General features: G+C 39.7%; 2 protein-coding genes across 4 annotated transcripts; one reads left to right on the top strand and one right to left on the bottom strand.

The window, feature by feature from the left end:
- Window positions 1–25,088: 25,088 nt before the first annotated feature.
- GPHB5 (glycoprotein hormone subunit beta 5) lies at window positions 25,089–31,157 on the top strand. The gene is made up of 2 exons (XM_081290503.1): window positions 25,089–25,682; window positions 29,848–31,157. The coding sequence occupies exons 1-2, from the start codon at window positions 25,479–25,481 to the stop codon at window positions 30,034–30,036; spliced, it is 393 nt and encodes a 130-aa protein (XP_081146629.1). The 5' UTR covers window positions 25,089–25,478; the 3' UTR covers window positions 30,037–31,157.
- An 8,512-nt stretch (window positions 31,158–39,669) lies between these two features.
- On the bottom strand, window positions 39,670–123,316 carry RHOJ (ras homolog family member J). Of its 3 annotated transcripts, XM_081291045.1 has the most exons (6): window positions 123,075–123,313; window positions 122,688–122,894; window positions 63,593–63,651; window positions 53,732–53,896; window positions 51,758–51,853; window positions 43,806–44,847 (listed from the first exon to the last, which is right to left on the bottom strand). In XM_081291045.1, the coding sequence occupies exons 2-6, from the start codon at window positions 122,863–122,865 to the stop codon at window positions 44,701–44,703; spliced, it is 645 nt and encodes a 214-aa protein (XP_081147171.1). In that variant the 5' UTR covers window positions 122,866–122,894; window positions 123,075–123,313; the 3' UTR covers window positions 43,806–44,700. The 3 variants fall into 3 exon arrangements, with proteins under 3 accessions (XP_081147172.1, XP_081147171.1, XP_081147170.1); XM_081291044.1 differs by having other exon boundaries at window positions 43,808–44,847; window positions 122,688–123,313; XM_081291046.1 differs by lacking the exon at window positions 53,732–53,896 and having other exon boundaries at window positions 39,670–44,847; window positions 122,688–123,316.
- Window positions 123,317–144,179: the final 20,863 nt, after the last annotated feature.

Raw genomic sequence — 144,179 nt, 5'->3', positions numbered from 1 at the left:
GCTCTGAAGACAGAGACAAAGAATGGAGTTGTGAAGGAATGCCAAGGGTTTCCAGCCACTTTCAGAAGCTAAGAGAAAGGACAAAACGGATTCTTTCTCATGGGCTCCAGAAGAAACCAACCTGGCGGACACCTTGCTTTTGGACTTCTAACCTCCAGGACTCTGAGAGAATAAATTATGGTTGTGATAATTTGTAATGACAGTTCTAGAAAACAAATGAACAAGGCATGAGGCAGAGATGTGAAGTGTTGGTATTTGCAGTATTATTTGGTATGATCTTTGTTCCCTTCAAGGAAAAGGACTGGAGATCAGACAAGACTTATCTAGAACTGGTTTCAGGGGCCCAGAGTGGCTATTATAAGGCCTTTGAAACCAAAGGAAGCCAAGACAGGGGCCGAAGGCTGCTTTGACCCAATAATATCAGGTATTTGCTTGAAATATGACCAGAGGAATATGCTTCTTTGAGGAGAGATGAGTCCATGCTGCTGGGACAAGATTTATTTGTCCTTAGATAATTTGGAGGGAACACAATTACAACCATTGCTGGTGGAGAGAATTGGAAACTACCATTTTCCACTCATTTGGAGAATTGGAATATATACTTTTCCCCCTTGGGGGCCATAAAAAAAATTGTACAAGTAATGCCGGTCAGAACAGAGTTACCCAGGCCCATTCTGGAAATATTTGCATTATGAATCATTGATCTTGGGCTGGGGATGTGGCTCAAGTGGTAGCGCGCTCGCCTGGCATGCGTGCGGTCCGGGTTTGATCCTCAGCACCACATACAAAGATGTTGTGTCCACCAAAAACTAAAAAATAAATATTAAAAAAAATTGTCTCTCTCTCTTTAAAAAAAAAAAGAATCATTGATCTAATGCTTTAGTAGGGTTCCTCTTAGCCTCCAAGTTGCTATAACTTTGTGAGATAGAAGTTAGGAGCTAGATGATTATTAATTAATATTACTATTACTATTATTGTATTGGGGGATTGAACCAGGATTTGGTGCATGCTAAGCAAGTGCTCTGCCTTTGAGCTACATTCCTGCTTCTGAATTATTTGATATTTCACCATCTAGAGTCCTCTAAAAATACAGGCACATCCTGATCCCTTCAGGAAAAAATATTTGGAAATAGTTAATAGAGGAGAAAAAAATGGCTGATCTTAATTCCTGGTCAGTCATGATGGAGAATCTATGGACTTTCCTAATGGTATTGCCAGAGCTTCTGGAGGGGCCAGAAGATCTGAGTTCTAGCCCCAGACAAGCTCATAGATGTGTTATCTTCTCTGAGCTAGAATAGTTTACTAGAAGCAAAGGATAACAAGCCCAGACTCATGGCCACAAGACTGGGTCCCAATTTCAGCTGTACTACTAATTTGTTTGGTACCATTATTATGTTATTTCAATTGTCCACAATACCAGAACCCCATTCCTACCCTTGGGAAAATCCAGATCTAATCTCCTACCCCTTTCCTAGGCTTTCAAATCCCTTCATCATACTGTGATGGAGGTTCTGCCAGGAGCTTGGATGTCCACTGGAGAAGGTACAAGCAGAGCAGATTGGTATCAGGTGGTGATGGTGCTAGACCTGTCCAGGATGATGGTGACCTGGTCTGTCCAGGGCCAACTAGTGTCAACTGGAGCAGGTCAGCCTAGCTCTGCTAATGACAGCCTATTCTCCAGCTTTCCCCCTCATTTCTCTTAAGTCTGGCAATGTTGGTTTCTGTTGTTTATACAACTGTGTAATTTTGTGTAAATAATACTATAAGATTAAGCTTCTTGGAGTTCTAGAATGAAAGATTGGAAGCTGAAGGACTCAAGGGGCTGACTGTGGGGTTAGAATACAAGCACGCTCACATTTCCTCCTGATCAGGAGGTGAAAGATGAGGTTTAAAAGCAGTGTAGTTTGTTATTCATTGCAGTGTTCTTTGTGGTAACAGAAGATTAAAGACAAGGAAGCAATAGAGGACAAGTTGGAATATACTGAAGTTGACATGTAATGAGTTTATTATTGTTCCTTTAAAATGAACTAGTAGTTCCATGCTTTATAAAATTCTCAAGGATTAATTTCCACTATGGTAAATATTGAGAAAAAACTCTTGGGATCCTCAAAAACTTTTGGAAGTCTCAATAATTTTACAGAGAATAATGGGATCCTATGACCAAGGAGTTTGAGAAACTTCACCAGACAGTGACTTCACCAAAAAGCTTGTGTTCATTCATGTGTAATGCAGGATTTCTATTATACTGAGTAATTTCATGTAATAAAGTCTTTAAAAATTCTCAGTTGAAGTGAAGCCTAAGCTAATATGTATATAGGACAAAGAATGATCTAGACATTTAAAGTTTTAAATATTTCTCTTAATAGTATAATATTCCCTTTTCCTATAAAGTGGGGTTAATATTACAAACTCCTGAGGTTACAGGGAGTAGATGGCATATGTAAAACACATGGCTTCACTTGTCCCTCAGTGGCTTTGATTATTATTTTTCAAGTGAACATGTTGGCTTAGCTGGGGGTTCTATTCCTCTCTGATGGCTTTGCTAACACTTGCCTATGTGGTTGCAGAGTCCTTCAGCTTTCCTCCTCCTCATCAAATAAAAATTTCATGTACGGAGTATTTTTAGACATTTTTCCTCATGCTCCATGAGAAGAATGAGTCGAACTTGCAATCCCTGAGTAATCACTGTTGTTGCTTTTGGAAAGAAGAAAAAAGTAATAAAGCCTGTTACAGAATGTTTCTTAGGGAGGGCTGGAAAACCCTTCATGATACCACATTATCCTAGAACTATCTTGGAACCTCAGTGAATTTGAGTGACACGTTCCTAATGGGAGAGATTATAGAAGTCTTTTAGTGCATTGAGAAATCCCTATTCACAACCTTTCTTTTTTCTTTACTTGACACATGATTCCTAAAAACCATTACTATTACTACTATTTTCTGTTCTTTTCAGATTCATCTACAACCTCGCTCAAAGATTCTTAGCTTTGATGTCTGAGATTTTGGAACAGTCTGTGGCTCATTATTGTGACTAGAAACCAGATCATGAAATTTGTGTTTGGCTTAACTACCAGGGAAAAGAGTGCAGAAAGATGAGCCACGTGTCTGCTCCTTTGATCAAATGTCATGTTTATGAATAATAGAAATCCTGGTTTAGCTGAAGAGTTGACCAAACAGCATAGAGTTACCTTGTTAACTCTGAAGCAAGTAAACATGTCTCTCTGTCGTCTGTGATTTTTTGAAACAGAGGCATTTTTTCAAAGTTTAATGTTTTAATGATGACATTTAATTGACAGCTTACGAACATGAATTGGTAGAAGGCTAATTATCTAAGAGATACTTTGGGAATAGCTGGAGAATGTTCCAGTAATATGTAAATATCCTTAAGGAGACTTTCCCAGGATCCAGCCATGGAAGTGGATGAGAACTGCCCCCACCCCACCCACCCCACCCCACCCCCTAGTCTGCTGGAGAAAAACTGAATAATGGACTTGGGAGAAACTTACCTAAAGGTCAACTTTTCCATATTATCTTAGTCTCTTAAATTGGCTTTATCCAGGCACTGGTTGGATTTATTGTAGCAGGATTATTGGGGGAGTCTTCCTTTTTTGTCTTCTTTCTCTTACTTCCTGATATTTGCCTATTTCATTAACACCAAAAGGATGAAGACAACACACAAGAAACTCACAGCAAGCTGAGTCTGATGGTTATTGTTAGCTCGACTTTTCTTGGTTATAAGACGGGAATTTAATATTCCCTACTCCACAGGATCGTCCTGAGGTTTAAAACAGATAATATGTGCAAAGTGTCCAGCATGGTTCCTGGTACAAAGTAAGACTAACAAATATGAATCGTAAACCATTTCATGTGAATTTGTTTTGTTGTCTGGGTTTGAATAATTGACTGAAATGAGGCTTAGATTTTATGTTTCCATCTATCTCTCCTGAATTTGTTTATCAGGGATTTCCTCATGAACCAACTCCCAGTGATTGTGCTTCTGAACTTTCTAACATAAAGACATGAATATTTCAGTTTTAATCAATGACATACTCGCTCCTTGTCACAGCAGTGGACTGTGATGAGAGGCTGCAGGTAAGGAATTCCTTCCTGTTGGTCTTATCATATCAAAAGGGATGGGGCTGCAACTAACAGGGAACAATAACTTACAAATGAGAACATTTATAAATTTAGGCATCTGAGGACTGGTTAATTTAGTGCATCAGTGAGACCCAGGGACTTTATTCTCACCACTCCCCTGTCCTTATCACACTGACTTTCATTCACAGGCTTGTCCCCTCCTGCATGCAAGATGGCTGCCATAGATCCTGGCATCATGCTCTCATCCTACTGAATCGTGAAGGAAGAGAACTTATAGGTCTCTTTTCATCAGAAAGGAAACACTGTTCTAGAAGTCTCCCAGGAGACAGCCCTCTCTTTGCTTGAATTCTCTGTATGAAGAGCATGAGTCAAATTTTTAGATTTTAAAGGATGGAGCAAAGGAAACATTAGGTAACAAAGATGAGTGATATAAATTTTACCTAATTATGGCCCTGGTACACATGCTTGCATGTGCATGCTTGCATGTGTACCCATGGTGGTGTGTGAATTCATCCATTTCATTCATTTATACATGAAGTCAATAATATTGAGCATCTACTATGCTGGGTGCTGGGGATTCAAAGATGAATGTGACATATCCTTTGATGCAAGAACCCTGTGGGCTGTCGGCCCTCTCCTGTCCCTTGCTGCCTCATCTGTCTGATTCACAGGCCTGTCTCATTTTCTTCCCACATTGAGGGCAAGGGTGTTCTCAAGCCTCCAGTGTTCCAGCTGGCCTGAAGGCCTCCTAATCTGGGCTCAGTTTGACACCATTCTTTCTGCACTCTTGCTGACCTGGGCCTCTGACAGCTTCTGAACACTCTTGTAGACCTGGGAACCAGTGTCTCTGCAGAAGTATAGCTTCAGGCTTGTCTGAGTCTTTTTGCAGTTTGGCTATCCACACCCAATTCAAGCCCTCAGTGTCTTAGGTGAGTGTATTAAAACTTACTCATTTTCTGTGAACTCCCAGTATGTGTCCATCCTCTCTCTGGATTGCTTTCCAATTTAGAGAAAAAAAATTTACACCATGAAATGCATAATTCCTAAACTTCTTGTTGGTCCCTCATTGGAAAATCCACTTGATCTTTTATTGGACTCTATTTTGGTACCACATCATTGACCTTCAATAAGGAACAACATGAGGTACAACCTAAGTGCTTAAACTTTTCTTCTTCTTCTTTTGCTACTAGGGATTGACCCCAGGGGTGCTCTACCACTAAGCTACATCCTAAGTTCTTTTTATTTTGAGATGGGGTCTCACTTAATAGGCTGAGGCTGGACTTGAACTTGAGATCCTCCTGTCTCAGCCTCCTGAGTAGTTGGAATTACAGGAGTGTGCTACCACACCTGGCTCAGTACTTAGATTTTTTCTAAGGAGATGATGTGAGAATCACAGTTCACTACATCACACACTTAATGAGGGAAAATGAGGGAAGTCTCTTAGTGTTAAGAACAGCTATGATTATTTTGAGCAACTTAATGTCATATATATTACATAAAAAATTTATCTATTTCATCTATCATTTATTATCTATTGTCTGTCTGTCTATCCATCTATCACCTCTTTATGGATATTTAAGTCTTCACCAGAACTTTGTTTTGGATAAAAGGAATCTCAGAGTTAAATTTGCACTTTATTGTACCTTGCGAGCAGGTATCAATATATGCACATGTCAACTATATACACAGGAACACATTCCAGAAAGGGATCTGGCAGTTTGGTTCAGGAAAGAACCAAAGGAGCATTTTTGAAGCAAAGGGAGCCAGGGGCTGGAAGTCTGGTACCTAGAGTCTGCTCCTAGCTCTGCCCCTTGCGGCTGGTGTGTTAATCTAGTTCCATGGCTAGTAATCTAGTATTGTGCATCTTTGAGTCTACCCTTCCTTCTCATTCATGGCAAAATCAGTAACTCGTTTTTCATGAAATATCTTATAAATGCTGGGTAACATTGGGGTTCATGTCATGGGAATATCAAAAGTCATTTGAAGAAGACATTCTTGCAGGGCAATTAGAAGACAACAACAACAAAAAAACCAGACTTAAAGTTTTATCTTTTCTGTTAGAAACAAAAGGCTTGTATTTGCTCTGGGTGGTGTTCCATCCTCCAGCATGGGAAGACTAGTGGGGTTGCCTCAACTGCTAATTACAAAGAAAATAAATTATGAGGAATTTAAAGCATCGCAGTGAAGGAGTCACAATGGAACAAAATGATCAAATCTCTCTCAGGGACCTTTTGTTAGAAGTCAGCTTCTGTTTTTGCAGAAAGTGAAATAAGATATTATAATATTATTCAGATGAAAGACAATATTTTGGAGACTTTTCAATTTTTCCATATGGCTCTATTTCCTCAGAAATTACCTTGATGCAAGAGTTGTAATGGAGCAAGCTTTTAATCAAACCATTAGTTTAACAGTTCGGGGTGTCTGCCTGGTAGAGAGTTTTCAGAAATTTACAACCTTGCTCATTTTGCAGATAAAATATTTTCTCCTGTATTGAATTGCTATTTATTCATATTGCTGGAACATGAATTTAACGACCTTTAGTTCTTTGAAGGAATATTTTGCTTTCTATATGTTTTTGTGTTTTGATACCAGCTCGAGAATCCTACTGTATCTGAAGTGTGTTTTGCTGTTTTCATTTCCTTCTCCCAAGGAAAAGGTGTGTTTAGCTTTCTTTCTCCCAGGGCTCAGGCTTTCCTGGAAGGAAACATTTTGAGGAAACTCCCTCATTGAAATGTGGTGTTTGACTCAAGAACTGTCCCCGCAAAATGATTGTGTTTCGAGATCCTGAGAGGCCACTGGAAAGATTACTCTATCAGAAAGATTTCCCTGGGCCTGGCATGGTTGTGCATTCCTGTAATCCCAGCAACTCTGGAGGTTGAGACAGGAGGATTTTAAGTTTGAGGCCAGCCCCAGCAATTTAACCAGACTATCTCAAAATAAAAAATAACAGGTCTGGGGATGTAATTCAGTGGCATGGAGTCCTGGGTTCAATCCCTAGTACTGAAAGAAAAGTAAAAAAAAAAAAAAAAAAAAAAGAAGGAAAGAAAGAATAGGGGAAGGAAAGAAAAAGGAAGGGAAGGAAACAAAGAAGTTTCCTGGGACTTGAGGAGTTTCTTTGGAGTCTGAAAACTGTAGTGATCATGTTTTCCCTCTCTGTCCAGACTCCATTTCCTCTACTTCCTACTTCTTACACAACCCTGATGCCCTTCTCTGGTGGTGAGTCCTGTTTGACGTGATCCAATCATGGGATACTATCTTGCTTGCCAGTGATTGGTTCAGGAGCAGGCCTATGAACTAAGGGTAACCAATCAGATTGTAGGGAATGACATCTCATTCTAAAGAGATTCTTTCTCTCTGGAACTCTGTGGCTCCAGTTGTTGCTGCAGCTATTTTGTGACCTTAAGGGCATCCTCTGTGTGAAGGCAAACTTATATGTGCAAGAGGGAAGAACTGAGAAGAAAAGCCAAAGCCTTGCTTTTTGCTGAAGCCTACTCTACCTCTGAAATTTTGCTATGCAAGATGATGGATTTCCTAATTGTTTAAATCTAGTGTCAAGCTTTCTTTTGCTTCAACCACACATTTAACCTGTTCCTACTTCCTGCCAGGTGCCATCTCAGGTTCTGGAGTGTGCAGCAGCGAACTATATTGTAAAAAGCATTTAACCTCATGAAACTTACTTTCTGGTAGCAGAGAAAACAATACGTGTATAAATATATAATATGTCAAGTCATAAAGAAAGGTGAGAAGGTAGAGCGCTGGGGGGTCCAATGTGTGATAAGCATGCTCTTTGAGACAGTATGGTCACATAAGCAAATAAAGCGAGAGAAGGAGCCATTGTGGCACTTGAGGAAAGAACTTTCCAGGCAGGTTCAAAGTTTTCAAGTTCCCAGCTTAGGGGTTCCAAGGCAGGAATGTCCTTGGCATGTTTTAGAAACATCCAGGAGGTTGGTGGTAAGAAGAAAGCAACTGTGAGCATACATAGGTCCTTGGAGGACAGAGTAGGGACTAGGAATTGTCTATGTGCTGGGAAACTATGGGGGAATTATGAGAATAGGAGTTATTTGTGGCCCAGGGCATCCAAAAACAGTACAGAAATAAAGCAGGTTAAATCTGAAGACAAAATCTGTGAAAAACACATAATCTCTTGGTAGCATAGATTGTTTCAAGCCTTCATTGGTCATTATATCCATTTAGTCTCCAAAGGACTCATCACACCAACTACCTGTTGCTGAGTTTTTATAGTTTTGAATAATCAAAACTCAGTATAACTACATATGTAGATACATATGTGTGTATATATACATGACATTGAGAAAGAATTTTTCAGGAATAACTTGTATTCATTTAATCATATGCTTCTGCAGCCTGTGCTGAGATGACATCATGTGTTTTTCTTTCTTTGATGCATTAATGTGGATCATTATATGAACATATTTCCTGTCACTGAATCATCCTTGCACTTCTGGAATAAACCCAAATTGGCCATAATATATCATTTGTTTAATATATTGCTGAATTCAATTTGTTAATATTTTATTTAGCATTTTTACGTCAGTCTTCATAAGAAAAATAAGATTATAGCTTTCTTATCTGGGATTTTTAAATCTGGTTTAGTATAGTGTCTTTGTAAACAGAATTGGGATGTTTTCCTCTCTGGGATTGTTTAGTGTCATAATTTTCTTTTCCTGGAGGTTTGAGATAATTCAGTTTTTGTGGTTAACACAATCTACTTACATTAAAAAAATTCAATGATAATTTTTCATACAACTTTCCAGGTTTTGTCTACAGGCTTGCATAATTGTTAAACAGAGGTAGTTACACCATTTGTTATATATGGTTTTGCATTCTGATTTTTCCCCTTAACCTTATATCAAATGCTCTTCCATATTCTACAGTTCTTATAATTTTAATTGAGGAATACTGTTCTATCAATCGTGTGGAGGGACCATACCATAGTTTCCTATCTTTGTCCAAGTAGGTAGGATATTTCCTTTTGCTATTTTTATAAAATCATACTGTGATAAATATATTCTGCATAAGATGTGTGCTATTTATTTTTTTATTTTGTGGTACTAAAGACTATTCTCATTTTAGGTTCTTTTCCTTTAGAGTAATGGTCAGGAATGGAAGAGTATGACTTTTGAGACCTATGGGCAAATTATATATATATTCTGTTATTAAGTGTACAATGGCACCATGAACATCTATTGCCCAACTAGGGAAAGGGAGGGTGATGAGGAGAGGGCTTTCCTTAAGACCCTGACCATCCCATGGAGAGTCCAGGGTTGATTTAGTCGTGCCATTTCTCAGGTGTTCTCAGAATCCTGAGTTTTAAATGAAGCCCCTGACCCAAGTCTGCTTTGTCCTACTAACTGAAGCCAAAGCCGTAACTCATCCCTGTTTGTTTTGTTTTACTCTTTAGTTAGTGTTGATTGAGTTCTTGTAACAGGCAAAGCACAGACCCCCGACTGCATTGGCTTTGAATTAGTTACCCAGCAAGGTGGGCTGGCCAGAGAATGGGAGATTTGTAGGCCAAAGGAACAAGAGCCTGCCCTGCCTGGCACCCTCCTTTCAAAGACAAAATGCCTTATTCTTTACTTCCTTTCCAACTCTCTAGTTTCATGACTGTAAATACAGATCACTATCTTCTGAGTAGCTGGCTTAAGGGAAGGGAGAAAAACCTTGGCTCTCTGTCACTGAGCTTGTGGTTCTTGCCTGGTGAATCTGTCAAAAAACAAAATACCACTTGCTGCCTTTGGAGAGAAGACCACTTATTTTTTGTGAAATCAAAGTACTTTTTTTTTTTAAAGAGAGAGAATTTTTAATATTAATTTTTAGTTTTTGGCGGACACAACATCTTTGTATGTAGTGAGAGAGAGAGAGAGAATTTTTAATATTTATTTTTCAGTTTTTGGTGGACACAACATCTTTGTATGTGGTGCTGAGGATGGAACCCAGGCGAGCGTGCTACCGCTTGAGCCACATCCCCAGCCCGTGAAATCAAAGTACTTTGTAACCCGTCAGTAAACCTTCCCCAGGAAGAGGTTCATCTGAAATAGCCACAGCTTTATAAACTCTCTTCTAGCAGGGGGTGATCGAAAGGCAATTGCTCCAGGGAGGGTGGAGGAGGATCCATGGGAGAGCAGAAACTGGTCAAGACCATGCCTGTGGTTCTAATGTTTAGTTCAGGTGAACTGGGGAAATCCAGAAGCTGAAAATATTCCTGTTTTCATAATGAGGAAGTGAAGCACATGATAAAGTCTAGAAACCAGATTTTAATTATTTTGATTGATACATAGTAACTATACATATTTATGGGGTCCATTGTGGCATTCAATATAGGTATGCAATGTACAATGATCAGATTATGGCAACCGGCATCCCTTATCACCTCAAACATTTCTTATTTCTTTGTGTTGATAATATTCAAAGTCTTCTTTTTGTGGGGAAGTACTAGGGATTGAACTCAGGGGCACTCAACCACAGAGCCACATCCCCAGCCCTATTTTGTATTTTATTTAGAGACAGGGTCTCACTGAGCCTTGACGTTGCTGAGGCTACCTTTGAACTTGCAATCCTCCTGCTTTAGCCTTCTGAACTGCTGGGATTATAGGCGTACACCACTCTGCCTGGCTCAAAGTCTTCTTACTTGCCCTTTTGAAAAATACAATCAATAGTTGTTAACCATAGTTTTCTTACTGTGCCATAGAACGCTTAAGTTATTCCTCCTATTCAGCTGTATCTCCTGCACCCAGTAACCATCCTTATTCCATCTCTTCTCCCCCATTCCCTTCATAGGCTCTGCTAAGCCCTATTCTGTAGAAAACCAGATTTCTGCTCTGAAATAAGAGAAAGAGGGGCAGAGACAAGAGGTGTGTTCTTTCTTAGATAAAAATTCTTGAATCATGTGATAAGACTCATACTTTGTTAATTTGAAGCATGTTAGACTTGCTATTTTTCTGCCTCTTCAAGAAATTATAGAATATACAATCATTATTTAGTCAGCATGTATTAAGCATATAAATATTCTTAGTTGTGCATTTGAACCTGTGGATAATAAATCAAATAAAATTTGGTCTCCACCTTCAAATCAATTATGTCTAATGTGGGGCAATAATACATGGACTGAAAAATTAGGTTTTTTGGGTGGTGGAATGGTGGGATCCTAAGGGGGTAAACACTTGGGCCAGGGTTAGCTGGGTGCTAAGCTGTTGGGCTCCTCATTCAACTTCTTGTCCCTTTTCTTTACTGCACATCTTTCCTGGGAGATCTTGTTCATCCCCAAGGACTCCACAACCTCCACATGCAAATGGCATGGTTGTCTTCTCGCCCCGACCTCTCTCTGGATTGCAGACCTGCATGTTCCCATGAAGAGGCATGTCTATTCCAGTGTCTGACAGGTATCTCAAAGTTAGCACAAGTAAGCTCTGCTATCCCCAAACCAGTTCCCCCCAGGTTCCCTGCTGGACAGTGGTGCAGCTGCCTACCTAGCTGTCAATACCTGATGGGCTGCCTGAGATACTGCTCCTTCTTCTTCCTTTATAACCGTATCCTATTGAGTCCACCTCCCTGTTAGATTTTGGTTGCTCCCTCCCCTTTTACCCACCAATTTCACCCTCCATCATCTACCACACATGCTTCATCCCTCTGGTTGGAAGGATCTACTTATAACTCTCATCTGATCACATTACTTCTTTGAATGAAATCCTCTAGTGTGTTCCTAGTGGATCCTTGCCCTTGCTTGCCTCTGGGTATACCCTCCATCTCCTGTCACGTTGCCCTACCTGAATGACTTTCAATTCCCTGAGTTTTCTTCACTTTTGAGTCCTTAAATATGCTTTGCCCAGAATGCCTTTTTTATTCTCTGTACACATTCAATCCTAGTTCTTTGCTTGCTCAGAAGATGTGCCTTCTCTCCCTCCCCTGACTAGGTTAGGTGCCTCTTCAAATCCACAGTCCCCTTTGCACATTTCTATCACCGTGTTTATCACTGTTGTAATTTTGGGCTTATCTGCTCCTGTAGACTAAGAGCTCCTCAATGGTAAGGACTGTACCAATCACTACAATGGTGCTCAGTAGATAACCTCAGGGTGACATTGTTGAAAGAGACAGTGAAACCCCCACATGCAGTGAATGTGTTCATGGATCTAGACCCAGCAAATGGCCTTCTAATAGGGCTTAAGAACTTTCTGCAGAACTATTGCTAGTGAATTTTTGAGACAGGGCAGCAAGGGAACTCAACAAATGCTGCCCAGATTTTTAAAAAAAACATTAGAAGATGAGTTATTTAAATTAGAAAGGTAATCTTGATGTGAGTATGAGTAGTTCAGGAGGCAATACTCCTTGACAGTCAACATGAGCTCACCAAAAAGTCATGTTGAACTCAAAAAGTTTTAAAACATTTTTATATTATATTTTATTTATTTATTTTAAAATATGTGTGTGTATGTGTGTGTATGTATATATTTAGTTGTAGGTGGACACAATACCTTTATTTTGTTTTTATGTAGTGCTGAGGATCAAACCCCCTCAGGCATGCCAGGCAAGTGCTCTACCACTGAGCCCCAGCCCCAGCCCTATATTTTATTGTTTTAAGAGATGGGGTCTCGAGCTGGGGTGATAGCTCAGTGGTAAAGTGCTTGCCTAGAACATGTGAGGCACTTGATCCGATCCTCAATACCATATATAAATAAATAAAATAAAGGTATTGTGTTCATCTACAATTAAAAATATAATTAAAAAAAGAAAAGAAAAGAAAGGATGGGGTCTTACTGTTGTCCAGGTTGGCCTCGAACTTTCAATCCTCCCACTTCAGCCTCTCAAGTAGCTGGGATTACAGGTTCATGCCACTGTACCCTCAAAAATATTTCTGAGAAGTGTATGCAGCCATTAAATGAGAAGGATTTAGTGCATCTTGAGTTCAGAGAAATGTGTAAAATGTCCAACAATACCTTTTTTGGCATAATGTAAGAGCACCAACATATGTGGTAGGTACTTCATATTCCAGGAGCTCTGTTTGTGGCCCAATCTGTTCTTTTTTTAAAAAAAAAATATTGATTTTTTTTTAGTTGTAGTTAGACACAATACCTTTATTTCACTTATTTATTTTTATGTGGTACTGAGGATTGAAACCAGGGTCTTGCATGTGCAAGGCGAGTGCTCTACCGCTAAGCTACAACCCCAGCCCTGCAATTTGTTCTTTCCACACCTTCCCTTCTTCCTTGTAATCTCTTCAGGAAGTTAGAGTCATTAACAAGTATTTTTAAAAAGAGTTGAATGAATGGAAACTACTTTGTTAGGGATTCAGAGAATATGTTGCGTATTTGCTGTGTTCCCTTTTTTTATGAGGCCATCCGTAGGGCCTTGGTGAGACCTTTGGATAGGAAAAAAGAAAAGATTATAAGAACTTGGTTTTCCCTCTCACTTTTGTTTTAAAATATGAAAAAAATTTAGCAAAGAAATATGTTACATGGTTAAAAATTCAAGTACTATACCAAGAATTAAAACAAAGCATAACATTCTCTGTCTCTATTCTACCCCACCTCCAGGATCAGCTATCCAGGGGCAAAAATATCTTCAACTCTCTTTTGGCTGTTTCTTGTAATTTACTTCTCCATATTCAAATATTCATGTACTCTTATTCATAGATGTATAAATTTTAGACATTATCTATTCCATTTGATGGACGTTGAGGGAGCAGGATAAGCCAGGGTTTGGTGGTTTAATTGGTCAGAAGTCCATTTCCCCTTTTCCATCCTTCAAATGCAGGTATACTTCTTCCCCAGTTTGGATTTGTTGCTCTCTAGGCCTGCTGTACACCTATTATTTCTGGACTTCTCTTCAACTTTCTCCAGTCTTAGAGTCCAGATTCCTGCTCCTGGCAGTAATTGTTGGTATTTGGGGATGATAAGTAGTCCTGTTCTTCTGCTTGCTCAGAACTTGGAAACAAGAAAGTGAGATGCGAGGATCTGACAGGAGAAGAAAAAAATATTGACTTTCTTATTGAGTGAAGTCAAATTAGAGAGTACAGCTTGATAGGCAGTCAGATTGGCCTTTGTCCTGAGTTGAACCTGCATAATTTATAGATGCTGGTGGTTGTCCACCCTACAGAAGTTCCCTGCCTTGCTCCCTGGCCAGCAGAGCTGGTCCCCAACTCTCCAGGCTGAAATGCTTGTGGTCTCTCTCATTCTCAGCCTCCCTGACAGCAGGTCACCACTAGGTGACCTGACCCTGCCCAATGTGATTAACGAGAAAATCTGCATTAAACAGTAAAAGTTATTAAAGAAAAAAAATCTGCAGGAAACTTCTGTTAGACCTTTTCTTTCTTAAAAGAGAGACGCTTGTGACAAGATGCTATCTTCCCTTTATTCTCTTTCATTTCTGTTTTTGGACATTGTGGCTTCAGGACACCAAGTCTGAGCTGGGAGGCTTGTCAACACTTGTGGGTGGCAGAGCAGAAAACAGGGAAGCACCTGGGTCTTGGATGACATTGTCGAGCAGCAACACCACAGTCGATCTTCCCGACTCTGGGCTTCTTGTTATTTAAACTTAAAAATAGCACGCCACCTTCAGTGGCTGGTACATGTACCTTGCAGCCCAATCCATCCCAATGTAGACCAGACTACGGGATGCTGAACCACTGGGACCATTTTCATTCTGACAACCTCATCAATCAGGTAAGAAACTAAGGTAGGAGTGTGGAGCAGAGAGACAGAGGCCAAATAGTCCCTCTTTGTTTCTTTTGCCTTTTAGGGAAAAATGAGTATGGAGATAAGTCTCCTGTTCCCCCACCAAGCCTGATCATAACACTGGAAGGAAAAGATGAGCATCTAAAAGAGCACTACAATTTTTTAAAAAATCAAGTCTTAGATCTGTATTTTTGTCTGGTAAATAGAGTTGAACCGAGCCTGTGTGTGTGTGTATTCTGCCGGTATTCCTAAAGCTTCACACTTTGGGCTCAGGCTGCCACAGGCCTCGTCCATCTTCAAGGCAATTCAGAAAACAGAGCATTAACAAGAGCGCCAGGCATGCCTGAAATAGGCATTTTGTTTCCAGAGCCCTGGATAAGAACAATGCAAAAAGGATGAATCTAGTGGCGACATCTTTGAGGCACAGTAATTTCATTATGAAGTTTCCTTCTTTACTTTTGCCCCTGAGGGTAGAGGATTATGACAATTATGTTATTGCCCATCAGGCTGTCAGAAAAGCCCAAACTTTTTTTTTTTTAATCCCAACAGAGCTACAGAATAGTAACATGATGGAAGCAAATAGCTGTCTGTCAATCAAATCTAATTTCCATACTCTCTGCATTTCCTTGATGAGATAGTTCAAGTTGCAAAGAGGGAAAAATGCTTAGTTTTTATCTCCCTAAGTAATGGACATTAGTAATAAAACCCAACCAAATTGAGCAAGGTACCAACAAGTGCCAAGAGGCAGATGAGTGTCCACACAGGCGAATCTGTTCACATTGGTGTGGATGGAAGTGACCAGGTTTAATGTCCTGTGTGGGAAAGGAGGTGAGGGAGAGTGGGTGCTGACCTAGCTGCCTGGGCCAGGGCTTTCAGGTCCCTGCTGTCTGGGTGAGTACATGTTGTACACATGCTGCACTACCTCATAGCGCCAGCCATTCCATGGTGACACTTATACTGGCCCTCTAGGTTCTCATTTAGATCTGGGGAGACAAATCTTGTCAGACTAAGGTTCACTTTTCTGGAAATTGATGTCAAACTTTCATGGAGACTGACAAAGTTTTAAATCAGGAGAAAAATGTTTGGTGTTGTCCACAATCATTTGAGTTATTTGTTCATTTACTTAGATGTTGATTGCTCACTGTGGGCAGGCATTGGGGACACAAGGGTGAGTAGGAGAGTCACACACAGCTACGTGGAGCCAATGGTCTAGTAGATTCAGAGACAAGTGATGAGGTGATGTGAAGGAGACATGATAGGAGAGGCGCTCGGGATCACAGGTGGCATAGGCGCCCAGCTCAGACTTGGAGGATCAGAGGGACTTTCCAAGGGAGGCAGTGCTAAGCCAGGTCCCAGATGATAGGTGGGGGTGATATAGAGGAAGAAGTTGTGACAAGGAAAGGGCAGGTGTCAAGGCCAGAGGCAAGAGGGTGATGAGCTGGGGGAGGAGGAGAGAGGCTGTGGAGCCTCTTTTATCCTGAGTGCCCAGGGACAGTGAAGAGTTTCAGCCAGAATTTACCGACTAGGGTCAGCGTCATGTTTACAAAAGAAGATTCTAGCTCTAGGGGAATGAGACAAGGAGTCAGAGGTATCAGTAAGAAGGGTCTTCAATGTTTCTGAATTAGGGAGACTGAGTCTCAAGGTGTTCAGGAGAAAGAACTGACGAGCTGTGTGTGTGTGTGTGTGTCTGGGTGCAGGATATCACAGGACCGTGTCTAGAATGAATCCAGTGGTATCATTTACAGAGATGGAAAATGCAAGATGAAGGGGTCAGGAAAGGGTCTGAAGAGAAAGACAGTGGGCTTTGTTTGGAACATAAGGTCATCGGGGTATTTCTGTGACCTCCGAGTAAGGAGCAGAAGTAGATGGTGAGGACATCAATGAATGATACTGGATGTTGAAATGCTTCTCACTGGGAGCTTAGGCTGTGTGTTTGGGCCTTTGTTGGTTTTTCCATCCGGGCTTGCTAACTCAGTCAAGGGATTGAGGCTTTTACATTGCTCGGCTCTTAAGTCTCCACCTACCTCTCTCTAATCTTGGCCATCATTACAAAGGAGGGTGACTGATTCCAGGACCCCAGAGCCACAGCGGCAGGCAGAACTGGACCTCAGATCAGTCTTAAAAATGCTGCTGTTCAATATACTCACCCCTCTCATGGCTTTAGGGCCTCTTTTGGTATTTTCCTTCTCCTCAGCCTTTACCCGTCCAGCTTGGGTGATATTTTTTTCCCCCAAATTCTATCCTTTATGATGAAATCACTCCATCTTTTTGATTATATTAGTTTCCCTTCTCTGGACCTGATTATTATTCAGGCCTCATTGTTCACTAAATGTCAGGGCCCTCTCTACTTGGGAGGAATCTCTCTGATTCAATTGGATGCAGCCTCTTCAGCGTCGTTAAGGTAAGAAGCAGTGATTCAGCCAGGCAAACGGGCATGTTTCCAAAGATGGAGAGTCTCAAGGAAGTCATCAGGCTCAGCAGATCAGAAATCATCGTTCTGGATAAATAAGCATTTTGATACATTCTGAAAAACATTCTGTTTCATGGACTCCTTGCTGCTTTAAGCTTTGAAACTTTACGTGCACAGCGGCCTGGGCTCAGCTGGCGTGGGTTCAGATATTTCTGTAAGGCTGACCTAATAATCCCCTTATGGGTTTCTCGTTGGAACAAAGTGTCTGAAACTGCCAGATACAGCCAAAATCAGGCAGTCCAAGCTGAGTTTGAATCCTAGTTCCATCACCTACTAGCTGGGAGGTGTGGAGAATTTGCTTAACCTCTCTGGGCCTCAGTTTCCTCATCATGAAGGGTAGGTATTAATACTTTATAGGATTTTGTTGTGGAAAAATTAATAAATATGCCATATGAAAAGGGTCTGGAAGGAATTTTGCTGAGCATAACACTGTCCACCATGACAGCCACGATGCATAGCTCTTGAGCACTTGAATGCAACTACTGTGAATGAGGTGTGCTGCTGATTATATGTGCTGTTAATGCACCTCAGACTCCAAAGGCTTAGTACATAAAACAAAGGATGTCAAGGGTATAAAATAGTTCACCAGTAGCTGTTTATATTAATTACATGTTAAAATGTAAACATTTTGGAGAATATTGGGTTAAATAAGATCAATTTTATTTTGATCACACTGGGATTAAGTATTGAAATGCATCTCACCTGTTTCATGTTTCCTTTTTAATGTGGCTACTGGAAAATTTAATACTCCCTCTGTGGCTTGAGTGCTGCCTCTGCGGTCAATGTGGGATTATCCTGAAGGGTGTCTAACATTTACAGCTTAGGTCAAGCACTCTTCCTAGCTGGTCTCTGCTCCAGTCTCTCGTCCCTCTGAGGCCACAGGTTCTCCCACATTCCCAATCTGCACTCCACCAGTGGCTGCCCTCCTCTTCCCTGACTCTTCCAGAGCTCACACCATGCTGCACCATTATGAACTGAGAACTCACTGTGTCTTCAGTGATTCATTCAACAAATGGTTTTTGATACTTAACTGTCAGCCAGGCAGTTTTCTAGCCATTGGGGAAATAGCAGTGGACAAGACAAAGGTCCTGATCTATAGTGGGTTCCTCTGCTTGGAATGAGTATCTTCTCACTTTCCTTCAGAGTCATCTCTCTAGGAAATTTCTCTCGACAACATATCTTCCCACCCCCATATGAGCGTCCATAGATCCTATTTTCATTTTCATCAAAGCATTTATCAAATTTTACATTGTGATGATATTTTAAAATCAAATCATTTGAGGTAATGCAGTTTTAAGAAATAATACAGAGAGTCCATGTACCCAGCATCCAGTTTTCCTTAATGATAACATCTTGTAAACTATAGTACAACATCACAACCAAGCTCTTGACATTGATACAATTTCTGGTCTTTTTCAGATGTCCTGTTTTACTTATATTTGTGTGTGTGCATTTATCTCTATACATTTTTGTTTTATGTTTCCTTCATGTATCCACCACCATAGTTCAGAGAATACTTCCATCATCACAAAAATCCTCATGTTGCCCTTTCATAACCATGCCCCATCCCTCCGGACTCCAGCCCTCCTTAATCCTGAGCAAACACTAGTTTGTTCTTCATTTGTTTGTCATTTCAAGAATTTACAATAATGGAGTAATGTAGTATGTAACCTTTCAGGATTAGTTTTTTAAACTCAGCATAACTCCTAAGACATTCATCTATTTTTTTTTTTCCTTTGGTGATGCTGGGGATTGAACTCAGGACCTGTGCATGCTAGGCAAGGGCTCTACCATTGGGCTAAACCCACAGTCCACGTTCATCTAAATTGTTGTGTGTTCTTTCCCTTTTATTGGTGAGTAGTGTCCCATGGCATGGGTACACCACAGTTTGCTTAACCATTCACCTGCTGAAGGATACCTGAGCAGTATCTAGGTTTGGACTTTTATGAATAAAGCTGCTTTGAATGAGGAGAAGTGTTCTTTTTTTTTTTTCTTCATGTGGACATAAGTTTCCATTTCTCTGGGATAAATGACCAAGAATGCAATTTCTTAGTCATATGCATGCTGATTTATTTGTCATCTTTACTAGGTATTGGCTCTTTGAGGTTGGGTTCTTAGCTCTATGCGTATTTACATCATATCTAATTGTTATGTATGTGGCATATGGTAAGACTCAATGAAGTGATCAATAATATATGGAAGGATGGAAAAAAGGAAGGAAGAAAAGAGAAAGAAAAAAATCTATGATTACTGTTCATTAGCTCTTCCCACCCTCAAGCTATCCAACATTATTATCTTTCAATTTTTTCTTATGAACCCATTGACCCTAGAACAATACAGTACCTTGCACACAGTAGTTGCTTAATATGTATTTATTAAATGATGTAATGAATACTCTGGAGAGTGGACCAGCTCCTCTTTCCTCTTCTCCCTCTTCCCACCACCCTACTCCATCACCTGTGCTCAGCAATGGGCACAAACAGACAGTATGCATACTCTGGGGCCTCGATCCCAGGACTTTTCGGGAACAAACTCAATAGCTAACAAATGGAGTGCTGTTGCTTCAAAGCTTGCTAACAACAACTTTGGCCTTGTCTGTGTGACTACTTGGGGAATTACAAATGAGGGGTTTGGGGACCCAGCAGCTTTGCAGACGCATTCCAATGAGAATACAGGATGCACTTGAAATGAAGAATGCTTCTTTGTGACTCATTAAACTCCTCTCTGTTCTTCTCTATTAGGCATGTGTCTGCCATGCCCTGCAAATCTATGACACTCCAAAGTGGAAGAGTCAGGCGGAAACAAAAACATTTCACTTCAGCGCCTAAACCATGTGCCCTTTAATTTGCAATAAATCTGTGACAACCGACAGATACTTCTTTCAGACACTCGTGGAGAAAGGCTTGACTTGTCCTAGTAAATCAGACACAGGCTTCATTATTTTTAGTCTCATTGAAAAGATGTTACCATGGAAACAACACCATCATCTAGGGCAAATGTTATCTCTTTAAGTCAATAACACGAGGAACTGAGCCACAAATACCTAGTGCTTTCAGAGGAAGAAATGGCTTTCCAATAAGATTAATTTCTTTTGCGTCTTCACCATTCATCTTCATTTGCAAACCCAGAAGTTTTCTTCCCCTGTAAATAAGAGATATTAAAAGCAATGTACAACTCTGCAAGATCCAAGGCTGACCTTTCTTGTACCTGTTTGAAGAAAATCATTAATTCTATTAGTTCCTTGAAACTTGTAGCTTTGCTTGTGGCTTTTAATTCACCCACAGGAGGCATAATGGTAATGAATTTGACCCTTGGGCAGAGCATTGTGCTTTCTGAGAGGAAAATGGGGAAAGCTACCTTGGAGCAGGAGCAGCTTTCTGTGTTCTTAAGGGACCATTTTAAGGGAAGCAGCAAACAACTTATTTCCTCTGGGCCTTCCCTTGGTGCCTGCAGAACATGGGGGTGGGGTGCTCAGTAAGTGTTGGTGGCTTAGTCAGTTGGACCCCATATTTAGTCAAAACTGAAATTCTTTGTTAGTATTTGTGAAGATTTATTAATATATTGAATTTTGCAACTATGGTAAATTCGCATCCCACCCCCAAAGTATAAAAAAATTTGGACCTTAAAAATTAAATCTAATCCTTCAAGCTTTTTCTCCTACCAAAAATCATGTTAATTTTAGTGTCAGATCAAAGCACCACAGATTGAGTGGGGGAAGCAAGTTGGGACACCCTTGGCCTTGTTTTGGAGTGCTGCTGAGGTCTTACAGTCCCCAAACACTTTGTGTCCTCTATTCTCAGACTTACATTTCCCCCCACATCTAATACCATTGAAATCAGGGTAATAACTGTTGGTGTGACCAAACTTTCTCTTGGAAGCTTTTGATTTCTTATAATGGTGCTGCAGTTCCTGGGAAGGAAAGAGACGCGCCTGTGTACTACTCATTGAGCACTGGGATGTGCAGGGACCCTTGCCAAGGAGGTGTTTTAATGTGTGGGAAGCTGAGGCTCAGAAAGGTTACAAGACTTGTCCAAGATAGCAAGTTGGTAATTGGCAGAGTCAAGATTTGAACCCAAATTGGATGACTTTATTGTAGTCAAATGACCCCTCAGATTTTCCATCTGATTTGCCCTTAGCTTGTTTTGTTCATAAGAGTTTACAAATCCTTAAATTTGGGGGCTGGGAAGCACCTTATAAGTCATAGGGCTTAACCAGCCATTTACAGTTGAGGAAAGTGAGGCTGAGAGAAGCAACTCACCAAAGGTAAAGGAAGTCATGCCACTGAGAATCAGCACGGCTGAGCCAGGAACAAGAGATTTTCAAGCTCTTTCAATGCCTCCATCCCAAGTGCCGGCTGATGAAAGTTTGCTGGGGTCCCTTTGGCTGTGGCTCTCAACACCAAGGACACAGTGAGGCCCCTGGGGACCAGGCTCACGTGCTCAGCCACTCCTTCTGACACTCTGCTCATTCCTCCTCTGTTGTCCAATTCCCCCAGACCTCAAGATGATCGCTTACAACAACCCCTCTCTATTAGTCCATTTCTTGTTGCCAATAACACAATATCATAGGATAAGTGAATTATTAAAATAATAATAATAATAATAATAATAATAAAACTTTGGCTTCCAGTTCTGGAGATGCAAAGTCAAGAGGCTGCATCTGGTAATGGTCTTTTTATCAGAATCCCATGGTGACATAGGACATCACTCAGCAAGAGATGGGGAATGTACATGCAGATGTATGTCCTCTGGTTTCTCTCTCTCTAATAAAGCCACTAGGATTCAATCATGGGGTTCCACTCATATGACCTTATCTCATCCAATCACCTCCTGAAGGCCTCATCTCTAAACACCTGAGTCAGATTAAGTTTTTACCCTCTTAATATCTCACAATGGGGATTACATTTTAATGCCTGAACTCGTGGGGGGGGCATATTCAAACCACATCCAGGCTATAGCACCACTTCTCCCCTTTCTTTACCCCTAGCGAACCTGTGTCTTCTGATTTGTCCTCCAAGGTGATAATGAATCCATGTGAAGATGATCATGGAGCACAGTGAGGGAGGCTTCTCCCCAACCTGTGCTTGGAGATGTTATTTATATCTTTGCTGCCTCAAGAAAGCAAGAAGCTTGGTATAACTGGAAAAGAAGGTGGCAGGTGCACAGACCATGGTACCGAGATATCTTGTAGGAATCAGGGCCCTAAGCAGCCTTTGCAATTATGCTGCCACCTCTCACTTTGCCTGTGGAGGGGTGCATGGCACGGCAGAGGGCAAGGATTGCAAAAGGTGGCATCCATACACCACTGCCCTTTTCTGCAGCCATAATGCATCTGAGAAGCCACTGTTCTCTGCCTGCAGAATGATTTTAGTCACCTTCTTGATGCAGTGCTCCAGACAGCTACTTGGATTGACAGTAGTTGGTTACAGAGATGAAATAAACCCAGTTGCTTTCCCCAGTGTTGTTGAAGGCTTTGGAAGTAGGCAGGTTACAAGATGACCGAGTCTCTACTTCTCCCAATGTAAAAAGGAGAAATGATAATTGACTTACACAAGTTTTTGGAAGGTGTAGAGATACCGTATATAAGAGCACAGCAGATTGCATGGTGCCTGGTAGGGAACAGATGCTCGTTATTGTAAGGTTAATGCTGATGGGGCAGAAGGCAAGGATGCCAGAGCTCTGCTTTGTAAGGCGGCTGGGAATGGTGAAAGAAAGCTGCTCTTGACCTCCCTTTGTTGCCTGTCTTTATTTTGTGATATGCAGACCTAAGTACATATGTTTCAGGTCTAAGAGGCTTGAGTAGCTCTCTTCAGAAATGGTTCTCAATGTGCAGCTAACTCTTTGCCTAGCAAGACAGGGAGATCACACCATGCAGCAGTCTGTCCCCATGGTGCCCCAGTTCTGTGTATGCTACTCATGGGCTGAAGGGCCACAGAAAGTCCTTTATTTCAAGCCTAATTCCACTGTTTTTAAAATACATATGGTAATCAGATTCTGGAGAAAGGGGCGGTACATTGATGAACTCACTGAGTGTTGCTATATGTTTTGAAAATCCAAAACTTATATGAATACATTTACTTAAGGAATAACTTTCTTTGCAAAAAATAGAGATGCTTAACTTCTATATTTAGTTTCATTAGTTATTTAATATGCATATTAAATGTCTCTGGCTATGTCATGATTTACTATGATATGAAAACTCCTAAGGGCATAGATGATGTCTGCTTCATTGACTTTTTAGAGCAACCAGAAAAATGCCACAAACAAGTAGATTTTAAATCCATTTGCATGTTTTTGTTGCAGATTGGAATATAAACTATGTTCTATACTCACAAAAATTATTCCATTCTTATTTTAACCTTTTAAGACCAGAAATCTAATGGCACATTTCCACTAGAGCAGTACACGCAGTACAAACACATAAACATTACTGTATTTTAAGTTAAAATAAAGTTTAAAAATATTAATACTATTTGACTTTCTATAGTAAAAATCTTGCCAATGTAGAAAATGTGAAAACTACTAAAAACATATGGGAAAAAAAGAAAATTCATATTTTTTTCCTATATGAGTCATTTAAAATGTTATTAATAATATCTGCTACTTAACTAATTTTAAGGCTTTCAAAAATTGTTCTCACTGTGATTTTCATCTTCCAGTTAGGTTCCCATGTTCTTTCCAGAAAGCATTAATGTTTTGTTATTTTTCAAAGTATTGAAGCACATGGTAAATTCAAGGAAAAAGTTTGCCATGAGCTGCTGGTTATTTCTCCCGGCTTTAAAGGAAACTTTGAAAAGTTACCATGAAGGAAAAGTTAATCCATCATGTCCCGCTGCATTTGTTCTCTCAAAACCAGGTGAACTACCTCTGACTCTTTCCCTAGGATTATGTCACCCACCAGGGCAACTTTCTGTTTCAGTAGGTGATGTGAAGAAACAAAACAACACCCTTTAAGTTAATCAGTTTTGGAAAATAGAGACTGGCTTTATATTCCATGGCTTTGATGTGCTTAGTAGTTCCTGTAAGGATCTGCCTCTCTTTTGTTGTGATTGACAAGACCTTTCCTATATATATGAGCCACTGAGCAGCCCAGTAACAGAGGGGAGAGACATTTACCCAGAGCTAACTTCACCACTCATTACGACTTTCTAAAACCTTGGGTACAAGTGTCACCTCTAAGTGTCAGAAGAGTTGGCTCCAGCAAGATCAGGTAAGGGCCTCTCCACTTTGAGACTTCATTCCTCCCAACGGGAAGCCTAGAGAAACCACATGGTGACAGGTGGGATCTGGAAGAACAGATTTGGAAGTGCAGTCCATTTTAAGCAATAGGACGTGGGGGAATTCTGTAAATGGCTTTTCCACCCTTTTCCACCCTCACTTTAACATCCACATAGGTTCTGTCTTATGGGCCAAGCATGAAGGGTCCCTTCTGGTTACTAGACCACAGGAAACCATCCTAGTCTATCCTAGAGGATCATCCAGATATCCTATCCAGAGAGGATAGACTTGACAGCAGATTGGGATCATTTTTAAATACTCCAATGCTTTCTGCATTTGAATTAATTTGAATCACAACGAGGTGCTTATTAGAGCAGAAGCATAGAGCAGAGGCAATTTGTTGCCAAGTAGGACACATTTTTATGAATGACCATCAAGACAGGTGCCTGGTTTCATAAAATCTTCTGCATATCCACGTTGTGTGATGGGTTGAGTTAGTAACAACACGTGCAGGGCCTACTTTTATTACTTATCTATTTCCCAATCATTCCCCATGTGTGACACCAAAAATAAAATTTTGATCAAAGCATATAGCATGGGACCCAAATACCCTGGACCATCATAAAAATAACTTATGTGTATTCATGTATTATGTCAAGATATGCAATTCCTTTGTTGTTATTCATGTTTGGTGCTCATTTTGAAGAGACAAATTTCTTTAACATACAAGTCAACTCCAGCACTTGGGTTGCAGTAAGGAAAAGTCTTAGAATGCATGTCTAGGATTGGATATCCAGAAAGGTCCAGGGAATCTATACTGACTCTGTTACAGAGAACTCTGGGCACCTGTCTTGGAGTCTGTAGGTACTTACTATTTCTTGGCCCATTTTCCCTGAAATGCTAAGAGCAAGGTCCCTTTGATAGCAGCCAACGTGTTCGTGGCTGCCCCAAGGAGGGCAGCCGGATTTGTTAAACTTGATTTCTTTTCCTCTCGGGAGGAACAGCATGAAGCTGGCATACCTGTTCCTTGGTGCCACAGCCCTCCTGCTCCTGTGTGGCTGTGGCTCTGTCCTCAGCACCTCCAGTGGGGACCTGCGTACCTTTGTGGGCTGTGCTGTGAGGGAGTTTACTTTCCTGGCCAAGAAGCCGGGCTGCAGGGGCCTTCGGATCACCACGGATGCCTGCTGGGGTCGCTGTGAGACCTGGGAGGTAGGTGGTTCCACTCGTGACTGCTCAGGCCTGATTCTAAAACAGTGTTCCCTGTTTCAGTGATTGGAGGTAGAACCGGGTCATCTGCCCTCTCCTTACAGCGTCTCGTAAAGCTGATCGGGAAAGCATGATGTCACCCCCGTAACATAGCATTGATAAGATTCATAGCTTTATTCGTGGTCTCAGGGAAGTAAAAATATGCTCCTATTTCACCCATTTTACAAATCACAAGGAGGGATTGAAGGGATGGGAGGCTCCGAAGTCATGAGGAGAGTCACCGCAGGTTGGGAATGAATTCTTGTCTCCAGCCTGTGACCCAGTCTCCTCCCTGTATTCCTTCATTTGTGATAAAGTCAGCCATTTGCCAAGAAAGAGGCCCTAAGCTGTGGTGCAGGTGAGGGCTGGTCCCAGGCCTCTCCTTCAGGGCTGCCTCCGTAGCCCTGCTCCCCTCAGTTCCATGGGGCCCTCAGGGATCATCATAGACACATCTATGAAGCTCCTTTCTATTCAATTAGAACTGACCTTTCAATTCAAATGGGGATAAAAGTCTTAAACAAAGTTAAAATCCTACTGGACTCAGACGAGGAACTGGTTAAAGGGGTGAAGAGAAAGAGTTATCGAGCACTCATCAAATCACACCACACCGTGATTAGCTGACTCTTCTTACCAAGGCCCACGTTGGCAACTGAAGGAGTACCAGCTCTGATCTTGTCACCCCCAGCTCTGAAGCTTTAATCACCACCCCCTACTGTCAATTCAGTCACCAACTTTCAAGGTCCAGCAATATGGCATCTGCCTGCTTTCCTAGAGACTACATGTATTCTTAGGTTTGGCTTTGTCAGGCTGATTTTTAAATGTTTTATTAAACAACCCTCATAAAATCTCATCTTGATCTTTTTCTCATATCCCGTCTCATTTCCAACTGTCATATTATCATATTTATTCCTCATTGCTGAACTCTAGTGCCAACTTCTTCTCTGAGCCTTGTCTGGCTCTGTGGCAATTCCTTCACTATATTCTACCTTTTGTTTGACTTCCTCCCCCACCACACACATGATTTTAAGTGTTTTTGAGGACAGAAGTTCCTGATTGCAACTTTCATAGCTTTTGCCAAAGTACCATGCATGGGTGAGGCATTCAATAAATATTTCTTGATCAGAAGGGACTGACCTCTTCCTAGAGGCGTCTGTCCTCTGGTCTAATGGAAGTCAGCTTTGAAGCATGTGAGCACCACCCAAGGACTCTTCCTTTAGGGAAAAAACAGGCATTTTTCAGGGACTCAGAGAGCAAACCAATATTGCTTAAATAAAATTATGACCCTTTGAATGGAATCGGGTTATGATGCAGAAATCTACAAATTAAATGAAACTACCCCATCAAATTGGCTTCATCTTTGCATCATTCAGGAGCTTAAGATCTAATAGCCAAGTGAAAATTCAGTTTTTCTAAGTAACTGTTGCCATCAAATGAACTCAGGGAACTTGGGCACCTTCTCATGTGCAGGGCTTGGCCTGGCAGTGCCACCTTTGGATCACTGCTTGTCCCTGCGCTAGTGACAGCTCTTTGTGTACCATATCCTCAGACTCCTGTTTCTCTGCATTCGACCCATCCTCTTTTCTCTTACATGTTGGCAACTGTCTTTAGCTGGATCATGGTTACCCCCAGGAGGTCGGGGACTGTGCTCTCACTGGAGAAATGGAAACGCCAAGACAAAGAAAGGAGAGTGTCCCTAATTTTAGCTAACTTTTGTTTGTGCCTTTACTGTGTTAGGAAAATGGAGGTTACCTGGGGAAATAAATACAGATATGCGATTCATTTTCCTAGAAACTGGAGGTTTCTGAGATAAAAAGCACTGTTTGTTTGTTGTTTGGTTTTTGGTAGCATGTCTGAATTTAAGGATGTTCATGATAACAAAGTGACTGAACTTGCTTTTGAAGTGAAGCTATTGGTGCAAATAGTGATTTCTTATGACCTGGGTTTAGAATTGCCCAATTTAGCAAAAGGAAAGCAAAACAAAAACAAAACCAAAAAAATGAATCAACTAACCCAAAATACTCACCAATTTCTGCCCCCCAAAAAACAACCCCCCAAACCCCAGAGTGAAACCAAACAAACAACAACAACAACAACAACAAAAAACCCAGGAAACCCAGATAAATTTGAATTTCAGATAAAACAACAAATACTATTTTTAGTAAAAGTTTGTCCCAAATATTGCTTGGGAAGTTTTATACTAAAGGATTAATTATCCGATATACAAGGTAGCTGAGTGTCTGGTCTGCCCATGTTCCTAGAATACTGAGGTAAAAGGACACAGAGTAAATGAAAGAAGGTAGGAGAAAATGGCCCAGGACAAATTTAGCTCTTCTACATGATCATTGTTGAAGGCAAGGTTGTTATTTTCATCATCATGCAAGGACTTCATCTTGGGCCTGTCCATCTATCATCTGTGTATCTATCATCAATCTATCTACTCATCCATCTATCCATCCATTCATCCATTCACTTACCTTTTTTGCCTAGAATAAGTGAAGACACTGTCCTTTGACAGATTGTTATCATTTTTGCCATGACTTCTAATGACAGCAACAGAGTGCATTTATGGAACACTTACCTGTGCTAGGTACATATTATCTCACCTTATCTCTACAACAGTCCCATGAGGATGTCTTGTTTCACAGATAGGAACACTGAGACTTCAAGGAGTTTAGTTGATTTCTCAAGGTCTCCAACAAGTTGTAGATCTGGCAATCAAGCTTGACAGGTCTGCCTACATGACTCAAGATTTTTTCCCCTTAACTTTTTTTCCCCCATGCATACACACACACACACACACACACACATTTTCACCCTGTGACACTGGGGATTGAACCCTGGGCCTTGTGCATGCTAGGCATGCACTCTACCACTGAGCCACACCCCCAGCCCTTTTTGTTTTATTTTGGGATAGGAGGTATTGCTAAATTGCCTTGTTAGCCTTGAACTTTTGATCTTCCTGCTTTAGCTTCTTGAATAGATGAGGACCAGAGATGGGTTTTTTTTCCATATTTGGTTTTGGTGTATTATAATTATAATTATACATAATAGTGCTACTACTTGTTACATATTTGTACGTGCACACGATGTAAGGGTTGGAGATTTTTAACTACTACCTTGTGCTGAGTTTTCTCTGGCCCATATGCTCTGTTGATCAAAACTGTCTTTGAATTCAAGGTTAATACAAGGTGAAGGAAGGAAGTGAGTCCTTTGCTTATCAGAGTGACCCAGAGAACATTCAGGAAACTGCCTGGCATTCTTCTTTTGCTGACTCTATAACAGTTAGGAGAACCTCCCAGGTACCTGCCTACGTACCATAGGGAGCAAATAGACAGGAATCCCTACCGTACGAGAGCCTACTCTCTAGAGCAGGAGAAATGTCATACAAATAAAATACCTGAGATGTCATGTAAGGAGAAAAAGCAGGAAGGGGAAGAGGAAGCTCTAGGGTATGGAGGGGGATGTTACAGTTTTAAATAGCATGGTCAGGAAAGGCTTCCCTGAGAGGGTGGCATTTGAACAAAACCCCAAGGAGCAAATCCTATGGCAGAATGTTCCAGACAGAGGGAAGAGCAAATGCAAAGACCCTCTCTGGGACTGTTCCTGGTTGGGTTGGGGAATGATAGAGCCCACTGTGGCTGGAGCCTAGTGAGGAAGCCAGCAAGGTGGGACTGTCACAGAAGGTGCAGGGAAGACTGATGTAGGTGCTGGCAGGAGATCACAAGTTCTCTGGCTTTTACTAACTGAGCTGGGAAGTGAGTGGGGCTTTGAGTGGGCGGGAGTGGGGTGTGAGGCCATGTCTGATGTTTCAGGAGGATCACTTGGGTGCTGTTACAGGGTTACAGTGGAAGAAGGGACACTATAGCAGCTACACATTGACCAAGAGTATTCATTTACTAAATATTCACCTAGCACTTTCTGTGTGCTGTAGATTCTTCCAGGAGCTCAGGATATGGCAGTGAACAAAATCAGCTTCCTGCTTTCAGGAGTTTCCTTTGTACGGGGAGGAGGCAGAGCAATAAGTAAACAGATAAAAACCATGCTGATGTCTGGTAATGACAAATGGTACCAAGGAAATGAAATAGGATGGTATGTTTATGGGCTCTCTCTTTTCTCCCTATGGGGACAGAAACCCATTCTGGAACCCCCCTACATTGAAGCCTATCATCGCGTCTGTACCTACAACGAGACCAAGCAGGTGACCGTCAAGCTGCCTAACTGTGCCCCTGGAGTTGACCCCTTCTACACCTACCCTGTGGCCGTCCGCTGTGACTGCGGGGCCTGCTCCACTGCCACCACGGAGTGTGAGACCATCTGAAGCTACGAGGTCTGCAGGACGCAGCTGGTGGCCTCAAGCCTCACAGACCTACCTGCATGGGTGACACAGGTAGCTCTACCCCTGGCTTCATTCAAGGACTGTTTAATCTGACCATACCTGTGGAGGTGGTTACCTGTCTCCCTTAGCTTAGGCGCAAGGCCTGGATGCAGTATACTTACATTGAAAATGCAAAACAATATTTGTTCCTTTACCAGAATTAATTTCTCTAGTTCATATACCTACAAATTAGTTTTTCTTTGCCTTGAGTCTTGCAACATAGTTTGTATATCACAATCATCTTCCGATTTGGGCCGATAACATGCCATTGACTTAAATGCATTGGATAGAATTGGGAAATGGGGCTGTAAAGTCTTTTAAAAGTCTTATGTTCTGTTTAACCACTGACCTTTGACTAGATTTAGGAAGAAAGGGCTGGAAGTTTATCAAAACCAATGCACTCACTAATCTTCATTATCCAAAAAGAAACCCAACTTCAAGTTTCCTTAGAGAAAACTGTTCCAATTCCTTTTTAAATGAGCAATTATCTACCCAGGAAACAGACTGCTCAGATTGATAAATAGCAGGGAATTGATCAAGAGAAGAGCTCAAAGAAGGTTGGATTTGGCTTATTCTTTTCCCCAGCAACATTCCTTAAATTCCCCTATAAGATCCTTACTATAAAGAGCCTACTTTGTGATTTAAAAAAATATATAGAAAAATATGTAGCTAGAAGCTATCATTTAGGTATAAAAACTTCTGAAACTCATGTTTTTGGATGTGATATTCTCCCAAAGCGGTGGTGAAATTGTCATTTACAAATATTCTTCCTTCCTTAGCACATTTTAAATTTAAATTGTAACTCATTAAATTGAGTCTAATGTATGAAAGATGATATATCATGAGCTCTGTAATGTTTTGAACAATCAATAAAACAAACAAACAAACAAAATTCAGAAATCTTACATTTGTAGGGGTAAAACTGCACTGTAGGCTCAGAGGAGAAAGGTCTGTGATTGTCTAGCTCTTGCCTTCACCAAAATCTTAAAGTAGCTGATTCTGTGACTTTTCTTAAACTCCAATTTTATTCAAATGTCTTTCATTCTGTCATTCTGGGGGTTGAATTTAACCTTGTTCACTTTTCACAATATGCTGAGAAAATCGATATTAATGCCAATAAAGTGCATTCTCTGTCTTTTGAATTCATACAAATTTTTAGTAAAAGTCTTTTTAGCCTTGACTCTGCTTGCTCTAACATGACAAAGAATGGTTCGAAGGAACTATGAGGATTTTCACTGAAGTGTTAATTTCGGATTTCATGGTCAGTTAGGGACACAGAGGGATGACTCTGGGTATCCCAAAGGTAGTACATGCAGCCCTGAAACACAGTGCTCTGGTTTCCATAGTAGCCCTTTAAGCCATGAGTCTTCTCGAAAGAAGAACCAATGAATCCCCATGAAAAACAGTGGAGCAAATGTTGAGATTGATGGTCAAGCACCAGGGAGTGGGAGTGAACGTCTGAGAACAAAGGGCTCACGCACAATTCACCCCAACCCTTTTTGGTAGGAAAGGAAGTCACTACATAAAGAGGAGTCCAGCCAAGTGAAGTGGTGCACACTTGTAATTCCAGCAGCTCAGGAGGCTGGGGCAGGAGGATCACAAGTTCAAAGCCAGCCTCAGCAACTTAGTAAGGCCCTAAACAACTAAGTAAAATACAAAAAAAAAAAAAAAGTGAGACCCTGTCTCTAAGTAAAATACAAAAAAGGGCTGGAGATGTGGCTCAGTGGTTGAGTGCCCCGAGTTCAATCCTTGGTATCCGTCCTCCACTGTCCCCTGCCATAAATGGGAGTTGAGTGCTGTGGTCTTTGCTGGGACCATGGGTGATGATCGGAGCAACATGGGATGGCACCACTCAAGTGTTTTCAATCCATCTCTCGGAACCTCCTTTAGGATTTTCTGAATCTTGTCAGAAATTGAGAAAAGATGATTGCAGCATGGGTGAGTGTTCTGGAGGACATACTGCGTGGGATGTGCAGGAGAATTTAATGAAGAGGCTGTTTATCAGTGTGTGGGCAGAGTAAGGGAACCAACAACAGCAGGGCGAGGCACTTGTGGCTTGGAAGCACTGGGCAACCCTAGGCTGAAGGAATGAGAGAAGGAGCAGTGATCACACTCCAGGGAGAATGACAGAGAGGGACCCCTGATATAATATGAGACTTTTTTTTTGTTTTCTATTTTTTATTGGTGCACTCTAATTATACAAAATAGTGAGACTCGATGTGGCCTGTGTGTCCATGTACACAACACAATTGTAGGTCATTGCAGACCCACCTTGCTTGGGGACCATAAAGGGCCCCTGTCTGAGGAGGGTGTTTTTCATGATGACATTTGCCCTTCTCAAATGCTGCCCCCTTTTCCCTACTTTTCCCCACCCCCATTCCTTCCTGGACTCTACTTGTCTGTTTTCTATTTTCCTGAGGTCCCTTTTATTCCCCCTTTTCTCTCCAGTGGAAGCATCTTTTCTCAAATTCTGAACAGCCTCAGAAAATCCTAAAGAAGGTTCCTAGAGATGGGTTGAACTTGAGTGGTGCCATCCCATATGAGAGAAAGCATATGACCCTTGAATTCCTGAGTCTAGCTTATTTGATTATCACAATCCTCTTCCATTCCATCCACTTTCCTGCAAATGACATAATTTTGTTCTTTTTTAGGTCTATGTAAGTTTTGTGTATGTATCTCACCTTTTCTTTTGCATTCATCTGTTGATGGATGTCTAGGTTGGTTTCATAGTTTGGCTATTGTGAACTGCACAGCTATGGACATATGTATACATTGCTATAATATACTGATTTTAATTCTTTTGGATTAATACTAAGGGGCAGTATAGCTGGATCATACGGTGGTTTCATGCCTCGTCTTTTGAGGACCCTCCATACTGATTTCCTTAGTGGTTGTATTAACTTACAGTCCCACTAACAGTGTGTAAGTTTGTTTTCTCCTGCAACCTCACCAGCATTTATTATTTGTATTCTTCATTATTATGGCTCATTTATTAAAAAGACTGAATCTGCCACCCTGGACGATCTCCTGCACTTATCACATGGTCTTAGTAGGGAAGGAAAGGTGCCCAGAGACCTGGAATGGAGACAGCTAGGTGGATGTGTTGAGGTTTCCTTGTGGAAGGGGCTCACCTGCTCTTCCTTGGAGATCATAAGGGTCCCCCATCTGAGGAAGATGTTTTAGGAGGTGATGCCTGCCCTTCTCAAATACTGTCTATGGTCCCCGCTGTTCCAGATGAATAATTAGCTTCTAGTTTCAGGACGATCGGGCTGGGGAAAGGCTCGCCTTGTGAGGAAAGAAGGAGCTTCTCCACAGAAGGAGCTTCAGGATGTCACAGTGTAACCAGGAGGAACTGGCGGATGTACTTGGCCTTGGATCTTGAGAGTGCACATGGGGATTGAGGAGGAGGTGGCACAGTATGTGGCTGGATGAGAGGAGTTTACCCGATGGGGGTGCCCGCAGCATTTCCCATCGTTGGAAGGTTGCAGGATCTTGTCCCAATGTGCCATTGGGATGGGTCCTTCAAGCCTGGGGAAATGGTGGCTGGCATTAATGAGGATGTCTGAACTGTCCTCGAAGAGTATTGGGGAACAGAAGGGGGTCTGCTGGAATGGATTTACTGCAGTTGACCAAAAGACTCAGCAGCTGGCCACGTTCACCAGGAAGGTTCAGAGAACTCTCCCTTCAATACAACAGAAGGAACGTCCCAGCGGGGGCGCTGCATCGGAGGGCGGTCCCCTGGTGGCTCTGTAGCCGGGGGCTGGTGCTGGGGAAGCTGCCAGGAAACTGGGCTTCCTGGTGTCGGCAGAGGTGATGGAGTTCTGGGATAGCAGAGACCACAGGTGACAAGTGGCCGGAGGAGGCAAAGTGGACCTAATTGCTGTAGCAGGCAGCAGGGCTACAATGCAAACCAGAGCTCTGTGACCTTCAGGCTGTGTGGTCCGTGGTGCTCCTAGTCTGTGCTGTTCAAAAAACTTTGATAGTAAATATGTTTCATAACCAGAAAAGTTATTAATGAAAAAAGAGAAAAATATCTGTCAGAATTTATACGAGTGCTAGACTTGAATGTCTTTCAAAGGCCCTCTTCCCTCTTCGTTTCTTCTTTCTGCTTTCCCTTCTACAACTTTCTCTCATTTCTGCAAATATTTATTAAGTCTAATTTTGTGCAAAGCACTGGAAAATAAAGATATAAATATCATTATTATTTATGGAACCCCTACTGTAAGCAGGACCCTTTATACTAATTCTTCTTTATTCTTTGTCAACCATACTAGTAAACACTGTTATTTTATTTACCATTTTATGGAGGATGAAACCAAAGCCCAGAGAGGTCAAGTAACTTGCTCAAAGTAACACAGCTAAACACTAGCACATGTCAGGTTTCTCTGACCAAGAACCGAACCTTTTCCACTACAGCATGATGGGTTTTTTTTTGGAATGCTTCTTCCAAGTCATTCCTGCTTGGAGAAGTCTTGGAATGTATTGATGTTCGATGATCTCATACCATTGATTAGCATCTTTTCAGTCCTTCCTGCAGGTGGTGGAAGGCAAGGTTGGGTTGTTCCATGAGGATTGGAATTTTTCTCTGGTTTCTTCTGTAACCTCTAGGAAGATATTGTTTTGCTGAGCGCAAATCAAATGTTACAACAGAAGGCAATGAGCACAGAAGCAGAGGCTCAAGGGGGACTTAGAGACAAGGGTGGTGGGCTCTGTGCTTGTTGCCCAGGCAGTGTGAAAACTGGGGAGGGGTCACTGTGGTGCAGGCCTGTTAGGGCGGCTCTAGGTAAACGGTCAGTAACTCCTTATTCTGAAAATATGTTTATTTGTAGTTGATGAAAGACAAGGAGTGTGTGTGTGTAGGGGGGTCTTCCTGGATTTTTTTTTCTGTGAGTCTGTTTTTGAATGGAGAATATAAATTTTCATAGCTGATTCTATTTCTGACTTGATTAGATCTGTTACCTGCAGTGGTGATTCACACTTCCCTTCTTCTGTGGGCTAGGAAATGAATGAGCCACTAGGAAAGTACCAAATTCTTCTGCAGTGGCCCAATTAACTCTTCAGCTAATTTTATATATATATAAATAAATCTAGGGGCACTCAATCACTGAGCCACATTCCCAGCCCTATTTTGTATTTTACTTAGAGACAGGGTCTCACTGAGTTGCTTAGTGCCTTGCTTTTGCTGAGGCTGGCTTTGAACTCACAATCCTCCTGTCTCAGCCTCCCAAACCGCTGGGATTACAGGCATGTGCCACCACACCCAGCCAGATTACTTAGATTCTTAATGTAATAAAATCATTTCAGACATAACAATTGAACTGTATATATAACTGAAAATAATCTAGTCTTGATGAGAAAAGTTGTATTCAGAAAATTTTCCACAAGGACTGTTTTCTTCATCCGAGAGACTCTTCAAAATAATGTGTGCTTTTTTATTCTTTTGGGCTCTGTTCTTTGGAGCATGAAGCAAACTATTAAGAGGTAACTTTTAAACCATTCTTTAGCAAACTCTTCGAATTTTATTTTCTGTTGCAAGTTTCTACTGGCGAAACAGTCTCCTGGATTACAAGAATCAAGTTCCTCAGTTGCAAGATGAATCTTCTGGCATTTCTTTTACAGAACAATCTCCCTTTGGTTTAAGGAGTGGAATTATTTGGAATTGTGAACGGGGAAGTTGGGGAAGGCTTGGTGGCTCGTGGGATCCTGGAGGGTCTGAAGGAGGGGCCAAGGCCCTCTGAGCAGGTGGTATCTAGAGATAAGAGCAAGAAATAGAGAACAGACAAAGGAACCAGGGGGGGCAGGTGCAGGGCACTCTAACTGACAACGCCAGGCAGACTTGTCTCCCTTGAGAAGGAATTTAGAGGGATCATTCTATTCTCTTTCAGGTCCTCATTATCAGAAGGAAAGTGAAACTTTCCCAGGCTTGTTGGCTTTATTTTTGTCCCTAAGTTTCTCCAGCTGTACACTTTCTTTCATGCACTGAATAATTAAATTTTTAAAAAAAGGTGGCTTCCTGACACACAGGATAAGTTATATGCTTTGGCCTTGATTGTGAGCCATTGTGACTTTTGGAAAATCATGTCAAGCCAAAGACAAACAACCTGCCCCCTCCCCAAACCCAGACAGACATTTTCCAGGGGACCAAAAAACATCTTGCTCTAACCAGAATATTAATAATACCAAAACCCATCATGGTATTTTTTTTTGGTGATGTTGAAGAGAGGATTACAACCAAAGAATAAATGTGAATATCCCCAAGCCACAAATACAATTGAATGATTTGAAAGGACATTTATTAACTGAAAACAAACCCTATATGTATACAATAAAAGATACTGAGGAATCGCTGTTATCTTGAGGAAGTGTACACAAGGATTTTGCACTTGAAATGGGAATTTAACCCTGTCAGCTTTCAATTTCTTTCTGAATGAAATGTGTGAACAGGTGTCATGCTTTCTTGGCTTTACTGTGTTATATATGGAAAGGTCCCGAAGATGTCCCTGTGTGGAGAGGAGAGCCATCAAAGTCAGGTGACCTGAGCTTCCAGGCTGTTGTGACCCTCCATCTTCCATTTTTTTCTGGGATTCTGCACATCACAATTAAAATATGTTGGGGCACAGATTTTACTGAGTGGAATTAAAGCACCCAGCATTGTAAAATACATTGGAAAATGTTTTTAAGAGGAAGATTTTGTTCCGTTTTGGGGTCCAGCTTTTTAGAAACAAAGTCCAATTGAAACAGCTCAGCCAACTTCAGGACAAAGGGGGAAGGGACCATAAATTCACTCACACCAGTCTCCACGCTTTAAAGCTGCAGATGAGGGAGAAGAAACGGGAGGGCCCTGATGGGCGGGGAGGGGGGGTGCTTCTCTTTTTCAAGCTTGATTATTCCAGTGTGTTTTATTCAGTAGAAACCTTTCTATTCAAAAGAAGAGAGGCTTTCAGATAGCTCAGACTGGGACTTCACTGTCACAGCAAAGGGACTAGGAAACAAACTCTTAAAAATAACAAGTAAAAGGATTCTTGAAGAGAAATCAAGGCTGATGAGAGTTTTCTCCCTTTCCTAGTTTCTCACGTAGAGGCTAAAATGACTTTCCTCTGTGGCCTGGGGAAGGAAGAGTGGAAGGAGGTGCCATGTGGCCTGCCAGGCTGTGGAAGGACGTGCAGTCCCTGGTGTAAGAAGTACTTTTTGGCAGTTTGCATCAGTTCACAGGCAGGAAATCAGGGATCCATTTGCAGTTGTGGAAATAATCTTTGGTTAAGATCCCCCAATTTTTGGATTTGATCTAAGCTTTCTGAGAATGTCGGCTGCTTTGAGTAGCCAAGCTGCTCCTAGAGGTAAAAGATGTCCCGTTCAAAAGCTCCTCAGGTGAGGGATCCTCCCAGGACATAGGTGGGATTCCTATTGCTTAGGGCTTGAAGGAAGACACCTGATTGCAAGCACCAGAGTGGGGTCTCTGTCACAGTCTGAAGAGAAGCCTGCTGCAGAAGGGGGAGGCGGGCAGCCCTTCACAGAGGAGGCTGTCCCTTAGTGATGGTGCCTTCTCAGTGTTGTCAGGTCCTCATTCTGAGATCGAATCACTGACATCCTAGCCAGAGACTTAATTAAGTAGGCCATTTGCGTAGGAAGTGGTCACTCTTGTAATCTTGCTGATTTGTCTGAAGGTAGGTGTGATTTGCATTCAGAATTTCTTTGGCAATAAGGAGATTGAAAAAAACCATAGGGCTTCAGTGGGCGTGTGTGTGTGTGTGTGTGTGTGTGTGTGTGTGTGTGTGTGTGTGAGAGAGAGAGAGAGAGAGAGAGAGAGAGAGAGAGAGAGGGAGATTTTTTAAGAGCTCTGTACAGCATGGCCCACAGTGATGCTTAGTGAAGATGTGTTGAGTAAGGGAATAGATTCTGGTCTGTGCTTAAGGCGATGGAGAGGGGAGTCTACAGAATGGGTCTCTGCTCTCTCCAGAGGATAGGTCCTTTGTCCCCATCTGAAATTTAGAGCGCCATGTCCTAACCAAATGAAGCAGAAACTTTGCTAAATGTTTTATGCCTTAGAAATTTGTTTTATGTTTATTTTGTAAATTTATAATCTCATGTGGTATGAATCTTATTTCTTCAGGAAAAGTAATTTTAGAGGACATTTTTTTTCCTCTCTCCCTTGTAAACACCCCAAAGACTTTCAGAACAGAAATACTTTAGATTTAGCAGATCTTTCAAACCAGATGCTGCTTTTCTGCTCAATTCCAAAATATGCATATTCCTTTACTGCAGCTGGGTAGCACATGACAAGAAAAAGAAAGGATTTCTGACAGCCCTTTCATTCATCCAAGAGATGAAAATGACTCAATATTAATTTAGGGGATACCCACATAGCTCTACTCAGAAATTGTCTCTTTTCCCTCCAAAGAACTAACAAACTGAAGACTGCCTTGTTTAGGGTCCCAGGGAAGCTAAGCGTGATAAGCAAGGTTGCTGACTATGGGAACCTTCTCGTGGTGCCCCAGACATTACCTTAGCCTGAGAGGCTAAGTTGACGGGTCTTCATCAGGCAGCTCTGTGTTTGGATGTAGAGGCTAATAATGAACTTGACTGTCTCATAGACCAGTTCTCCCCCAATTTTAATGTGCATACAAATTACTGGGGGAGAGGGGGGTCTTATTAAAATGCAGAGTCTGATTAGGTAGGTCTAGACTAGGCCTGAGATTGTATGGCCCTAAGTGCCTTCAGATGATGCTGATGCTCCTGGGCCCCGGACCACACTCTGAGAAGCAAGAGGCCAGACAAAAAAACTTCCCATTCTATAAGAAGCCTGTGGAAAGCAGTTTACTCAAGTGATCACTGGACACACCTTCAAATGACTCACAAATGAGAGTAGGAAGAAGACTATTTAATGATTTGAAAATCAGAACATGACACAAAATAAACTGCAAGGTTAAAGAGTACATGAAATAACATTCCATTAATAATGACCAAGGTACATAGAATAGCCATTACATAAGACGCAGATTGTAGGAACACCAGCCAGCGAGCCGACCAGCTGTCCTTCCCTTGACTGTAGAGATTACATTGAGTAGAACATGAACTGTTACAGTTGAGAAAAAAACTCTGCCGAGATGTACTTAAACAGTAATTTCTGTTGACTCAGAGAGAAAGACAGTGTAACCAGGTGATGAGAATGTAGAATTCATTAAATTTCTTGCCTGTTGACTCCTGGAGGACAAAAGAGTCTGCTTTAAAAAAAAAAATTAAACAACGCTAGGTAGAGGTAATTTTAGATGTGTATTTACAAAGCTGTCCCAAACATGCAGCTCTACTCAGAAGCCGTCTTTCCACCCCACCACCCCTCAAAGAACTCACAAACTGAAGACTGCCTTGTACAGGGTCCCAGGGAAGCGGAAGCGTGACTATGGGAACCTTCTCCTCCTGATGCCCCGGACATAACATCCCCTATAACCCTGATCAGATCCTATTCAGCAAACTGTGTGACTGAGAGACTTGGAGGACATAGCTAAAAACCAACAGAATGACTCCAATTGTGCCTTCACAAAACTTCTGAGCCACAGCAGAACTCATAGAAATAAAACTTCCAGGGTAGGATGCGTTTAAAACACACATGCACCAAAGCAACCCTGATCCTTGACATCATATCCCCCATAAAGGAGAAGAAATATATCGTGACCAAAATTCATCATGCAGTTTTTACTCTAATTTCCTGTAGTGGAATTTCAAAGGCAAAAACTGTTGGTGACTTGCACCCCACCATTTCACAGATGAGCCAAACTTTCTTTGACTCTTTGTTTCCCTGACCCCAAGGGACACCCAAAGAGCACAGCGGAGCCCCTGATGGCTGAAGTGATGCTGAAGATAGAGCTTGGTGCTCTGGTCTTTGTTGGCCATCGAAGCACCATAAATTATTGCTTTATCATATGCGATTGCACTTGTGCCTATTAAATACAATCTTTCTTTTGGAAATACTCCATTGAAGATGCATCAATACCATTCACACAAGGAACTGTTTGTCCAGATATTCCAAAGGTCACCCTCTTCAGATTTTTAAGTCATGTTTGAGCTCAGGAAAACTTTCATTTGTTCAATCATATTTCTTGATTTTCCTTGACTGCATGTTCTGTGTAAACAGAGATGGTGAGAGGCTGAGCTCCCATCCTGCTATTAAAGACCCAAAGAACATTGTCTAGAATTTCACTCATCTGTAGTGAATCATGAGTGGAATCCCCTAGGATCGTGCCCCGAGGAGCCCTGATGATCATGGAGTGCTCTTCATAATCACAGTCCATTCCTCCCTCTGCCTCTAGAGACCAGGCAGAAAGAAGTTAACCACTCTCCAGGAGGATTCTCAGGTGTGTGTTCTGCCTTGTGTTTGGTTGGGGTTTCCTCTCCATCCTGTTACCTTTTTCTAAAATTCCTAACTTCTTTCCTAAGAAACTCAGTTTTCCATGATCTTCTCTTTTCCTTTCTGTTTCTAAGGGTCCTGGAAACAACACTATCTTGTGCAGTTTTCTTACTGATACTTGGACAGCCTACTCAGTGACTCTCTCTGTTGAGAGTGAATGCAGATTTCAAATCCTGGCAGCTAAACAAGGGTGGGTTTTAAAAATGAACATATAACTAGTTAGATAAAAATCTCCAGCATGATGTCAAGTATGCTTTTAAAACAAACCCTCAATTTGGAATCTCTTTGGTGTCATGAATGAGTTTGCATTTATGAATGTCATAGGGCATCTGGGGATGCTTGCCTCAAGTTAAATATATTTTTTCTTCTTTTAAAAATTTTTTTATTTGTTCTTTTTAGTTATATGACAGTAAATGTATTTATTTTTGAAGATGCTCAACTTTAAACATTGACCAATTTTTTGTTGGACTCAAATTTTGGATTTAGCTTTCTTTATTTTCTCCTAAAATTTTGAGTGTAATTGTGAGTGTTCTTTTGCTACCATTCTAATACTATTTTCCTATTGGGGGTCTAATGAACATTGTGTGTGGTTGCACCCACTTCTCTGATGGATTGCACATCTTCCAAAAGATACTTTGCATATCATAAACAGACATATTGCCATCAAAGTCTCAGTACCAAAGCCTTCTTGCCACATGTGTATGACTTACTTTTGACCTCCCAGCTTGGTGCTTCCTAGTTTAATGTTGCTGTAGTTCTCACCTTTAGTAATTGTCTAACTTTTCTTGGCAGAAATCAGACCAGATTTCTTATGTGGACCATGGTTTTGACTTGTGTCTTAGTCCTTCTGTATTTTTGAAATAGCCTAAGAAGTCCATTAATTCCATCAACCAACCAATCAAACATCTGAGTGAAAAAAAAATCTGTCAAACCCGAAGCAGTGGCACATGCCTGTAAACTCAGCAGCTTGGGAGGCTGAGGCAGGAGGATCACAAGTTCAAAGCCAGCCTCAGCAACTTAGCAAGACCCTAAGCAACTTAGTGAGGCTCAGTGGTTAAGTGCCCCTGAGTTCAATCCCATCCCCCCCCCCCAAAAAAAAATCTGTCAAACTATTGATTGAACCATTAGATTGGGATTACATTGCTGATTACCCTGGATTCCAGGCATATTAGAGAATAGACTGAATTCTTGTCTATAGTTTTTTAGTAGTTTGATGGCTTATCTTATTTATAGTGGCTTAACTATAAGAAGTTGTGGAGAGTAACCTTAAAGATTTCATCTTCTACTATTATTTTCTTAGCTTGCTTGAATAAAGTACTGTCAAATGCATTCCATACGGTGTAAAATCTATCACATTGGATGCTACCTTCTATCTATAAATTTTGTAATTATTATTAATAATTGAATATATGGTAAAAAATGTGTCTGAGATCTGTAGGATAAATGATATAACTCCATTGATGTGCCTACAAAACTCCAACTTAATGGGTGTGTTAATGAATCAATTGAGGCTCAAGGGCACTGGATGGGAAGCAGAAGAGCCAAGATCTGTGCTGGCTCTGGCACAACACACCTCTCTTAGGCCATTGCAGTAGAGTTTCTCATCTGTGCAGGAAGGACTGGACTACAGTTTCTGAGGCCTTTTCTAGCTCTGAAAAGTTAAGACTCTGTCCTCACATGGAGATCAGCGGCCATTTGTTGACTTTGGGAGACAGCGTGGACCATTAAAGATCCTTCTTCCGATTTCTATGTCTTTTTATATTTGTGGTTTCAGAGCATTCCATTTGATCTTACAGCAGAAACCACTTTCTAGTGAAATGAATTAGGTCTTGCCATAAAAGAGGGAATGAATGACTGATTTGGTGGGATGCTAACTCACTTGGGTTGCTTTGTTCTACTTGGTAATTGACTCCTAAGGCCTCTTGGAGGAGTCTGTATTCCATTCTGACACCAATAGTCTCTGTGTCCAGGCTCCGGCTCTGTGTGACAGTGATCTTCCCACTGTGAACCCTTTCATCCCAGTGGCCCACTAAGGAGGTGAGGACCTGGGGAGCTATGTGCCTGTGCACACATCTGGAAAATTCTCTCTGGTGGAGCTAATGTACTGCTTTCAATTTTTCATCCACATCAATGAGAAGTAAGGAGTGGCCTTTTAGCAAGATGTAGTGATGCAATAATGTAACAAAACTGACTAACAACACTTTCTTTATTACAGGGCTAAATGCTCATTATTCTTTGTAAAGGATGAACTCATAACCTCTGCAGCTATAGTTCATACATGGTTGATTTCCATTTACAAAGGCAGAAAGTCCTCATGTTCTCTAAATGTCAAGCTTTGACTTACAAAGCTCCTGTTTCCTTTTAGGTGGTGTGTGTGTGTGTGTGTGTGTGTGTGTGTGTGTGTGTGTGTTTGTTTTTAAGAAAATGCTAGCAATTAGATGGGAGAAAAGAAAAAATAGCATTTGCAATGTGGAAGAAAGGAAAACACATTTCAGAAATTCTAAACTAACTAACCAATTAACCAATAAAAACAAAAGACTGAAGGGGTATCATGAAAGGTCTTAAGAGAAAAGACTCATAATACAATTCTTTTCTATGTGGTTCTTCTAGGAGCAGAAGGGACAGAAACACTGGATTTTTTCAACAGCTTGAATATGAAAAAAAATTTGACATATTTCATACTGCAAAAACAGGCTTTGCTTATGCAATAATATAAAATGATCAAGTGACTACCTGGGTTATTCCAGGGCATGTGAAAGCAAATAAGACTAATTAGAAGCCATCTTATTCTCTATTTAAAAGGGAGGAAGTAGCTCCCTGTGACGCAAGAATTTCTGGATGTTTGGAATTGTCATATAGGAAGGTCACAAGATCCCCCTACTGTGAGCTTTTTCTTCTCCTAAGCCAAAGTCCTTGGAATGCATCATTTGGAAAAAGGATTCAGAGCTCGGTATTCACAAACCTGGTTCCTAGACAAACTTTTAGAATAATGAATATGGAGAGAGAGAGGCAGTAATTTACTGCCTGCTGTAACTGGAAAATGTCATTTAAATGGAACAGGAGCGTCCATAGTGCAAGCTAGAAGCACCTTCGGTCTGTCTAAGCAAGTGGAAAAATTGAGGCACTTTGCTTGAACCGGTAGATTTTTGAAACACTTGCTTTTTCATGTCCAATGTCCAGCTCTTTCTTTTAGGTCAGGTTATGACTGGGAAGAACAAAGGAATTGGGCACAGGAGAAAGTGTCAAATCAAGGAGGAAAAGAACATGCAACGGTGGAGGGGAGCAGGAAGCAGGGAAGTCCATTTGCTTAATATTTGAAAAGATGGGTTCTGCCATACCCTTCCTTCATGCCATTTGGAGGGAAAGCAGAATTACTTCTTTCTTAACTCAGTTCATTTTTAGTTTGCCCTGGCTGGCAATAGTAGGTGGAAAAAAGCAGTTCACTTATCAACGTAAGCCCTTTTACAGTGAATTTTTGGCCAAAAATGTGGATCTGCAAAATAATTCAGATGGTGTTTTTTTTTTTCCTCAAAAGGTATTGCTCTGTAAAATTTTGAAAAATTTAAAGTTCTCTTATAATCAGGCATTCAGAGGTACATGTTGGTTCCAATGACTTTGGTAGAAACATGCTGAAAATAGAAGCGAACATCAACCATCTTGTCTTTAGGCTGCTTTGGTATGGATTTGTAAGGCCTGAGTGAATTGAAAAAAAATTAGGAAATTTCTTGAAATAATGCAAAAGGAACGTAACACGATGGGTAAAACAGAAGATTCAGAAGAAAACTTTTTTTTTTTTTTTTTTTTTTTTATATTCCCGAGTTTTGTAAAAGATGTAAGGCCACCAATTCGGGAACTGAGCTCCTCCTCTCCCATCAGCTTTGTGCTTGTGGGAGCGGCAGGTGGAGGGCGAGATGGCCCTTGACTGTTCCCCACGAGTTTGGCAGCGACACTGTCTGAAATCCGGCTCCGCTTTAACGTCGGGGTGCGGCGTGGGTGCTTCTGGCTGGGATGGGGGACCGGAGACCGGGGACTGGGGACGTGGCAGTTGGTTGACTGGGAGGCTGTGCTGGGGAGCTCACAGGTGGGGCGGCCTTGGTGCGAGGGAATTCATTTCTGGTCCTGCCCTCCTTTTTGGCTGGAGCTGGGTGGCAGAGATTGGCTGCTGTTGCACCCTTGGGTGGGGTGGAGGCGAGTCTCCAGCAGCTTCAGATGATGGAACAGCAGCCGTGACATTCTGAGCAGCGGTTCTTCTTTTTCTTGGGGTGGAAAATGGTGAGGATGGCTTCATCAAAAACCGCTTTGAGACCCTTCTGAGTCAGGGCTGAGCATTCCAAGTAGCACTGTGCTCCGATCTTAAATACAAAAAGGGAGACAGGCCTGAGCAACAAGAAAAGAAGGGCAAAGCTCTGTGGGTCAACCCTCTGCCCAGCCAGACCTTACCTCTGCCCGCCCTATGAACAGCCTGGGGATTGTTCTGGATTATGTTTTTTTTTTTTCCTCTGCATTTCAATTTGCATCTGCAATCCTAATCTTTTTCTATTTTTCTATTGTTTTATAGTCTTGTATTAACAATAAATGGTTGTGGATCATTTTTGGTAAACAATAATTCTGAAAATGATCGACAAACCTTTTTTCCTAACAGGAAAATATAATAGGAGAGGATTTGAAACTGTGGTATGATTTGAATGTATGTTGTGAACAACAGGACCACAAGATATTGTTTTTAGCACCCTCTCTTTTGCTTGCAGTGTGGAAGTCAAGTTCAAGTGAAATGCATCTCCTGGATGAAGTAAAGCAGAATCAACCTGGCTGACAAGAGTGCATAGGATTTCTAGGTCATCCTTGATTAAAATACTTTGGATAAGCTATCTCTTAAGAAGGTAATATCTGATTGGCATTATCATTTGGTTTCAACATACTTTAAAAACATTTTAAGAATTAAAAAAAAATTTTAAAAATTTAAATTTTAAGAAATTAAAAAATATAAAAATATTTTAAAAAATCATAAGATACATTTGCTGAGGGAGACATCTTCCTCATTAGTGCACGGTCTGTATATGTAAATGGTAAGTATTTGGTACTTGTTTGGGGCTTTACTTGAAAACTTTGTAATAATGTCATTCCATGGTGTATTTCATAATCACAAAATTCCTACGAGAAACAGATATTCAGGCCAAAGCTATAGATTCTCATTAAGAAAATCACAGGCCATGAAGACCACGTTTGGCAGTCAGCCTCAATGTAGGAGACCTGAGATAAAAATGGCTCACGAGCTCAGTATGAGCCAACAACATGATGTGGGCCTCTTATTATTAAGGACATCTCGAGAAATACATGTGTTAGTTTTTGCTTCACATTAGGAGACCACCTTGAAAAAAATTAAAGAGATTCCAGAAGAGGTTGACTGGATGGCAAGTTCCTGGAAACTATAGCTGATAAATGGCTAAATGGGGCAGCAAAATCATAGGTCTATTAGGACCAATAATTTATATAAGTGAGGAAATCAGGGCTGGTGTGAGGCAATAGGGGGAAGTGAGGACTATGGATTGACTGTAAAGTACACGTCCCCTCTAGGGCAGCCAGTCTTATTCTGCTGCCATGTGAGAATGTTGGGTGATGGTTGCCCATTTTTGTATTTTTCAAGAGGAGTTGGAAATTGGGAATTTTATTATTTTATTTTGGTGCTAGGGTCTTAATCCCAGGGTCTCATACATGCAAGGCCAGCACTCTGCCATAAATCCACAACTCTAGCACCTACATTTTTATTTAATATTTACCAATTTTTAAAACCTTCTGTATGCCTTCTGATATGGGATGTATTTGACTGTTACCAGCGGCGTGTGAACTAAAGAAAAACGGAGGTTTAGCTTCGACAAGAATGGGAACAGCCCCAGGAAGGTAAAAATGAATCGTTTAAGGGATTCAATTAGAAAGTGAAAAATTAGACCTAAACTCTGGGTCTCTTGATATGTGTTCTTTTCCTTGTTCCATGACCGTAACTGTAACCCTTATGGCTCAGCTCTGCAAGAAGCTGGTCAAGTTGACAACTTAGTGAACGAGGTTGCTCTCTTATTTGAAAGGCCACAGCTATGGAGACTGAGAATGAAATAATTTTGTTTTGATTGGGTCCAAAAACTATTTCCTAATGTCTCTGTGTGAACCAAATGAAAATACCAAAAGCATGGTATTGAAATCATCAATGGAAAGCCTATTTTATGGCTTTCAATTGTCCTTTAGATTAGGAAAAAACTTTTTAAGAAAATAAATGAAAATAGTAGGGTACAAAAGGGGAATAAAGAATGAAGAAAATTTTAATTTTAATTAAAAAAATTTAATTTTAATAATGTCATCTTTTTGGGGGGCAGGGTGAATTATGTCCGTACTTGATATGCTAATTGGTTAAGATGGAAATTCAACCAATGTGCCAACTGAGTTATTGCTTGTAATGGGACAGGTTGTGTCAGTCATGCTGAAAAAATACCTAGAAAGTGCTGTGGTGACGTTCTATCTGGGAAACCTCCCCACTAATGATCACAAGCCTTAGGCTGATTCTGGAAATTTCAGGAGAGCCTGGTTGAGCCAGGTTTACACTGGGGGTCCTGCAAGATAGGCAGGGAACTCTGTCCTCTGTCCCCATAGTGCTGTGGATAAGCTTGTCAGAGTTTGCCTTTGATGATGCAGGAGGAGCCCAAACTTGTCTCTCCCAATTCCAACTTTACTAAAGATAATGAAACAGTAGATAAAGACATTATTGTGTAACAAGGTTAACATAACATCAGGCTGTACCGATAGTTCCAGGAAAAGTAGCCAAGAGATTTGGGGTGTGATTTGGGAAGTACGTGTGAGAAACAGAACCCAGTTATGAGGTAAGTACTGTTACCACGTTTCAAGGACTCTGAGGGTCAGAGAGAAGAATTCATCCTGGTTCAGGGAAAAGGCAGAGCCCCTGTTAGAGGGACTGTGGGGAGGAAAAATAATGTATGTTCTCAAAGGTGTGAAATGGAAAGCTGGCTCATGGAAATATGGCTTTTCTTACAGCAGTGACTTCATCTGTTTCTTGGTACAAAATGACCTACTCAGTCAAATATGTAGAATCCATCTGTAAGCGCTCAGGGTCTTGTTTAGATACACATGTTAACAGTCTGGAGCATGCTTTTCCAAACTGACATGTTTTCAAGAAAAAGGTGGAGATTGAGGATATCAACAGAGAGAACCTTTTTCTGATAACTTTTACAGTGGTTAAAGCTTATTGTTTCAAAAGCTGGGAAACATGCCATAGAGGTACAGAAGATCCAAGAGTCTGACAAGAAGGAATTAAACAAAAACAACAGGCCCAATGATGACCTTGATGACTAATCAAGTGAAAACCATTCATTCTTCTGGATCGCCCTGGTGTCTGTGGGGTATGTAGTAGTGTGGGACTGAAAGTAACTGGAAGAGATAAAAGCAGAGAGGCCTTCCCAGCTGTCTGAAGGGCTGCACCGATTTAACAGCCAGAGCCTGCTGACCCAGAGCTTGGGGAACATGACTGCATTTCACCACCACGAGAACTTTACAAGGCAAGTCTATCACCACCCTCATGATACAGGGTCTTGTTTAGATCCACATGTTAGCCATCTGGAGCATGCTTTACCAAACTGACATGTTTTCAAGAAAAGGGTGGAGATGGAGGTATAGCCCTGTCCCAGAGTTGCCAGGCATTCTGAAAGTTTTTTTTTTTTTTTTTTTTTAAGAAGCCAGAACAACATAAATATTTAAGTTTCCAAAGTGTTTAAATGTTGGCCCCTGAATTGCATCAAAAGTACCCATGGGCTGATCAAGATTGTGGGTGAAATTTGGCCCGTCAGTTGCCACTTTGCTCTTTTGTGTTTTAAAGGATGCCTTGGAAGGTACTGGTCTGGAATTTTTGTCTCCTGTCCCCTAATTTTGTCTATGCATGAACTCATCCTTATCCTTCATGAAGCCTGACAGAGATATCAACTGCTTCAAGAAATCTCTGAATCTTCCTTCCCTGAATGTCAGTCACTCCCTGCTCTCTGTTGCTTTAGAATTTGCTTCACGTGTCTCCTCCTCTTCCAGCCTGTGGGCCTCAGGCATTCAGATACCAGTGATGAGGTGGTGGCCTTCGAAGACCACAGGGCAAACAGGAAGGCAGGAGCTATGACTCCTCCATTCAGGAGGAAGGTATAAAGACTCCAATTGATTGAGTCTATAACATTGACTGAACATTGTTATAGCATTTTTTTTCTGCTTTAAATTCTACCTGTGTGTATCAGAAACCCAACAGGTAACAGGTATGACGTTAGAGTGACAATAAGAACAAAAGATACCAGGGGAAGACCATGGCAGGGGAGGGCAAAAAGAGGCCAAAGAGAATAAAGAAAAATAGGAACATGTCAAGAAATACCTCAGGGAGTCTGAACTTAGAAAACCCTGCTTAGGTTGTATGGAATGGAACTGAGAAAGAGAACACATGGACTATCATAATCTTAGAGCTAAGGTGTAACATAACACGAGGCACATAGTAGGTGTTTAATCAGTTATTATTGAAAAAATCTGGTAGTAAAATGGACCTTTGCGCATGTGTAGGCTGAAACTTAAGAGACACAATAATTGAAAGACAAGGAAGGAAAGAACAAGTTAAAGGGTAACAAGGAATGTTTATTAGAAATTGATGCAAAATATTTATGTGAACGTGGTTGGCTTTGGAGTGTGAAGGATGGCAAATACAGATGTTATGAAAACATCCTTTAAAAATAAAATGCCCTTTGGGACCAAAAAGAGATGATGGATGAAACACACCAAACAAAAAGAATCAGGTATGAGAACTCTGAATTCACAAAGCATTTTAAGTTTTGAGGAGAGTACTGCACAGTGAAATCGGAGTCTTCTGCACATGAAGACAGACGCCCCAAACTCAGGGTTTCGTGTCAGGCTCTAGGAAGGAGGCGGAAGAGACCGCGGTTAAAGCACTGCCCCACGTCCCAGCGCTGCGGCCTCTTAGCTGGGCGCTTCCCCTCTCTGAGCCTCAGTTTCCTCCAGGCAAGTAGAGATAACAACACACAAACCTCGGGGGGTGGCTGTGAGGATTAATTAAGATGAAGCCTGTGACGTGCTTGGCACGCAGCCCAGTGCATGATAAACACTCCATAAACACTGGCTGTTACCATAAACTACTTGACAGAAAAGTCAAAGAGTAGAGAAACTTAAAGCATCTCTATAATTACACGAATTTGTGATGAAACAAGTTAAGATCTCGCTTGGTTTTCTTCTAAATTGGGTTTTGTAAGCGAAACACGATTCTCTCTGTACCTGAGAGCAGTTGCTAGGAGAAGCTGGCAGAAGGCGATGGAGTGGTGCACTCAGCCATTGTTTCTGAAATAAGTTTGAGATGAGATGGGAGGTTTTGGAGCGACTTCTTTTCAGAGGGAAGAAACAACTGGCAAGTGACAAGTGGAGCTAGGCAGCTGACTGGATGAAGGTGGAAGACAGGCTCAGAGGCAGGGAGCAAGGAGACCGACCTCCTGCAGGGAGCTGGTGCTGAGTCGATGGGGACCTCCTGCTACAACCCACCCAGTTTTTTATGGGGCTATGCATTTGCACATGTTAATGAGAACATTTGAAGGAGAATGTTTAGGGAAAAGGTAGCAGAACCTATCCATACTTATTTTCCCAGAAGAAAAGTAAATGGTTGAAGAATGGACAGCTTACACGAGGCCAGGTGCAGGCGACAATGTCCCCAGAGCTGGATTAGAATCTTTTTCTTTTTTGGAACCAGGGATTGAATCCAGGAACATTTAACCACTATAGTCACATCCTCAGCCCCCCCCACTTTTTTGTATTTTATTTAGAGACAGGGTCTCACTGAATTGCTTAAGGCCTTGGTAAGTTGCTGAGGTTGGCTCTGAACTCATGATCCTCCTATTTCAGCCTCCTGAGCCACTGGGATTACATGCATGTGCCACTAGGATTTCTGACTTTGTTAGGGTGAATGGTGTGAATCAAACACATTTGTCTCTCGAAGACACTATTTCCTAACCTGTACTATGAGAGGAACACTGTCCACTAAAGAGAGTGTGCAGTGAGGTGGAATTTGTGAAATGTTCAGCATCCTAAGAGCTCTGAGTGGTCCTGGTGACACTGATATGACTGTGCAGGAGTGGGGACTTTACATGTTTGTGAGACGTTCTCATGCATTGAGCCATAAAAATACAATTTTCTTTAATTTGCTTCTAGTTAAGTGTATCACATTCCTTTTTGGTGCCTATAAACAAGGTTTAATATGAGAAATGTGTACATTTTTATCGATGAAGAACTCATTAAGATTCTCCACTAGCTTAGAGAGGGTGATGAACTGCTGGGGGGCATGTATCTAGCAGGGTTAGTTACTTACAAATTAAAACAGAAAAATTTAAAGTCTCCTACTTGGGTTGATGAGTTTGAGCCTAAATCATTGAGGAAGGGATTCAAATGATGGAAATATGATTTATAAGCTTTCTCTTGCACAAAGTACTTCCGTTCTCTTGTGTCTATTTTATTGGCTGCTTTGCACACATCTTGGTGATAATGGAGAGGTAGAGATTTGGTGTCTGGCAAATACTTGCTGAAGCATTTCTCCCAAAAAAAAATCACTCTACATTTCAAGACTGAAAAAAGGCCTATGAAAATAATTCAGCTCTGGGTAAGTTGCCTTTTTGTTGAGCAACTGCTTAGATTCCCCAACTAGTTACTTTTTGGTGTATGTTATTTTTTCCAGACGCTGTTGTAACACAACCCAAACTTTCTAAGTGGCTACTCATTATATAATGAGAAATATTGTATAAATATAACCTGAATCTAAGTCTCTTCCAAGAAAAATCACAAAATACCACGCAAAGGGTCATTTAGATGAGTTATGTTGATAATAAGCAGTGAGATTTACAAACAGACATCTAATGACTCCCTTTAATTCATTCTAAATATGACAACTATTTTGTAGGGTAACCTCTTTTTAGAGGTTGCTAAATAAAAATGGTAAGTGCTTTGGCTGTTTAAATTCACAAAGTTTCTGTCTTAATGAAAAACAGACAATACTGGCTGACAGGAACACTAACCAAATGGCCCCTCCAGTCTTTCTAGAACAGAGGGGAGGATCCAGAGCAGAGAGAGGATTCTAAACATGCTGCAGTTTAAAGCACACCCACATGGAGCCTGCCCATCCCAAAGCACACACCCTGCTCTTTTCTAGTAACCACTTAAAGCTGAATTAAAAATGAACAGTACCGCTTTTGCAAGCTTCACTCCATGCTCGTAAGTGAGCGGCTTCTCCTTCATATATAGCAGGCGGGCCAAGGTTTTGGGGTCATCGCGGAGATCAATCTGGCAAAACATACGTAAGACAAAGTCATTCATTTTTTCAGGGCCTGCCAAATACTTTAAACTCTGCCAACATAGTTTCTTTCTCCTGAACATCTTTGAAGTTGCTGAATTTTCTTTAAGAAAGCACGTGTGTGTGCCCAGGTTAGGTTGAAAAGGTAGAGTGATCTGCACTCGGCCACACCTGGATGTCCTTACACTTGCTCCTTCAGAGCAGTTGCTCTGAGTGCAGCGGCCTATTCCAGTGATACTCGTGTCTAGTGATTTTGAAATTGTGTGTTTATTTGCAGTTTCCACTGATAGAACATACAAGAACCAGACACTTTTGTTACCTTTCAGGGATGATTTATCAGATCCCAATTTCTATTACTCATTATTTAACAGCCTATTTCCTGACACTGTTTTTTTTTGCTTTTCCATATCAAATATTCACCCTCAAATGGATGAAGATTTGCTGCCTCTCTGACTCTTCTAACAAATAGACTGCACGCTCAAGAAGGCAGATCCCCAGGAGGAGTTTCCAAAGGGTTCGGCTTAATGAAGCATCTTTTCAAAAGCAGAACTGCCTTGAAGGGAGCATTTGTTAGGTTTGATAGTTTAATAAAGTATTTTGGTTCCTTTAAATTTTGCTGTGGCTGGGGTTGTGGCTCAATGCTACGTAGAGTGCTTGCCTGGCACATGTGAGGCACTGGGTTCGATTCTCAGCACCACATAAAAATAAATAAACAAATAAAATAAAGGTCCATCGACATCTAAAAAAACACTAAAAACAACAACAACAACAACAACAAAAACAAATGATTGTCTTTCAGAGCAGAAACATCAATTGTGTGCCAGGATCTGTGGATAAATGAATCTTTTTCTTTGTCTCTGTTCAAATAAACACATATACTCTGTATCGGTCCATATCTTTCATAGTCGATGTTTTTCTTTATGGTTTTTAAACATTTTTCTTTGTTAAGCAGAATGTAAAGTGAGAAATAGAAACAGCATATGAAATGGAAAACCATAAAGTCCCCAGAGTCATTACATTCCTATGACTTTGGAATAGTAATTTAGATTTTGAGAAAGCAAAAAACAAAATCCTTTTAAAAGTACAAAAAGTCAGGACAGGGGTTGAGGTTGTGGCTCAGAGGTAGAGCGCTCACCTAGCATGAATGAGGCACTGGGCTCGATCCTCGGCACCACATAAAAATAAAATTAAGATATTGTGTCCACCTATAACTAAAAAATAAATATTAAAAAAAATCAGGACCATCTTTGATCCATTTGTGCAACTGACTCAGAAATTCAAACTATGCAACTTCATTAGCTTTCAAAATACTTTAAAGGTCTTTAGAGTCCAGAAAGGTCTGGCATGTGTATTTTAGCTTCATTTCTAAGATCTGGAAGATCAAGGGATTTAAAGACAATAAAGTCATGAATTTCTGTCTTCCATTTCCAGGAATTCTTTCTTTTCAAGGAATTCTGTCATAATGTGCTCATTTGGATTTCCAGGGTCATTTTGACACCCACACCTATTTTGAATTTTAAAACAATTGTGGATTTTAGCTGCAAAAGTATTAGATATGTGCAGTTACTGCCCATGTTTTATTACTCTGACTCAGGGCTGGAGAAATGTCTATTTAAAAAAAAATACTTTGTTATTAAAAAACAGATTATTTTTTAAAGAACATATTAAAACAGTGCTTCATATTAAATAGTTGTTCTCTTTTCAACTCCAAGTCTTTACTCATGCACACTTTAAGAACTTCCATTCACAGGAGGGACATGTCCCGAGACCCTCTCCCTCAGTGTTTGGTAGAACACAATGTTGGTGATGTACCTAAAGGGTCTTTTCTTCTTGCAGCCCACCCACTCTGCCATCACCCGAATCTTAACCTGGGTCCCTATGAGGACGTAAGGCACATGAGGCATGCAGTCCTTCAGCTCCGGCACCCATTCCTCCTGGACATTGTGGTAAGAGGCAGGATTTACAACCGAGAAGCAGATCAAAAACACATCGGTGTTGGGGTAGGAGAGCGGCCTCAGCTGATTATAGTCCTCCTGCGGGAAGAGCAGATGAGAGTGTGTCCAACTGTAAAGGTCACACGTGGCTCCTGGGAGTGATACCGTGAAGATTCTACTACAGGCATTGTGATCCCCCTCCTCCTGGCTCTGGTCTGGTGGTCTCTATATTACTAGGAATACAGGAGCCACTGGACAGGAGAACACCTTTTTGTTGCAGATAGAGATTTGTATTGACCTCATTTAAGATGAATTTAAGAAATGTTTTAGCAGCTTTACTGAGATATGATTTACCTATCACAAAGTTCATCCACTTATTTCTCACCATTTTTTTTTTTTGGTATCAGAGATTGAACTCAGGGGGCATTTGACCACTGAGACACATCCCCAGCCCTATTTTGTATTTTATTTAGAGACAGAGTTTCACTGAGTTGCTTAGCTTAGCAACTTGCTTTTGCTGAGGCTGGCTTTGAACTTGCAATCCTCATGCCTCAGCCTACCAAGCCACTGGGATTACAGGTGTGCACCACTGTGCCTGGCTTATTTTTCACTTTTTAATGGTATGTATTTAAGGTGTACGACATGAAGTTTTGTTATATGTGCACATACTACAGTCAAGTAATTGAGCATATCCATCTCCTCACATAGTTATCTTTTTAATTGGTGACAGCATGTGAAATCTACTTTCTTAGCAAATTTCCAGAATACAACACAGATCTTATTAACTGTAGTCCTCATGCTGTGTTTATTTCTCTCTCTAGGCTTATTCATCCTCTAACCTTGACTTTGTACCCTTGACCAGCATTTCCCATTCCCCCACCCTGATAACAACCCTTTTACCCTGCTTCTATGTATTCAAAAGTTTGCCCATTTAAGGGGTATAATCCAATAAGGATCAGTGCAGTTCTCCTGTTACACTGGAAATTGTTATATGTGATATGGATTTAAATTAATAGGTGGTTAAAAAAGCAAAGAAATTCCCTCCTTATGTAATTAAAATGAAATGTTTTCAAATTTAATTTAGAATAAGATAACTAAAATACAAAGAGTTGTTGCCAAATCAGACACCATCGTTTTTGAAGAAATATGTTCAGAGCTAAGAATTTCAAATTTATTTCTAAGATTTCCTGAATACCACAGTGTGGCCAAATAAATAAAATACCAGATTTTTTTTCCCATGGACTTTCCAGATCAGAATATGTTTCTGATTGAAAGATTCCTGGTTCCACATCTGTGTATCTGTTGTTTTAGTGGGAGGTGATAAATGCCTAACGTTATCCTTCCAAACATTTTATATATATATATAATATATACATGGTTAGTGTAAAAACAATTTGATTATACAGTTCATACTTTTGTGGTGCTTATTTTAAAAAACTTAATATGTCCTCTCCATATTTTTAATATTAACCTCATTATCTTTCTATTGACTCTAAAGTATTTATAAAATGGAGTACACACATGTGCACACATATACACATACGTGACAGGCAGTAACCTTAGAAGGCAAATTGTGGTCATCTGTTTGGTGGAAATGCATTGATCTATCACTGGGCTACTCAGAGTACCCAGGGGTTCAGTATGCATGGCCACCACAGTTACTACTGCTAATGCTATTAAAACTTAAGCAAAGATTTTAGGTACCTAAATAGGATGCAATGCAAGATGGCAAGGATGGAGAAAAATAGAATCCTAAAAACTCAACCAACCAACCAATAGCAACTCTGTTACTGTGGGCTCCTTTACCACATTTCTACTAAAGCAAATGATTGAAAGTCCAGTGCACTGATGAATAAACATTAGTCATCCTGGGAAGTTGGGCCAGGCTGCCTCTCAGTGACTTGTGCCCACATCTCCCCCTGTGTTGCATGAGGTATAGGGAAGGCAGCTGGGAAAGTTCATCTCGTGGGACTACCTTCTCCTCTTTATATATCTAGCCCCAAATACCAGATTTTTCTTTCCCATGGTCTCCCTGCCTAGCTGCTTTTTCTCTGGACTATTCCCTCTGAGGGAAGCATGCTAAGAAATCTGAGGCTATAAACTACAACTGGACATGATACTACCTGCCCTCTGCCACTTTGTCTTTCCATTTGAATTGTCCAAAGTGGATCAGGTGGGCTGGGGTTGTGGCTCAGTGGTAGAGCGCTTGCCTAGCACGTGTGAGGCACTGGGTTTGACCCTCAGCACCACATAAAAATAAATAAATAATGAAAATTATGACCATCTACATATTTTTAAAATGTTTTTTAAAAAAGTGGATCAGAAAAAAAAAAGTGGATCAGGGCTCATGTTGACTTCCCCCACCATTTCCCACCTATACTCTTTCTATGGCAAATATTCCATGAATATAGTGGACTCACTAGTAGAAAAGGGATCTACAGTGACCTCCAAATGAACATGCAGTTTTCCCATGGACCATTTGCTAGCGTGGCTTTGATTAGAATCACCTGGGGAGCTTTTGAAACCTCTTGCTATTGGATAATCACTATCAGCCACTCCCAACACTGGAATCAATTAAATCATAACCTCTGGAGAGTGGCACTGGGTAGCTGCAAATCCTACATCATTTGGCCTGGGGTGTGCCTGGACTTGATGGCAACCGATTTGCATCATCTTTACCATCAACTGAGGCTGCGTTGAGGGCTCATAGCTAAGGGCCAGGTATTGTTTCAAGCAGTTATATGAACCGTCTCATTGAACTTTCACAATGGCACTGGAAATATGGCACCATCAAGAAAAAGTTAAGGTTTAGAGAATTAAGTTCATTTTTAGAGAATTTCCATAATGGACGAATGCAACAGAGTCATTAAATACCAGAAGGGGGTATCCAGCTGCATTCAGATCTGGCTCTTAATTGTGACCACACTATTGCTACAGCTCAGAATTTTAAGTGACAGAATAGGCATTTTCTTAAACTCCGTTATCTAGGAAACAGTTCTTGAGTTACCCAGGGATCTAAGTGGTAGACCATGGGGTATGTTGTGTATTTGATAGCTGCATCTGCTCAAAACTACCACACGATGGCAGCAGACACTGTATTTTAAAACCTCAAAGCCTAAAATCCAAACAAAACACCGTTGGGAGAAATGTCTAAAGAAGGTTAGGTAGGAGCAAATAACAGGTCTGAAAGAATCATGTTTATTTGATTCTTTTCTCAGCAGCTACCAGATACATTATGCTTACATTATGCAAAAGTTAAAGACCAGGGTTCGCTGGGCTAAGTGTAGGTGGGAAGGTGAGAGAAGTGTGTTTCTGATCCGAGGAAACCTTAGTCCTGTTGCATGATTCCATGTAACATGGTTTGTTGTCACTGAACGTGTAGCACTGTCAGGGATGCTATGTGAACTACACACGGTAAGTGAGAACTGGCAATTGAATTGGGAAAAGAAATGCATGAAACATCCCATTTATGTGAAATGGGGTGCACTTTTGCTTGCCTTTTGTTAGCTAGTCTGATAATGTTCTAACTGACTGAATTGGAAAAATCCAATGACAAGGCTGCAGAATGACACCTTAGACATGAGTTAGTGCAGTGGTTTCCAAATTGTGGTCCCCCTGACCAGCAGCCTGGGCGTCATGCATGCTTTCTCAGACCTCATCCAGTTCTCCTGAAGATGAAGCTGGGGGAGAAGCTGCTGCACCTGGGTCATAAGTTTCAGAAGCATAGGCTACTGCTATCCCCACCTACCACCCCTGCCGATTTTATAGTTTCAGAAACTAAGGACTCACGAGTTTAATGATTTAACAGGACTACAGAACCAAAATACTTTCTGAGAAGGCTTTACCTGGGCTGGTAGGGGCTGGTCCTTGGCAATGGCTATGAAACATGGCAGGTGTTCAGGATTGATAAAAGGAAGTGTTCCCTTGGGACTGGGGGGTTTGGTGGTGGGAGGTTGGGGTTTTGAACTGATGCCAGATGAGAGCTGGAATGATTTTTGTGATAGAGCACACTTTGACCCTAGGTTGGATGATGATGTGGAAAGATGATGTCAAGGGGCTCTGAGAAGGGGTTGAATGGTACAGATGTTATTAAGGCCCCTTCTCATATTGAAATTGAGAATGAAAGATAGGTTCTTGTGAGCTTCTTGAAGAGACAATGTTTTAACCTGCAAGAGTCACTTGATGGGGCTTTGGAAGGCTAAAGTGGGCAAAGGGATGGGGGATTTGGGGCTTTTGAGTGTTTTTTTACCCAACTTTACCCCATGAGCAAGAGAGTGTCCAGTGTGAAAGTGTACCTAATGCTCTGAGGTGGGGTGGGGGGGGGGCTATGGGTGATTATTTAAAAAGTTCAGAAGAAGCCTCAGCAGCAGATAGGCTAAACACCTGGGTCCTAAAAATGTTTGAAAATAACTGCATCAAGGTGGTACAGGTGGTGGATTAGTGAGGCACTTCTCAGATTTTACACACATTTGAATCACCTGGGGTCCTCGTTAAGGTTCAGGTTCTTATTTGGTAGCAGGTCTGGAGTAAAGCCCACAGATTTGCATTTCTAACAAGTCTTTGGGTGATGCCCATGCTGCTGGTCCAGGGACCACACTTTTTTGAGTAGCAAGAAGAGTTGCGCTGAGCCCGGCTCCTGGCCCAGACTCACATTAAACAACTGGGAAGAGAATTCCGCTTCCAATTCTTTGTGGGTTTTAGTGACATTTATTCTGGATTTTTTCAGCACCATCTCATTTTCATATTCTCCCATAAGGGAGGCTTGGTTTAGAAAACCTGGGCATGCTGTGTATGGGCTGGGTGCATAGGATGGTGCTGAAGAGCATAAGCTGTGGAAACAAATTCTCCAGGTTCACATGCCTACACTGCCTGTGACTATGATGTGGTAAGTTCTGCCTCTGTTTCCTTATCAGTCAATGTGAATGATCATAGTGTTGGCCTCATAGGGTTGTTGTGAGAACAAAGTGTGTTAATATCTGTACGCTACTTGGAATGGTGTCTTGAGCATGGTAAGCACTTTAATGACCGAGTAAAACAGTCCATCCTCCATCCATGTCAACAACAGCTGCAGTTCTTGGCGCTGTTTTCCTACCCTCACTGGATACCAGGGCTGACTCTGAAATTGACTTTTTCTGAACTGAGTAGTAATGAGATCCAAATGTTTATAAACTCTGCGTCTCTCCGTCAACTTCCCTCCAGTTTCATTTTTCGTAGTTTGTGGAGAAGTAAGATCTGGTCCTCAGGTTACTTTTACCAATAACCTGTCATGTGGGCTAACTGTTCCCTAATCCTCCGAATGCATTCCTTCTAGAAACTGCAGTAAATGCCTGTGAGTAGGAAGTCTGAGTTGCTTATTGAGGGAAAAACATTTGTTCTGAGGTTTCAGGCAAACTTTCCATAGAGGGTTGAGGCCAGATCCCGTGCTCCAGATGGCTCCATGGGGTCAGCCAATAGCTAAGAGAAAGGCCTGTGTGTGTCCAAGTGGACCTTGGGTTGCCATTAATGAACCCCAGCTGTATTTCCCTCCTGCTGGCCTGTGGGCTTCTTCAGCCCGCAGGGGAAAAAGGAGCTTCAGAAATCAGATTCTGGTTGAGAAGTGCGGCCTCCAGTCCTGGGTGAGTGAGGCTCTGGGCTGATGGCTTCCTGTTCCCACATTTACTGGTGGTAGCACCACATGCAGCCCCTACTGTGTGAGGCTGGTGGGCAGAAAACTCCCGGATTTACCCTGCTGGGAAGCTTGGTGCCTGCCTAGGCTGACGGCAGGCTGCCCCTGGCTCCTGATACCAGGAGATGCTCATTTGCTTCTGGCAGTGCTGCTACCTGCCACTTTTGCAAATGCTGTCTTTGAGATATTTCCATCCTGGAGTTTGGCCCGAGAGGCCACAATCTGAGCAGGGTGTGCTCACATTGGAGGATGAGAGGGATGCAAGGCATCTTGGTACCTTTGCTGGTTCCAGCTCTAGGTGACCCACCACAGGTGGGTCTGAAGCATGACCTAGGAAAGACCCCTCTCCCAGTTTGGCATTCCTCAGGCTGTGAAAGCCCAGGGTTTGCTTCCTCTCTCCCCTTGATCTCTCATGACATGCTTTAAACAAACTGGTCTGTCTAGAGCACATCATGGAAGTCAGCTCTGGCACTCTTTCTGTAGCAGAGTGCAAGATCTGAGCTCTAGAAATCCTTTTCAGAGAGATTTTCAGCAATACACTGCAAGAGGCATGTGCCGTGCAGGACGAGTTGGCTCGACCTAAATAGATTTGACTGGAGGATTGGCCTTATCCCTCCCTAGCATGATCTGAGGGGTAAATCCCCCCACTTCATTGTCTAACCTAATGTTTGGAATCCTACCCAACAGATGAACCAGAGTTCTGAAGACTCTTTATCTTCAAAGGGCTCTGCTCAAAGTCCAAATGTTAGCTTGTTTCAGGGGGTTGAGGAGGCAGCGGCCACGTGCTGACAGCGTCTGCGTGTTGACTTCATTATAAAATGTCTTTATCAAGTGCTCGGCTGAACTGTGAAGGGGCAGGAGCGACTGGAGCCAGGGCTTTGCGGCAGCCATGCCTGAGGCAGGCGAGTACCTCGGCAGAGGGGGAACCAGGTCAAACGATTTTGTGCAAGACAGACTTTGTGGGTAGAAGTAATGAGTTCCTGTCACTTTACCTCTCAGAACACATTTGCTTCGTAAGGTGGTTTTTGTCAACTCTGACCCATGGTTAGCTCAAGACAAAGACAAGGGGCACTGCTCTTTGGTTTATTCATGTAAGAGAATCTAATTATTCAAGCAAGATGGAACTCCATAGCCACATTCAGAGACTTATTTCATTTTTTGTGGTTCAGGGATTATCAATTGGTTTTGAGATCATCTCTCGTTCCTCATTAGTAACTGGCCAAGTGCGTAATCTTGAATTAGTTAGATATTCCCTAGTCATGAGACCTCAGCAACATTCACTAGAATCTAACCAAGGAGGGGTGGATTATCCTACCTAGGACTGGAAATGGAACTTTTGGAACAATGTTTCTAAATTAAATTTGTTAAAAGCCTTCTTGGCTGTATTGTAGGATTACAGGAATCAACTTTGGGAACAGGGCTTCAACCACCAAAGACTTCAAGAGTAAGTGTTTTGCAGAGTTTAATGTGCATATAAAGTGAATTTTCAAATTCAGTGGACTGGGGAGAAGTCCCAGAGTCTGCATTTCTAATATGCTGCTGGTGATGCTGATCTGCTGGTCAGTGGATCAAACTTTGGCAATTTTCTAGAACAGTGATTCTCAAAGTATGCTGTACAGACCAGCAGCACCAGTACCAGGAATCCTGCTAGAAATGAGAATTCTTGGGACTTTACCTATACAATTAGAAACTCTGGGGGTGGGTCCAGTGTCTGGCTTTTTAACAAGCCCTATAGGTGACTTATTTGTGTTTAAGTTTGAGAAACACTGTTCTAGAAAATGACTGATTGGTTATCCTTCAGTATAATATCCCAGGATTTGAAATCTACCAAAAGTTCTACCTTGGGTCTGGCCTCATCCTTTTGCTTAAAACTCAAGTTCTTTCAGGCTTTCTTGAAGTTATCTTTTTAAAGGTCCTAATCATAGAATTTTTAGGTCTAGAAGGAAGCTTAAGAGCTATTCTGATTCCTTTTTCCTGTGCTTTATACCCACTATAAACCTTGTCCCCTTCTGAGATTTCAAAATAACTGGTGGAAAGCATTAAAGTCACAGTTAAGTTGAAGAAATATCTAGAACCCATCTGTTATTCTATTATCAGTATTTATCATTTCTGTGTCAAAGGTTTGGGCCAATCTACTTGCTTTGCTTTGGAGTTTAATGATATTTTTACAATGTCTGATAGCTTTGACTCTTATACTAATAGTATTTTTAAAAAATTTATAAAGGACAAGAGCAGTGGGAAAAAATAATTAAACTCCACAAGAGCTTTTAAACAGTATTATTGGATTTGAAATTGCATAGAGGCCTAGAGAGGTGGTTCTTGGGGGCAATTAATGTAGGGGAGCAAAAAATTGAAACAGAAAAAGGGGAAAATGGGATGGGCACCAGGGGCATAGAGGGCTTTGGAGAAAGCAAGGGAATCAGGTTTCAGAGTCATGAAATAATCCTTGTATTGAACTTTTCAAACTGGATTATATACATAAAATTTGACTACGAGCCTGGCATAGTGGCACATGCCTGTAATCCCAGTGGCTTGGGAGACTGAGGCAGGAGGATCACAAGTTCAAAGCCAGCCTCAGCAACTTATTGAGGTCCTAAGCAACTCAGTGAGACCTTATCTCTAAATAAAATACAAAAAAGGGCTGAGGATGTGGCTCAGTGGTTAAGTGTCCCTGATGAATGGGGACACCTCAATGATTGTGTGATTGGATTACAATTGGCAATTTCACCCCCCAAACAGTGCATCACTGCAGCTGGAATGCTTTATGATAGAGGAAACTACCTGTACTGAGGTCCTTGGACTTTCGTGAAGAGGAGCCAAACTGATTTTTCCAGTTTAATGAAAACGGGGTGGTGGGGGTGGGCATCATTTTCTAGCTTCGGGTCCTACTATTGATGTGAGAGGTCACCTCCACTCCCATCTGCCCATGAGGGAAAATCAGATGCTCCTAGGAGCCTTGAGTCTGGAGCTAGATTTCCCAGGTCCCCGTCCTAGCCTGCACAACACCAGCCTTTGATGTCCCACATACATCTTATACCGTGGTGCTTGCAGATGCACACAGAATTCCTCACAAAGATTTCACTTATTTATTTTCTAGCAGGGAGTTTTCAAGTGGAGCAAAATGACATAACTTCAGATAATTGTGCAAAAAGGGCGAGGCAAATGCATAAGTAATCATTACCAGGAAACCCACAGTGGGAAATAACATGGTCAAATGTTTACTCCAAAGGACTTAAAATGTATGAATTTGGACAGACTGAACAACCCGCTGATTTTGACCTAAATCAATGACCTGCAACATATGATAACAAGCTCTATCCAAGAATTTGGGCCACAGCCACCAACTGCTTATTACCTTCTCCTCCTCCAGCCTATGAACTCAGGGCATCAGAAACTTCATAAGGATGTGTGTGCGGGGCACAAGGACAGACAGTCAAGGGCATCCAATCTTTTTACCCAAGTAGATGGTGCCATTTAAGAACTGAGGACTCTAGTCCATGGTTTTACATTATTGTTTGCCCAGGTTCTCCAACTTGAGGAAACATTGCTGTCAGAGTGGAAGTATTTCAAGCATCTTAGAGAATTTAGAGTCAACTCTCAGTTCTTCACTTTGGAAAATATCCAGAATCCTGGCTTTTCTTCCAACACTTAATCTGTTGTCTTCCTGCCTCCTGATGCCTCCTCCACAGGCTCTTTTTAGACCCTTTCATAGTCCATTAGTCAATTTGAATGAAGGATGGGCAAAGAAAAATAACATGAAAAGACAGTAAAACTAAAATTTATGAGATCATCCCCTTAAGCCTGTATCAGGACTAAGTTTGGTAGGAGGAAACTTCAAAACTCTTGAACAAATATATTATTTTGGTTATTGATGGTCGTCAGTAAATGACTAAATCATTATTTATCAAAACCTTGGCTATAATAATGAGTTAGCTTTTTGTAGGTATACATTTAAAAAAATATTAGAAATGTGATTTTGGTTGTCATTTAGGTAGAAAATAAATTGGCCTCAAATGATCAGAATGGGTGATACCAGTGTGGTTAGTCCCCATATGCCTAGCCAAATGGACCATTCTTTCTCATACACCCCCTTCCCTAGCCCTTAATGAATTCAGATAATAAAAATGTACCTGTCCTGCAGTGTCATAGAGTCCGAGCAGGTGCTGCTTTCCTCCCACGGTCACTGTAACTAGGGGAGAAGAGAAGAGGAGAATCTATAAACACAAGCTTCAATCAGGAGCCTTCCCATTTCTTCATGCCAACATCTCTCTGGGCAGCAAGGATAAGCATATGCTTCACCCATGTTTATTCTAAACCAAGTTGACAGCATGATTTCCAAATGAAAGGCAACCTTGGGCTGCAGTGACAGCAGATGGTCTGAGCCAAGTCCAAATTTCTCCACTGAGATGAATATTATCGGTGCTATGAGGGCCCTCTGTAGGCTGCTCCTTGGTCCTTGTTGGGTTCTAGAATATCATGCTCCTGAGGGAAGAAAAAAGAAGCTGGACGCCTTTCGAGTTAGGTCATTGTCGTCTTTGGTTTGAGTCACCTTTCAGGAGACAGTATTGTGTACACGACTCTGTTAGAAATCTCTCAGCTTTTATCTGCCTTTGAAATGTCAATAAAACCCCGAACACAAAGAATATTAACCCACCTCCGTTGCAGGAGGAGATGTTGTATGGGTTCGATTTCACATACCTAAAGGAAATCTAGAGAGTGAAAAGTAGCCGGTTTGATTTACCCAGCAGGCTTCCTGCCTTGCTAAGCAATTGTGTCCAAGAGTGAGAAATAATATAGGATACCAAGCACTCTGTGCATGTCTGGAGATGAAATAAAGCCTCAACTTGAAACTAAACCGAGATTGAGCAGATTTAATGCAGAAGTTAGACAATTCTCTTGGTGAATAGAAAGAGCAAATTTAAATTTCTAGAAAAATCAATTTTTTTTGAAATAGGAAATAAAATATCAAGGAAAGTGTGTTTTTTCTCTAGTTGATTAAAAAAGTGTGTAAGTGCAATGATAATATGATTTGTGATTCCTCCATCACTAGCTGTGCAGGAAATGAAAGATAAACTGAATAGCAGTCTTTTATAACCATATCTCTAATCTGTGCCAGCCAGGTTCTCTAGTCTGCTGTTCAGGGTTGCTGATTTGGTACTGAGTCTTACTTTTATTTTTAGGTCCATGGGCTTAATGTATGCAAAATACCTCTATTTCTTTTCTTTCTTTCTTTCCTTCTTTATTCTGCAGTGCTGGGGATTGAACCTAAAGTCTTATACATACTAGGCAGGTGTTCTACCACTGAGCCACATCCCCAGTCTGTAAAACATTTCTTAATGCCATTCTTTGAGAAGCACTTTTTTAAAGGTACTGTCTGCCCAGACACAGGAAACTATCTAATTTACTCAGATTAACCTGTGTTCAGCTTGATAAAATGGCTCTTGCCACCCAGGTGAGTTTTTAAATGGTGAACCCAGCTCCACTGAATTTTGGTTACCATGCTGACAGAGGAAGGGCATTTAAACATTTTTACTTCTGATGGAAGGTTAAACTGGTAATGGAAATGAAGGTGAAACCATGTGGCCTAAAGTTCTTTGTCCTGTTTTATTTTCCTGTTTGTATATACTTGAGAAGAGAGCTGGGTCAGATGTTCCTGAAATCTGCCCAAATGATTTTCTTTAATGACTGGTTGGCTGCCTAGTCATGGATTAGGAATGAAGGGAAGAAATCCAGCTATTACAACATGGAATTTCCTGCCTCTAGGGAACTGGGTATAAGCAGGTCAGGGCGGCTGTTCCTGAGACCCTTAGACTGTTGGAAATAGAAGACCAGATACAGTTCTTTCTTTTTCAGAATATGAAGACAGGTGCTTTACTGGGAAGGCTTGGGCACAATGCATTGAAGCATACACTATGCCAAGGGCAGTGTGGAGGGGTGTGAGAGCCTGCAGCAGGAGAGCTAATCTGTGTGCGTGTGTGTGTACACATGCAGAATCCGAGAAGGCTTTCTGGAGGAGATGACTGATCTGAGTCCTAAAGGATCACCTGGAATTACAAGGGTGCTTTGGGGGGAGCTGAAGAGCTGGGTATACAGGGTCAGGTTGTCCTAGATCACTAACCCAGGTTTGTTCAGATGTGAAAGACCCAGATTGCTCTTTTTTTTTCTCAAAATTGTAAAGGAGAAGGATTTAAAACAATTCTTTTGGGTTAATGCAAAATGATGGGATGGTAGTGGGGAGAATACCATTTTTGGCTAGGAAGCCACGTTAGAGTTTCAGCTATGATGTGTAGTGACTGTGCATTCTGTGTGGGGTCAGCCCTGCTGAAAGAATCCAAAGGAAGGGTGTGGAACTTGTGCCCTGTCTCTAGAAGGCATGTTACACTTTCTTCTCTGTCTCTGCTTTCTCCCATTCTGTTGAAAGGAAAATAAGTGGATCATAGTTTATGCCAGAGGACATCAAGGGACCACCAGAGATGGATTTAAGTGTCCCTGTGGGTTGTGTGCATCAGTCGTGTCTTTGTGAGTCCTTATCTGGGACTAGCAGTGGATGCCACACTGTTTACCAACCTGTGTCCCATGAGGCTCCCTGGTTTGGAAAGGCACTGGCCACAACTGCATAGAGGGAAGCTGTGTCCATAAAATGCTAATGGGAAATGGAATAAGGTTGAAAGAGGAGCATCTCTCAAGTCAGACATTTCTGCATTTGAATCCTGTTTACTAGTCACCATGTAAGTGACCTTGGGAAAGTCACCTAACATCTATGAGCCCTCATTTCCTTATCTGCTAAAAGAACTCGAGAAGAAGAAATTAAATGAAAGAAAATGCCTGTTTATTGTATGTGCTGAACAATTTTTCAACAAATGTTTATTGAACTCATTTTAAAGGACAAGGGCACTGTCCCTTGCTTTCCACTGAATGCCTGGTTCATATTAACTGACACATAATGGGATCTGAATATTTGTGAATGACTAGTCACTTTCTACCCTGTGTGATCTATCTTATATCCTTGCTAGATAGAAAGACCCTTGAGGGCAGAATTTCCGTATCCAATGTGCTCCATACTACACAGCACGGTTCCTTCTGAACAGGGTCGATGCTGAATACAAAGTACAGAGACGGAGCACCAGGGGCAACTCGGGCAGACAGAGCCTTTCAGAAGGTGCAGAACTGCAGCTTGATACTCCCTGGCAAGAATCTAACTGCTGGGAGACGCCTATAGCCAGCAAAACTGCCTGGCAGACAGTGGTCAGGCTAAAATCCCAGACCACCTTCTATTCTGGGAGCTATCAGAGTTGTTTTCTGAGCTCAGAGAGGTTTTAAAGAGAGGAGGTCAAATGACCTGCTAATAGCGCAGATGGTTCTCTCAGTAAAGTGTGAAGAGTTGTCAGTGACCTGTTAAGTATGTATAACTAAGGCCTTCTTTCTCAAATCCCATTAAACTCTTTGCTTCCTTGTGTTTTTTCTTTGAGTGAATTGGAGTGGTTAATTTTGAGGCGCTATGAGGGACTAATGAAGCCTAAGTCATGGGTTTGCTCTCTGGTGGATCAATTAGTTTTGCCCAGAGGAAAAATATCCCAGGCAGGAACTAAGCCTCCTTCCTTGAGCATTTCAGTGAGCGTTTCAGTCATCTCACAAAACCGGGTGTCATTCGCAGATTGGTTGAGGCGGTGTTGTTTATGCCCTGTAGGCAGCTCAGACCATTGGTCCAGTCTGTCGGCTGCACAGAGGACCAGTTCAAAGCCCCTTCCTCATTTGGTGGTGGCCTGTCTCAGCTGCCAAGAGCAGGATTTTGAAGTCAATGAAGGAAGACATGCTGAATCCCAGGAAAGCCCTGATGGTGGACATGTGGGTCAGTGAGGAGGAAGCCCTCAAATACTCTTCAGTTTCTTGCCCACAGTCATTGTCTGTATCACTGTGTCCAGTGTCCCCTAGGAGGGGTGTGTGGTACCATAAAGAAGCTATTTTGGAGGAAGAAATGCTAGCTTTCTAATGTAGCAAGAAACAGAATTTTTAAAAAGTTAAAAACATGACTGTCATGCAAATATAAAAGAAGCACATGCCAGAGATTTATGAACTCATTAATGAGTGAACCAGTAAGATGGCAAATCTTGTCCAAAGAGCATTTTGAGGAACTAGGTGTTTATAGGGACATAAAAAGTAATTGTAGAATAAAATAGCTGGGTTCAATAGAAAACTGATTATTGTCCTATAAAAAAGATAACCTTTGATAACCTTTTGACTGAATAGGAATTATTTGCTTCTCTTCCCCCAAATATTTACAAATTAGCATGTAACCTCACAGACGAAATTTTAGTCATTTAGCAGAATGAAACAAAGTTAGTTACCTTCCCCTAGATAATTAATTAATCCTGGAGGCAGATGTGTTAAACAGGGCATCTAAAGGCCATCCTAAATGCTCATGGCCTTATATCCAACTTGCAGATAATTTTTCCTAGTGTCTGAATTCAAGTCTGTGCTTTGCTACCTGTGTGGTGAGATGTTGGGCAAGCAGTCAGTGGGCTTGTGTCTCACTTGAAAATGAACCAATCATCTTTATTCTAAAGGGGCATAAAAGTAGTTCAAAAGTCAGGGATGATCATCACAACGGGTTATCTCTGTCTAAGGGGCTTTAAGAACTGGGGAATTTAAATGAGAACTCATTTTTCTCCCTGCCTCTTGCTGTCTGGAGACCTTCAGCAGCATCCACTGCCCCTTTCCCATCTGAACTCACCCTCATTCCAGCTTTCTGTCCTTCCTTGTGTTCTGGAAGATCCTGCCTGGGACAGCAACCCACCCTGCTCTGGTGTCCCCTCCCATAGGCTGCTTGGGCATGCTTGCTACCTGTTTGAAGCCTCACAAATATGTGTGTGCATTTTATTAAGGATCCACGCAGAAGCACCAGGGAGGAAAGTCCCCACAAATCACAGGAAATTAGAAAGCAGTTCATAGGAAACCAGAAACACTGCATCTTCCTAAATATGAATGGGGGAAAATTCCTCCTTGAGGGGGGAACACCTGTGTTCCTCTTAAACCTGTTCAAGCAACTTCTCGCTCATCTAAACCAGCCTGCCTCAGCCAGCTCCTTTCTTGCAAAGGATTTCTCTTCTGTGTGTTGTGGGAAAAAAAGGTGATTTACTTCCATAATCCTTCCTTGATGCCCACCTAACTGTCTCATGCTGACTTTCCCTCAAAAAGGCTGCATATTATTTTTTTCAGCACATTCTTATTTAATGTGCTGGCCTGAGGTCTGGATTCCGAATGATGAGGGGAAAACCAAACAGGCTTCTTGAGAATCCACTAGGGTTCTGAGCTGAAGGCTTCCTCTCCTTAGAACTGTTTATTCATCCCACGGTGGCACAAGTCCTTTGAACAGGCAACATAACTGCCATGCGCCTTCTAGCCTTGGACCTGTTTCTTTTACCTGTCAGGCACCTCTGTTGTGACCAGTAGGATTTGACTTGATGTCGTACCATTTTCTAACCTCCCCGAGTTTTAAGGTGGATGAGTAGAATGGCACCCTGGATTCATTGTGAACAAACTCTGGGACCTTGGGCAAGGGACAGCTTTCCCTAAGCCACTGTTTGCTTATTGGCAAATTGAGGTTTTTTTGAGGAACAAAGAAGACGGTGAATGTGAAAATTTTGTACACCAAAGTGGTGTCCCTGAGCAGATGGCTTCTGAATTAACAGTATTTTTTTTGATGGACCTTTATTTTATTTATTTTGTGGTGCTAAGAATCGAGCCCAGTGCTTCACACATGTTAGGCAAGTGCTCTACCACTGAGCCACAACCCCAGCCTCTGAATTAACAGTATTTATGGGAATAGAATTTCCTGGAAAGATGCTACCCTGGTTTGGGTGTGGGACGAAGTTCTGGAAAGGTCTTCCCTTGTTAGTACTTGTTTGATGATGGAAGGGGAGTGGGGAGAATTTTCTCATTTCTGGACTCTTGAAACTGACTGGGGATGAGGCCAAGCCAAAGAAAGAGCCACAATTCCAAGACAACCACATTCTGGAATTTCAGTCTTGCTCGGCTCCACTTTTCCTTCCTCAATGTCATTTTTTGTTGATATCCTGACAATTCTACCTGCTAAGTATCTTCAGAATCTCCCTCCCCTTTGCCCTCCTAGAGCTGTCCCTGTATAGCTCCCAACCTCATCAGTTGGAAAAGGCTCCTAGTCTGCTTCCTTCTCAATGTTACCAGAGGCAATGCAAGATAAAAATCCAAATATCTTCTAAGAGTGTACAAAGTCCTTGGAATCTGGCCCCTGGTTTGCCTTTCTTGCTCTCTTTTATATTTTTAACCTTCCTAGAATCCAAACTTTCTGCAACCTATTATATTCATGATGTCTTTGCTTAAACTGTTCCCTCTGGAATTCTGGTAAAGGAGTTCTGGAAAACTTTCTCCACACTTGGAAAACTTACTTCCATAATCCCTCCTTGATGCCCACCCAACTATCTCATGCTTACTTTCCCACAAAGAGGGTGCATATTATTTTTTCTTGTGTCCCAGGGTCTAGTAGTGACTGGGCATACAGCTCCTTAAACATTGGTTGAGTGACTGACATGTGCATTAAACTCCTACCAAAGTGAATATTTTCTTTGAAGCATCTTTATCTCAGGCAAGTCTTTGGTATTTCCTAAAAGGTCACCACTAGCTTTTACAGACACTAAATGGCAGGATGGGGTCCCCAATCAGACCCCCTACTCTAGAGCTGATATACCTGTTGTGAGGGGCACCAGGCAAACATGGCTCTGCTGGGTGGCATCCATGCTCATGGCTGTCCTCTATTTTTCTAGCCAACTTCACTAGCTACAAGCCTGCCAGTCTCTGGGCCAGCGAGGCAGGATCTCTACCTCTTGTCCTGAGGTTCCCATAGCAACCAGGCCAGTCTGACATTAGCGTGGGAGTACAGAGAAATTGTTTTTTAAGTAAGACTCTGGGAAAAAGTGATTGGGTTTTAATTGAAATATGCTCACAGGGGCCATGGCCCACAAACCAGTGTGCTTTTTGTAAGATCCTCTGCATAAATATTTTAAAGACTCATACCAGCTCCTGTAATCATATTTATACATTGCTGTAAACTCAAAATAAGTTAAGTTGTCATTGAGGTAGAGCAGAGTAAGTACATGATTTAGAGGCTAAAACTTTGCATGGTAACTTTGACTTTGATTCGGTGATGTAAATGTTTCATAGCAGTTACCAGAGGAAGCTAGTTAAAAAACAGCTTCTTGGTTTTAAACCTCCCCTAAGATTCTGTGGAAAAGGTCTGGTTAGGGCCCAGAAGTGTGCATTTTTATTAAGATCTCGAGACAAGTGATTCAGACCTAAGTCTTAGTTCCCGCGTCTTTAAGATGAGAATCATAATAACTCTGATGAGATAACTTCTGGGGAGAAACTGAAAATGTATAAGGTGCCACTCAGACACTTCTTCTCTTGATCATAATCAACACACGAAGCAAGAGCAAGGCAGCCTGCAGGGAACAGTGCTTGCTGTCCTTGTCCAGAAATGGTCACTAAGGAATTCAAACACCTAGGTGATCCAGTAGGCCAGTAAATTCCTGTTAAGATTTTCAAAGAATTATTAGGCTCATAAAAATTCTACCAGGTACCTGCTATAACTACTGAGAAAATATGGTGGAAAGTATCCTTTTCAAAATAACAGCAAAAACTATAAAGTGTCCCAGAATGTCCAAGACCCTTATGGAAAAGGAGCACAACACTTTGCTGAGATACATAAAAGAAATGTTAAAATAGCTCCTGTTCTAGGGTGAGAGCTCTATATTGGAAAAAACCATAAAGAAAAAGATTGATATATTTGACTTAAAAAAAGGATGGTATATGTTCTGAAAAAATAGTCACAATATATGGACGGTCAGAGAAAGTTATTATTTTTGATACTTAAGCACATTTTGTAAACAATAATGATTACTTCAAAAGAAAATAAGGGAGCTGGGATTGTGGTTCAGCAGTAGGATGCTTTCCTGGCATGTGTAAGGCACTGGTCTCAATCCTTGGTACCACAGAAAAATAAAAATAAGACAAAAGTATTGTGTACATTTACAACTAAATAAAAAATTAAAAAAGAAAAAAGGAAACAATACAGTCATTTCACACACACACACACACACACACAAACGTGACATGCCAATAAATATTGGAGTAAAAAATATTTTAAATTAAGCTGGGCATGGTGGTGCACACACCAATCCTAGCAGCTCTGGAGGCTGAGACAGGAGGATTGCAAATTCAAGGCCAGCCTCAGCAACTTAGTGAGGCCCTAAACAACTTAGTGAGACCCTGTCTCAAAATAAAAAAACATAAGGGCTGGAGATATGGCTCAGTGGTAAAGCACCCCTGAGTTAAATCTACAGTACAAAAAAAATTTTTAAATTAAACAAAGACACCATCTTTGGTCTATCACATTGGCAATGATAAAGGAATGGTACCTAGTACCAATGAGTGGATGAAGATGTGGGCACTCATACATGGCTGGAGGAAATATAAATTTGCTCAAGTTTTCTGGAAAACCATTTAGTAATAGAAATTAAGAGCCTGGACGTGACATTTCCCCTCCCCCATTGACTCAGCAATCTTTTTTGTATTCCAAGTAATAATCATACAAGTGTGCAAGGATATATACATATAAGAATATTCACCATCAACATGTTTATAATAGCTGATAGTTGGAGGCAACCTACCATTCAATAAGCAGGAAAGGTCCTGCCAGTTACAGAGCACGCTTACCATGGGACCTTTTAAAGAATGAGGAGCATGATAAAATATTGAGGATATCATGTGTAGATATTAGGAAAATATTCTGCATTGTGTATGTAAAATATGTATGGAAAACTGTGTTCCCATAGTTTGATACCACAAATATTTAAAACAATAAAAAATATTGCTCAAAAATTGTGTTATTATGTTGCTATTATTATTGTTAGCTATAGATTGGATTAAATGTCATCTGAATGAATTCTGTTGTTTCTCTGGGTTTCGCTCTCTGAAGCTTTTGTGTTAGGCTTATCCAGATTTATCTTAGGTTGTAGGACCACATTAGTGGTTTTACGAGGAGAGAGTGTGATGAATAGGTGTGCAGCAGTGAGGGTTCATAAACTGTGTTGCAGAGAAACTCATCTTTTTCAGAGAATTATGATGAACCACTAATGTTCTACCTATACTGGCTTTTCAAAAGTACCAAGAAAATATTGTGCATTTGAGAACGCTGGAGCCTACCACAATGTATTAGTTGCAAAGAGAAAGAAGGATATGGCCTGTAAAGACAACAGTAGTAAATTGGTCCCAGATACAGTCCTTTATTGACAATGTCTGGGCATAGGGAGATAAACTAGCCAAGTGATATTTAGAGTGTGTGTTTCTGCTCGCAATAACTTCTTTTCCAAAGTGTTGCAAGATAATTTGGAGAACATTAAGTGATCTTTCTGTTTCTCACTTTTGTGCATGGCTGTTAACCTAAGATTGTATGTACTCTCCTGGCTTTTTGTCATTCAAAGTCCTAGGAATTTTATATAATTGTGTTTTTTTCCCCTTTATTTCATTTATCTTCATCTAATATCCCCAACCAGAAAAGAAATTCTTTTCAGGTAATAAATAGGAGTTCTTTGCAGGTAAAAATAAGATAGCCTTATTTTTCATTTCTTAATGTCTGTCAAGAAATAGTCCATCAAGAAATATTTGATTACTATTTGATAACTAATCATGATCCAAAGAGGACGTGTGGGTATGCATATATATGAATATATGTATTATATGTATTTATTATATACAATTTGAGGTAAAACAGTCCTTGGATCTTTTCTGCAATAAATATATGTGAGACTATCTTTTTCTTGTAACTTAATTATCAAGTATATGCTTATAGTTTGTAACTCCTACTGCTTTTACCTCCTTGTTCACATATTTTTCCCTAATTGTTTTTCTTCAAACCACCTAAAAATAAACATATACTTTTAGAGATGCTTATCAGCAACATACGATGCCTGGTTAGCCCATCCTATCTTTAAGGTGAGGTTCAAAGCCATAAGGGACACACTGAATGTCACCTACCATCAGAGCCTATGGGATGCACTGTCATTCAAAGCCAGGAAGATGCCGTGTGCAGTGTTTGACACCTGGGGTCAATTGTGTTGATGGATTAGTAATCTGAGGCTTTGAATCGTTCTTCTTGGTTTTGCTGATGCTTTTTTGTTATTGTTGTTATGTCTTAGGTAAAGTTTGACTTATCTGTGTGTTTAAAGGAATTTCTAAAATGTAACTCAAGTATAAGTGGGGATCCATGCAGTACAATCCCAAGGTGTTTCCATATTCAGGGAGACACAGGACCAACGGCCCAAAGTGCCTGTAAACCAGTCTGATCTTTGCTGAAAATAGACACCAAGGGAGGGTTCAAGTCATAAACCATCCCACAGCTTCTGAAAACCATCTTCTTCCCTGTGTTTTCCAAAGCCTGCCACAGCTTTGGCGCCTCACCTCTACCCTCTGTTCCTTCCCAGTCCACCTGTCAATGTTTTCACCTCTCTGGCAGCACAGTAAAGCTGAGGGTTAGCCTGGTACTTCTGTGTTTTCCTTTGGGCTTTGGGAGAGAGGGAACCTGATGTATCTTCTTTCCTCAGCAGGAATACGTGGGGTGGGGGCTGGGAAAGATGATCACCTTTACCATTTAGCACCCTTTCATGTGTTTCTAACACATTTATAATACAGCCCCCCCCCCCAAAAAAAAAAGGGTCAAGGGGTCATTTGCCAAATTCTTTTATACTAATAGTACAACTCTCTCTTAGAGCCCAAGTAGTTTAAAGGATGCTGTCAAGGCCATCTCTCCTGCAGGCTCTGCTTGACCTGAGAAAGGCTGAAGGTAGAAAAAGGAATTGGAGATGGGATGGTGCCCTCTTGGAGCTGGTCACTAGTTGGTCAGAGGCAAAACCAAGTTATGCCAGAGGAGCCATGTGGATGTGTGTGGGGGGGACTGCCCTGTGTGGAGGGTGTGGAATCATCTGCTCTGCCCTTCCTTGTGAAGTCTGTCACTCAGGCCCTCATACAGCAGTAAGGTGGTGAAGGGTGGTATCCAGTGGCTGCCAGGACTATGGAGAAATGACAAGCTTGTGAAAAAATCAGGGAGAAAAATACTTGATGGAGAAAAAGAGGGGGTTAGGGAAAGAAGAAGAGGAAGGAAGGGAGAACAGGGGGAGGGAATGGGTTTATTTGAGTCAATCTGTGGAAGCTGGGTGGCCCATTGCAGGACAGACCCTGTGCTGGGCAGTTTCAGCCAGCTGGTTTAATCTAGACACCAGGACTTTCTGGGCCTGCTCACAGCTTTTGTGACCTCTTCATTGTCATACTAAACTGACCTGGTTATGTAGAGAACTCTCGGATGGGATGTGTGGCCTCTCTGGACATCCCTGAGCCTTGATTTATGACCCGTCAGCTAGGAAAACCCAAATCACTTCTGTAGGACTATTAAACTTTTAGAGCTGGTTGTGGCAGAAGAGCATATGGCCCTGGGGTTGGTTCTGGTGTAGAGAGCTCTCAGGGGTGCCTGGGACTGGGTGAGGAGAGAGCAGAAGGTACTCTGTTCTTTTCTGGCTGGACTCTCACACCACTGAACCCTGTCCTCTAAGAAGGAGCTGGGAAAGGGTCAAGATTAGACCAAGGGTGTCACAGAGGAGCAAAGTGCTGGTACAGTGAGGAAGGCCGCAGTGACACATCTGTTACCTTCACTATGGCCGGGCAACCCTACCTTGTGAAGCTCATGCTTCTCTCTCCCCTCAATCACTGGTCTCTAATGGGGTCCATGGTGCGACTGTGCAGTCTGAGCCACAAGCTCTCTCCCAGAAGACAAATGTGTAGTATGGGGCCTGCTTTAGGGATTCAACAAATGGATAAGTAGAATACTTGTAGTCACAGAGTTCATTAGGTAATGACAAATGCTAGCTGCCAATTGGTGGATAGCATAGGGGGTAAGTGATACAGGGCATGGACTGGAAGCATGAGGTTGAATAAAAAAAAATTAAGATGCTACACTGATTTGCAAGTACATAACCACCCATGACACAAAGCATCCTTCTATTAATGGTGGAGAAAACATTCTCGTTGAAGTTCAAGGCAAGAGCCACTTCTGAAGATGCCAAGAGATGTGGCTCCAAGACAAGGGTTCCAAGAACCCTTGGAACAGGGGTCCAGGAAAAATCCTTCAGTGGAGTCTGAGAGAGTATGCCCCCTTAACTACAACCTCTCTGAGCCCCCCAGATGGTTGGCAGATATGTATGAAAGTGGGGAGTACAGTCCACAGAGGAAATGCAGACAGGATATTGGATCTGGACAGGACTGAAGTACTCATTCTTATTTGCCCCTTCACTGGTCTTCAGAAACTAAGGAGGTGTGGGCGTAAGTCCAGGAGGAGTTCTGCAAGGGGTTTTAGGGTCTGCTAGGGAACGCCTCTTGGGAGGGCTGCTGGATTCCCCAGTGGGGACTTGAGGCATGGGAAGGACTTTGGCCAAAAAGAGATAAAAGAGATGAAATTATAAACAAGCCATCTTGGGGCTTGGACTGTCTCACTCCCCTGGGTCATCATGGAGGGGATATGGATCTCAAAATCCGAGAGCATGAATCGTGAGAGGAAGACAAATGACAAGGGCAAAGGACACCGTGGGAAGGGCCGCTTTTCTTAGTTGTTTATTTCAATATTTCAGTAGATGGTACCCAGCAGGCTGGATGGTCACAAAAACCCAACAGTTTCTTTTATATGGAGACTTCTGAGTGTCTTTTTGAAGTTCTGTGACCTAATTTTTAAAAATGTGCTTTTGCATCCGTGGGAATACCTGCTTTGGCTGTGCGTCCATGTGTCCACTGTGTGGACATGGCTGTAGGGGCAGCTGGTGATGTCAACTAGTTCCTCTTCTCTGGGTGAGTTTCCTCACCCTATTTTCTCCTTTGCAGTCTGGAAATTGGCATCTTGACTTCTTCTTCTTTTACCCAAATCTCTCCTGTTTTCTTATTTCCCACCCACTGAGGTACCATATAAATGGCTAGTGACTCACTGGACTGTGTACTCCTTACAAAGACAACCCCTTCTCCCCAGGCCCAGCTTAATGCTTTATGAGTGATAGATGATCAGTCAATGGGTATATAAATGTCCCTCTGCAGTCTCCAGGAGGGCATCTGCCTCAAACAGGATCACTGCAAACTGATCAAGCGCAAATAGTGATCTCAGGAGCATCTGGTGGGTGGGAGGGGAGTGCGTGGAGTCTTACAGCTTTCCCAGCACTCAGGAAATCGCAGCAGAAGGTGCTGGTGATACTTTCTGGTGTGGATGCCAGGAGAGACAGTTGTTGAATTGAAACTGATCAATTCTAGAAAACAAGAAGGCCATTGAGCCATGGCTTGGGCACACTCCAAGATAGACAGTGATGGAGTGTTTGGCTAGATCCCAGCATGGGAAGCCTAGGCGCCTCTGACACAGCCTTGTGGGATATAAGGCAGCCATTGAAATTGTCAGTTTCAGGGTCTGAGGGGAGCAACTCAAGCCCTTGACCCCAACCTCTGCAAGGGGTTGGCTCTGCCATGGCCCCGCACTGTGCTGCCCACTGCACCACAGGGAACAGCGCTAGAGCTACGGCCACTCTGCTCCCCAGGCAGGAAGCAAAGAGAGAAATAGTGGAGCACATCTGCTAATTATGTTCCAGACTTAAAAAAAAAATAGTATAAATGAACATCTTGAGACAAATTCAAACTTTTTTTTTTTAAACTATCATATTCTGTTGATACTTCAAGTGTCAGCAAAACATTTTCTCTTTTAGACTTTGATGCATGGCTCAGGTCTTCCAGCTCACCATGAGGTGTGGCATTTGTCGCTACTTGTTTTCCACATGTGATCTCAGAAACAGTAAGAGGGGAGTAGCCTTACAGATCAATAAGTGCTGACCTGCCTAAAAATAGAAATGGCTAGAGGGATGCAGAGGATGGCAGGGAAGAAGGAAAGCAAAGAATAAAAGAGTCTACTAAAGAAACAATTTAAAATATTATCTAAACCTGTGTGCTCTTATATTCAGGGAAGGGCACTGTTAGCAGATGGGTAAATTATGAATCAGCACATGCAGGCGAATGCCAGCCTGATGCTCAGGAATAAGGGCAAAAACTCAGCTGAGTGACCCTTTGTGTGACATGACCCTGGATCCTGAAGGGCATACCTCTTGAGAATGATAGAGGTCTGGACTTTTTAGAGTTTATTGAAAGAGTAAGGAAAGGCAAGAGGAATATGCGATGAATACATGTAAATACCTGAAGCTAAAGAAGGGCTGGAAAAATTGTCTAAAAATCGTCAAGTCCCATTTGAAAGGTTACCAAAATTTTCTAATCTTTCTATCAAATATTATCTCAGCTTCATGTTCTTAAGAGATGCTACTTATCTCATCATCATGACTCTGTTCTGCAGTTTTGGGTGGGTAGGGAAGATTTAAGGGACATCAGAAAGGGTGGTGGATTCCAGGCAGGAGGAATGACAGTGCATGCTAGAGGGCTACTGATTAGGAAGCAATGAGGATTTTTTTTTTTAAGAGTTAAAAAAAAAATCAGCATTTGGAAATAACCTTTGGCTACTTTGCCAGGGTGAAAAGTATTTTATATCATGTCTTTGCACTGAATTGTTTGAATTCATGAACTGGCTTAAATGGCTAGTATTGCAGAGTGGTGATACTTCTTTGCTAGGATTTTAACCACATCCTAAGTTCATGCCTTGGCTTATCCTCAGACACCTAATTGTTAAGTGAAACTGTGTTGATAGGTGAATGATCCCCAAGGATGCTCACATCCTAATTCTCAGAACCTAATATAGCAAAAGGGGACTATGAAGGTGGTTAAATTAAGGATTTTGAGTAGGAGAGATTATCCTGGATTATCTGGTGAGCTCCATGTAAGCGGAGGAAGGAAACAGAAGAATCAAGAGTCAGAGCAGGTGATATCAGAACAGAAGCAGAGGTTGGAGTGATGTAAAGGGGCTATGAACCAAGGAACGCAGACAGCCACAAGAAGCTGGCAAAGACCAGGGATAGATCCTCCCCAGAGTCTGTAGGAATCCAGTCTGAGGGCACCTTCTTTTAGCCTAGTAAGACACATTTTGGACTTCTGACCTTCAGAATAATAAGATAATACATTTGTGGCAATTTGTTACAGCAACATTAGGAAGTAAACACAGTGACTTTGTTATAAAATACTTCCTAGCTGAGATAAAAGAATTATGAAGTCAATGATATTTGGGAAGAGAGGACAGCTTTTCTCTTGGTTTAATGCTTCTGTGTAAAGACATTTTTGGTTTGACTTGCCCCAGGGGAGTAGAGAGAATTATCTGGTGGTTCTGGGAGCAGTAACTGGTGTGTACAATTCTTAGTGATGGACCAGGAAGCCCACTGCTGCGCATGTGCCCAGGCTCACACTGTTTCTGTTTGAGGCGGTTTTCTTTCTCTCAAGCAGGGGAAAGAGATATTATTTCTTAAATCCCCTGAAACACAATCTATCACACAGATATGTTTTCTTTTTTTCCCTGAATAAGTTATTTTTGTTACTTATTTACTATGTCTCAGTTCCAGAGAGTATATAAGGTGGCTTATAAATATATTTCAATTAACCATAAGGAATAGAAGGCAAATAAAGGCAGGGTGGATTAGATGGAACCAGAGAGAGGTTCGAATGCAAAATACATCACAGGAGAGCCTGTTCTAGTGCTGTCAGGGCCTGGGGTAGGCGAGGTCCATGAATTTGGCTCTGAGCTTCCTAATCAGTCAAAGGAAAGAGAGAAAACTGATGGGTGAATGATTTATAGAATCATTACAGAATCAGAATCTCATGATTTATGAATACGGTAGCAAAACACCAACTGCATACACAAGAAAAATAAAAATTGTGAAAAGCTCCTTTCAAAGTTTTTTTTTTTTTAAGAGAATTCTTATATAATATAGTGGACAGTGTTCTAAATATCTTGAGTGAATACGGCTAGATATTTCATAAGCTATTTCTTATAATGTTTCTTAGCACAAGTAAATGACTAGAACATTTCTTTCATGTAAACTAAATAATTATTTTTTGAGCCTCTGCTGTGGGCCAGGGGTAAGGTTGGGTCCTCGGACATGCACGGGTGAGCAGAACAGAATTACTCTTGTCTTTAGGGTAAATTAAGGATTTACCTTAAAGACAAGGGAGCTCACAGTTTGAAGGGGAAGCCAGATACTGTACAAATAACCTCTCACTAGGAAAGTATGAAAAGGGCCATGGAAGTGTCAGGAGGCTTACTCTTTTTTTTTAAAAATGAAATTATTGACTTATTCTAATTTGTTATATATGAGGTAGAGTACAATTCAATTCATATTACACATATAGAGCACAATTTTTCAAGTCTCTGGTTGTACACAAAGTAGATTCACACCATTCGTATCTTCTTACATGTACTTAGGGTAATGATGACCATCTCATTCCACCATCTTTCCTACCCCCTTACCCTCTCCCTTCCATTCCCTCCCCTTTGCCCTATCTAGAGTTCCTTCATTCCTCCCATGCTCCCCTGCCCCATCCCCATTATGAGTCAGCATAGGAGGCTTACTCTTGATGAGATACCAGGGCCAACCTCTTTGAGGATGTGACATTTAAACCCTTGAGCAGTAAGTAGAGTGAGCAAGGTGAAGAGCATTTTATGTTCAGTGGGAAGAGGTCAGGTGAGTGTTCATAGAACTTTCTGGGCAGAGGAAACAACATATACAGAGGCCCTGAGATGGGAAAGATGTTGATAAAAAGAAAGGCTGGTGTGGTTAGAGTGTAATGAACTAGGAAGTGAGCTTTCATGCTTTATAGCTTGGGTGCAGTAAAAGTTGATGGTAGCTCAGACCACCATTTCCCGTGGAGAGCAGGGAGGTATGTCTGCTGGGACAGAAGTGTGCACAGAGAGGTTGGCTTGCTGTTGTGGAGAGTATTTCTCTTGATTTCTGCATTTGATTGGATCTTGGGTCAACTTTGTTTCCTCACTGATTGGCTGTAGCATTTAAAGTACTTGCAAGTGCAAATTTGACATGTTGCCGAGGAGACATCTCCATCTGTAACAAGGTTCTGCTTGTAGCAGTGGTTGTTAACCTTGACAGCACCCTGGGCCCATTACAACAGAATCTGTTGAGACCCAGGCATTGATATTTTCTAAAGCTCCCTAAGTGATTGCACTGTGAGACCAAGGTTGAGACGCACTGACTGAGAGCATCAGATGGTGATGAAGCATTAAGTGTGAGGTTAGAATTAAAAACAGCATTCAAGGTGGAAAACAAGGTAGAGGAAGAATATTTCTACTAACAGGAAGTTTGAATCCAGCTATTTGCGATTTTCTCTAACCAGCTTTACATGGGAAAAATTAAATCATGATTAATTGAGGAAACTAACATCCTTGCAAACACTTTAACTTTCAGCAGCTCTTGTCAAATTTATCTGAAACACTGAACTTTATAAATAAAGATGAATTCTTAGGCGTGGCATGAATCAAAGTGTAGGCTAAATGGACACGAAAGGTTTCACCTCTAAATCATTGCCAGAGGCCAGCAGCTTTGAGCATATGGTGGCTGCTCAGTGGTAGTTTTTAACAGAACTCTAGTCTGCATCCTGTTGCTCTGGGAAGATTCCCAGGGCATCAGAAGTGACTCACGTATGCACTGAGTTGGCCAGTTCCCATCATCCCACCAACTCTTTAGAGGCTATTAGCTCTGTAAAGACAGGGACCCTACATATCTTGTTCCTTTCAGCATTTAACTCTGTGCCCTCCTCTCCTTCCTAAAAGTGCCCAAGCTTCTCAGCCATATGGAGTAGGCTCTGCCTGGTTGAAAGGGTAAATTCTGATTAATTTACACCTTTCACATATCCTATGTCCCTGATCGGTTAGGAGTTGGGACATAGCCCAAGTCAGACCAATATAGATCAGCAAGATTTTGTTCCAGGTCCTTTATTTGAGCCATGGGGGGAAGAGGTCTTTTTCTGACTAGAAGTGAGTGAGTAGCTCCAGGAACTTCTGGCAGCCATCTTGGAACTGTGCAAAGAAACCCAAGAAGGCCAGGGTAGAAGGGTGTCCTGTGAGCAAGGCACCAGGCTTCATCCGAACCTTGGACTACTCCCATAACTCACAGTAACAGATACTGTGTCTGCCTCATTCACTCTGTGGCACCAGTATGCCAATAAACATGTGTCAAATGAAAAAATGGTGAAGAGAGAAAAGGACACAATGTTAGGAAATAGAAATCAGGGTTGAGTTTATATAACCACCGAAGGGAAAAAAAACATTATATTAACAGCCAAACTCCCAGGATTTTTCTGTCTCTGAAATCTACTCAAAATAGCAAAATATGGAATTCCCTTCTGATTACCTTACAATGACAAAAGGAGCTAAAATGGAAAAGTGCAGTAATGAATAATGTCTGGTTGTGGATGGATGGGAGGGAGCAAATTCTTTTTCCATAACACTAGTACCCAGGGAAGTCTGACTCAGGTTTAAGGCATGTAAGTCAATGAGTTCCCAAACCTAAGTATTTTATTATTTCCTCAGCTTTACAAATGTTCCTCTTTATTTACCTTGACATAAATATTAAAATTTGTCCATATTTGAATTTGTAGAATCACTGGATCATGAAGGAAAATATGTTCACATTGAGACACAAGACTCAAGACTGACATACCTCATCCAAGGTTCACATTACAATTTATTAATTACTCATAAGTCCTACCAGAAGTCTGATGATCACGATGAAGCCTGTGTCATGATTTTACCTAAGATCACATTCAGATCACAGATAAAATTCACTTTTTAAAGAATAAGAATAGTTTGCATTTTCTAATAAAAAGTTATTAGTTTCTTCCCAGGCAATGAAACATTTTTATTTCTTTCCTTAAGATTAGTTTCTTGAGTTTTCAATCCCCCTGACCCCCTCCCCCACCCCTTGCTCACTAGAACATACTAGAGTCTATGGCTAGACTATGTATGGCTAGAACATACTAGAGTCTGCTCACAGAAAAGAAGGAAATAGAAACAGAAGAAAAAGAAAAGGTTTTAATTTCAGATTTATTTGTCTGAAGACTCAGGAACTTTTGGTGAGTAGGCAGCCATGCTTGGAGATGCTGTCACAACCTGTTCCTGTCATATCCACCACTTAGGAGACTTACCAGGGCTGAGGAGTCTACATACCACTGAGTGTGTACAACAGGAAAACCCTGCATTATTTCAACATAATGCCACCAACTTTTGCTTAGTCTTTATTTGGCTACTCTCTTCTCCACCACACTCGTCACTTCAATCCACATAAAGGCCAAGATTCGTATGTCTCCTGTAGGTCACCCTGATTAACTATGATTCTTCCTGGTCCTAGACATATTTTGCAGCTCTTTCCAATTCTGTCTTGAAACCTGTAACATGGATCTGGGTAGGAACCCAGAGAACAATTAAAATAAATGAATGTGTTTATTTCCACTAAGGTCTGCCTCAAAAAAATTGTTTTATAAATCCCTAAACAGGCTGTGATCTAGTTTGTCAAACTGAACTTGGAACCTGGAATATGTTCATCCTCCTACCCCACCACTGCTCAGTGATGAAATTTCGAGGCTAGCCCACAATAGCCCATGATAAACATGACTTCTTATAAATAAATATAAAAAACAGTAGGAGATTTTTTTCCACATATTGTTAAAGTGGAAAAGTTGTTGAAATTTAATCTTGAAACCTAATGGTCAAAGAAAAGCAAGGTGCAATAAATCAGAGGAGGGAAATAATATTTATAAGGGCTAACATTCACGCATTCTTTGTACCATGTAGTCATTGCTAAGTGCTTCATGTAAATTATTTTGTTTATTTTCTCACTTTAACAGCGAAGGAAAAAGGGGACTCAGGCTTCATGACATTTCTGAGAATGTACTAGTAGTAAGAGTTGGAACTGGAAATGGAGCACAGCTTTGTCTGGGTTCAGAGCTTAGGTTTTCCCTACTATGTGGTTTTTGTAAAGATTATTAAAAAAAACTCTGGATATTACAAGGCTCTTGATGTCACAGGCTTCTTATTAAGCTCAATTTCTCTAAATACCTAAGACTTTAATTTTTAATATTTTTATTATTTCAGGTTGTGCTTTTCACTTAAGAAATGGAAGAGAAGGTAGATTGCCTGAGACTAAAAGAAAAGTATTCTGAAGACTGAGTAGAAAGGTCAGGGGTTTAGAGAGGTGTGGTTAGCTATGAAGACAAGGGGGAAGGGAGGGGGACCCGTGCTTGAGCAGGGGGTGGGAAGCAGACGTGGGGTGTTGCCCTTCCCTGGAGCCTGGCCCAGGCTGTTGGCTGTTGCCAGGAGAGAGCTCCAGAAGGGGGGAAGCAGGAGACACTCCTGAGCTGGCTCTTTGAAATATCAGGAATCCTTGCACTAGGGGTCTCTTTTGGGCTTGTGAAGAGGTCATAAATCATCTAATAGTAACATGGATATTAGGTTACAGAACTAGAATTAGAATCCTGATCTGTTTGAATATTCAAAGCCCGATTCGAATCCCTCCCTCCTTTTGACGTCTCTGATGGTCTTGAGTTACTACAACTGTGGACATCTTCTATGAGGTCCGTCCTGAGGGTGGCTATGGAGCTTAGAAGAGTTCCAGACCCTTCTCTTTGTAAGCATTTACCCATGAAGAAATCAGTTCTGGTTGATACGTAGGTCAGATTTGTATAGTTTTAAAAAACCATTTTTCCCCTCTAAAAATATGCCTCTGTTGTTGATGGAGTCATCTGTTTTCTGACACTCTTTTTAATGAGGTAAGCCAATCTTGAACTTTTTATTGAGAGGATACTGAGATAACTTAAAGGTAAGGCAAAATAAAGCTCAGAAACAACAGTGCTGGAAAGTTTATGCACACAGAGTTCTTTGGAACAAAATGGATGCTTTGGGTTTTATATTTCCAAAGATGTGATGGGAAATGTTTGGCTTTTCGTTATTCAGTGACTTTTATAGCTCAGGATGTTGATATACAAAGATGGTCACACAGAAGTAAATCCTGGACACTGTATTTAAATTCATGTTTATGTTGAGAGCTACAGCTGAAGGGGCCCCAGCAAACTTCCAGCTGCCAGCTGATGATTGGCTCACAGCAGCCCCAGCAAACTTCTAGCTGCCAACTGATTGGCTCCTCTGCGGTGATGCTCATTGGGCTGTTTCCCCGCCCTTTCAGACCACTGAGCTGCTCATTGGGGGACTTTTTTTGGCTCCGCCTATGTGACCCAGCCAATCGGCCTCAAGAGCAGGAGGAGTGGGGGAGGTTGAGAGGCTTGTGGGAAGCCAGTGTTGGCAGTTGGGCTCTGAAGGAATTCCTGAAGAGCTACTCAGAGTGGTGTGTGTGTGTGTTCTAAAAATAAAGTTCGTTTCTTTTGACAAGTGGCTCCTGAATTGTGCCCAGCCAGACTGCAGGCATGTTTATGTGACTCCAGAGCTCAGGCTACTTTCAATGTGCTCTGCTCTTGGAGTGTGTGACACATGTACACACAAACAACTGTGTGTGAGTGGACACAATCAGAGGTTAGTACAATGACACCAAAGCTAAGACCTGACAACTACTTTATTTATTTGTGGAAAATTAATTTTAAGTAGTTCTATGACCTTTAAATTATTTAATATATTTGAATTTCAGTTTTCTTGATTTTGAATTGGGATATTAATACTTACTGTGATATTATTGTAAGGATTGGAGATATTGGGTACAAATAGCTTAAGAATGCCTGAAACTTGATTGGTGTTCAAAAATGGTAGCCATTGTTAATTTATAAAGCTCATCATTTTCTACTAAACATTACTTTGATTTGATACCTTGATAATGCCCCTAATAGCTTCATGAGAAACCATAATAATAATAGTGATAGTAGTTGCTAAAATTTATGTCTTCTTGCAATATGCCAATTGCCAAGCATTTTTTTCTGAGCACATTGTATCTTACATATTCCTCCCACTAAACCTACAAGATCAGAGCTCTATCATCTTGATAGAGACTGAGAATGAGAAGTTAATAGAATCACCTGTTTTAGAAACAAATGCTGTATGTGTTCTGTTAATCAACTGACATTAGTTACAGAAATTCATTTATAAAGTGTGCTTTTTACTATGTTAACCATTGACATAGGGTCAGAGATAGGCACCATGTACATTGTGCAGAAGGCACTATTTGCCTTGGAAGAGTTATTGGACTCTTACAGCCTAATGAAGATGACTCATGATTATGTGTGTCATTGGGTCAAGTCCTTTCTGGTTCATCAGAAATATTTTTCCATGTCATATGTCACTCCAAAGAGCAGAGGAATAGGAGGGACTAGCCATGGTACTTGCTAATGGGTCCATCACTACAATGAGGACCAGTTGATGGTGATACCTACTGGGTTCCTTCAAGACCTAAGAGAAGAAATACTTTTCTTGGATTTTAGAAAGATTTGTTCAGATTAGGATGGTGAAAACCTGAACTTTTATTTGGTCACTTTCCTTCCTTTGAAAGAAAATTGAATTGAAGAAAAATTCAATTAAAAAATTATGAGAAGGTATAGTTCTCTATTTGTCCATCTTTCCACCTTAAATATTTCTGGGCCCACAGTATGCATTCCCCTGGGTTCTGAATCGAGTAGTTTCCTTGTATTGGTGACATAGATAATCCAACATGTTGACTTAAACTGTAAAACTCAATAGAAAATGGGAGCTTTATTATTTTAGCCATTTTCAGAGTTTTCTATTTATATAAAGAATATTGCATGTAGCAAACAGTTGAGACCACTCCATTTTACATCTTTGGGTTATCACTCAGCATAACTTCTAACATTGGAAGAGCTTATAAAATTTTCACTTAAAATGGGAGTTGGGAATGGCCGAAAGAAAATCATGGCACAGAAACGAATGGGGAATAGGAGGGACTAGCCATGGAACTTGATGATGGGCCTATCAGAAATGGACAGGGGACTGGGGCTATGGCTCAGTGGTAAAGCGCTTGTCTAGCACATGTGAGGCACTGGATTTGATCCTCAGAACCACACAAATAAATAAAATAAAGGTATTGTGTCTATCTACAACTAAAAAAAAATATTAAAAAAAAAAGAAATGGACAGGGCTGGTGTGCACTCTCCTGTTGGAACCTGGCTTTTCAAACTTTGTCTGAATGGTAAGAAGTGGAGAGAGTGCTTCTTCCTGCTACATCAACACCACCCAACAATACCTCCAAATAGAATTTCATTTGACATTAAAACAAAGATGGAAGTCTTATGGGATAGAATCCCACATTCACAAGACTATTAAAAATATTTTTTTTTGCAATATGCCAATTGCCAAGCATTTTTTCTGAGCACATAGTATCTTACATATTCCTCCCACTAAACCTACAAGATCAGAGCTCTCATTCCCATCTTAGAAATGATGAGACAAAGGATGAGAGGTTAATAGAATCACCTGTTTTAGTAACAAATGCTACATGTGTTCTTTGAACTTTTGTCCGTGCCATTGCTGGGTACATTCTCATCCATTGCCCCTCTCCTCCACCCCCACCCCCTGCCCCCAGTATTCCAAGCCACTCACTTCCCTTGGACCTACTACCATAGGATTTGCTTTGCAGTCATTTTCCACCACAGAATGGCATTTGGTGGGAAAATTCCAGAGGTGCTGGTGATTTCACCCATGACCCTTTAATTCACTTGAGGGTAATGTGGTCTTTAAAAATGGTATCCTCATACCACTTATTAATTTTTCTTTATTCCATGGAGTCTCCTGGCCTGAATATAAATTAGCTTGACATTTAGCTACTGGATCAACCAGTTCCTGCAGGGACTTTTCTCCTGAAGATACTCTGCAGGCCTCAGGCTGATTTCTTAGTTGGCTTTGGGAGCTGGCCTGCACTTTTGTCCTCTTAGCCCCTTAACAACGCCACTAACTGCTTTGCAAAGCTAAAAGGATATTGATGTCCTTGTTGTCTGTAAAGCTGCAGAAAAGCACAGGACAGTAGTTAATAGGAGTGTCCTTTTCTTATACTTGCTTTCCTTTATATTAGTAAATCCTAAACTCTCCCTTGAAGCCACCAAAAAATACTGGCAGGTCATCTTTCTGAATGTGTGCCAAGAGACAGGGGAACAAGTATTTGTTTAAGATATAAAATAAAACGGGCAAGTTTGATGAAATTAGAAATCTCTTCCTTTCTCCCTGTCTTGGAGCTCTGAGTATTTATGGCTATATTAAAGGCTCAGGAGGATGCAAATGATTTTTGGTACTTGCTTTCCCAGAAAGCTTAGAGGATGGATGATCAATACTATTAGGATGACATTGTATTTTTAACTTGCTGCTTAAAATCCATATTTTATGTATGTTGTCTTCCAATGACTATGGAAAGAATACACATATGGTGGGACTTCCTATCACACTTGACTCCTGCCCTCCAAGTAGCATTTTGTGAGCCACTCCAGAACGGAAAATACCCTCAGAGGAACATTGCTGGGCAGTGTTCTCATCACCTGGCATTTCTTTATATTAGTTATTATGTCTCATGAGCTCTCTGGCAAGAAGGCAAGAGAAATATTGGGAGAGGGCTTGCCAGGGATTGAATTTGTTATCGAAAGCTTTATTTTTATATTTAGTCCACTGTTGAACACATTCTTAGCAAATTACAGTTTCTACTTCATGGAACTATTATAAAAAATAGGAAAAAAAATGCAGTGGAATCCTGTTATGATGTCTCAGTTTATATATTAAATGAGTTGAATAATTTTTCTTGAAAAACCTAATTTCCTGGGAAAAAATCCTGACATAACTTGATTTCAATATGTTTTTACTTGTTCTGTAAAGACCAGTTGGCATTTATGAAGTAGCTCTTGGGTGACCTAATAATAAGAATGTAAAAGAAATGATGTTGTTGTTTGTGGGGTTGATTTTTTTTAAATTTTATTTTTGATTTAAAATTTTTTAATTTAAAAATTTTTCCATTAAATTTAAATTTTATTTTAAATTTTAAGTTTATCAATGCTGGGTACTAATCATCCATTCCTTTCCCTCACTGTTTCTACCCTGTATTCAGTGTGAATATTCTAACATGTATTTATTCACTGTTTCTTTTCTGTGGCTTGGAGCCTTCTACTTCTTCATCCAGATCTTTTTTTTTCCCCTTCTCTGAGATCAATCAACCAGCAAGTATTTGTTATGTTGTACTGTAGCAGGATTTTCAGGAATTAGACTATAATTCCTAAAGGAATGGAGAAGATTTCAGTCCAAATTGCTGTGCAGAGAAGTTAATATAGATGTATCTCATGCCAAAAAGCACTTAATAGTTTTGATTACCATAATAAATATGTGTCTTCAAAACGGACAGGGTATTTACCTTCTTTTTAAAAAATACAACTATGCTTGGACTACTCTAGAAAGTCTATTCATATCCTATTTACATTTTTTTTAATTGTAATGGACACAATTACCTTTATTTTATTTATTTATGTGTGCTGAGAATAGAACTCAGTGCCCCAAGCATGCCAGGCAAACGCTCTACCACACAGCCCCAGCCCCAGCCCCAATATCCTATTATTATTAAAACTTTTTATGATTTTGTCTGATAACCAGCCTTCACTGGTTCCTATTGATCAAATCTAGCTTCTTACTCTATTTTCAATGTTAAACAAACTATTCATTTTTATCATTGCACCAAATTTTTGGAGTACTTATCATATGGGATAAAATATAAAATTTTGTGATACTTTACACTGGAAATATAAGTTGGGATCCTTGATTCCAAGGATTGAGAGTAGTGAGATTCAAGCCAGGTGTGTGGTGGTGCATACCTGTAATCCAGGTGACAACAGAGGCTAAGGCAGGAGAATTGTAACTTTGAGACCAACCTCAGCAACTTAGAGAGTCCCTGTCTCAAAATAAAAAATAAAAAGGACTGGGACATAGCTAAGTGGTAAAGTGCCTCCTGGGTTCTATTCCCAGTACTAAAAATAAAAGGAAGTGAGATTCAGATATTCACAAGGGTTGACTTAGTTTATAACCTCCTCTTTTCTCTGCCCTTAATTCCAGAAATCTTTACAATACATTGGTAAAAAGCCTTCTCTTTCCCTTCCTCTAAATTGTCTTTAGAGAAGTCTGTTTCTCTGTCCTGCAATAGATTGCCATGGCTCCTGCAATGCTGCTTACAGTCAAAATACCCTGGCCTGACTTTCTTTCCCTTGAGCTACTTAATAGGTGCAGTAGATCAGTCAAGTCAGGGTCTGACAACCCAGTTAATGAGTTCTAGTCAAAGCAACCTTCAAAAAAAGCTGAAAGCCGTTGAAATTTCCCAAAGGAGTCAATAATAAGTATTTATATTCCTGACTTTAAAGGTTCTTAGAATAATGTGGGAACCATGAAAAGTCCATGGGACATCCTAATTTTTCTCTAATAACATGGGTCCAATTTATTGCATGAAAGTTCATTTTAAAATAGGTTATGCTTGGCCATGTGTAATAATCCAGAAAGACCCAAGGGCTAAGTTTGGGCTTCTACTCCCCTAGCACCCAGTCTAGGGCATGATATGCCCGTTTGGTTTTATGGTTGTGAGCATGGGGTGTAATTCACTCTGTTGCTTGCTCATATGCAATGTAACCATGTCCTGTTTCCTAGTTGTGCTGTATTGTTTATTGTATTGGAGAAATGGAGAAATGGAGAAATCAGTTTACCTACCAGGACCTGGAGGAATATGCACTGATATATAGGAAAACCCTCCTGATAGTTCCAGAAGCACAGCAGAACTTTATAAACTTCATGCCCATAGAGGTTGACAATCCCTGATCTGAAACCCTTGGGACCAGAGGTGTTTCAGATTTCAGAATACTTCGACATATATAATGAAATATCTTGAGGTGGGGACCCAAGTCTAAACACAGAATTCATATGTGTTTCATATATACCTTATATGCAAACCAGAAGGTAACTTTATATGATGTTTTGTAGTGTGCCTGCTTTTTGACTATGATCTGTCACATGAGGCCAGGTGCTTCAGTATTTCCCACATGTGGCTTCATGTAATGCTCAGAAAGTTTCAGGTTTGGGAGCGTTTCTGATTTTTGATTTTCGAATTAGGGATGGTCCCTCTCTGTTCTCCCACATGCAGCTACATGTAAATGGCTTAAGACTTTCTCCTGAATCTCTTAGAGTTAGATTCATACCAGGCTGATGATGACTTTTGCTTCAACAATTTACAGAGCTTCCTAAAATTCCTCTGGTCTTAACTACATTTTTTCTCATATGCCTGAAGAAAACAAGGAAATAAAGCAAGTGAGCAAGAAAAAAAAAATGCAGCATTACCTCTTATAATACTTCTAAAATCGATTTGACTTCAGATTTCTAAATAAACTTGAACTCCACAATTTTTTTTCTCATCTCTCACTTATGAGTTATTCAGAAAAATTTCTTCCCTATGTGAAAGATTCTCTGGGTTAAGCCATGATTCAAGGCTGGTGGAAACCTGAGCCAAGAGGTGAACTCATTAGCGTGACTCTGGAGTGTGGCGAATCTGGTCTGAAGCCTGCCAGTGCTCAGCAGCTGCAGGACCAGCAGGACAGAGCAGGGTGGGAGAGAAGCCAGGCTTAAGTGCGAGAAAAATTCCTTTCGCATCTAAGTTGTACTTGCTAAAGAATGAGAAGCATGTGAAAAATCCCTTTATCTCACTATGTGGACCAGGTGTGATGGAGAGAGTCCGAGGCTACACATCAATTAATTGAGTCTAACCTTCAAATCCAGTAAAAATCCATAACAAAAATTAGATTGATAAAAATGTAGAGCTAAAATTTCATCAGCATTTCTCAGTTTTATCTCTTGTGTGTACCATATTTGGATGCTAATTGGAAAACCAGATGAAGAAATTTGCCCTTTGGAACCATAAAGTTTTAAGTTAAAGGGAAACTTCACAAGTGTGTAATTGGAGTTTTTGACTAATGGCTAACAGAATGCACGTCACACACCATTTTCCTGCTGTTGGCCTTGGAGGAAAACTAGGAGGATTTAAGAGATGATAATGACTCTCAAGAGCAGACACTTTTAATTCTTAAAATTTAAAAATTTCTAGGGATTGCAATTGATCTGACATTCATACTGTTTCAAGTATTGTGTAGAAGACTTTGGAAACCAAAGAAAATTATCCTTTTTACATTTTAAAGTCTTTGCTCATGAAATAGACTTGAACTGGTTAATGTTTTGTCAGATCATACTTTTTAGATTATGTCATCTTGTTTCCTAGTAGGGCCAAGCTCAGTGTTAAAAAAAAAAGGCGGGGGGGGGACTGAATTTTTTTCTCTTGCTCATATTTTCTCTTATTTTTATAGGCAAATTATATTTCATGAAACATCTGCTAAAAGTCTTTTGGGATAAATTGTGCGTGTGTGTGTGTGTGTGTGTGTGTGTGTGTGTGTGTGTTTCAAACCTCTATTAAGAGAGAATTCTGTGCAGGGTGAGAGGGGTTAAATTTCATTCTGCTACATATGGATTTCCAGAACTATTCTTTCTGATATGCAGATCTAACACAAAGAGGGTGGGTAGGATAGATATTCAGTGGATTAGACAAAGGAGAATGAAAGGAAGGGAGGGGAATGGAAATAGGGAAAACAGTGGAATGAATCAGACATAACTTTCCTATGTTCATATATGAATACACCACAGTGAATCTCCACATCATGTACATCCACAAGAACAGGATCCTAATTAAAATAACTTATACTCCATGCATGTATAATATGTCATATATACTATCATGTATACCTAAAAAGATCAACAACAACAACAAAAAAGTAAAAAGAGAATTCTGGACCTTTCAATGCTTACTGGCTACTAGAAAATGTTCCATGCCACATATAGACTTGGGAAAAAATATTCCAAAAGGCATTAGCTGGGTCATCTATCACCACAGCTGGTTCACACAACAGGGCTTGTTGAGGAGGTCTAATTCATAGAAAAGATACTATAGTAAGTGGTTCTTGGAACTTTCATCCTCTTTTAGAACCTGTAGCATCCTAGGAACTTACTGGTCCTAGAGAAAAATTGTGGGGTCAGAGTAAGAAGAGATGGACACAGAAGGAGAGATTTGACATATGTGGAAAAATCCAGAAATGACTTAAAACTCTGTGAATGCCATGTTTAGGTTTTAGAACATTAAAATAATGAGATATATTTATGAAGGGGAACTTCTTCCGTGTTTCCATATGTACATTTTTCTCCTGGGGAATACTTGTTCAAGCAAAAAAGCATTCATGAGAGAAAGTCATAAACTTGCCTTTTGCTCTTTCCTCTGCAGGAGAAAATAATTCTAAATTCAGGTCTGTTTGATACGTTCTAGAGTAGGATTATAGAAGGTACTTTTCTGATTTAAACATAGTGCCAAAGTTAATAATCAGAAACAAACCCTGGCATCTCTGTACCATTAAACACCAGCAACAGACTTACCAGTACCAAATGAGAGTCTCGAGAAAGTGCTAGTTGTAGGACTGGCAACAGATGCTATTTTAAAAAATCTTCCTTCTTAGAGGATTTTTATTCCAATATTTTGCTTTGAAAAATTTGAAACATACTGAAAAATTAAAAGAATGATAGGAATATCCAATACCTTCCTACAACTTGGATACAGCAGTTATTTTGCTACAAATGCTTTCTCTCTCGCAACTTGCACACACCCAATACCCGCTCTGTCTCCTCACCACTCTGAACAATTTGAAAATAAATTATAGACATGGTGACATATTTTCCATAAATTCTTAGTGGAATTTCCTAAGAATAAGATCATTTTCTTATATCAGCACAGTATCATTAACATATATCCAAGGAAATTAACATTGATTTCTTAATATAATCTAAATTATTCCATCTTAAACTGCCCTTAGTTGCCTGTAAAATATTTTTAATTGTCTTTTTCTTTTAAAATCAGGATCCAGTCCAGTATGATGGCATATGCTTGTAATCCTGGAAGCTTGGGAGGCTAAGGCAAGAGGATCACAAATTCAAAGCCAGCCTCTCTCAGCAACTTAAAGAGGCCTTAAGCAATTTAGTGAGATCCTGTGTCAAAGTAAAAAATATAAAGGGCTGAGGATGTGGCTCAGTGGTTGAATACCCCTGGGTTCAATCCTTAGTATTAAAAAAAAGTCAGGATTCAATCAGGTTAAAATATATAGCATTTAATCTATAACAGTCTCTTCACCTTTTTTCCCCCATGACATTGCCTGTTTTTGGAGTCCAGGCAAGTTTTCCTGTGCATTTTATCATATTTTGGAACAAGTAATAATATCAATATGCCTTTAAAAATATTTTTAGTTGTAGATGGACACAATACCTTTATTTTGTTTATTTAGTTTTTTTTTTTCTTTTTAATTTAATGTGGTGCTGGGGATTGAACCCAGTGCCTCTGGCATGCTAGGCAAGCACTCTACCACTGAGCCATAATCCCCAGCCCTTGATATGCCTTTTGGTAATTTAGAGTTATAAAAGAAGAGAGAGCCCTAAGAACTTAGTTTGGTATATTAGTAAAGAGATACTCACCAAAGCGCTTTCATGGTAGCATAGAAACCCCAAGAGATTTAGATTGGACAGAAGGAATTTGGCAGAAAACAACTATTTTGGGATCACAATTTTTCCAAGTTTACTGGTTTTTAGATATTCTAAAATCAAGCAGAAGGGGACTAACTTCTTTAACAGGTCATCTTCCTTCAGTGGATATATTTAGCCAATGATCTGGAATGTTGGTTTGGGACTTAAATGAGAGATTGTGGTTGAATTAAAGAGTTATCTCCATCATAGTGTGATAGAGATCTGTGCATTCTTTTCATATGTATAAAATCACATTTTTTTTGGAAAAAATATATGTGAAAACTCAGAAGTGAGATAAATTATTCTCATATTAATGGTTTATTTTTTATGTTTTAATGTTCAAATATGAAAGTATAATAACTCACATATAAAAATATGTGCGTGTGTAGGTGAATATCACATATCCAACTACTTTGGCTTTTTTTTTTTTGGTATTGGGGATTGAACTCGGGGGCACTCAACCACTGAGCCACATTCCCAGCCCTATTTTATATTTTATTTAGAAACAGGGTCTCACTGAGTTGTTTAGAAACTTGCTAACTTGCTGAGCCTGGCTTTGAACTCATGATCCTCCTGCTTCAGCCTCTGAGCTGCTGGGATTACAGGCATGTGCCACCTTACTTGGCTACATATCCAGCTACTTTGGATCTGAACAAGCATAAACTTGCATTCTGTTACTAACACAAAATGTATATCTTTCATGTCAGTTTTTTTTTTTTGCACAAAAGCAAAAGAATAGTTTGAAGGTAATGCTGTCAATATTCAAATAATCTCTTTAGTTCTCTCTCTCTTATTTATCCAAGGAATTCTTCAGTACCTACAATATGTCAGGTGATATACTAGGGACTCAGTAAGGAGGAACAATACAACAGGATCCCTTTTCTTGAGGAGTCACAGTTTAGCTGGAAGAGGCAACAATGTACAAAGTTCTAGCTGTATAGAGCTGTCCTAATAAAGAGATACATAGGAGGTGCCATGTGCTTGCCCCACATCAGCCACCCAGTAAATATCTGTGGAACCATTAGATGAGTAAAGATCATGAACAGGAATCACCTAGGAGAACATCGAGGGAGGTAGAGAAGATTGCACAGAGGAGTGAAGTTGAAGTCATGTCTTAAAGGACGTACAGGAGTTTTACAAGTGGACAGTTAGACATAGTAGGCAGTTTGTCCACGTGGATGAAGCCAGAATTAGACAGGCAGTCAGTATAGAGTCAGTATAGATAGATAGTCAGGTCAGTTCTAGGAGGCCAATTTTGAGTGAGTCCTGGGAAATTGGAGACCATCCCCTGAGGGACTGAAATGTTAATCCCTTCAGAGCCCTTCCTCCACCCTTATCAAGAACCTGCCCCTGCTCCAACCTGTTGCCAAGTTAACTTGTCCCAGGGATTGTTCCTCCCTCCAGGGAGTTGTCAATTATGCCCCATTCCATCTTGGCCCATCTGCTTCTCACCTTTTGGCCATCCCACCGAGCATCTCCTGGGCCTAGTCACCTATGCAGGAAGGAGAGAGAGAAGGGGACAAGAGCAGAATAAAGGAAGCCTAAGACTTATAAAAAAAGGCAGAATGCATTCACTTTTTGGGATACCAGGATACCATCTATGGCCCCCTTCTCCCTCCCAGGAGAAGTCTGTTACCCCCTTTTTAATAAACCCTGCTTTATGTGCTTGCCTTGGTGTGCTTCTCTAACATTAGACTTCAATGTGTGAGGAAGAAGGATTGGTCACCAGTAACTGGCAGCATCATGGAGTCAAGAGCAGCAGAAGACATGTAGTGCAATTTGGCCAACCCTAGGGTTCACGCTGGGTGGTGGGCAGGAATGTGGTGAAAAGAGGAGCACAGAACCTATGGGCATTTTGAGTCTTCCTAGAACTTTCTACCTCTACTCTAGAAATGGTTGGGAGACACTGAGTGCTGTTGATTGGAAGATTGATGTACTTGGTTTATTTAGAAAACCTCCCTGAGGGTGATTTTGGAGAATGGAAAGGGAAAACATGGACTGGTTAAAAGTCTGTTGTAAGAGTCCAGGAAGTATCTGTGAATGTCAGGACAACAGCGGTGGAGAGGAGGACAGACCCAAGAGTGATTTGGCCTGGTAGCCAGCTGATACTGTAGCTGTTAGATAAAACCCTCCCTGTGCATTTAGGAACTGAGAACTTAGACGAATTTACATAAGGGGTTGAAGCAAAGATTTCTCTAGCATTATTTCAGGTATTAGCTATGATTTGGTTTGAATTTAAGTTTTACATTCAAAGGGATCTTATCATCTTCACTTTCCTTCATTTCCAATTTCAGTTGTGCCTCTTTATCCACAGTTTTGCTTTCTGTGATTTCATTATCTGAGGTCATCATGATCTGAAAACATGAAGTGGAAAATTCCAGGAAAAAATAATTTGTAAGTTTAAGTAACCATTATTACACTATATTTTTAGACTTATCCTATTTATCATTAGTTATTATTGTTAACCATTCATTTTACTAATTTACAAACTACTTTATAGTTATGTATATAGGTAGGAAAAAATGGTATATGTAAGGTTAGTAGCGGCTGTAGTTTCAGCTTCTCCTGGAGAGTTTGGGAGAAGATAGGAGAGGACTAATACATTTTTTCAGTTTTTTTAAAAATTGAGATATAATTCACATACCATATAATTCATCCCTTTAAAGTGTCCAGTTCAATAGTTTTTAGTACAGAGTTTGAAACCATTACGATAATGGATTTTAAAATATTTCAGGCATTCCAAAAAGAATCTTATACATATTAACAATCGTACCACATTTCACCTTTCCCTAGTCCATGGAAATCCCTATAGAGGGTCCCTGACTTAGGATAGTTCAACCTTTGATTTTTTTGACTTTATGGTACTTTGAAAGCTGTATGCATTCAGTAGAAATGATACTTTGAATTTTGATCTTTTATTCAGCTAGTGACATGAGGTACAGCCTTCTCTCTGGTTGCTGGGCTGGGGCATAGAACTGCAGCTCCCCGCAGCCATGAGGTTGTGAAGGTAAATAACCAACACTTGGGTAGCATGTCACTAATATGTTTAGAATCCAGGTATTCAATAAACTACATAAGCTATTCAACACCTTGTTGTACAATAGATTGGTATCACTTGATATTTGCTCACCTGTAGGCTGGTATACTGTCCTGGGCTTGTTTTAACTGGGTGTGGCTAAGCCCTGATGTTCTGTAGGTTAGTTGTATTAACTGCCTTTCAATTTATGAGGATTTTTTTTTTTTTTGGGAAGCAACTCCATTGTGAATTGAAAAGTATCTGTAATATATTTTCTGTCTCTGTGGATTAGGCAGAAAATTACTTATTTCCTGAGTTCAAAGGCTATGCTTTTGGCCATGTCTCATGATCCTCACATTCTTCTCAATTTGTAATATCTTATCTATCTTTGGCTACTTGCCTTGCCTTTTGAAGATTTAAGAAAATTCATGAAACTATGTCCTTTTTAAGAGATGGTAAGACTAGTAGTAATTCACTGTTTCCTTGTCCATCAGACAGGGCTGGGGATAAACTCCGTTGTGAAAGTGGGTCAGAATGATTCCTGTTTTACCACACAACCAACTTAGTAAGCCTTGTTACTTGAAAAGTATAGATATTTAAATAATTATTATAATTACTGAAAACATAGTTACTATTTCCTTTCAATGTTGAATGAGAAACATGATATTCTGAATTTTCAACCAACTGCAGTTTATCGAGTTTGCACATGGCAGTAGAATATTTGACTCCCATTTTTGTCTCACATCACTGATTAGTGTGGTATATAAGCTTAGGCATATTCCTGGCAGTCATTCCTACACTAGGAAGATTAGCAATAACTGTACATAAGACTAGCTAACACATATACAGAAGTGATTCAGTCCAAATTTATTAAGCTGCAACCTGTCTTTCCCTTAGCTGGATTCTAAAATATCCCATGAGTTCAAGGATAAGGAGATGATAAAGTAAGAGGGGCAAGAAAGAACTATCTTATAACACTTAAGTAGCTTAGAAAGTATCTTCTGCAATTGTTACAAAGGCATACAGCCATGTGAGCACCTTTCTAGAGCCATCAAAACTTGAAAGGTAGCCCTGAAATGAGGGTTTCTGCAACTTAATCTTCATTAGCTTCACTATAAATTTATCTCTGGTGTTTAATACTCTGCAAGTTGAGTGAGTTATTAAACTCAGATCTTTGTTGGATCTGGTGGTCCAAAACTATTTGTTGAGTAATCTATTTTTCTTCCACTCCCATTTGTCAGTTTTGATTTTCTATACTACACTATGAGATGTCAGTTGATGTTTCAGTTCCATGCTGTTTAATCCTGAGATTTTATAATTGTGCTTGAGAATTTGATAGAGCTATTGTTCCTTTTTTTTGTGGCAATTCCAGTTTGTTTTGTTTTCCTGTATCAACTTTAATGTTAGAATTTTTATTGTGACAGTGTTAAATATATAAATTACTTAGTGAGGAGTGCATCTTTGTTGTATTGGTAGACATTTCTATTTGTTCTAATTGTTTTGATGTCTAGGGATATTTTAAAATTTTCTTTATAAAGATATTATACATTATTTTTAACTAGCTAATCCTTTTTGTTTAAATGGAGTAATTTCTTCTACATTTTTCTAAGTGATGCACATATATGAAAAATGTAATGGCTATCGCTTATAAATTTAATATCTCCCTAATTGTAAACATTTAAAAAATATTTTTATAGTAGATGGACACAATACGTTTATTTTATTTTTATGTGGTGTTGAGGATCAAACCCAGTGCCTCAAACATGCCAGGCAAGCACTCCACCAGCTGAGCTACAGTCCCAGCCCAACATTTTTTGTAATAGCTTTTAAATTGATTTTTCCAGGTGTACTATTTGCAAAAAGTGGTAGTTCTGGCTCTTTCTCAATCTTTTTTACCTTTAATGTTGCATTCTTGTCCAATGACATCTTATACCTCTCATAAAATGTTTATAAAGATAATAAGGGGTAACTAATTAAAACAAACAAACAAAAGATAATAAGGGAATCCCATCTGTATTCCTGAATTCAGTATTTTCACTAATTTCTAGCCTTTCTCCATTAAGCCTGATCCTTGTTTTTGGACTGAGATATATCAAGAAAATATCCATACATTTAAGTTGCGTATTGCTGCATAACAAGCCTCACCAAAATTTGTTCTCTCTCATATTTCTGTGCTTTGACTAGAATCTGTTGGGCTATTGTTTTTTGTCTCATGATAGATTAGCATGCAGTTGTGTGGGACATCCCAGATAGCTGACTACATTGACTCAATTCTCATTTTTGTCTATCTGTATGCCTTGGATTTCACAGGATTGACAGGTGAGTTTTGACATTTAGGATTTTTATAGTTTTGTATAAGGGATTATTTCATTATTGTCAAATTTTATATAAAGTAATCTTTTCTTCATCTAATTTTTTTTAGAGAGCACTTATTATTCCTTGTCATTTTAACATAATGCAATTAACATATTTCTTTGTTTTCCTTTCTTCACCTCCTTTTTGCCTTCCCCAATTTTGGTGGATAGTATTATCTTAGGATTTATCGTATTTCTATTACTATGTTCGTTAGCTTTCTATTTTTTTTCACTTCTGGTTTTTATGGAGAAAGTAATTGAGATACATCTATATGTGTGTGTGTGTGTATATATATATTATATGTAATATATATGTATATGTATATATCACTCCCACTTATTTCTTCTTTCTGTTCCCAATTGTTAAATGTGTCATTTCTACATTGGAAAGGCTATTATAGTTATATTCTGTTCTGCCAGTTTAATCTCCACATCTGTTACATCGTTTTTTTTTTTTGCTAAAAAATATGTATGATAAACTTCTAGTGCTGTTTTGCAGATTCCCTAGTCTTTGTTGCCTGCAATTTGATCTATAATCATTTATTCCCTCAAGAAAATCTCATGACACCAATATTTCTGAAATTCTTTTTTTTTAATATTTATTTTTTAGTTTTAGGAGGACACAATATCTTTATTTTATTTTTTTTAATGTGGTGTTGAGGATTGAACCCAGTGCCTAGCACATGCCAGGTGGGCACGCTACCACTTGAACCACATCCCCAGCCCTCCTGAAATTCTTTCACATTAAAAATCAGCTTATCCTTTACTTGAAATGTTGTTATTGGACTGAATATAAACATGGTTGGCTCATAACTTCTTTCTTTGATTATCCTTAAATGTTACTTCACTATCTCCTAGCACTGGGGAGAAAACTTAGGACTACATATTGCTTCCCATTTATCCTTAGCATCTGTGATTTGAATCAGGCAGATGGAGGCTGCTGATACCTCTAAGATTAATCTTTTTTCTCCATCTCTCTTATGTACATGGGATATAGTTTTTTTCCCTTCCAGAAAAAGGATTACTTTTGTTCATAGTTTCCAAGTCCTTCCCCCATGGAACTCTGTCTCCTCAGCTTTTTTCTACTTCTTCTCATGGTCTCTTCTGTGAATTCTGCTGTTTTTGGCCTATTTTTCAAAAAAGTAATTTGATCCTTTTATCTTCTTTTCAAAGCAATTCTTCTTTGGCTTTCCTAGGAATTCTATTAGTGTTGTATTTCATGTCAATTGTCCTAGAGCAATCCTTTCAAAATGTAGATTTGTGTCTTCCCTTCTAGAACATTTTTATTCAATAATATTATTCCTATCTGTTCTTTGACATTACTTTGCTTTTATTATTTAAAAAAAAATCATTTGGGGACTCCAATTATACATATGTTGGATCTCTTTTGCCTAATTGTCCATGGATCATTTTATTTATGATGTATATTTATATTTACTTTGTATATTACTTCATATATAATTTTCTCTCTAATCCTTTTAAACAACTTATGTTAAATTTTGCTTACATTTCATATATTTATGTGTTTTCTACAGGGTTTTTGTTTCTGTGATTTTTCCAATTTTTATTTTCATTTCTCTGATGGTTTTACTTTGCTTTCTAATTTTTGTTTTCTGGGTTCTGTTAGCCTACACTCCAGTTTTTTCAGCGGTCTTTCCATTTCTGCCTTGATTTCCTGCAATTTTGCCTTCTGATCTTTTATAATAGAGGTGATTTTTTTTTTCATTAACTTTTTCTGTGTTATAGCAAAGTGTTTGTTCACAATCACCATCTGCCAGGTGGCATTGCTTTCCTTACGAGTAAGCCTCATCAGTTAAGAAATGTGCTGTTCTTTCTCCTCTTTATTTCTTTTGGCATTTATGATTTGGTGCAGTGCTTGTTTATTTTAAAAATGGATTATTATATAAAAAAGAAGTTCCCCGTACCAGCTATTTTTAAGTGGCTATCTGTAATGGGCTAACCTGGTATTACAGCTGTCCAACGTTTACAATAAAAAGCCTTATTGTTTCAGTTTGTATAGAGACCTACATCTTCCAGTAAATATGGCTTTATTTGTATTATTCTTCCTGATACCCTTAGCATCTGTGATTTGAATCAGGCAGATGGAGGCTGCTGATACCGCTAAGATTAATCTTTTTTCTCCATCTCTCTTATGTACATGGGATATAGTTCTTTTCCCTTCCAGAAAAAGGATTACTTTTGTTCATGGTTTCTGAGTCCTTCCCCCATGGAATTCTGTCTTCTCAGCTTTTTTCTACTTCTTCTCATGGTCTCTTCTGTGAATTCTGCTGTTTTTGGCCCATTTTTCAAAATATCTTAGAATCTATTCTACTTTTACTGAAAATATGGTTTGTATTTTTTCCTATTTTTTTCTTTTAGAAAGTTTTTAATACAAGAGAAGAGAAAACTAGATTTATATCATCATCATCATATCAAAAGTCCCAGTGAGATATTATTATTTTTATAGAGGTAAAAATGAAAACATGAAATTGATTTTCATAAATGATCAAAAGGCATTTTTAGAGTTGAAATTTCTTGAAAGATGAGAAGTTTCAATATGTTTGAAAATCGAGATGAGATTATTTACAAGTGATTTTCTCTCCTTTTCTTGATAGTAAATGTAACCATTATCTAGAAAGATAGAGGCAATTTATATTGCTCTAAGGGATTTTTTCCCCTTTGTCAACTTCTACTATTTTTTAAAAGCATATCAGTTGTAGTTGTATAAGTGGTAAGGATTGTTTAAGTGATAAATGGCTTTCCTTAAAAACTGATCTCAGTCACTTTCAAAATTTCAAAGGGGCTGAGAGGTTAAGGAGGTTGGAGGTTAGTGAGAGTTTCTCTGAGTGGGGTTGTAGGATAAAACTAAGCACTAACTTCAGAAGTCACAGAATGCTAGGAAAATCATGAAAGAAACAATCACAACAAAGATCTTTCAACCAATCAAATTCTGGTCTGTTTTAGTAGGAACTGCTTACTTATAGTAGTCTCCTTTAATTAATAGTTTTTCTATTTGCGGTTTCAGTTACCTATGGTCACCATAATCTGAAATCAGTTAATGGAAAATTATAGAAATAAACAATTCATAAAATTTGAATAGGATATCATTCTGAGTAAGAGAAATCTTACACTATCCCACTCTGTCTTTCCCAGGAGGTGAAGAACACATTTGTCCAGTGTATCCATAATGTCTATGTCACCCTCTCATCAGTCTCTCAGTAGCCATCTCAGTTATCAGACTGTTGTGATATTGCAGTTACTTTTTCAAGTAACCCTTACCTAGTAGTCTAATGCTAAGTCACAATATTTGTATCATTCCCTTCACTTGATTGCATCATGTAGGCATTGTATCATCTCATATCATCCAAGAAGGGTGAGTATAGTACAAGATGCTGAGAGAAAGACAGAGGAGAGAGAGAGAGAGAGAGAGAAAGGCACACCATATTCCCATAACTTTTATTATAGTATATTATTATTATAATTGCTCTATTTTATTATTAGTTATTATTAATCTCTCAATATGTCTAATTTATACATTAAACTTTATCTGAGGCATGTATGTATAGGAAAAATAGTATTTATAGGATTTGATATTATATGTAATTTTGGGCATCCACTGGGGGTCTTGGAATATATCCTCCATAGATAAAGGGAAACTACTATAGTAAGTACTCTGAATTTGGTATAAAGCAGGCCTATAAAGCAGGCCTGGATTTTTCACTAGGCAACACATTGCTTGAGGTATAGTATCAACAGTAAACAGTACAATTACAATTATGTCTTTAGAATAGAGTGTTTTAATATCCTAATGTTCTTATTGTGAGTCTTCTTAAGGTCATAAAAATGGATTTACATGCTTGATTAGGAACGATTCTTAGCACTGCAGCTGGGTGATCTGTGCTGTGGAGATCCCCTCCCCCAACCCCACTGCTGCTGAGAAAATGCCAACAGCTCTGAGGCATTTCTACCCATAAAAGGAACCAAAAGACCGTGTGTGTAAGTTACAGCACACAAAACAGAGACCTTCAGATCTGAGCCCCTATTGCTTATGCATGTGTGAAGGAACAAATAAGATTAACTACATTCTTAGGGATGTACTGTTGGGAAAAGAGGATGTCTTTGATTTTATGATTTTACTGTAGCTTGTGGCTGTTTATACATTATGTCATTCTACACTCATGGTGCATTTAACAAGTAAAGTGATTTATTACTAAAAAGAGACATAATATTCTATAGTGCTTTCAAGCACACAAATGCTTTCATGTACATTATATAATTTGTGATGTTTGGGTGTTTTTGGATAACGCAGGTAAGTTGCTTGGGGACCCCTGCAGTATTGAGTTGTCACAGGGACAGATAATTTCCTAGATACTTGATTTCAGTGCAAAATTACATTAGAGAGAGTTGTGGTAATAAACTCAACAAAATGTTTTTAGAGGCTCTCAGGGTTGAGTGAATATGGTCTATGAAAAGAGATTATAAACACTTTTAAAAGAGATTTCATGGATTATACTACCTTTTCTTTTCTTTCTTTCTTTTTTTTTTTCTTTTTGTTACCAATGATTGAACCCAGGGGCAATTAACCGCTGACCCATATCCAAGCCCTTTTTATTTTTTATTTTGAGACAGGATCTCACTAAGTTGCTGAGGCTGACCTTGAACCTGCACTCCTCCTGCCTCAGCCTCCTGAGCTGCTAGGATTATAGGCTTTTGCCACTGTGCCTGGCTTCATACCAAAACAAAACATGTTGAAGTCATCTTTTAAGAATGAGGTTGCACCCTAATCTGAAAAAACAGAGCTATGTAGGGGCACTGGAGTGTAACACTTGAGGAATACATTAATATATCTCCTTGTTCTGCCAAGAGATCTACAACTCCTGTATTTCCATGTCTTTGTCTCTATCTCTCCCGTATACACTCAGGAACAACAATGAATTGGATTGCACTTATTTCATTCTTTTAAAAGTAGCCTTAAAATTCAATGTTGGAATATTTATATTGAAATCATCCTTCCCATTACCAATCTAATGAGGTAGTTATAGAAGTTAATCACTATGAATATTTCACGATTCTTTTCCCATGAAACTCCGCAGGTAGTAATCTCCCTGTAAGAGAAACACTGGTAGAGTGCGTGATGGAATGAGTGGGATGGTTTTTTTGGGAAATACTCAACTCACTGAATGTGTTCCCCCTTCTGTTCAACTTCGTGGATCACTTAAGATGATGGCAGCTTAAGGCAATGGCTAAACATGTCATGCATAAATGTAGAACTTGAATGAAGAGGAGATAAAGATGATCTGTGACACCAGGGAAGAGCTATCAATGGAGACATAGTTGGCACAGGGAAGATTGGTGGGGCCTTAATGACAGGGAATGATTGGAATTCTTTCCTACACTAATAGGTCCTTCAAGGACCAATAGTCTAGGTGAAGGACCTTCAATTTTCACTTCTGAACCATACCCAACAGAGTATATGAAACCTGGAGTAAGTATCTCCAAGATGGAATACCACAGGTGACTTGCACCTTCGAGTTCTTTGGAAAATAAATCTCAGGTCTATATAATTGTCCACGAACCCCACATTCTGCTCTGGCTCAATCTTATCACTTGTCATTCAACAATTATAGATGAGATGAGAGCAGGAAGGACTATTCTGTTTCTTCACCTGCCTTTTACTCCTCTGTGTTACCCAGATAAAGTTGACAAGGTAAAGATAACAAATGCTTTTTTGAAAGAATTGCGTGCTTCTGCTTTTGTTTTCTTGAGATTCAGAGACAATATACTACCAGGCCACTCTCATTGCAAAGTGAATCCTCTCATACCAATATTATCTCAGATCCCCTGAAGGGAGATGCTGCTACCATTTTGGAAATTATATGGCAATGTCATCTTCAAACCTGTCTAGTTTAAATCCCTCATTTTATATTAAAATTTTTATTTATTGATTTATTTGGGAGGATGGGGTCTTGCTATGTCACCTCGGCAGGTGTTGAACTCATGAGCTCAAATGATCCTCCTACTTCTCAAGTAACTGGAACTATAGATGTGAGCCACTATACTCAGCTCAATTCCACATTTTGTAGTTTAAGACAATATCCTTGGTGAATCTAACCAAGAAGGTGAAAGACTTCTACAAGGAAAATTATGTAGCACTGAAGAAAGAAATAGAGGAAGACACTAGAAGGTATAAAGATCTGTGTTCATGGATAGGCAGAATTAATATTATTAAAATGTCCATACTACCAAAAGTAATATACAGATTCAATGCAATCCCCATCAAAATGCCAATGGCATGCTTCACAGAACTAGGGGAAAAAAGTCCTAAAATTCCTATAGAAGAATAAAAGACCCAGAATAGCCAAAAACAATTCTAAACCAAAGAAAGCAATGTGGGAGGCATTATAATAGCTTATTTCAAATTATACTGCAGAGTTGTATTAACAAAAACTGTATGGTATTGGCATAAAAACAGACAGACCAATGGAACAGAATAGAAGACACGGAGACAAACTCACACAGATACAGTCATCCGCTCCTTGACAAAGGTGCCAAAAACATAGATTGGAGGAGAGACAGCCTTTTAAACAAACAGTGCTGGAAAAACTGGATATACATATGGAGAAGAATGACATTAGACCCACATCTCTAATCCTGCATAAAATTAATTCAAAATGGATTAAAGACTCAGGAATTAGAGAAGAAACTTTGCAAATCAGAAGAACATGTAGGGTCCACATTCCAACATATAGGTGCAGGCAATGAATTCCTCAAGAGGACTCCTAAAGCTCAGAGGTAATACCAAAAGTTAATAAAGGGATGGCATTAAATTAAAAAGCTTCTGCATGGCAAAGGAAACAAGGGCGTAGAGAGAAAGTTTATAAAACAGGAGAAAAATCTTTGCTAGCTACCCTTCTGACAGAGGATTAATATTCAGAATATGTAAAGAATACAAAAAGCTTACCACCAAAATGAATGAAATAAAACTAGGCATCTCAATGGACAAATGAACTAGACAACTTCTCAAAAGAAGAAATACAAATGGTCATATGAAATAAATATTCAATATCTAGCAATTATGGAAATGCAAATCGAATGGCATATTACTCAGCCTTAAAGAAGAATGAAATGATGGCATTTGCCAATAAATGGATGCAGCTGAAGAATATCATGTTAAGTGAAATAAGCCAATCCCACCAAACTAAAGGTCTAATTTTTTTCTTTAATATGTGGATACTAATTCACAATAAGTAGAGCAGTGGGGGGGGGTGGCGGCTAGGAAAGAATAGAATTGCTTTAGATTAAGTAGAGGGGAGTGAAGGGAGGGGAGGAGGTCTGAAGGAAGGAAGGGTAGTAGAATTAATCAGACATTATTATCCTATGTGTGTATATGGCTACATGACTGGTGTGATTGTACATCATGTACAACCAGAGGAATGAGAAATTATACCCCATTTATGTATGATGTGTCAAAGTGAATTCTACTGTCACATGTAACTAATTAGAACAAATCAAAAACGTAAGAAAGAACAAAAAATACACTGAGGCCAAAAGAACCTTGACCTTGAACAATCACAGGAAAAATTGTTACTTAATTTTTTCTTTCTGTAGATTTGATAGACATTGCTCTGGGGCAGGCTCATGCTATATCTTCTGAATTCCTGATTAATTCACCAAAGAAGAAATATGCAGTCCTTCCTAGTTCTCCTTGCATCAGAGCATAATTTCCATAACTGAATTTCTATGATTCTCTCATATACCATCAAAATGTTTCCTGAGTCTTTTTTTTCCTTGATAAAGGAAAAAATTTAAATAGCATTAGCATGAAATTTGGCATATCAGGAGCTGCTCCTCAAGTTGCTATACCACCACCTCTCAGTTGCTATACCACCACCTTTCTCTCAGACGACATGGAATTCAGCTAGAGGAAATCCAAAGGAGGAAAACTCTTTATGCACATATCAAAGAAAATTTAGGAATCTTTAGAAAAGGAGCAAAAGAGCACAAAAAAACCAAATAAGAACAAGCACAATCTTTCTTGATTAGCATGTTATTGATTTTAAGAACCATGAGGGGAAACAGTTACCATCATCAGATACTTTGTTTAAAGGTTGTTGGTGCCCATTTAAAAAAATGCTAGCATATTTTAATGGACAAATAGATTATACTGTGAATTGATCCTTCTTTCCCTCCAAATGCTTCATGTTCCTTTGGGTCTGAGTCCATTGCAGGATTTGTGGCAGTAACTGGACATGTGTCATAGTGGAGCTAAGTGTCTCATCCACCAGAGGTCCCATTCTCATTTCGCGGGAGAAAGGCTCATGAGTTACCCATGAGATGGTGAAAGATGGAAAAACTGAGGTAGTAGTGATACCAGAAAATGAAACTGGAGTGGCTTTACCAACTCCTTGTGACATGGAAGGCAAATGAAATATGTTTTTCCAAATGTATGAGGCATTGAAAGCATTTATTTATCTATATCCCAAACCCCCTGCTACTCTTTTCCATTACCATAGAATGAACACCTGGATATCACTTGAAGTTTTGGAAATTACTCGAGGGCCTGAATATAGAAAAAAATGCAATTTGAAATATTTTTTTTTATTGCAGGTATTCCTATACCTAAGGGTAGTTGATAAAATAGTAGGGTTCAAAATAATTCATGGTCTCTTGTAAGTGCCTCTGGGTTGTTTATAGTCTGGAGGGCAAAATTTCTACCTGGATCCACAAAAATGCACTGAGTTCTAGATCACCCCAGTATAGAAAATACCTTTACTATAGTATTAGAAGTCTGTAGTAATAATGAGGTTGCTCAATAGGATGCTTGGCTGGAGTACAATATCCTCAAGAAGCTTTTAATGTGTTAACCAGTGGGAAGTGAGTGAAGCAGAAGAGTTACTCAGGGTGGTTTGCAAATTACTATACACGAGATCCAGTAAGACTAGAGTATCTGTTCAAATGACAGGAGTATTCAGTACTGTAAAACACAGTGATCCATGGTAACCATTGTGACCACAATGTCTCCTATAACATCAAAAAAAAAAAAAGCCTCAACTGAAGGAGTCAAGATTGAGTGTCCTTTCAGGTGTGGCCCTTGCACTTATATGAAGGTCTCATAGCTACATTAATTCTAAGATCCACACAAATCATGTCTTTGGAAAACCTTAGCATGATATTACGGTGTACATAGACCTAGGGATAATGTAATATTTATTAAAATGTTGGGAGAGGGCTGGGGATGTGGCTCAGGCGTAGCGCGCTCGCCTGGCATGTGTGCGGCCCGGGTTCGATCCTCAGCACCACATACCAACAAAGATGTTGTGTCTGCCGAGAACTAAGAAATAAATATTAAAGATTCTCTCTCTCTCTCCTCTGTCTCCTCTCTCACTCTCTCTTTAAAAAAAAAAATGTTGGGAGAAAAATGTAATACTCTTATATTGGTGACTTCAGTTTGCTACCATTGGTTAAGTTGACCTAAATTAATTTGAATGCCAAGAGAAAAAAGCAAAAGATAGAGGTGATCTAAAAGATTGTTTAGTCTAGGCTTCACCATCCTGTTAGGACTGCACCTCAGCATGTTGACAGGCTGCCCAATCCTCTCAAAGAGTTGCAGAAGCTATGGTGTGTTTGAAGTGCAAATTGTAAGTCACTAGAAGTAAATTCATGAGAAGCTTCCCATTAGAGAAGGGAAAAGAATAGATGAAATATAAAGGGAGTTGGAAGAATTGGGATGTATGGTCTGAGGATGACAAAGATGAAAATTTCCTTGATCGTCAAATATATGAAGAGCCATTATTGTGGGAATAACAATGGGGTTTTCTCTATCACTGCTGAGCTTGAGGGACAGGAAATGGCTCTGGTCTGCAACCTTGATAGATTCTGTTAATCAGAAAGAAGGAATATAGCATGGGAGTGTTATTAAGGGGATAAATGAATGAAATGAATAGGGTAGAACTTCTACCACAAAGTAATGCCTAATACTCACACTTGAGATTTAGCATCCATTTCTCTGCCTTTTTTGAAAAGTTTGGTTAAAAGCATGTTTAAGATGGAAAATTCTTAGGGCTCTTATTTACCAGCTTGAACTATTACAAATGTCATTTGAAATTCATTTTAGCTGAGGAGAGAAGCATTTAGGGCTCTTAGTGCATACTAATCCAATATGAGTAGAGAGAAGGTATTCTGGGGAGAGAGAGCACAGCCTCCTTTCTCCTAATAACTCTTGCTTTGACAAGTATAAAGTGCCCCATTATTAGTGTAGATGAACATATTCATTGCATCTCTTGCAAGCATACTAGCTGAAAATTGCTATACTTTCTAAGAAATGAGTAGCTGCATTTTATAAACATCACTCATAATTCTTTGGAGGCTTGTACATGCTGAATATTAAGGAGATCACTTGCTTGCTATTTTCTTCCTAATTAATCTCATTATTTGAAAGAAAAGTTATATAGCACATACTTAAGAATTTTAAGTTTCTTTTTTTGCCTCTAGGATATAGCATAAGAAAAACAGAGATAAAAACTAATCCTTAATAGAGTTAGGAAAACAACTTTATGCCTATTTAAAGCACTCAGAACTCACAAGTTTGAAATTTGACTGGAAGCAAAATGTTTTGGATTTTTTTCCCCTAAACATACCAAAATTATTTTTTATGAATTTTAAACAAGGCCAATGCAATCTTTTTTTTTTTTTTAAAGAGAGAGTGAGGGGGGGGGAGAGAGAGAGAGAGAGAGAGAGAGAGAGAGAATTTTTAATATTTATTTTTTAGTTCTCGGCGGACACAACATCTTTGTTGGTATGTGGTGCTGAGGATCGAACCCGGGCCGCACGCATGCCAGGCGAGCGCGCTACCGCTTGAGCCACATCCCCAGCCCCCCCAATGCAATCTTTTTGAAAGTATGTTCTTGATGGTCAGGATGTATCTTTTTAGGATGTGGGAGAATAAAATAATTTATATATATAAAATGATCCTGACTGTTCATACAGGGTACTCACTTCAGTGAAGACTCATGGCCAAGACAGTGGGGCTGTTGGCTTGTCATTCATTCGCTCATTCAATAAACATTTCTCCATGGCTATTGTATTGTAGGCTCATTCCCAGGCATTGGGGACATAAAAGAGAACCTTGCCTTCAGTAAGTATATATTTTAGAGGGAGAATAGCATTGGGCAATTTAAATAAGCAAGATAAAATCTAGAGAGTACATAAACAAGTTCTGAAAAGGAACCCAAATTCATCACGGTGGTCTGGCCTCACTGAGGAGGTAACACTTGACCTGATAGATCTGAATCCCAATTCTACCACTTCTTAGCCTGTGATGGTGGACAGGTTGCTCCTCTGAGCTCCAGTTCCTCCCCTGTGAACTCTACTACTCAGAGATAATACAAAGCTCAAGCGTGATAGCAGAGGTCAGAAGGACCTACCCCACTATTTAATATTAGCTAATTAATATTTTTATTTGTTAACTGTGACCATTACTGCAAAAAGATCAGGCACCAGTTTTGTTTATTATGGAGCATTTGGCTTGAGCCTCAAAGCATCGTTGTGTTCTCTTGCTGGCAAGTGGGGTCATGTTTGGAGGCCTGATTTACCAATTTGTATGAAGATGGCTTGAGAGACTCCAAAGGAAGGATTGGTCCCCACCAGCAGCAGGGCTTGTCATCAGTTTTCCAGAGAAGGGTGCCTGAGTTACAATTATGCAATTTCTGCCTCTTCCAGGATTTGTTCACTCTCTCTTTCGGGAACCACATTGGAGCATATGTGTAGGCCTTTTTGGACTCAGAGAAATTGTGTTGTAGGAGGTTTTCCAGTTTTGTTTTTTCCTCTTTTCCCTCCAAATGTTAGGTCAAAGCATGAAGCAGAACAGAAGGGTTTGCAGAGGGGAAACAGATGTTTACTGTTCATTTCATAATCACAGGGCTGGATGGATATGGAAGAACAATAATAGTTTCCAAGACAGAACTGCACTAAAACCACCCCAAGGATTCCAGACTCTTTCCTGTTGTTTAAGACTGCTTTGCTTCTTCCCAGGAGAGTAGGTGTTTTCTAACTTCCCTTGGTGACCCCTCCAGAGGTTTTATAGTCATCCTGTTTTTTTTTTTTTTTATGTGCTGCAGTCTCAGGGAACAGGAATCCACACTCATGTAGCTTTGTAGGCCATGCTCAAGGTCAACACTTACTCTAAGCACCCAAGTTGGCCTGATCACTCTCCCTCTGTTAGGCTTGATGATTCCCATGTGCCCTATTCAGAATTTGGAGGCTTCTCTACCCTCCCTGCACCAGCCCTCTCCCAATACTTGCTGATTCTGTTTTCTGAGTTCACTTCTTTCCAGGGTCTCTTTCCATGTCCCAGCCATGGGTACAGATCTTTTTTGAGAGCACCCTGTTTCCTCATTTAGGAATCTGCTAGCTGTTTCTGTCAGACTCTAAAGGCCTCTTCTGTTTCACACAATCTGTTAGAAACTTCCAAGTCAAGGAGTTTTATATGCATCTATGCTTTTAAATTGGTTTTTACTGATTGATGGTTGATTATAGAATTGCTCCTTTTGGCTTGATTTATAGGCATCTTCATAGCATAAAGAAAGGTTTACCAAACTTCCTAAATTATACTAGCTTGAACTATATAGATTTATGATATTCAAGTGGTTTTGAACTACAAAAATGACAGTTTCACAGATTCTACCTAATAAGAAATGCTCAAGATGCTTATTGAAATTCATAGTCACAGCTCTTTCTTTTAGATGGTCCAGCTTAGCAGCCTGGGTATGGATCTAAGAATCTGCATTTTTTTTTTAAAGATAGAGAGAGAGAGAGAGGAGAGAGAGGGGGGGGGAGGGAATTTTTTTTAATATTTATTTTTTAGTTTTTGGCAGACACAACATCTTTGTTTATATGTGGTGCTGAGGATGGAACCCTGGCCGCACGCATGCCAGGCGAGCACGCTACTGCTGGAGCCACATCCCCAGCCCCTAAGAATCTGCATTTTTGACAACCATTTTTTTTTCCCCTCATGACCAAGTAAGTCTAAGAAATACAAGTATGTCATCTATATTGAATGAATAGCTAATTCAATATGGTGCTTGGGGCAGTTTGTCTTGCTTATATGTGACTATTGTGTTTCATAGAAGCAATTTCAACATAGTGACTGGGGTGAAGATTACTAAGTGTCGATTAAAATCTGTTTGTCCCTTCTTTGGATATATAGCTGGCCTCCCTTGAAATGTGTGGCCCACAGTCTACATTCTCTTCAGTAAAATGTGAACAAAAGGGAGGCATATCATGTGTGGGACTGCATAGTCTTCCAGTTTCTGCTAACTAGATACAGAGAACCTTAAGGACTTGGTGATGACAGAGACAAAAGTCAAAAATGGAAAGAAGTAGATCCCTGAATGACCACATGAACTAGAACCATCTCACTAACCTGAATACTTGCCCAGGTCAATTATATGATCGAGAAATAGGATTCTAACAGTTTGCACCATCATATATTAGGGTCTATTTGTTATAGCATTCTCGCTTTCCTGGTAGTGTGATACCATCATTACAAAAACCTAAAAAGCATGCTGTTGGCTTAAGCCGTTATGTGGCAGATGGTTAGAAAACAGAGCAGGTTGGATAGATGATTTTGTAAAACTATTGTCAGTGAAACCTGGATGATTAACTTAGTTCCTACTGAGTTCAGAGCACTCTATGAAAAGATTGAATGAGCCAGAATGTCAGTGTATGTGGGTTGGTACTCCATATGTTTAGTAAGACATTAAAGAAAGGTGAGAGCTGCATTGGTTGCTTTTTTAAAGCAGAGATTGATAGACATTAGTGACCTTACAGATTTTAAAGAAAAAATCCATTGTTTCTGAATTCCTCACAAATAGAATATACAATTAAGAAAGAATTTGAGCAGCGAATATCCATGAAGATGTCTGTTAAATCAGGAGAACTTTCTGTCTGTCAAAGATGGGTATTGCACACCCTCTAAGCCTACTGTTTCAGACACCATGTAGCTATTGTTAATTTGAGAGCAAAAGGAAGCAGGCTAAACATATTTAAGAATTACGTCCAAAAAAAAAAAAAAAAAAAAAGACACACATTGGTCTTGGATGCAGTTGTCAGCACAGTAACTTATCAGAAGCTTGGTGAGCATTTTTTCCTCCTCCTCCTCCTCCTCCTCCTCCTCCTCCTCTTCCTCCTCCTCCTCCTCTTCCTCCTCCTCCTCCTCCTTCTCCTTCTTCTTCTTCTTTTCTGGGGATTGAATGCAGGACCTTGTGCAGGCTAGGCAAGTGGTCTATCACTAAGCTACATCCCTAGCCCTTTAAAAAATTAAAAAACAATTTTCCCCTTATGGTATTTTTATTGATTTAGCCATGTAGTCAGAACATCAGTTCTTTATGTTACATTTAATTGTATCACATTTAAATTGAAATTTAAGTCTATGGTGCAATGTAAAGGGATTATTTAGGGTTTCTTTAGCAGTTTTAGTAAGAGGAATTGAATTTAAAAAATGCTATGAGAAACTGTTTTCAGGAACATCTATTTACTCAGTAGAATTTTTTTTGTACTGTATAAATTGCTTATTTTTTTCCTTTTTAAATTTTTATTTCGAGACGGGGTCTTGCTAAGTTTCCCAGGCTGGCCTGAAATGGTGAACATCCTACTTCAGGCTCCTGAGTAGCTGGGATTACAGGTGTGACCACCATGCCCAGCTAACCTAGTAAGTTTTTTCTTTCTTTAATTTTTTTTCTATATTTTTTTATTGGTGCATTACAGTTATACATAATGGAGGGATGCAGACCATATAATAATATAATTTGGCCAATATCATTACCCAGTAGTTCCCCATTTCTCTTCCCTCATCCCTCCCCCTGACCCGATCTCTCTTCAGTTTTCAGGAGACTAGCCCCCCTTTTCTTTTCCTTTTTCTTCTCCACATATGAGAGAAAACAGATGATCTTTGACCTTATGAGTTTTAGCTTAGTAAGATTTTGAGGGAGCTGTGTTTCCTAAGAAACTCCAAGATTGGACTGAATATGCTTATGACTATAAAATGACAGTTGAGCCCCCAAAATCACACAAGCAAGAAACAGGCTGAGAAAGCTGTGCAGCTCCCAAGGCCCAATTCAAATGTGGATCATGGAGGGAAATGGACAAGGAAGAAAGGTATTTCTCCCAGACCACAGCATCAGGGTCAATTCAAGAACCTTCCCAATGAAGATTCCCAATGTTTGCCATTAGGATTCCATTATTGCTATGTGCCTTCCAGTCTTTTCTTTCTAAAGGAGGGTGGGCACTGAATATTTTGGTCCTTCCATTCCTATTCTACCATTGTATGAGTCGTGATTGGGCAGATGGCCTAGATAAATGGCCTCTTGTTGGACAACAAGGACCCTCCTACTCACGCTCCTTCTCACGCTCCTACTCACGCTCCTACTCACGCTCCTACTCACGCTGGACTTTGGCATGGTAGCAGTGGCTCAGTGGGATTCTGGGGAGAAGTGTGAATTTGCATAAGGAAATTTGGTGGCTGGAGAGAGTGCTCATTACCATCAGAATCCATTCTCTCCTTTTTTTGGGCATGTAGGTTGTCTTTTTCCCGGCCTCCCTTAAAATGGGGTGTGACTTTCTGATTAATTATCTCCCGTGGAGAGGGATTGGAAATGATGTCTGTTACTTCCAGGCCTGGTCCACGAAACTTTTTATTCCAGATTTTCTGTGCTCATTCTCATTAGGATCATTGGATGCAGATTAGCTATACCATCCTAAAGGCTGGTCTGGTCACCAAAGGCAAGTATTCTGAGTCCCTAAGTGACCATATGGAGGAAAGTAGCCTTGCTGACTTGGATACTGGACCAGGAGCATAATATTAGCAAGGAATACCCTCCCACTCAGTTAATCCATTACGTGTTTGTGTCTGTTTGTAACAGTAGGTTAGTATACTTTAACACTGACTTTTAAATTAATGTTATTAGTTATAAAAACATAACCTATACAGTGTTCATATTGTTTATTATTCTCTGGTTCCCATTTTCTCCATTAGAAGTTTTAACCTTTGGAAAATTGATTAATATTTACATATGCTGGTTTCATCAACAGTAGAACTGAGAAAACAATGGTATCTCAGAGGATCATTGTGAGACAGCAATGAGTTAATGTATGAAAAAAATACTTCAAATATGCCTGAATCCATAGCAAAGACTGTGTAAGTGGATAGCTCTTGTTATTTGGTTGACGTATATTCTAGTGGCATCTCATGATTCAAACCATCACACTGCTTGTGTGTACATATGTGGCAATAATGAAAGGGATACTGTTTGAGAGCAAAGAATGCCATAGATTAAAGCTGTGCGATGGGCCAAAACAAGAGGCTGAGCAAATGCACATGAATCATATCCTTTTGTTTTGTGAAAATTGGGCACATCTAAAAAGTGGACTTCAGAGTGGACTCAGGGACAATGTCAGGCCACTCTGTGATTCAGAGTTGGCCCCTATTGAATTCATGATGAGATTTATCCCCAGAAAATATTTGGTTTCTGCTAACTAACCCAGAAAGTATTCGTTTGTGGGAAAGTAAAACTTCAAGCAGACGAGAACCTGCATCTTAACACCGAGGGGTCGGACTTCCATAGATCCTTGTGGATTTTGTGCTTGGGATTAATGAGGGAGGCTCTTTCTTTGAATTTTCTTCCCTGTCCTTATGTTTGTTGCCTTCCTTCATGTTGCCTTTATGGAACAGAACATTCGTATCCCAAAACACTGGGGTTCAATGTACTGAGCTGACTCCGAGTGATATGTGCTATTTGCCCCACAGGAAGAAGAGGGAGACATGGGTGGTTTCATAAAAGCTGTCCCAGGAGTTGCTTTCCTAAGGTCAGCTTTATGAAGCAGTTCTTAACCTTCACAGCGAAGGGAGCCAGGCTGGGTAGAGCCAAGTCTTGCTCAGAGGGCACCTGTCTACCAGGTGTGAGTTGGTTGCTGCCCTCGGTGTGCTGCTGGCTAAAGCTGAAATGTGGGGTGCAGGGCGGGATGAGCAAATGCAGTGTCCAACCCCGAAGTGGTCGCTCTTTCCTGATGCTACTTTGGTCACAGATATGTGCTTCTCTTTCTTCCCCCATCATTTGTTAGTCTTTTTTTCTTACTCCCAGGAAAAGAAGCTCACAGTGTATCATCTTTGCAGGACATTTCACTTCCTCAGTGCATTTCCCACTCTGGAAGCCTCAGGAGAAAGTTGCCCTCCTAAGCATCACAAGGTAGACTGTGGGAGGAACTATAGAGCAGCCATGATTCCTGCCATTGTGCATCTTTAGGGTCGCTTCCCAGAGACCAGAAACAGCCTTCACCCACATCACCCTGCCCCAGGAAGAGACATTGGGAGGTGGAATGGGATACCTATAGACTTGGGTGTTAGAAGGAACAGAGTAGGTGATGCTGGTGGCCCTCTCCTGTTTCCTCTTTCATGAACTTCTTATATACTTTTAATTAAGGTTAAGAAACTGGTGATTTATTTCATGGTCCCGTGAGAGTTGCTTTAGGTTTTCTTATAGCTTACAAAAAAATAAGACTCATTCTTTCTTTGGCATCTTCAGAAAGAGGAAAGGAGAAACTCCTGAGTCAATTTTCCCACATGGGCAGTACTGTGTCACAGTTTTCGTAGGCCTGGGACTCTGTTTTTATTCACTCATACTTCTTTTATGTCATTTCTCATACCCCCACCACCCCCACCCCCATCCCCCCAGCCTGTGGACTGGACACAGTTTTCCCGCCTGCTCTGGTCACTGTGGTTGTGACTGTATCCACCTTGGCTGGTTGCTGTTCAATTTTGTGGAAAAGTTAGCCCTGGTTTTCAGTTCTCTAGGAAAGCAGCTTCCTTTGATACCTCACTCAGCTGATAGGGTAGCTGGATTTTCCTCTTTTCCATGAATTGTGTTAGTTTCCTGCCTAGGCTGTCTGGGTTTGCAAATATTGGCTTAAAGTGAATTTTCAAATTTGACGGTTTTTGACAAAAGAGCTGTTAAGAGGGATGGGTTTTGGAGAAAGATCCTTAGACAAAATACATCTTAATTCAAAGGATGGTAGAAAGGTTAAGTCAAACTACATCAATAAATGGCTTTCAGCTGGATTTGGCTTATTTACACACCTGTATGCTTAAACATAAAAGCCTTGTGCTCAACCTCACTTATTCAATATACAATCCCACTAAACTCAAAATGCAAGTCTTATGTCATATGTTACATGAAACACTAATAGATAAAGAGACTTTGTCAGGAAAAGCTCCACGATGAAATTCAAAGCTATTGATCAGGATATGATGGGAGGAGAAATGTGATTGCCCATGGTAAACTGAAGGCTTAAAGTTGTGAAGACATCTTGCATCTCCTGGGAGCAAGTAGGAAGCGGGGCCCAGAGATGTTTTTTAGGTACATGTGTAACAAATGTGAGTGACCCACTGCATCTAGCTATTTTGTAGTCCTAGCCCTCAGTCAAATTTGGGGTGACTCTGAAATGTGCTCTCTATATAAGAACTACAAGAGTTTGAGTGGTCTATCCAAAGTTTAGGCTATCCAAAGTAATGCAAATGGAGGAATACCAAGTGACATTTACACATTATGGAGTTTCACTCTTGACAGATCTGTCAAGTGTCAGATCTGTCAAGGCATTTAATACTATTTTACAATTACAGTAGGGATAAAATGATCATCCAAAATATGATCAAAATAGCTCAAAAATAGAAACACTTAATAAATGTTTTTATAAGTTTATTTCTAAAGAGATATCTGTTGGAACAGCAATTTGTTCATTTTTCATCAAAGTCCATATGGACCACGAACTATCTAAATGCTAGAGGGACCAAGAAAATTAAGACATACTAATTAATTTATTCAATGACTATTTATTGAGAGTCTACTATTTGTCAGATGGCACTTTTTTAGAAGCTGGGGATAGCAAATAAAAATATAATGTCTTTGTAGTGTTAAATATCATGAAGAAAGATGCAGCAGAATAGAAGGTCAAAGTGAGTGTGAGGTCAAATAGAAGGTCAAGTGAGGCACATGTATTAAATAACTGAAGCTAAGGAAGATCTAGGGGAGTGTCAGGGCAGCATGAGAGCAAATATAAAGTCTTCAAGGAAGGAAGGTGTTTGGCATGTTTGAGGAATAGAGAGATGGTTAGTGTGGAGAGAGTGTTCAGAGATTAGGTGGGAGAGAAGTCAGGGACAGAGTCATGGGGTGCCTTGCACACCTGACAAAAGGTGGGGTCTGAGTACTGAGGGAAGCCCTGGAGGGAGTTGAGGCTCTGGATAGTCCCTCTGCCAGCTGGGTGGAGAATTGACTATAGGGGGAGCAAGATTGTAAGAAGGGAACTGGGAGGTGATTATTGTAGTATGGATGAGAGAGGATGTGGTGGTGGCTGGTGATCAGGTTTGAGATGTACTGTATTCTGAATGTTGAATTCAGTGGTAGGAGCAGGGCATAATAATTAATGATTTGAATGGAGAGATATGAGGTTGTTTCAAAGGAAGAAAGAAATAGAGGATAACACTTGTTCTCAGTCACTGATAGAAGGTAACGGTCATATTCTTGTAAGGCAAAGAGTAGGAAAGAGTGAGTTGGAGGCATTGAAAACTTCTGTTTGACAGATGCCCATTAGATATTCAAATGGTCAGTTGGGTATCTGAGTGTTCCCAGTTCTGGGGGTACAGATGTCAGTTTGGGAGTTATTAGTATGTAAATGAATTTTGAAGTCATCTACTAGATATCATCAACCAGGCATGAGCCTCAGTTGATAGGAGGACCAAGGGACTGCGTACTGAAGTATGCTAATATTTAGTGGTTGGGAAGAGAGGAGGTGGAGGCAGAGCAGATGGAGAGAGGTTGTTGGTAAGTGGGCTAAACACCAGTAGAATGTGGTATCTCAGAAACAAAGGGCAGAAAGTGTTTTAAGAAGGAGAGTAATAAGCCACACAAATGGCTTCCAAGAGATCACGATAAGGCCTGGATTTGGCGAGGCATGGTCCCTTCCTTCAAGGGGCTCACAGCAAGTGGGGGATGGGAAAATAAGGAAACACATAAATCGGGATACAATGGTGACGTGCCCTAGAGATGTGAACACACTTCCGGAGACGGACTGAAGACAGAGCAGGGAATGTCCCTAGAGAGTCAAAGAATGCTACATAGAGGAGATGTATTTTTGGATTCTTGAATTTAGGAAGAAGAGATTCAAACCAAGGATTCATAGAACTTATAATTTTTTTTTCTAGTTGTTTGTTGATTTTTCTCCATCACTTATGCAAAACTGGTATTTCCACCCCCCAAGTTAATATTTCACTGCTATCACTGCTATAACTCGATGCACAATTACCACTCTTCAGCACACATGGTAATTGTTTTGTAAGGACAATAATGCACTCCACCGTACTCTACTCTTCTATAGGATATTCTTGATATTACATCTTCCCTTGTCAGAGCCTTTACTTTTAGTTACATTTTAATTCACTTTCATAGGGGGTACATAAGTGTACAGAACTTATTCTTTTTTTTTTTTTAGAGAGAGAGAGAGAGAGAGAGAGAATGAGAATTTTTTAATATGTATTTTTTAGTTTTCGGTGGACACAACATCTTTGTATGTGGTGCTGAGGATCAAACCCGGGCTGCACGAATGCCAGGCGAGTGCGCTACCGCTTGAGCCACATCCCCAGCCCCAGAACTTATTCTTAATAATAACTGCTGAAAAAACTATTGCTTTTTACTTCACATGCTATAGTTCATTTTGTTTTCACAAATAATTTAAATACCTTTATTGTCCCTGATTTTACTCTGTCACAGCTGAGATACAGAGAGGTTAAGTAACTTGCTCAAAGCCTACAGAATAAGTGCCAGAGCCAGTATTAGAACTGGTCATCTGACTTTGGAGTTCATTATCATATTGTATCCAGAATAGTATGTTGTACTTTTATCCTTACTGTTATATTTCTGTGTTCCTGGGATGAGCCATTAGTTATTAGGGAAAAGTCTTTAAGGGAGAGGCTGATCTTTGATTTCATTTGCCATCTTTTTTAAGGACTCAGAAGCCCGATTACAGGTTGTCATTTCAGAGTGAGTCAGAAGAACCCAGGCACTGGACACTGGATCCAAATGGAGAAGAGTGCCTTTATATCTTTAACAATTGATTGTAGATTGTCCTGTGACTGTGTATGGATTTATGTTCAACCAGAGCATGTGTGAGGAGGGTGGTGGCAAAAGCAGCTAAAGTGTTTGTGACAGAGAGTGTCCTCTGCTAATAGAGGTGATAAGTTCATTATGATCCCAGATGTATGGGGAACACACCTTTATTTCCTTTTTAACCTTACCAAAAGTGCAGGAGAGGATTTCATATTTAAGGAAGTACAAAGTGTAAGGCAAAGCCATCGTGGTTAGGAATGCCTGCAATGCAAAGGTTCAGTGGTTGTAGTTTTCTGGATGCTCAAATAATATAGTGGCCAAAGTCTGAGATATTTTGATGTTCAAACCCCAGTAAGTGTGTACATAATTGAAATAGAAAATAATTGGATCCTAGCAGAATCTAGATATAGTTCAGCCTTGGTTTGATCTCTGATGTGTCTTTTCATAGGCCGACTTTATTTCTAACGATGGTTTTATCTTCTTCCTGACACCACTGTAATTGGTTCACCCAAGAGATGAGGATTTGGATACATAGTTTTTCTAAGCATTTGAAGTCTCTCCTTCTAGAAGATTTTGAGTTTTACCTTTGATCTAAAGGTTTCTGAAATAAGGTGCTAGCCACTTTTCCCTTCATGGTAGATAGAAGATATAGCATAAATAACTTTTGCTAGGATGTTTTCAAGAACAGTTTCTGAGTAACTTTCTAAAGGCACAGAGCCATAAATTTTATAATTAGTTTTTTTTTCTCCCTCAAGATAAAAGAATATCTGCTCTTCTCTTTATTCTGCTCTTATTAAAGTGCTCTTTTCTGGGCATAGTTATTATATTTTCAGCAAAGCTTAAGGGACCCAGCATTAAAATTTTCTCATAGTTTCAACAAGTGTAGAAAAGTTGCTGGGAAATGGATCCTGTACTTACTGCTGCTATGGGGTAATATTCTTGCAAGTTATATATGTGCCTGAGGAAGGGAAGACTTAGGTGACCATCTAGCTCTGGAAGAGAAGCTGCTTCCTACAGAAGGAGGATTTTGAATGGCCACAGAGCCAAGCAAACACTCAAACTGGCTTCCTGTGGGCCATTTCCTCTTTGCTGAAACTGATCCAAAGCCAAGGCGAAGAAAAGAAAAATTTTCCTCTTATGAAATCTCAAATCTCTGACGAGTCAACCATTCCGAACACTGTTCAAAAAACTAATGCAACTGTACATTTGAAGTATTTCACAAATTTGCATGTGAGAAACTTTATAATATTTGTTTTGAAAATTAAGGGAACAAGTCAGAATCAAAATCAGAAAATTCAGATCATGCTATCACACTGACAAGTAACACCTATTAACTTTAGAATAACAAAAGCTGAAAGTCCACTGACTACGGTATCTTAACTGTCATGCTTTAAAAGATCTTATGCTCAATTTTGTCCTTTCGGGACATGCTTTAAGAGATTCAAATTTTATGTGTACTTTTATTTTTTAAAATGTATCAATTAAAAATGTTTCTTTTAGTCTGAGATACAGATTACCTAATTAATATTTTAAAACTTCAAAAACTTTTTCTCTCCATCTAAAATCCCAAGAAAATGAAAGTACAGTATTTTGGTACCAAGTACTATAGAAAAGTTGAGTGTTTTATTTATTAATCTTAGCATTTTCATTTCTAAACAGCATGAGATAAATAGAGGAAACATAGCAAGACATTTCTTTCATCAGTTGTGTGTTTAGTGGTGTTTTTTTGTTTTTTTTTTGTTTTTTGGATAGGAAAAAATGTGTTGCAATTACACTATATCTTAAAATGTTCACAATAAAAAGTTGATGAATCTTCAAGCAAATGACTAAAATCTCTGGCCCAAAGTCTAGGGGGCAGTTCTGAGTATTTTACCAAGGGTTATTCATTTGCCTTGATTGGGGGTGGTGTTACAATACAAATTGATGTACAAATCCTTCTCCCCACAATTCTGGCCAAGTCTTTGATTGTATTTTTTGGTGATCTCCACAGTGCCTGCCAGGCCTGTGCCTAATACTGACACCGAACTCAGCCAGGTCCCTCTGAACTTGGGGTCTGGCTTCCCACGCTGTGCATCTGGATGCACGAGTCCCACTTTTTCTTACCTGCATAATGGTCAAACACAGTGGGCACGTACTCCTCGGGGAAGGCATCATTGGCATAGCTCATCAGCAGGCAGGTTTTCCCCACGGCACCGTCCCCAACCACCACACACTTCAGCATCTTTTTCTCCTCGTTGCCACTGCAACTGCAGCTGCTGTCATTTCCCTCTTTGCAGTTCATTCTTGTGGCTCCAGCTGCTGCTGCTGCTGCTGCTGCTTCCAAAGCACATGAAGCGGTGGGAAGTGAGCGCCAGGCTGGAGTTTACCCTGCCTTACTTTGGCTACCTTGGATCATGCAGGCATGTCCGAGGCGCGCGGATGCCCTGTTGCTTACCATTCTAGTAAAGTAAGGGAGCACACACTTGGGGGAATTATTAAAAGGGTCTATACCTCTTCCCTATCAGTTCCACTTAGGAGACGCTCCTTCCCGTAGAATTCTAGAGGCTTCCCCACACCTCAGAAATTTCAGCAGCCTGAGGGTTTCACTCCGCTCTCGCCCTCTCCAGCCTGGCTGAAGGCACGGAGGAATTTTGCTAAATCTTTCCCATTTTCCACCTCACATCTAACATGGAGGAAAGCTGCGCTTTTAAATGGAGATTTCCCCCTGCTTCCTCCAGCTTGCCGAGTATCAGGAAATCATGGGTTTCCTGCTGCATTCCATATTAGGATCAGTGGGCTGGGGAGGGCTGCAACAATGGGAGCTCTGTGTGTGTGTGTTTGTACTTCTGGGGAAGGATGCCAGGACATGGAGTGGGAAAACACTAGGGGTCCCACTGCAGACTCCAGCGGTCAGACTTCCTGTTCTGCCCGCTGCTAGTCAGGCTGTTTGCTTGTGGCTGGCTGGGAAGAAGCCGATGAAAGGATGGAAACCCGGAGAACTGTCTGCCACAGAAACAGGGGGAACGGTTTGAGTGAGCAGAGAGAACCACACCAGCAACTGAAGGATAACATATGACATCATCCCTCACTGAGTCACCAGTGAAAAGCTCTGCAAATTAAAAACGGACAGTTTTTTTCTTTTACTTTCTTAAAATGAGAACCCTCAAGAGATTTCTTTTTGCAATAAAAAGACAATTTTCCAGAGTTACATAGTTTCAAAAGCAAAATTTTATTATAGGTCATAGGTACCTATAGTACATGTGATCAGGTTTACAAGCTGCCACATTGGAGTGCAATGCTCAGATATGTATTCCAGACACATTTTTTTTTTATGATTGTAGCACATAAGAAATCAATTAGAGGTGGGACGTTTGCATTTTCTTATTAGTAAATAAACACACATGCGCTTGGCTCCTATTTAACACCCTTTGGAAACAAGAGGGTGAAGGATGGCTTTTTGATTTGGGTCCCCAGTGCTGTTTTTGCTTGGAGGATCCCATGTTTGATTTAGTCCTCTCCCCTTGGGTCAGGATGGCCCTCTTCAATTACAAAGGAGTCATTGGCAGCTAATTTATTTGTCGGTTGGGTCTCTCAAAATGAAGCCCCTTTGAAGTTCTGCATTTGATTAATGTACTTGGTCTTGGAAAAGAAGTGGCACTCTGCAAATGATTTGACAAATGGATTTCTCTGAGATTTTGAAGGATTCACATTATTTAATTGCTTTGAAAATTAAATAAAAAAGTTTTTCTGGGTGGGGGCAAGGTGGGAAAAGTCTGTTTTCATAAGTAGTTATCTATAATATTTATACCCACATATCATACATGTGCCATCATCTAATATAGTACCAAATTTCTTCTGTTTTAGATCAGAGTAGCATTTTCCATAATGTGTAGTGTCCCAACATTTCTTTCCTAAAAAGGAATGGTGTTTCAGTTAGGTTATGGTATGTTAGCTAGGTTATATTGCAATAACAGACAATCCCCACACCTCAGTGGTTTAAAATAACATGTATTTCTTTGCTCACCTTGTATTTTTGTTCTGTATCACTGTCATCTTTATTCAGGGATCTAGGCTGGTAAAGTAGTCATGCTGAGAATGTTGATGATCAGTGAGGCAGAAGAAGAAATGAGTATGGTAGAGGCATTGATTCTTAAATCTTCCTGGACATTATTTTTTTGCTCATGTTTATTGACTAAAGCCAGTGATATGTCTGTGCTGGGTTCAACAGGAGGATCAGAAGTTTAATCCTACCATGTGTTGGGAACCATATATTGGTGAATAGTCTGAATGATAACCAGAGAGTTGCAATATGAAAGTTGAATATTTGCAATATGAAAGTTGAATGGTTTATGTTTAGTGCCAATCTGAAGCATTTGAAAACATGTATGATTACATGTGATTTACAAATTTTTCTTTAATTTAGTCTTCCTAGAATACTTGGAATATGTGATAATAAAATTGCAATTTGAAAATATGTGTTTTATTTCTAGAAAAAAGGCTTGAATATGAATGTGGTAGCCAAATCAGTCTGTGTAGGTGAGGAAGTGGTTGGCAGTGTTGAGGATCCCTCCTAAAGATGAACAAGATCATTCTGAGCACAGTGTGATGATATGTGTTTGGTGGAACTTTGACCTTACTCCTGAGGTTGGACAGTAAATGTGGCATGATACCTCATTCATGGAGCACTGAAACATCATTACCCAGCCTGGCCAACTAAAAGCCTGTGTCCCTACACCACAAATATGCTCCTGTGCACTGAGAACTTGGTCTAGAAAAAAAAACCTGAGAAATTGGATGGAGGTGAATTTTTGCTCTATCTGTGTATAACCTAGACCTTGCACCATCAGACAAGAATATTCAAGTCCATTCTGTTTACTATGTGGACAGTGATTTGAGCCAGCTGAGAGCTTTGAAGCAGCTAATTATGGGTCCTTTATCTTGAACTCAAAGGATTGGCAATCTGCCAGATTGGATTATATACAAAGATTGGTTATGGCTATAGAGAATGTTAGCTCTATTTCTCAGATTAGATTTGTTTTTTTTTTATCATTGTTTACTGCCTCTTAAATTTAATATTTATGGAGAAAGAAAACTTTTGAGACATCCTAGTAAAAATGACAAATGTTAAAATCTTAATATCTCAGTCTGCAAAGGGGATCACATTGTCCATGAGAATAAATATTTTAAAATATTTAAATATCAAAAGACCGACATGAACCAGGATAACAAATTCTTAAAAACAATTCAGCATTGTTTTCAGAGGTCTGGGAGTCCATAGAATTATGTTTGCTTGCCCAGGTAGAATGATCAAGAATATACTTTTTTTATTCCAAAGATTTAAACATATACTAAGTTTGGAAGTGGTATGAAGACCACTGTGTAAAATACTCTACCAGATGCCTGTACTTTTGGGTCTTGGGCCATGTAAATGATTGAGTGGTGGTTACATAGCCATTAATTATTTGGTTTACTTCACCACCAAGTTTATACAAGCTTACCAGCATGTGGTGAAATCTTGTTGGGTGATATTTTCTGCTTTTCCCAAGAGATCTTAAGCACTGAATCCCTCTTGTCCTCTGAGCTTTGGCTTCCCATGAGTTTCTGCAAATGCCAGCAGTTTTTTTTTTTTTTTTTGTATAAAATTCTGATTCCTTTGATTGCTTCCAGTTTTCAGAGAAAGCTCAGTAGAAGAGCTTAAACTTCCCTGGTCTTTCTTTTCTTTTATGCTTAAAACTAGAAGTTACATGGGGGAAGTAATGCAACTGGATTAGAAACTCGGATTTTTGGACTGGTCTGTATGGAGGAGAATGTTTTGATTTTAGTTTTAGGAATGTGGGATGTGCCATGGTTTCCATGATACCAGGATGCTCAGTAGAATCAGGGGTCACCTCCACTTGGGGGAAGACATTCTCTGGGGCTAATTTGAAGTCAGATCTCTGATGGTGGTGAGTATGGTGTGAGTTGAGAGGGGCAGTGTTTTCAAGTTCTAAGGGTGCTGATCCACCTCTCCTTCTGAGACTAAACTTCAAGATCAGTTGAGGATGTTAAACTGAACAGGATATCCTAGGACTGCCCTGGACTGGAGCTGCCCCTCCCCAAGGTTGGTGAGCCATTGCCATCAGGAATGCTCGTGTGTCTATTTGTCATCTGTTAGGTCACATGTACTCAGTCTCTGGCTATTGCCCATCCCATGCACTTGTATAATGTCATATATATATAATATATAGCATATCAGCTTTGGATAATATTTTTTCATAATTCTAGAAATGGCTTTCTTTTTCCTATTTGGAGGTCTTCTCTTTTCTCCTCTAATATATTAATTCCAAGAGAAATAGGTTGCTCACCAATCTTAGGTGGGTGGGACTTCTTTCTGTCCTAGGAAGAAAGAGGCCCATTTGGTCAGTAATGATAAAGAGCTTTGTGTGTGTTTCTTGTATATTGCAATATTTCATAGCTTAACTCTGAATACAAAAACTTGTCTAAGAGTAAGAGAGTCTTGTGGGTTATCCATTGGGTGTTTTTGGTCTTCAAAGAAAACCAGAGATTAGGGAACCATTCAAATTCCTCCTATCCAGAAAATATGGAGATGAATAACAGTTTAGAGAGAACTTTCCACTGATTCTTGATCTTCCAGATGAGATGTTTTGAAAGGCAGAAGATTTGAGGTTGAGATGGTGCTGGGTTGTTTCTCCCTCAATGCCATGAATAGAAATAGCTTGTAGAAATAGCTCTCTTGGACATACACAGAGATCTTTGGTGTTTGCTTTTCTATTTAGTGATTTGACTCAAAGAAGGCTAGGCTCATTGGATTGGTCATTGTCTGGGTGGGCAATGGTACAATTGCCAGAGATTGAAATTCTGTGGGCACAGGGCCATGTCATAGTCTACTGTTCTTTTTTGTATATGGGATATTTTTAAAAAGTGAGAAAGATTGATGAAAAATTTCTACTTTTGCTATAAAAACAGCTCAAGCTTGCCTTTGGCTTTGGACACATTGATAGCATTAATGTCATATAAAAATAATATATAGAATGAAAATTTGAAAACCTCAAGCATCTCAACAATGACTGGGAAAATGGGGCTCTCTGGTATGTAAGTATGCATTTTAGTTATGACGGGATTAAATGCAAAAGGAGTCCTCCTGATGAACCTGCATGATACCTACTAACCCTCTGTTTGGTAAAACACTAAATAAGGAAGAAAACATATTCTCTATGGATGGGAATGTCTGGTTAGACTATCTGAACAGCTCATTTGCTGGTTAATCTGTATCTACAATTCACTTGGTTCAGAAGAAAGTGAGTCATAAAGAAAATCTGAACTTAAAGGAGATTATAGCTCAAATCTCAGATTTCATGTTTGAACATGGTAGGGACTGTGAGAAAAAATTTTGGAATTGACTCTCAGTGGGATAAGTGGAAGAAGAAAGTAAATCAAGAAAATACCATCAAACAAATCTATTAAAACTCCTAGGACAAAAGAAGGGGGAGAATTAAAATCTTCAGAGAGAAAGAGAGGATGGATGGACTTTTAGTATGGAAGACTGAACAGTGTTCAGGCTAAGTCCCAGAGAAGATTCCCCTACCCTTTATTGTCAAGATGGAGCATTCTGGCAATGTGTTTATTTTCCAGTCAACTTCATGATACTTCCTTTTTTTGTTGTTTTTCTATTCACTATTGTGCTGTTTTATTGAAAGCATTTTGGATTTTTCAGTGTTAAATAGTCGTTTTTTTATTTGCTTCTATTGTTTTAGACCATATTATATTTGGAGATTATTTGGTATTTTTACCTCCCTTTTTGGAAAATTAAAAAAAAATTATAATTGGTTTTGTGAAATGTATCTCTTGCCTACTCTAAAAGTCTGAAGGTAACTTCTTTTTGCTTTGATTTTGTTTGATAAAACAACCTAATTTTCAGTGACTGTGTAATGATAGGACAGGCAATATGCTATAAATTTTTGATTTTTGTAAATTTCACATATACTCTTTTATCCAACCTTCATTTTGCTCTTCCATATCAAAAGGAAGATGATCCTTTAAAACTGCCCACATCTATAAAGCATTCATTAGCTAATGCCAAGTGTAGCAAAACCCAAAGTAGCATCATTTGTTATCTTGAATGTGGAACCTTCATAGTACTATGTACCCACGCTGTATGTAGATACCCAAAGATTTATTTCTATTTTTATTTATTGTGTTTCAAAATCTTTCTAAACCTCAATGTCATTGAATCGTAAAAGAACTTTTATAATTATTAAATCCATGTTCCCAAGCAATAAAGGAATTTTTAAAAATAGGGCTCATAGGCTGTGTCCTTTTCATGAATACCATTGTTCACCATGCAAAACAGCAACAACCATTATTTACTATTTTAGTAATCAAGATGTAGTTGGCTCTGTAGTGGATGTTGGTTGTTTCTGCCCATGATTTCTTCTTCCTTTTTTTTTTTTTTTTTTTTTGGTGATAGCATTTCAGTTTCTCTTTGAGGAAGGGATTTTTCAGTCCAAGCTGTTCAGCTGGGGCTGTCACCCAGCCCTGCAATCTGGGGGTGGGCACACAAGCTATGTTTGACAAATTAGAATTATATCTGGGGTTTTTCCTGAAATTCTCCGGAAAGAGATATTCTTGTCTCAAGAAATTTCTTACACTGAGGATCACATAAACTTATTGTTGGGGGTCATCTTTGCCACCAGATGGAAAGTGCTTGCCTGAAGCTGATAATCATGAATCATGACACAGTAGTTTATATTTTGGAACTCATTTAATCTTTCCCTCAAAACCTAGAAGGTAAACATTATTATTATTATCCTCATGTTTTTCCCACATTTTTATTGGTGCATAATAGTTATACATATTGATGGGGTTTGTTGTTACATATTTGTACATGTACATGATATAATGGTATAATTTGGCCAATAACTCTCTTCAGCATTTCCCTGCTGCCTCCCTGCGGATTCTTGCCCTTTGGTCTCTTTGATTTTTTTTTTTAATCATACATGTATATAGGGTAATAATGTCTGTCTTATTCTACTGTTCTTCCCATCCCCAGAGCCCCACCCCTCCCTATCCTCATTTTATGATTAAAAATGCACAGGTGAGGTTAGGTGATAAGGTTTGTATAAAACAGCTAGCAGGTAATGGGCCCAAGATTCTAAACCTTGCAGCCTGCTTCCAGAGTCCATAATATTTACCACTACACTACAGAAAAACACAGCAGAAAGAGAATGAAAAGCAGATCCCGGATCATCATTTGAGCCCTTGACCCAGCTATTTCTTATATAGTCTGGGGTTTCCCTTTGTAATGAGCCAATGCATTCCCTTTTGGTTTAAATTAATTTGGAATGGATTTCCATTATTTGCACTTGAAAGAGCCCTGAATAATGCATGAAGGAAAAATGGGAAGTCTTGGGTAAACTGTGTTTTTCCGTGTGATATTTGAGACAACGCATGTAGAGATGGCTCTCTTAACAAGTTTATGCTTGCTTAAGCCAGCTATGAAAGCTGCGGGAGCATCCTGGCACATGTGAGGATGATCTGTGTTGATTTTCTCCTGAAATCTACTCTTTTGTATTAGAGGTTAAGACCATTAGGTTAAGACCTAGGTCCAAATCTCTTGAACCCTGGCTTGTGTGGGCTCCTGATAGATTCTCATTAAATAAGAGAATATTTGTCTTTCAAATAAAAGCATACTAATCACATCCTTATAGAATATAGTCATGAATATATAAAAAGAAAAGATAAAAGGATCTAAATTAGCTTAAGTTAAATGAGATTGGCTTAATCCATTCAGGCTGCTATAACAAAATACCTTAGATTTGGTAATTTATAAACAACAGAAATCTATTGCTTATAGTTCTGGAGGCTGGGTAGTTCTAGATCAAGGTGTAGGCAAATTCAGTGTCTGGTGAGGGCCTATTCATCATAGGAGGTACTTTCTATGAGTCCTCTCACGGTGGAAGAGAAACCAGCTCTCTTAGATTTCTTTCTCAGGATGCTAATCCTGTTTATGAGGACTCCTCCCTCATGACCTAATCACCTCCTAAAGACCCCCCACCTCTTAAAACTACTGCTTTGGTGATTGAGTTTCAACATATGACTTTGTGCGTATGTGTGGGGGTGAACAGAAACATTTCTACAATAGCAGGGATTTATGACCCTGTGACTGGACAGTCCAGGGAAGCTGGCTTTGGGTTTGGCTGATCCAGGACTCAATGTTGCCATTAAGATCCATTCCTGACCTCCTATTCTGGGCTGGCTCCATTCTCAGGTTCTGTAAGTGGACCCCTGGGCTCTCTAGGTCACCCACAGCCACAATGGAGGTAAGCTTCACATCTTCAGCCCAATAAAGAGGAGAATATACATCTTAGCATTTCCTGCACAGGACCGGATTTCTTTGTTTTGGGTTGAGATATGCTGATGGGTTTCAGTCAGGCCCCACCTCTGGTATCCATCAAACTTCAGGGCTGCAAATGATGGATGGAGATGGGAGAGGAAACTCTCATCTCCATCTCTCATTCTTGATGGTATTGAGGTTAGAAGAGTGAAAAATAGTCGAAATTGTACTAGTAATACTAGTCATTGCAGTAGTAGTATTCATAACAATGACAATCATAATAATGGCTGACAATCCACTACTTAACTATGTGTTGGCATTCGTTAACACTTCTAATCCCTATCAAAAGTCTATGAGATAGGTACCCTCAAGTCATAATTTCACAGATTAGGTAATTAAAACAGAGCAATTGGATTTATACAGCCAGAAAGCAGCAGGCCAGGGCTCAAATGTTCCCTCTGGCTATAGAACTTGCACTGTTGCATTGGCTACGTTAATCTCTGCAGCTGCTGCCAACCAGTCCTTAATTAAGGATGACACTTAAATAACATTTCCCCCAATTTTCCTGGCTATCTTTTACATAATCAAAACAGGGTTGAGCTTGTAAGTGTGAAACTTCATTGCTTGGATATAGTAACTACATCTTTAACTACATATATCTTGAGCTGATATAGAAAAGGTGCTATCTAACCTTTTGTTTTGTATTGTTATTCCTGGTAGGTAAATTTGACACATGATAGGAAATGTTTATTTCCTTTTATTTGGGCTATAAAAGCTCATGACCAGATAAGTTGACTACCTTTGTTACTATTGAGGGGGGTAACTAAATACCATTTTATCTACTCTTATTTCTTCCAAAATATATTTTGGACATAATGCATATTTTAAAAATTAAGCCATCACATCCTTTGCAACATGAAAACATAAGAGGTACTGTTTCTGGGCAAAGACAATTTGACGAATATTGTGGTGTCTTAGGAGAATGATTATGTTCATGTCTGATATTCTGTTCTTCAGTTAGTAGCTGTCTCAGGTACTTGTTCTTAGTATTTCTTAGACCACCAGAATCAATATAAACCTTAATCTTAAGTTATTCTGGACTGAATATCTTTTTAAAAAGTTTTGGAATTCTCTTTATGTCATTGAGTAAAGCTTCCTTAGAATAGATGGCTTTCAAATCTTGTGGTGGGCATGGGATTTGTGAAGCCTGATTAGCTAGCCTTCTGTGGTCTTAAATCCGGGGCTGAATAAACTGAAAGAAGGTACTCCATAAGATGAAGTGACAGCTCAATTGGTTTGATAAGCTTTTGTAGAAATACAGATTTTCCACTGTCTTTCCTTAAGCCTTTCCGAACCTCAGAAATGATTCTACAATTGATGCTGCTATAACACAGCTTCCCTCAGGGTCATGCACAGAAAAACCAAATGAGCATTTTGAGACTGAGAAAGTTCTTCTAGGAGGCAGTAGGCTGAACCTTTAAATACAGTATGGTAGATTCTGCTTAGATGCTACCATCCTCTCCTTCTTTTTTTTTTCATCCTCTCCTTCAATGTTAAGGTAGTTATCATGGCTGAATCTGGACCTGACCGCCAAACTCTTCTCAACCTAATAAAATTCTTTTCCAGCCTTGTTCAACCTTCACTAGACAGAATAACTGTGCCTGGAATCAAAGAAGAAGGAGAAATGGGAAATGAAGCTCACTAACATTTCATGAACAACTATTAAGTGTTAGGCATGATGTTGAGAAAACTTATGCAATTATCACATTTAATCCTTTCAGTAATCAGAGAGGTGAGGGTCATGATTTTCATTTTTCTTAAGTGGAAATGGAAGTTCAGGCCCAATGACACACAACTGGTAGGTAAAATGATGGAGCAGAGATTCAAGTTCAAGTCTGAATCTTAAGACCATATCTCACTTGTTCTTCAAGTCTTTATAGAATTAAATATTGTTTATTTGATTTAAAATATATATTACAAATATATAGTATAGGTTCAGGAAAATGTCTAGAATAGTTTATTATAGGTCTGTTGTTTTCTGTAACAGATATTCATTGAGTACTCCCAGTATATTGTAATGAGCAAATCAGATAAAAAAAATCACTGTCCTTTCAAAGCTAACATTCTAGTGGGAGGAGATAAATAATAAACATAGTAAACACATAAATTATTTTAACGGTGATAAGTGCTAAGGGAAAATAAAAAGCCTGAATAGCAAGGTAATGATAACTGGCCAGAAGAGAGGAGGGATTTTGAAGTCTGAACATTTAATGAGGGTGAAAGGCCCTGGTTGATCCCCAGCACTGCAAAATAAAACAACAACAACAAAAGAGAAACCTGAGCTACCATGCTTACTCTATCTTACCATATAATACCCGCTACCATGTTATGATGCAGCAAGAAAGCCCCTACCAGATGCTGAACTGATGTCCATGTTCTTGGACTCCCCAGTCTCTAGACCACAAACTAAATGAAACTCTATTATTTATATCTAAATCAGCTGATCTCAGGCATTTCATTATAGCAACAGAAAGTGGACTAAAACTCCAAGTGAAGGAAAGTGTTTCTTGAAGTAGGTACTATATATTTCAAAACACTAGAAGAAAGGATTTTTAATATTTTCACCACAAAGAATGATAAATATTCAAGGAGATAGATATACTTTTATTGATTTGAAAATTAAGTCATGCACACATGCATCAAATCATCAGGTGATTCTCCATAAATATGTACAATTTTTATGTGTCAATTAAAAAAGAAAATTCCACCCAATGCTGCTGATGTTCAGGAATGAGGGGAGCTGACCATTGGGATTTAGTAATGTGGAGGTAACTGGTACTTTTGACAAGAGTGGTTTTGGTAAAATTGAGGTGTAAGGAGGGATCAGAGTAATTGGATTATTTTTTTGAGGAAAAATTTACAGCATGTTTTTATGCTGATACGAATGATGTAATAAAAAGGAAAAAAATAATGACACAGGAGATGGAGAATTGCTGATGAGAAGAAAGGTGCTGACAAGTTTTTGCAGTGAGGGAAGAGATAAAAAAATATTTCTTCATGATGATCCGATGACAGCATTGTGTCACTAGAATATGTTTTCAAGTGGTTTGCTCAAGTGGTGTGTTTCAGTCATCTCGTAATCTCAAACCTGATCTATTGGAAAGCTGGCACATCATGATTTTTAATGTAGAGGGTAAAATAACAGGATTTGTTACAAAGACTGACCTAGAGTGAAAAGTGACCTTGATTGCTAAGAATTTGATTATTTTCCCCCTAACACATGATGATGTGCTTCTCTTGCCCTGGAAAAAAAGTGATAATATATTATTTAGGGAGAGTTGAAAACTGTATCTAAATGCTACTATAGGCCCAGAAGAAATGCTGCCAAAATTGAATGTTGTCAGAGTGGATTGGGAGCTGATTCATATTGCTCACCTTTCAGCTTTTTTTGTGTGTGATATGCTCCTTGTCTCAGCACCTGACAGCTTTGGAAGTGAACTTCAGTGAAAAATTACCCTATAATTTTTGGATTATCTACTTAATTATGAGCTCTCTGAGAGATTCATTCTAGATTGGCATTCCTGATGATCTGCAGTTGTGATTTAAGATTTTGTAGTTTATTCAAAATAAATCATAAGAAAATAAACCATCTACCTGTGGATGGAAATTGAATTATATATGTGTGGAGCTGGGTGCCTTGGGTGAAGATGTCAAACCATATTCTCTCTCTCAATTCTGTATATCCACTATCATTTTTATTTTTAAATGATGTTTTCATTACTTAATATTGGGATGAGACTTTAGTTCTCTCTTTTTAACATTTTGATAGCAGTGTGCCAATTGAGGGACCCACAATGTGATCTTCAGTTGGAGAAATAATAGATTAGTTCATGCAAGGACATGGTGGCTTTGGGGAAATGTTTGGATTTTCTTCAGGAACAATGGGAAACTGCCGAAAAGCAGTAAACAGGGGAATGTATGCTTCTAATAGTGATTTGTGAAGATCTGCTAGTAGTTGTGTAGATTAGAGAAAGACAAATGTGGGATTAGGAGACCCAGAAAGGCTAGTCTAGTGAACAGATGATGGCTGGACTAGTGGTGGCAAAGTAAGATTTATGACTTGTTGAGGACTCACTATAAGAATCCTATCATATAGATATGATTATTGGTCCTAATTTTACAGATGACAAGAGGCAAAATAACTTGACTGAGATCACACAGTCATGAGGTCGCAGCTTGGATTTCAATCCATGTCATTTTATTTGAAAATTTGTGCTTTCAATCAGCAAGATTAGTTGCCTCTATTAGATGGAAATGGGAGAAGTTAATAGATCACAAATATAGTTAGAGATAGAATCAGGAGGACTTGGCAACTCATTGCATGTGGGTGGGGGGAAGATGGCATATGCAGAAGTGACCCTGATGTTTCTCTCTGAATTGACCAGAGGGGTTCAACATGTATTGCAATATGGAAAGGCTGAAGGATACATGGATTTGGAGAAGGGAGATCAAGCGTTCAGCCTGGCAGGTACAGATGCAGATGTTCATGCAGCATCCAAGTGAACAATGCAATGGGCTGTGACCTCCATGGATCTGCAGCTCAAGAGAGAGGTCTGGGCTGAGAAGCATGTCTTTATCAAAAACTATGGTTGTGATTTAGATCCACAGATAACATGGTGCCAGACATATAACAGGGATCCATTAATACTGAGGGATTAAATTCATAGGGGAGCCATGGACCTTCAGATTTAGAGTGCTTATTATAGTAGGCATTTTTGATATTCAAAGGTTAGCTTTCTGGATGTTTGAAAACATTCAAAACTTCCCTCTTCTTAGATATTTCCAATGAAATTACTGTGAAAGAGAAGCACACTGAAAAATATCTACTTCAGACAAATATAACAACACTTAAGATGGTCAGTTTGATGCGTAGTTCTAATTATCTGTGTAATTAGTTTACTAAAAAATAAACATCATTTTTTTTTGCTCCAGAACTGGTAAGTTTATTAACCAAGATAGTGGGTATTGGAAGCTAATGATAATTTTTCTTATCTTTTGAGACTTAAAACCTCATATTTTAAAAGTTTAAACACTTTTTAATATAAAATAAATTTAAAATTAAAGAATTGAAATAATCATACAAAGAACTCCCACAGATTTTGTATCCAGATTCATTGATTATTAACATTTTGCCACATCTGCTTTATCATGCCTACTTGCTTTACATCTATTTAACATTTTCTGAACCTTTTGAGAATATGTTACAACCAGGTGTTCCCTAACTCCTGTGTACTTGAACTTGTATGTCCTAGGAATGATCACATTCTCTTGTAAAGCCAAAGTACAATGATCAAATTTAGTAACTATTATATTTTTATCATACCATTGTATCCTGTACAACTCATATTTAAATTTATTTGTAGCAATTACCCTCTCAATAGAGGATCTAAATTAGAATCATGCATGGATTTACTCTTCAATGTCTCCTTAAGCCTCCTTTAGTTTGGAAAGTCTCTTAGCCTTTATTTGTCTTTTAAGACATTTGTCATTTTTGGAGAATGTAGGTCAGTGTTTTATAAAATGTCTCTAGGTTTATCTGATGTTTACTCAGATGCATAATAAGGTTATCTTCAGGTCTTGTATTCTTGGTAGCATTCCTATGAAAAAGATGTTAACCTGTGGTCACTTGATCAGATGATATTTCCCAAATTTCCTCACTATAAACTTACAATTTTTTCCTTTATAAATATTAAGTGAACTGAAGGAGTTTATTTTTAAAGTAAAACATTTCCCCCCAAAGCAACAACTCCAACTTGAAAGCTGGTTTGCTAACTTCCAGGAGAAGGATGCATCAGGAGTCTCACAGCTGGTGACTTAACCTGGTGTTGTGATTTGTTCACTTTCTCATGAGCATTGTTTAATCATATTTAGGAGTAGGTTGGAAGGTAGTGAGATAAGACCATATTCCTGATGTGTTTCCAGCCCGTTCTGGTAGTCTTTGTACCATCTCTGCTCTCCCCCATGACCCAATTTAAAAGAGTTTATTTAATATCCAAATTATTTTGCATAAATTGACATTGCCTTCTCTCTCCTCTTCACAAGGATTCTGGAATTAGGTATTGACTTTTCCTCCTTATCTCTTAACTTCCAAACTTATCAACCTTAGGATACTAAAATGGGCCTTAAAATATCAAGAACCTATATCTATATCTGTGTAGCTATTGATATATCTATCTGAAGGAATAAACAACTTAGCTTGTTTTCGTTTTATTTAGGCATGGCATCAGTTACTAAAAAATTTGTAACAACCACAAAAACATGAGAAAAAACAACATGCTTGTGGAAGGCTTTATGCATGTTTTACCCATTTTTTAAAATTTTATAAACTTCTAGTGAATCACCAAATATAAATTTTGGCAGATGAGTATAAAATAGCACAATTCTGCAATTTTCTTGTACTCTGGTAACGTTGGGTCACATTTTGTCTTGTCTCACATCTGCTCAAAGCTTGCACAAAGTTTACCAAAACTTTGCTGTGTAAGAATGATGCTAATACAAATAATAATAAATGTTGGAGAGGATGTGGAGAAAAAAGAACACTTTTATACTGTTAGTGAGATTGTAAATTAATACAACCACTATGGAAGATTAGTAAAAATAGTTAAAAATAAAACAACTATATGATCAAGTATGGAGGTTCCTCCAAAGCCTAGGAATGGGACCACAATATGACCCAGCTATACACCACTCCTCCATATTTATCCTAAAAAATTAAAGACAGTGTATCATAGTGGTACATGCATGTCAATGTTTATAGCAGCACAATTCATAATAGGCAAACTATGAATTCAGTCTATGTGTCCATCAGTGGATGAAAGAATAAATAAAATATGGTATATATACACAGTGGAGTTTTATTGAGTCACAAAGAAGAATGAAATTATGTAATTTGCATGAAAATGGATGGAATTTGACAACATTATGTTAAGAGAAATAAGCTAAACTCAGAAAGTCAAGGGTAGTATATTTTCTTCCATATTTTAAAGCTACAGAGGAAAAAAAGAAAAGTAGGGGGCAGATCTCATGAAAATTGAAGGAAGATTAGTAGAGTGGAGGAAAGTGACCAGGTGGAAAAGGAGAAATACTGGGAAGTGATATTGGCCAAATTACATTGTTTTTTTAAAAATTTTTATTTGTTTATTTTTATGTGGTGCTGAGGATCAAACCCAGTGCTTCACACATGCTGGGCAAGACTCCTCTTAACATTCACATGGTTTGTTTTCAGTGTTCCTTATTTTGAGGTTAAAAAAAAGGTATTTTTTTATTTGTTGTTCACAACATTACAAAGCTCTTGACATATCATATTTCATACATTAGATTGAAGTGGGTTATGAACCCCCAATTTTTACCCCAAATGCAGATTGCAGAATCACGTCGGTTACACATCCACAATTTTACATAATGCCCTATTAGTAATTGTTGTATTCTGCTACCTTTCCTATCCCCTACTATCCCCCCTTCCCTTCCCTCCCATCTTCTCTCTCTACCCAATCTACTGTAATTCATTTCTCACCTTGTTTATTTTCCCATTCCCCTCACAACCTCTTATATGTAATTTTGTATAGCAATGAGGGTCTCCCTTCATTTCCATGCAATTTCCTTTTTCTCTCCCTTTCCCTCCCATCTCATGACTCTGTTTAATGTTAATCTTTTCTTCCTGCTCTTCCTCCCTGCTCTGTTCATAGTTGCTCTCATTATACCAAAGAAGACATTTGGTATTTGTTTTTTAGGGATTGGCTAGCTTCACTAAGCATAATCTGCTCTAGTGCCATCCATTTCCCTGCAAATTCCATGATTTTGTCATTTTTTAGTGCTGCGTAATACTCCATGGTATATAAATGCCACATTTTTTTTATCCATTCATCTATTGAAGGGCATCTGGGTTGGTTCCACAGTCTAGCTATTGTGAATTGTGCTGCTATGAACATCGATGTGGCAGTATCCCTGTAGTATGCTCTTTTAAGGTCTTCAGGAAATAGTCCGAGAAGGGCAATAGCTGGGTCAAATGGTGGTTCCATTCCCAGCTTTCCCAGGAATCTCCAAACTGCTTTCCAAATTGGCCACACCAATTTGCAGTCCCACCAGCAATGTACAAGTGTACCCTTTTCTCCACATCCTCGCCAGCACTTGTTGTTGTTTGACTTCATAGTGGCTGCCAATCTTACTGGAGTGAGATGGTATCTTAGGGTGGTTTTGATTTGCATTTCTCTGACTGCTAGAGATGGTGAGCATTTTTTCATGTACTTGTTGACTGATTGTATATCCTCCTCTGAGAAGTGTCTGTTCAGGTCCTTGGCCCATTTGTTGATTGGGTGATTTGTTATCTTATTGTCTAATTTTTTGAGTTCTTTGTATACTCTGGATATTAGGGCTCTATCTGAAGTGTGAGGAGTAAAAATTTGTTCCCAGGATGTAGGCTCCCTATTTACCTCTCTTATTGTTTCTCTTGCTGAGAAAAAACTTTTTAGTTTAAGTAGGTCCCATTTGTTGATTCTTGTTATTAACTCCTGTGCTATGGGTGTCCTATTAAGGAATTTGGAACCCGACCCCACAATATGTAGATCAGAGCCAACTTTTTCTTCTATCAGACACAGAGTCTCTGATTTGATATAAAGCTCCTTGATCCATTTTGAGTTAACTTTTGTGCATGGCGAGAGAAAGGGATTCAGTTTCATTTTGTTGCATATGGATTTCCAATTTTCCCAGCACCATTTGTTGAAGATGTTATCCTTCCTCCATTGCATGCTTTTAGCCCCTTTATCAAATATAAGATAGTTGTAACATTGTGGATTAGTCTCTGTGTCCTCTATTCTATACCATTGGTCCACCCGCCTGTTTTGGTACCAGTACCATGTTGTTTTTGTCACTATTGCTCTGTAATATAGTTTGAAATCTGGTATCGCTATACCGCCTGATTCACACTTCCTGCTTAGAATTGCTTTTGCTATTCTGGGTCTTTTGTTTTTCCATATGAATTTCATGATTGCTTTATCTATTTCTACAAGAAATGCCTTTGGGATTTTGATTGGCATTGCATTGAACCTATAGAGAACTTTTGGTAATATCGCCATTTTGATAATGTTAGTTCTGCCTATCCATGAACAGGGTATATTTTTCCATCTTCTAAGATCTTCTTCTACTTCTCTCTTTAGGGTTCTGTAGTTTTCATTGTATAAATCTTTCACCTCTTTTGTTAGGTTGATTCCCAAGTATTTTATTTTTTTTTTGAGGATATTGTGAATGAAGTGTTTTTCCTCATGTCCGTTTCAGAAGTTTTGTTGGTGATATACAGAAATGCCTTTGATTTATGCGTGTTGATTTTATATCCTGCCACTTTGCTGAATTCATTTATTAGTTCTAGTAGTTTCTTTGTAGACCCTTTTGGGTCTTCTAGGTATAGAATCATGTCACCCGCAAATAGTGATAATTTAAGTTCTTCTTTTCCTATTTTTATGCCTTTAATTTCTTTCGTCTGTCTAATTGCTCTGGCCAGTGTTTTGAGAACTATATTGAATAGAAGTGGTGATAGAGGACATCCCTGTCTTGTTCCAGATTTTAGAGGGAATGCCTTCAACTTTTCTCCATTCAGAATGATGCTAGCCTGAGGCTTAGCATAGATAGCTTTTACAATGTCAAGGTAAGTTCCTGTTATCCCTAGTTTTTCTAATGTTTTGAAAATAAAGGAGATTATGCTAAGTGAAGCTAGCCAATCCTTAAAAAACAAATGTCAAATGTCTTCTTTGATATAAGGGGAGTAACCAAGGACAGGGTAGAGACGAAGAGCTGGAGAAGAAGATTAACATTAAACAGGGATGATAGGTGAGAGGGAAAGTGAGAGTTAAGGGAAATTGCATGGAATTGGAAGGTGAGCCTCAGGGTTATACACAATTACATATAAGAGGAAAGGAGGAGTAGGAGAAAAATTATATAAGTGGAAGAAATGATTTATAGTAGAGGGGATGGAGAGAGAGAAGGGGAGGGGAGGGGAGGGGGGACAGTGGAGAATGGGATAGACAGCAGAATACATCAGTCACTAGAAAGGCAATTTGTAAATCAATGGAAATGTAACTGATGTGACACAGCAATCTGTATACGGGGTAAAAATGGGAGTTCATAACCCACTTGAATCAATCTGTGAAATATGGTATATTAAGAACTATGTAATGTTATGAACAACCAACAATAAAATAATTAAAAAAAAATAAAAAATAAAAAAATAAAATAACAAAATTCTGAAATCAAATTAGTACCTACTTAGGCTCTGTTCATCCTGAAAGATGTTGATGAAAGCTTTTCATTTATTGTCACAATTACTTCCCAGGAAATAAATTACTATCATGCCACTTTTCAGTGGTACAGTTAAAAAAAAAAAAAAAGAAAATAAAGGGATGCTGTACTTTGTCGAATGCTTTTTCTGCATCTATCAAGATGATCATATGGTTCTTAATTTTAAGTCTATTGATATGGTGAATAACATTTATTGATTTCTGTATAATGAACCATCCTTGCATCCCAGGGATGAATCCTACTTGATCATGGTGCACAATTTTTTTGATGTGTTTTTGTATTCAATTTGCCAGAATTTTATTGAGGATTTTTGCATCTAGGTTCATTAGAGATATTGGTCTGTAGTTTTCTTTCTTTGAGGTATCTTTGTCTGGTTTCGGAATCAGGGTGATGTTGGCCTCATAGAATGAATTTGGAAGAGCTCCCTCTTTTTCTATTTCCTGAAATAACTTGAAAAGTATTGGTATTAATTCTTCTTTAAAGGTTTTGTAAAACTCCGCTGTATACCCATCTGGTCCTGGGCTTTTCTTGGTTGGTAGTCTTTTGATTGCTTCTTCAATTTCATCCATTGATATTGGTCTGTTCAAATTGTGTGTATCCTCCTGACTCAGTCTGGGCAAATCATATGACTTAAGAAATTTATCGATGTCTTCACTATCTTCTATTTTATTGGAATATAGATTTTCAAAATAATTTCTAATTGTCTTCTGTATTTCTGTAGCCTCTGTTGTGATATTGCCTTTTTCATCCCGTATGTTAGTAATTTGAGTTCTCTCTCTTCTTCTCTTCGTTAGCATGACTAAAGGTCTGTCGATCTTATTTATTTTTTCGAAGAACCAACTTTTAGTTTTGTTAATTTTTTCAATAGTTTCTTTTTGTTTCAATTTCATTGATTTCTGCTGTGATTTTAATTATTTCTTGCCTTCTGCTACATTTGCTGTTGTTTTGCTCTTCCTTTTCTAGGGCTTTGAGATGAAGTGTGAGCTCATTTATTTGTTGGTTTTTCCTTTTTTTGAGGAATGACCTCCAGGCGATGAATTTCCCTCTTAAAACTGCTTTCATTGTGTCCCATAGATTCCGATATGTTGTGTCTGTATTTTCATTTATCTCTAAGAATTTTTTGATTTCCTCCTTTATGTCTTCTGTAACCCATTGATCATTCAGTAACATATTGTTCATTTTCCATGTGATGTAGGATTTTTCCTTCCTTCTTTTATCATTGATTTCCAGTTTCATTCCATGATGATCAGATAAAATGCAAGGTATTATCCCCACCCCCTTATATTTACTGAGGGTTGCCCTATGGCATAATATATGGTCTATTTTTGAGAAGGATCCATGTGCTGCTGATAAAAAAGTATATCCATTTGATGATGGTTGATATGTTCTATATATGTCAGTTAAGTCTAGGTTATTGATTGTGATATTGAGTTCTATAGTTTCTTTATTCAACTTTTGTTTGGAGGATCTGTCCAATGATGAGACAGGTGTGTTGAAGTCACCCATAATTATTGTGTTGTGGTCTATTTGATTCTTGAACTTGAGGAGAAATTGTTTTATGAATGTCACAGCACCATTATTTTGTGCATAAATATTGATAATTGTTATGTCTTGTTGGTGAATGGTTCCTTTTAACAGTATATAATGTCCTTCTTTATCCCTTTTGATTAACTTAGTCTTGAAGTCGATTTTATTTGATATGAGGATGGCCACCCCTGCTTGCTTACGAGGACCGTGTGCGTGGTATATTTTTTCCCATCCTTTCACCTTCAGCCTGTGTATGTCTTTTCCAATCAGATGTGTCTCCTGGAGGAAGCATATTGTTGGATTTGTTTTTTTAATCCATGATACCAGCCTATGTCGCTTTATTGGAGAGTTTAAGCCATTAACATTTAGAGTTACTATTGATATATGGTTTGTACTTCCAGCCATGTTTGATTATTTATCCTTTTTTTTAAAAAAATTAGATTGTTTTTCCATGATTATCTTCCCCCCCGCCCTCTGTCTTTACCGAGGCACTTCCCACTGATAGTTTTGGTTATTGTTTTTCATTTCTTCCTCGTGTAGTGTTTTGCTCAAGATGCTTTGCAATGCTGGTTTTCTGGCTGCAAATTCTTTTAACATTTGTTTATCATGAAAGATTTTTATTTCATTGTCATACCTGAAGCTTAATTTTGCTGGATACAGAATTCTTGGTTGGCATCCATTGTCTTTCAGTGTTTGAAATACATTGTTCCATGACCTTCTTGCTTTCAGCGTCTGTTATGAAAAATCCGTTGTTAACCTTATTGGTTTACCCCTGAATGTAATCTGCCTCCTTTCTCTTGTAGCTTTTAATATTTTCTCTTTGTTCTGTATATTGGATATCTTCATAACAATGTGTCTTGGCGTTGGTCTACTGTCATTTTGTGTGCTTGGTGTCCTGTATGCATCTACAATTTGTATATCTGTTTCCTTTTTTATTTCTGGAAAGTTTTCTGTAATCATTTCATTCAGCATGTTACTCATTCCCTTGGTTTGAATCTCTGTACCTTCTTCTATTCCGATGACTCGTAAGTTTGTTTTTTTATGTTATCCCATAACTCTTGGATGTTTTTCTCGTGATTTTTAACCAGCCTTTCTGAGTTGGCTAGACTGTTTTCAAGATGATATATTTTGTCTTCATTATCTGACGTTCTGGCTTCTACTTGCTCCACTCTGTTAGTGATACTCTAAATTGAGTTTTTAATTTGGTTTATCGTTTCCTTCATTTCTAGATAATCTCTATCTCCTGATAAAGATGCTTAACTTCTTCTTTTATCTGTTTATGTAATTCATTCTCAATGTGTTCTTTCGCTGCTTGAATTTGCTGTCTTGTATCCTCTTTAAGGTTCCATTCCATCTGTCTAAGGTGTTCCTTGAGTTCTTTATATGACCATTTTTCTGATGACTCTAGG

Source organism: Spermophilus citellus (genome assembly GCF_964194105.1).
Source record: "Spermophilus citellus genome assembly, chromosome: 4".
NCBI lineage: Eukaryota > Metazoa > Chordata > Mammalia > Rodentia > Sciuridae > Spermophilus > Spermophilus citellus.
This window is presented reverse-complemented; position numbering and strand designations above follow the sequence as displayed.

What these genes read in the sequence shown, in the direction of transcription:
- GPHB5 (XM_081290503.1), top strand. Translation starts at nt 25,479, where the DNA reads ATGAAGCTGGCATACCTGTTCCTTGGTGCCACAGCCCTCCTGCTCCTG. An exon ending in GTCGCTGTGAGACCTGGGAG is followed by an intron (nt 25,683 to 29,847) that starts GTAGGTGGTTCC and finishes CTATGGGGACAG; the next exon opens with AAACCCATTCTGGAACCCCC.
- RHOJ (XM_081291045.1), bottom strand. Translation starts at nt 122,865, where the DNA reads ATGAACTGCAAAGAGGGAAATGACAGCAGCTGCAGTTGCAGTGGCAAC. An exon ending in TGTGTTTGACCATTATGCAG is followed by an intron (nt 63,652 to 122,687) that starts GTAAGAAAAAGT and finishes CTTCTCCCCTAG; the next exon opens with TTACAGTGACCGTGGGAGGA. An exon ending in GAGTGAAGCTTGCAAAAGCG is followed by an intron (nt 44,848 to 51,757) that starts GTACTGTTCATT and finishes TTTGTATTTAAG; the next exon opens with ATCGGAGCACAGTGCTACTT.